This window comes from Arvicanthis niloticus, chromosome 1 (genome assembly GCF_011762505.2).
Source record: "Arvicanthis niloticus isolate mArvNil1 chromosome 1, mArvNil1.pat.X, whole genome shotgun sequence".
Classification (NCBI taxonomy): domain Eukaryota; kingdom Metazoa; phylum Chordata; class Mammalia; order Rodentia; family Muridae; genus Arvicanthis; species Arvicanthis niloticus.
Window position 1 is genome coordinate 17,845,588 of NC_047658.1, and position 122,776 is coordinate 17,968,363.

General features: G+C 49.4%; 9 protein-coding genes, 2 long non-coding RNA genes, 4 other non-coding genes and 1 pseudogene across 36 annotated transcripts; 11 read left to right on the top strand and 5 right to left on the bottom strand.

The window, feature by feature from the left end:
- Window positions 1-1,746: 1,746 nt before the first annotated feature.
- Klk4 (kallikrein related peptidase 4) lies at window positions 1,747-6,166 on the top strand. The gene is made up of 5 exons (XM_076926523.1): window positions 1,747-1,787; window positions 3,640-3,900; window positions 4,140-4,390; window positions 4,474-4,610; window positions 5,564-6,166. The coding sequence occupies exons 1-5, from the start codon at window positions 1,747-1,749 to the stop codon at window positions 5,714-5,716; spliced, it is 843 nt and encodes a 280-aa protein (XP_076782638.1). The 3' UTR covers window positions 5,717-6,166.
- Window positions 6,167-30,318: 24,152 nt separating this feature from the next.
- On the top strand, window positions 30,319-36,096 carry LOC117693220 (kallikrein-2-like). The gene is given in 9 exon segments (XM_034483679.2): window positions 30,319-30,364; window positions 31,473-31,632; window positions 33,817-33,931; window positions 33,934-33,954; window positions 34,018-34,171; window positions 34,266-34,402; window positions 34,743-34,849; window positions 35,785-35,856; window positions 35,949-36,096. Coding segments are annotated over 9 exon segments (960 nt in total).
- Window positions 36,097-50,362: 14,266 nt separating this feature from the next.
- Window positions 50,363-57,106, top strand: Klk15 (kallikrein related peptidase 15). Its single transcript, XM_034517805.2, has 5 exons — window positions 50,363-50,402; window positions 54,010-54,160; window positions 54,860-55,143; window positions 55,263-55,399; window positions 56,723-57,106. The coding sequence occupies exons 1-5, from the start codon at window positions 50,363-50,365 to the stop codon at window positions 56,873-56,875; spliced, it is 765 nt and encodes a 254-aa protein (XP_034373696.1). The 3' UTR covers window positions 56,876-57,106.
- Window positions 57,107-59,916: 2,810 nt separating this feature from the next.
- LOC117715292 (kallikrein 1-related peptidase b5) lies at window positions 59,917-64,054 on the top strand. The gene is made up of 5 exons (XM_034512052.2): window positions 59,917-60,077; window positions 61,956-62,115; window positions 62,987-63,273; window positions 63,369-63,505; window positions 63,850-64,054. Exons 1-5 carry the CDS (start codon window positions 59,954-59,956, stop codon window positions 64,003-64,005), a joined length of 864 nt encoding a protein of 287 aa, XP_034367943.1. The 5' UTR covers window positions 59,917-59,953; the 3' UTR covers window positions 64,006-64,054.
- A 275-nt stretch (window positions 64,055-64,329) lies between these two features.
- On the bottom strand, window positions 64,330-70,513 carry LOC117721715 (uncharacterized). 6 transcript variants are annotated; one of them, XR_013110004.1, is made up of 5 exons: window positions 70,470-70,513; window positions 66,833-67,033; window positions 65,814-65,960; window positions 65,265-65,337; window positions 64,330-65,063 (listed from the first exon to the last, which is right to left on the bottom strand). XR_013110004.1 is itself a non-coding variant. In XM_076933063.1 (4 exons), exons 1-4 carry the CDS (start codon window positions 70,495-70,497, stop codon window positions 64,780-64,782), a joined length of 570 nt encoding a protein of 189 aa, XP_076789178.1. In that variant the 5' UTR covers window positions 70,498-70,513; the 3' UTR covers window positions 64,639-64,779. The 6 variants fall into 6 exon arrangements, 2 of the variants coding, with proteins under 2 accessions (XP_076789178.1, XP_076789175.1); XR_013110006.1 differs by having other exon boundaries at window positions 64,332-65,063; window positions 65,814-65,870; XR_013110007.1 differs by having other exon boundaries at window positions 64,338-65,063; window positions 65,204-65,337; window positions 65,814-65,870.
- Window positions 70,514-70,597: 84 nt separating this feature from the next.
- Window positions 70,598-78,302, top strand: LOC117721699 (uncharacterized). 2 transcript variants are annotated; one of them, XM_034520502.2, is made up of 5 exons: window positions 70,598-71,456; window positions 71,802-72,070; window positions 73,212-73,358; window positions 77,679-77,810; window positions 78,086-78,302. In XM_034520502.2, the coding sequence occupies exons 1-5, from the start codon at window positions 70,744-70,746 to the stop codon at window positions 78,151-78,153; spliced, it is 1,329 nt and encodes a 442-aa protein (XP_034376393.1). In that variant the 5' UTR covers window positions 70,598-70,743; the 3' UTR covers window positions 78,154-78,302. The 2 variants fall into 2 exon arrangements, with proteins under 2 accessions (XP_034376393.1, XP_076791852.1); XM_076935737.1 differs by having other exon boundaries at window positions 70,727-71,011; window positions 71,809-72,070; window positions 78,086-78,291.
- A 1,890-nt stretch (window positions 78,303-80,192) lies between these two features.
- On the bottom strand, window positions 80,193-82,250 carry LOC143442089 (uncharacterized). Its single transcript, XR_013110008.1, has 2 exons — window positions 82,184-82,250; window positions 80,193-81,475 (listed from the first exon to the last, which is right to left on the bottom strand). It is a non-coding gene; the product is annotated as an uncharacterized LOC143442089 (long non-coding RNA).
- Window positions 82,251-82,377: 127 nt separating this feature from the next.
- LOC117719226 (uncharacterized) lies at window positions 82,378-88,370 on the top strand. 15 transcript variants are annotated; one of them, XM_076933098.1, is made up of 7 exons: window positions 82,388-82,447; window positions 82,866-83,045; window positions 84,092-84,135; window positions 85,595-85,652; window positions 86,067-86,105; window positions 86,376-86,407; window positions 86,694-88,370. In XM_076933098.1, exon 7 carries the CDS (start codon window positions 86,754-86,756, stop codon window positions 87,606-87,608), a length of 855 nt encoding a protein of 284 aa, XP_076789213.1. In that variant the 5' UTR covers window positions 82,388-82,447; window positions 82,866-83,045; window positions 84,092-84,135; window positions 85,595-85,652; window positions 86,067-86,105; window positions 86,376-86,407; window positions 86,694-86,753; the 3' UTR covers window positions 87,609-88,370. The 15 variants fall into 15 exon arrangements, with proteins under 15 accessions (XP_034373274.1, XP_034373291.1, XP_076789213.1 ...); XM_076933107.1 differs by having other exon boundaries at window positions 82,413-82,447; window positions 82,879-83,045; XM_076933102.1 differs by having other exon boundaries at window positions 82,417-82,462; window positions 82,879-83,045.
- LOC117701952 (small nucleolar RNA SNORD88) lies at window positions 83,930-84,020 on the top strand. The gene has a single exon (XR_004605905.1). It is a non-coding gene; the product is annotated as a small nucleolar RNA SNORD88 (small nucleolar RNA).
- LOC117701932 (small nucleolar RNA SNORD88) lies at window positions 85,896-85,985 on the top strand. Its single transcript, XR_004605901.1, has one exon. It is a non-coding gene; the product is annotated as a small nucleolar RNA SNORD88 (small nucleolar RNA).
- LOC117701945 (small nucleolar RNA SNORD88) lies at window positions 86,202-86,291 on the top strand. The gene has a single exon (XR_004605903.1). It is a non-coding gene; the product is annotated as a small nucleolar RNA SNORD88 (small nucleolar RNA).
- LOC117701960 (small nucleolar RNA SNORD88) lies at window positions 86,533-86,623 on the top strand. The gene has a single exon (XR_004605907.1). It is a non-coding gene; the product is annotated as a small nucleolar RNA SNORD88 (small nucleolar RNA).
- Window positions 88,371-89,175: 805 nt separating the features above from the next.
- Acp4 (acid phosphatase 4) lies at window positions 89,176-93,237 on the bottom strand. The gene is made up of 11 exons (XM_034485113.2): window positions 93,124-93,237; window positions 92,942-93,046; window positions 92,773-92,859; window positions 91,892-92,038; window positions 91,257-91,355; window positions 91,085-91,180; window positions 90,289-90,421; window positions 90,123-90,205; window positions 89,652-89,779; window positions 89,385-89,563; window positions 89,176-89,306 (listed from the first exon to the last, which is right to left on the bottom strand). Exons 1-11 carry the CDS (start codon window positions 93,235-93,237, stop codon window positions 89,194-89,196), a joined length of 1,284 nt encoding a protein of 427 aa, XP_034341004.1. The 3' UTR covers window positions 89,176-89,193.
- Window positions 93,238-97,709: 4,472 nt separating this feature from the next.
- LOC143442663 (uncharacterized) lies at window positions 97,710-99,082 on the top strand. Its single transcript, XR_013111009.1, has 5 exons — window positions 97,710-97,810; window positions 97,887-97,946; window positions 98,063-98,256; window positions 98,726-98,825; window positions 98,936-99,082. It is a non-coding gene; the product is annotated as an uncharacterized LOC143442663 (long non-coding RNA).
- A 4,233-nt stretch (window positions 99,083-103,315) lies between these two features.
- LOC117706735 (formyl peptide receptor-related sequence 3-like) lies at window positions 103,316-106,737 on the bottom strand (annotated as a pseudogene). Its single transcript, XR_013111026.1, has 3 exons — window positions 106,437-106,737; window positions 105,041-105,163; window positions 103,316-104,421 (listed from the first exon to the last, which is right to left on the bottom strand). The product of XR_013111026.1 is annotated as a formyl peptide receptor-related sequence 3-like (transcript).
- Window positions 106,738-115,402: 8,665 nt separating this feature from the next.
- Gpr32 (G protein-coupled receptor 32) lies at window positions 115,403-120,989 on the bottom strand. The gene is made up of 2 exons (XM_076933148.1): window positions 120,848-120,989; window positions 115,403-119,247 (listed from the first exon to the last, which is right to left on the bottom strand). The coding sequence occupies exon 2, from the start codon at window positions 119,245-119,247 to the stop codon at window positions 118,219-118,221; it is 1,029 nt and encodes a 342-aa protein (XP_076789263.1). The 5' UTR covers window positions 120,848-120,989; the 3' UTR covers window positions 115,403-118,218.
- Between the last annotated feature and the right edge of the window lie 1,787 nt (window positions 120,990-122,776).

Sequence of the window (122,776 nt, forward strand, 5' to 3'; positions counted from 1 at the left end):
ACAGTATGTACCTATGAGACCTGATGCACCCAGCATGCCCACCTGAACCCCAGCATCTCCCACCAGAACCCCAGCCTCTCCCACCAGAACCCCAGCCTCTCCCATCAGACCCCAGCATCTCCCGCCAGAACCCCAGCCTCTCCCACCAGAACCCCAGCATCTCCCATCAGACCCCAGCATCTCCCATCAGACCCCAGCATCTCCCGCCAGAACCCCAGCATCTTCCACTGGAACCCCAGAATCTCCCACCAGACCCCAGAATCTCTCACTGAACCCCAGCATCTCCCACCAGACCCCAGCATTTCCCTCTTGGCCACTGCATCTCCCACTTGAATCCCAGCAGTTTCCCAGTCAAGATCCTCCCTTCAATCCCTACTTCTGTCATTCCTCATCAAAAGTGATTTTACAAAGTAAACAAGTCATGTCACTTCCTCTACTACTGAACCTTGATATTTAAGCCATTTCTGAAGGCTGCCTGGTCTGCCTTGCTCCCCATGGGAATGTCATCCACGGACACAGACCAGGATGGCTTCTGCTGCAATTTCACTTGCATGGTCCCCACTCTTCCTCATAATTATCTGTCTCAGACACTACCAACTACCATTTATTTCTTGATTCCTCTGTTTTCTGGATTGTACATCTCCCCCTGCTCACTGGGATAAGAGTCCCAGGAACATGGAGACATCATTCTTCCTAGTCCCTGACCTGATCTAGAGCTCCAAGCATGAGAGCCACCAATTGTGTTGACTAAGGGGTGCCTCTGTCACATCCTCGTTCCTAGGAGCTTCTGCACCAGGACTCCTGCAGAGGGAGGATCTGTGTGCAGGTTTATCTGAGCTCAGGCTGAGCATGGGGTAATGCTGATCCGGAGCCTATGCATAGGGAAAAGGAAGGTGGAGAGGTGGATCACAGATAAGATTTCCAAGGAAGTACCAGATGCAGGCTGGATTTGATGCTGGGGCAGGTTTCAGAGGCCGCACAGGCAGGGCATACAGAGGAAGGCTAGGAGAATGAGGTAGGAGAAATTTCATTTAGTGAGTAAAAGGAGCCTGAGAGAAAGAATAAAGGAAAGAACATGAGGGGGGACGAAGGAGGGGAAGAAAATAGGCCAGGGAGGCTGGGGTCTGGACACTGTTCCCTCCCTGTGCCCCAGACTCCACCTGGCATAGAGGTAACCTGAAGGCTTTGAGCTGGAGTCTGCAGCACCTGACGTATGGAACGTGTCCCCTGGGGGGCAGGCCAGCCCCAGCTGAGGAAGCTTATAAGCCCTGTGGGGGCCCCTGTGGGTGGCAAATCAGCTCAGCTCAGCTCAGCTCAGCTCAGCTCAGCTCAGCTCAGCTCAGCTCAGCTCAGCTCAGCTTAGCAGAATCCAATCCGGAGCTCAGAGGCAGCAGGTGAGAAGCTTTCTGCTCTTTCTCTCATTCTCTCTGCTTAGAAGCATCCCTGCATTCCCTGGACCTCTGGCTCTGGACGCTGCCTCTAAGGCTGCCTCCAGCCAGATAGATCTCTTGAACGCTCTGTCAGGGTCTTTTGTCTGTCCTAAGTGAAGCTCTATCCCTCCATTTCTCCATACACACCCCTGTCCCCAGATAGATGCTTCTTCCTCTTCTTCTCTCTCCTTGTTTTTACTCCCCTCCCCCCTGCCCAGTCACATCCCACAAATGGAAAAGGGAAAGGAGAGATTACGGGGAGACAGCGAGTAATACTACCGTCCAGATTCACTTGTCTTCATTTCCAGGAGCCAACATGATGGTCACTGCACGAACGCCCTGGGGCTGGTTTCTGGGGTACCTCATCCTTCAGGTCACAGGTATCTGAATGTGTGTGTCATGGCGTGTGCCTGAGGGAACAGTGACAGCCAGCAGCATGACTCGGTGTCCTACTGCTTCTGACTGTTTGATGTGGCAGTCTGTGGCAGTCTGATGTGACTGGTGTGTGGCCATGGCTGTAAAGTGTGACAGGTCCTGAGAATGAGCGACAGTTTGTGCCGCTAAGGGGAAGATGGGCTCTGTGACCAGCTCCTGAGTGACTAAATGATTCTTTCTGTTAAACTCCCTATGTACAACAGGCTGATCTCAGACTTTCAGAAGTAAGCTTGTCTCTGTCTCCTGAGTGCTACAGTTGATACCTGGCCCACTTCTTTATTTTTCAAGAGTCTTACTTAGTCCAGTCTGGCCTTGAATTCACTAAGCAGCCAAGAACAACCTTAAACCTCCGATCCTTCTGCCTCTACTTCCCAAGTGTTGGGGTTACAGGTGTGCACCACCATGCCCAGTTTTTGTGGCGCTGTGGGGCGGGGATTCAAACCCAAGGCTTTGTGCATGCTAAGTCAGCACTCTGCCCCTCTGTGATAATGATGTTGTCTGGCTGAACGGGCTGTGGCTGGATGTGCCTGTGGGGAGGTGCGTGGAAGAACAGTTGTACCACAAAAGCTGAGCAGCCCCTGGAGTCATGACTGTGTGTGAGAGAGAAATGGTTCGTTCCTGGGTCCTGAAGACCAACCTGAGAATCCAAACTGACCCGCGCTCCTGACCCTACATCCAGTGTGCTGATCCTGGCTCCCAGCCTAAGGAGGCCCCTGGCTTTAACTCCTCCCAAGGGGCCTGACTCCACCCCTCTGAGCCCTGACTCCACCCCCTCTGGGCCCCGACCCCACCTCCCTGAGCCCTGACTCCAACCCTCTGAGCCCTACTCCACCCCTCTGAACCCTGACCCCATCCCTCTGAGCCCTGAAGTTCTCCACCCTGAAGTTCTCGGTCCACTCCAGGCACCAGTTGCTTGGTGACTGGAGACTAGTCCCATGTCCTATGTCCTGAATCACCATCCAGTCCTGACTCTGCCAGCCCCTTTATGGTAATTCTCCTCGCTCTGACTTTGACCTTTATGAACCCTGAAGCTTAACTCATATACCTGTCCTCATACTCTGCTCCTAAGAACCCTGGTCCAGCCTCTTTTCCTGTCCCCAGATATTCCCACATTACCAAAATAGAATCTTGCCCCCTGAACTGCCCAGCTTATATGGTGAACATTAATCCTTCTCAGGAGGCAGAGACCAGCGTCTCTACATGGACACCCTGCTAGGGTGCACCTGCCTGAGCCCAGTCCAGACTCTTGCCCTGACCACCCACCTTCAAAGCAATTTCCTTCCCCTTTTCCATGACACCTCCCCTGGGACCTGGGAAGTTTCAGCCACATTTCTGCTCTCAAAGCCTCCCTGGTCCTGAGCCTTCATCCTGTCCCCAGCCCTGGCTCCACCTCTGAAGCCCTGACCAAACCCCTGCACTAAATCTTACCTCCAGGCTGTATCCTGAACCCGTCTCCAGCAATGGCCCAGACTCTAAAACCTTGATTCCATCCCCACACTCTTAAGCAAGTCCTTAACTTTGATATCCTACCCTTAGGATTCCTAGTCCTACCTCTTGAACTGTTTCCCTACGCTGGCCTTGCCCTGAGGCTCTAACCACTCCCCTTCTATCAGACCCTGTGGGAAAGAACTCTAATTCAGGATTCATAGTTTGTTTCCAGTTGCGACCATCGCGCGCGCGCGCGCGCACACACACACACACACACACACACACACACACACACACACAGTGCAACCTCTGATTACATCCCTTCACTTAAACATCTTCCCCATAGCTCTGAGCTCTCCTTCGGACCCTGCTCCCATCCCAGAAGCCTTGAAACACCCCTGCTCCACACCCCATACCTCCCAATCCTGACTCCATCCCTAGGATCCTCGGCCTCAAGTGTCAGCAGCCGGATCATACAAGGCCAGGACTGCCTCCCACACTCGCAACCCTGGCAGGCGGCACTGTTCTCAGAAGACAATGGTTTTTTCTGCTCGGGAGTCCTGGTGCATCCGCAGTGGGTGCTGTCAGCAGCACACTGCTTACAGGAGTGAGTGGGGGGTGGTAGGGCAGGATGCTAAGGGGAGAGGGTGCAATATCATACTCGGCCTGCAGGGGGCGCGCAAGTGGCCGCAGTGTTGACTGACATGTGAGGGGAGCCCAAACCTCGAGGACCAGGACAGTCTAGTGGGAAGGGAAAGGCAAAGCAGGTCACTATTGCTTTAAGCTGGAGGATGAGATGGGAGACACAGGTGCCACTGTATAGCTCACCTGCTGGGTGATCCTCAGATCCTACATCGTGGGACTGGGCCTGCACAACCTGGATGGCTCCCAAGAGCCTGGCAGCCGGATATTAGAGGCCCACCTCTCCATCCAGCACCCGAACTACAATGATCCTTCTTTTGCCAATGATCTCATGCTCATCAAGCTGAACGAATCAGTGATGGAGTCTAACACCATCAGGCGCATCCCTGTGGCTTCTCAGTGCCCTACTCCTGGGGAGACCTGCCTAGTTTCTGGTTGGGGTCGACTAAAGAATGGTGAGCTTCCGGGAACAGGGTTGCCCTCTCTGAGAAGTTCCCCACACAGCCAAAATAAACTGACCCTTCATTGTGTGACCCAGGGAAACAGCCCAGCCTCCTGCAGTGTGTGAATCTCTCAGTGGCGTCAGAGGAGACTTGCCGGCTGCTCTATGACCCTGTGTACCACCTCAGCATGTTCTGCGCTGGAGGAGGACAGGACGGAAAGGACACGTGCAATGTAAGACACAGGGAGGGTGGAACAGAGACGAGGCAGGGAGGTGCAAAAGGTATACCTGAGACACATGATGGACTGTGAGAAGAGGGGGATCCAGGTGTGGGGGTGCACACCTTTAATCCCAGCAGGGCAGGCAGGTGATGTCTTTGAGTTCAAGGCCAGCCAGATATACAGAGTGAGACCCTGTCTCAAAAAGAAGAGAAGGAGGAGGAAGAGGGGGAAGAAGAGGAGGAGGAAAAGGAAAAGAAGAATGGGGGAGGGGAGACAGAGGAGAGAGAAGAGGGAGAGGGGAGGAGAGGGGAACAGGAAGGCAGAAACGCAGAGACCCAGAAGCCAGGAGTGGTGGTTCAAACCTATAACCCTTGCTACTCAGGAAGCCGAGAAGGAAGATCCAGCCTGGACAACTTAGTGAGAGTATGCCTCAAAATAAAATGTGAAAAGAGACTAGGAATATAAACCAGTGCCAAACACCTGCCTAAACCCCGCCCCCACAGCGAGGAGCGGGGGCGTGGCTCAGGGGTAGAGCACCTCAATAAAGGCACTGGGTTCTGCTTCCGGCACTACAAACAAACAAAACCCACTAAGTAGATCTAGGAAGAAGCAGAAATAGCCATTCTGAGAAAAAGTAAAAACAAAAGTGACATATACACACAGAGAACACAAAAAGACACAGAGGCAGAAAAGCAAGTCGTGAAGGAGACAGAGGGCAAGCAACAAGCCCCAGGAGAGCAGCCAGTTGTGTGGACACAGGGTTCCTGTTCATGAGGCCTCAGGGCATGTGGCTGGTTTCCTTCTGTCTCTGTCTACCATGATTACTTATATGGATGCTCTGACACTTCACGTGTATCTTCTGCTCATGCTCTCCTGGGTTCCCTCTCCCTCTCCTCTTTCCCTCCCCCTCTCCTTTTCCCTCTTCGCCTCCCTCTCCCCTTCCTCTCACTCTATCTCTTTTTTAGGGGGACTCTGGGGGTCCCATAGTGTGCAACAGATCCCTACAAGGGCTCGTGTCTTTGGGACAAGGAGAGTGCGGGCAGCCTGGCGTACCAAGTGTCTACACCAATCTCTGCAAGTTCACTAACTGGATCCAGACCACCATTCAGACAAGCTAGCTATGGACTGACTACACCATCCACATGAAGCCTGATGAGGAGACCTGAGACTCAGGATTGTTCCCAGTCCTTCTCCCTCAGATCTACAGATTCAGGCCCCAGCCTCCTCCCTCAGACTCACAAGTCCAGACTCCAATCTCCTCCCTCAGACTCACAAGTCCAGACTCCAATCTCCTCCCTCAGACTCACAAATCCAGACTCCAATCTTCTCTCTCAGACCCAAGGATTCAGATCACAACAACCTCTCTCAGGCTCAGGAATCCATGCTACAACCTCCTTCCTGGGACACAGGAGTGGAACCCACCTGTATATTCCTCTGTGTGCAGTGTCCTCTGGTAGCCCAGTGTTGACCCAGCCTTGTCTTTGTACTGCTAGGTTTGTCCCTCCTACCCCACCCCCCAAACACCTAGTGTCTCCTCAGGGAACCACAAATAAAAGACCTCAGTTCTGTTTGAAGCATCCTCTTTCATCCCTTTCCACTCATGTGATATTCCAACACACAGCTTTTCCTCTTCCTATCTGTGCAGCGAGAATGTAAACCAGGAGGCCCCTGGCTCTTTGTGCAGCAGCCTGTGTCAGTGATGTTAAGAGACACCCGTTCTGTGATGTCCTCTCATTTCCAAAAGGGGGATTTCCAGCTTTACAGCTTCTGTTATAATTGGTCTGCTTTTGGTTTTGTCTTTTGATTTTAAGATTTGCTCCTTGTTTTTATTTATGTGTATTTGTGTGTATGAATGTGTGCACACACGTGCACATGCATGTATAGAAGCACACACACACTTGTGTAAGTACAGTGACCATGGAGACCAGAAGAGGGCAGCAGTTCCCCTGGAGCTGGAGTTGTAGGGGGCTGTGAGCCACTGGACATGGTTGCTGGGAATCCAACCCCTATTTTCTGCGAGAGCAGCCACTGCTCTCAACCACTCAGCCGTCTCTCCAGCCCATTTGTGTCTTCTTTCTCATACTTTAAGAATGTTTCTTTGCAGCTGTATCAGGATGATGGGAATAATCTAAGATGCTGCTGTGGGATCCAGAGATGGGGACACACTCAGCACCCATTGTAGGAAGAGCTGCCATTAAGCTCCTCCTTAATAAATTATGCCGACAAAGTGGTGTATATCACATATCTGTAATACAAACTGAGGTAGGGAGATCAAGAGTTCAAGGCCAATCCCAAACAAACAAACAATCCAGATAAATAGATTGATGATTGATTGATTGATTGATTTGTGAATGTACCTCTAAAGGAAGTATAAAAATTTTGTCCACCTTTTACTTATGTGTTTAGTCTTGTTGTCCTTTATTTTGTTGTGCTTTGGAACAGAATTATATTCACCCAGGCTGGCCTGGAATTCATTATGCAGCTAAGGGTGATCTTAAGTTTCTGATCCTCCTGCCCGCACCTTCTAAGTGCTGGGACGACAGGTGTATGCCACCACACCCGACTATCAAAATGTTTTATGTGTCATTGACACATTCTCAGCTATATAAAATGTGGAGTAAGTTACTAAAGGTAGCACCAACAAGTTCCTTGTCACAGAAGATTTTCACCATGACTTGGAGAACAGAAAGAACAGCCAAGATAGAAATGAGTGGGTGTGTGCAAATGATTCACACGGTGTAATCAGCACACTCTGCTCCCAGAGCATCTGTGAAACGGTGCATTCTCTGTCTGTAGAACATATAATTTCTCACACACACACACCTACCAAGACTGCTGACGTTGCAGAATGTAACCAGCTCAAGTGTCAGGAATTCTAGGGAGATTTAAAAATGGCACCCCAGGTTAGAAGACAACCTAGCAGATTTTTTTTTAAAATTTGAAATCAAAGTAAATTTTGTATCATTTAAGAAATTATAACTTCATCTTGATAATAATTATACAGATTTCTACCAATAGGTTATGGCTATACAATAAGTCCTAGCTAATCCCCCCTGTTCCAACAAAACCACTACTTTTCCCTAGAAAGACAGACCATTATTAACCACATTAGTCCCCAAGCTCAGGGAATAGGGGCGCTGACTCTCCTTTAACTTCTTCAAGCTGATTAAGGCGTTGAGATTTTAGAAGAGGGGTAGGGGGAAGAGTAAGTTGATAAGCCTCTGATGCTGTGTCTTCACTGAATCCAGATGGAATTCCAGGACATCGGAGGTTTGGGCAGGTCTGCTCAGTATGCTTGATGAGTAGATACACCAAGGCTGGGTATTCTGCAATATACAATTCTCAGAACAAGTTTTAGTATCAAGAAAAAAAAATTTCCCACCCCCAGGGGGGCTGACATTTTTTTAAAAGATGTTGGTTCTGAAGACTTTTTTTTTTTCGCTTGTTAAAATTGGTTGTAGTATTTACGTTTCAGATTTTATCCCCTTACCCGACTTCCTCCCACCACCCAGAAACCTCCTAACCCATCCCCCTCCTCATGCTTCTATGAGGCAGTGACTGCACCTACCCCCCTCACTATCCCCTCCCCGCCCTCACATTCCCCCCCCCCACTGTGTGTTCATTTTTTTTTATGGGACCAAGAAACTCCTCTCCCACCTATGTCTGACAAGGCTATCCTTCCCTACATATACCTCTGGAGTCTTGGGTCCCTCCCTATGTGTTCCCAGGCTGGTGGTTTAGACCCTGGGGGGCTCTGGTTGTTTGGTATTGTTGCTTTCCACCTGGGGTCACTAACCCTTTCTGCTCCTTCAGTCCTCTCACTAAATTCTCCATTGGGAAACCCCTGATCATATCAGTGGTTAACTGTGAGCATCGTCCTCTGGGTGTATTAGTCTTTGGCTGACCTCTAAGGAGACAGCTATATCATGTTCCTCATATTATGCACTTCCAGCCATCCACAACAGTGTTTAGCTTAGGTGGCTGTACATGGGGTGAATACCCAGGTGCAATGGTCTCCTGATGGCCCCTCCTTCAGTTTCTGTTCCATGTTTTGTTTCCCTATTTGCTCCCTTGAGCATTTTTGTTTCTCATTCTTAGTAGAACTGAGGCATCCCCTCTTGGTCTTCCTTCTTCATGAGCTTCATGTGGTCTGTGGGTTGAGTCTTTGCTAATCCAAGCTTTTGGGCTAACATCCGTGGAGATATGTTTGTGTAACTATCTTCTTTTGGGGTTTTTGGAAGATTACTTTCTTGCTTTTTCTAGGTTGTAGTTTCCCTCCTTGTGTTGGAGTTTTCCACCAATTATTCTTTGAAGTGCTGGATTTGTGTTGAGATACTGTGTAAATTTGTATTTGTCATGGAATATTTTGGTTTCTCCATCAATAATGATTGAGAGTTTTGCTGGGTATAGTAGTCTGGGCTGGCATTTGTGTTCTCTTAGGGTCTGTATGATATCGGTCCAGGATCTTCTGGCTTTTATGGTCTCTGGTGAGAAGTCTGGTGTAATTCTTATAGGTCTGCCTTTATATGTTGCTTTGCCTTTTTCCCTTACTGCTTTTAGTATTTTTTCTTTGTTTTGTACATTTGATGTTTTGACTATTATATGGTGGGAAGTAGTTCTTTTCTGGTCTAAACTATTTGGAGTTCTGTAGGCTTTTTGTATATTTATGGACATCTCTTTCTTTAGGTTAGGGAAGTTTTCCTCTATAATTTTGTTGAGGATATTTACTGGTCCTTTAAGTTGGGAGTCTTCCCCCTCATCTATACCTATTATCCTTAGGTTTGGCCTTCTCATTGTGTCTTGGATTTCTTGTATATTTTGGGTTAGTAGCTTTTTGTATTTTGCATTTTCTTTGACAGTTGTGTCAATGTTTTCCATGGTATCTTCTGCACATGAGATTCTCTCTTCCATCTCTTGTATTCTGTTGGTGATACTTGTGTCTATGACTCCTGATCTTTTTTTTAGGTTTTCTATCTCCAGGGTATTGTCCCTTTGTGATTTCTTTATTGTTTCTACTTCCATTTTTAGATCCTGCATGGTTCTGTTTAATTCCTTTTCCCATTTGGTTGTATTTTCTTGCAATTCCTTTTTTAGATGTATTTTTTTTTTAATTTATATGAGTACACTGCAGCTGTCTTCAGATACACAGAAGAGGGCACTGGATCCCATTACAGATGGTTGTGAGCCACCATATGGTTGCTGGGAATTGAACTCATGGCCTCTGGAAAAACAGTCAGTGCTCTTAACCACTGAGCCATCTCTCCAGCCCTTTCTTGCAATTCCTTAAGGGATTTTTGTGTTTCCTCTTTAAGGGTTTCTATCTGTCTACCAGTGCTCTCCTTAAGTTCTTTGAGAGTGTTATTTATGTCTTTCTTAAAGCCCTCTATCATCATCATGAGAAGTGATTTTAATTCTGATTCCTGCTTTTCTGGTGTGATGGGGTGTTCATGGCTTGTTCTGATGGGGGAGCTGGGTTCTGATGATGCCATGTAACTTTGGTTTCTGTTGCTTACGTTCTTGCTCTTGCCTTTTGCCATCTGGTTAACTCTAGTGCTGCCTGTACTTGCTGTCTCTGACTGAAGCCTGTCTTTCCAGTTCTAGCTTGTGTCTGATCTCCTAGGGGTCCAGATGTCTCTGTGATCTTTTCCAGCTGCACTGATTACAGTGGTACCTCTAGGATGCCTCAGGATATGGTGCCTCCAAGGTAGTAGTCCAGCTAGGTGTCTGCTGTTCTGGGTGCAGTGTCTTCTCTAGAATATCTCAGGATATGTTGTCTGACGCTCTGAGTTCAGTTGTTCCTCTGTGGCTCTGGGTTGAGTGGACCTTCCAGTATGTCTCAGGTGGAATCCGGGGTCCACACAACAGCAGACCTGGCAGAGGTCTGATCCAGGCCTCAGATCTGAGAACTAGTTTCTAAGACACTGTCCAAGTTAGAGCGCCTGGGATCCCTGCTTCCTCTGGGTTCTTGGAGGTTGGGGACAGAGCTGCCACCCAAGATCTGCTCAGTGCTCTGGCTCAGAATGGAAGGAACCAGTGTTCCAGGACGGGAGTGACTTCCTGGGTCCTTGTGGGTCCCAGTTACTCCCTGTTTAGGGCGGGCCCTGCTGTCTGTTTACCTAAGATACTGCCTGAGTTAGAGAGCCTGGAATTCCTGCTTCCTCTGGGTTCTTGGAGGTTGGGGACAGAGCTGCCACCCAAGATCTGCTCAGTGCTCTGGCCCAGACCGGAAGGGACCAGTGTTCCAGGCCAGGAGTGACTTCCTGGGTCCTTTTGGTTCCCAGTTACTCCCTGTTTAGGGCGGGCCCTGCTGTCTGCTTACCTAAGATACTGCCTGAGTTAGAGAGCCTGGAATCCCTGCTTCCTCTGGGTTCTTGGAGGTTGGGGGCAGAGCTGCCACCCAAGATCTGCTCAGTGCTCTGGCCCAGACCGGAAGGGCTTTTTTGGTTTTTCAAGACAGGGTTTCTCTGTGTAGTTCGGGCTGTTCTGGAACTCACTCTGTAGACCAGGCTGGCCTCGAACTCAGAAATCTGCCTGCCTCTGCCTCCCAAATGCTGGGATTAAAGGCGTGCACCACCACCGCCCGGCTAGCAGATTCTTTTTTAAAGCGTGTGTGTGTGTGTGTGTGTGTGTGTGTGTGTGTGTGTGTGTAACTATGGTTGTATGCATACTACAGCACATATGTGAAAGTCAGAAGACTACCTTGAGTGCTGGCCCTTCCACCTTGAGACAGAGTCTCTTGTTTGCTGCTATATTCAGCAGGTCAGCTTCTAGGGATTCTCTTGTCTTCCTCTCCCATCTCACCTTGGGAGTGCTGGGATTACATTTGCAGACACTATTTTGTCTGGCTTTCACGTGGGAGCTGGGGACCCTCAATAATTGCATAGTGAGTGATTTACAGTGAGCCGTCTTGCCAGCCTCTAGCAGGTTCTTGCACATGCATCTGCTTGATGGTCATCACTTTCACCCCCAGGTATTTATCTAAAATCCATGGGGGAAATTAAAAATGGAAGCGTTGTTTAGGAATGGAGAAGGCAGCTAAGTAGAGTGCTTACTTTCCACGCATGGAGCCCTGGGCTCCAACCACCACACCGCATAAGCTGGGAGTAGTGGTGTAAACCCGTAATTCCCATACTTGGAAGGCAGAGGTAGGAGGATCAGGAGTCCAAGGTATCCTCAGTTACTTGCCTAGTTTAATGCCAGTCTGGGCTTCGTGAGACCCTGTTGTTCCCTCCTCCTATCACGCAAATGTTTTGCTTAGAAATCAGGTTGGAAATAATGCAAGTGTCCACAGTTAGTGATACAGTGATACAGTGAAATGGCTGTCACATAGTGATTAAAGGAAACAGAACGAATGGGATGAGCACTGGTGTGTTACATATGAAAACCCTTTTGCAGCAGGAAGCCATACACAGACTGCTATATACAGTATGAATTCATCCATACGGGATCTCAGACCAGCACGATTAACCAGTAGTGCACATGTGCTAGGATGAGAGGAGAATGTGCTAGTTAGTTTTAACTGTCAATTTCACTCAACTTACCACAATCTGGACCCACACAGTGTGTGTGTGTGTGTGTGTGTGTGTGTGTGTGTGTGTGTGTGTATGCATGTGTGTGTGCTCATGTATGTACATATGTGTGTGCTTGTGTGTGTGTGACCAGCTAGAAGCAGGCATCAGCTCCCCAGAGCTCACAGTAACAAGTGCTCATAAGCAGCCTGATGTGGGTGCTGAGAGCCTAACTTGGGTCCTCTGCAAGAGCTGAACATGATTGTCACCACTGAGCCATCTTTCCAGCCAGGAAGAGAGTCTTAATGCACAGTTATGTAAATCAGGCTCACCTGTGGGCACGTTTATAGGGAATTCCTTGATTGTTAATGGACATAGGAGGACCCAGCACCCTGTGGGTGGCACCATCCCTTAGGCACGGGGTCCTGAACTGAACTGTATAAATAAGAGGGGAGCAAACCGGCTGAGAGCAAGCAAGCAAGCAAGCAAGGGTGCATTTATTCTTGTTTGTCTGTGACTATTGGTAGGATGTGACCAGTTACCTGAGTCTCTGCCTTGACTTCCCCAAAACGAAAGACTGTGACTTTGAATCACCAGCCAAATAAACCCTCCCTTACCTTAAGTAGCTTTTTGTCAGAGTATTTTATCACAGCAACAGAAAGGATCACAACATTCTGGGAGGGTCACAGGAGGACATGCAGAGTTGATAAACATGTCCCGTAACTTTACAGGAGTGAGAGTTTCACAGATACAGGCATTTGTCGAGTCTTGTTACACTATTCACTTGAAATCTGAACTCTACAGAGTATTCATCAGTAAAGAATTATCCCTCAATTAAGAAAACCACATACAGTATTTACTGCAAAATGAGCCAATTACCAAGATGGCCTACAGAGCAAATCTCAACAAAATCTTCTTTGTAATATACCCAGTACATTGTCTGGCCTCAGAGTAATTGCACTAGAAATGATGGCATTTAACCAGAAAAGTACCACATGTTCATGACTGGAAAAACAAACATATCTAAGGAACTCATTTTTCAAACAAGACACATAATAGAAATTAGAAATTATTTTTAAGTGAATAGTAAATAAATGTGTCCTGCTGGGTGGTGGTGGTGAACACCTTTAATCCCAGCACTCAGGAAGCAAAGGCAGGCAGAGCTCTGAGGTAGAGGACAGACTGGTTTACAGAGTTCCAGGGTGACAAAGTGAGACTCTTTCTCAAAAAGAAAAGAAAAGAAAAGAAGAGAAAGGAAGGAAGAAAATGTGTGCCTGCTACATAACCACCAGCACACAGACAGGGAAAAAAAGGCCAAGAAATGATTACCAAGTCAATCATCTTCGGAAAAAAGACAGCAAATAAATCTTTTATTAAAAAAAGATGAAAAAAAGGAAAGAAATATTAAAGAGGCTAGGGAAATGGCTAAGTAGTTAAGAGCACTGACTGCTCTTACAAAGGTCCTGGGTTCAATTCCCAACACCTACCTGGTAGCTTACAATTGCCTAACACCCCTGCTCCAGGGATATGATGCCCTCTTCTGATCTCTGTGGGCACCTGCACTCATGTATACACACACACACACACACACACACACACACACACACACTTAAACAAAAAATAAATCTTTAAAAGAATTTCAGTCACAAAGTTTCACATATTGTATAAATAGATTTTCATGGAGTATCCAGAATGGGTAACTCCACAGAAACAGATGCAGGCACTGAAGTGGTGGGAGAGTGGGGAGTGACCACTCGTGATGTGAGGCTTCTGAATTATAATGATTGCTGGTGCTTTGACGTTCACGTATGAAGTCGTGTGTGTGTGTGTGTGTGTGTGTGTGTGTGTGTGTGTGTGTGTGTTATAAAGTCATATGGGGGTGCATGTGTGTTTGGTGGATGCTAGCATGTGAAGGTGTATGTGTGATGTATGTGTGTTTGATGGATGTATGATTGCATGTGCAAAAGCCACAGAAGGACATCAAGTGTCTCCTGAGACAGGATCTTTTGCTGAAACTGGAGCTAGGCTAGCAGAGGTTCTTCTACCTTTGTCACCCACTGCTATGGGTTACAGACAACCACTCCTGGTGTTTTGCATAGGTACTGGGGATTTGAACTCAGGTCCTTTTGCTTATGTAACAAGTGTTCTCCATTGAACTATCTCTCCAGTCCCTCATACATGAAGGCTTGGCACATCTTCCTCTGAAGAAAAGATACATGGTCTGTTAGTTCCTACAGGACAATGACAGACCTTAGAATGTTAGTTGTCAATGTTCAACCCTAAAGAACAGGATGAAGCCCAGTAGGGGGGAGAAAGCCAGTGTGTCTCTATTAATGTTGTAAGGGTCAATGGTCTCTTATGTCATGTAGTGATTTCCTCTGAATCAAGCTGTCCCCTCTTGGAGGGAGGAGGTGGGGCTCATGAGACTCAGGAAGTAGATACAACTTACAAGCCTTGAAAAGGTCCTGCAATTTACAGGATTCACAAGCACCCTCCCTCAAGTTATACAAGCAGTGACAATTGATGAGGACAGGAGAGATCTGACCACCCCCAACACCTGCAAGCCCTTCAAGGGAGCTTCAGGAACACAGCTTTTGTGAGTTACCATCCCTGATGGAGACCAAGCCACCAAGACATAGCTGCTGTCTTTCTTGGTCACCTCATCTCTAGCTCTTGTCTATAATGTGGCCTCTTTTCTGGAGTATATGCAGGCTCCTCGTTAGGAACTATTGTTACCCGTAGTTCAGTTTGTTACAATTAGCTTGGGTAGAAGCAAGAATAGATCAAAGGACAAAGTATCCTGTGCATGCTCCTCAAGAAGGTAGGGCCTTCTGGGAAGTCAGCTGGAGCCGGCTGAGACTGGCTTTGACCTTCTCCCCTGCTAGCTATACCCAGGCACAAGCCTTTTGATTGTCAGGCCTAGTGTTGCTGATTGTTTCCTTTTAACCTTGACATCTGTTCAAGTCAAATTGATACTTGCCATAGTAGCAATGTAAGTCCCGGGGCCTGCCTTCAAAGCCTCTTATCTCCAAAGTCAAGATACAGCCACAAATTCAGACTCTGGAGTCTAGGCTTCTCATGCCAAGATCAGACCGTGAGACCCAAGCTCTGCACTTCAGAGTACCCTGCGGATCCCAGAACCCTCACTTCCATCCTGATGCTGCACACTGCGACACACCACACACTTGCAGACCAGGGCTAGCTACTGCTGCCACTTGTTTGTGCAAATAAAAGTTTTGAAAGTCAGCCATGCAACTGCAGGCAGGAGGATCAGAAGTTCAATGCCACTCTCAGTTATACAGTGACTTGGAAACCAGTCTGGACTATGGAAAACTGTCTCAAAAACAAATACACAAATCATAATTGAACTTTGAGGCCGGGCGTGGTTCACATGACTATAATCCTTGCAATTAGGAAGGTAAGACAAGAGGATAAAGAATTTAAAACTGCTCTTGTGAGGAAAGAGATGAGGAGGGAGGAAGAAAGAGGGAAGGGACAGAGGGAGAAGGGAGGGAAAGCCAGGCATAGTAGTACATGCATATGATCCAAGCACATAGGAAGTGGAGGCAGGAGGATCATATATTCAGGGTCATCACCAGCTACAGGTGATTTTGAGGCTAGGCTGGGCTACATGAGACCCAGGAAGGAAAGATGGAGGTAAGGGGCGGGGGAGAGAAAATCAGAGAGTCACCTGTCCCCCTCATCTACCCTGGAGGAGCAATTTTTGTGCCAGACAGCAGGAGTGAGTAATTGTAGCAGCAACTGTCTAGCCCACAAAACCTAAAATCATTACTTTCTGGACCTTAACCATCAGTGTTCACCAACCTCTGGTCTGGATTCCACAGTCCTGACAGTCTCCACCCCAGCCCCAAACAGAGCAGAGCAGACTGGGAAGGTGACATCAGAGTTCAGACCTCAGCTCTGTTCACCATTTTACTGTTGGCATCAGACCATGATGGGCCCCCAAACATGTTCAGACAAGTAGATACTCAGACCTCAGAGAGGAGGAAGGAAAGGAGGAAGGAGAGGAGGGAGACAGGCAAGAGGAAAGTCTGGGAAGAAGGGATGGTGAGAGGAGAGAGAGGAAGGAGGAGGAAGAGGAGAGAGAAAGAGAAAGGGAGAGAGAGGAAAAGGAAGAAAGAAAGAAGAACAAAATAATTCTGTCTACATGAGAAAGACATCCAGACATGTATCTCGATAGCAAGGCCCAGACTGAAGGACACAGCTGGACAGTGTCACGGTGGCCCATTTTAGAAAACATTAATTCAATTTTTTACTCATCCCACAAATATATCTCAAGTACCTATTGTGCAAGCAGCAAGACTCTGGGGCCTTTGGATAAGCCAATGGAAGCTACTACCCTCACAAGACACTCCACTGTAAAAAACAAATCAAGCAAAATGGCTGTCTGTTAAGCTGGAGGTGGGCTACACTAAGTTAAAGAGTGAAGGAGGTCCAGTAGAGAGGGGAATGTTTAGTGTCCAAAGAAAAACAAATGTCCCATAAACTGACTTAAAGTTGCCCATCGAGACACAGCAATCCGATTCCATAGGAAAGGAGATGAAGAGCTGGTGTGCTGGCTCACAGCTGTAATCCCAGAACCCCAAAGCCTCAAAGCAGGAGAATCGGGACTCCAAGGTCGTGTTCAGCGGCATAGAGAGTCTGAGACCGCCAACCTGGGCTACACAAGACTGTTCTCAGAAGACAAGCAAATGGAAATCAACAGAGCTGGGTGTGGTGGATAGGTTTAAAACCCCCAACCTGGGGAGTCCAAGGCAAAAGAATTTCACGTTTGAGTTCAGCTTCGATACAGAGTGGAAGCCTGTATCTAAGCAAAAACAAGAGTAAAAACGGATGTTAGGCCCACAAGCATGAGCCAGGACTTTCTGGGAACTTAACTGACCTAAACAGAGACATGGAGAATTTTGGGGGTGATGGAAGATTCTAGATTGTGATGGTGACCATGGTTGTAAGTCTGGGGAGTTGGCTCGGCCAGTAGAGGATGTGGTGGCCACCTGTAATCCCAGCTTCAGAAGGTAGAGACAGGGCATCCTCAGGGCAAACTGGCTGGTGAGACCAGCCCTGTCAGGATATTTTCTTTTCTTTCTTTTTTCTTTCTTTCTTTTTTCCTAGACAGGGTTTCTCTGTGTAACCCTGGCTGTCCTGGAACTCACTCTGTAGACCAGGCTGGCCTCAAACTCAGAAATCCGCCTGCCTCTGCCTCCCAAGTGCTGGGATTAAAGGCGTGCGCCACCACCGCCCGGCATCCCTGGGTTTGATTAGAGACTCTGCCTCAATGAATAAGGTGGAAGAATGGTTGAAAGCGATTTCCAACATCAACCTTGAGTCTATACATACACACAGAGAGAGACACACACGTGCACACATACACAGACACACTCACACACACTGGCACACACACACACACATACAAACAGACACACACAGAGACATGCACACAGAGGAAGAGAGCGACACGAACAGGCAGACACACACACACACACACACACACACACAGGATGGGGGGAGTGCCTGAGGTTCTCCTTTGAACTCTGTGTGCACCACACCCAAGACTATAACATCAAACTTTGCAGGGCAGAAGGCCTCCCAAAAGTGAATTTTACCTTACAAAACTTACTTCTTAATTTAAAAAAAAAAGATTTATTTTTATTTTTAATCACGTGTATACATGAACATGGACTTGTGAACTTGGATTTGTAAATGTGAGTGCTTGTGCCCACTGAAGCCAAAGGAAGCACTGGACCCTGGAGCAGGACTGACTATAGGCAGTCGTGAGATCCCCAACGTGGGTGCTGGAAACCAAACTGAGGTCCTTCGAAGGTGCCCTAATCTGCAGAGCTCTCTCCAGTCCCCTGTGTCCAGTTTTCTACATGGGCAGTGAAGGTCAAACTCAGCTCCTCATGCTTACACACTGAACATTTCATTGACTGGGCCATCTCCAGAGCCCCAAGGATAGAGAGAATCTCTGTGCACTGTGTAAAAGCATCACCTGTCAATAAAGTGCTGTCAGCCTATTAGCTTGGGCAGGAAATAGGGAGGTGGAAGTTCCGGTACAGAGAGAGGCATTCTGGAGTAGAGTCAGGAGCAGAAAGAACGCTGGAGGAGACAGATGCATGAAAATGAGAAGATAACCAGCCATGTGGCACTCATAGACTTGAATAAATCCCAGAATGCTGAAGGAGACGGTCACCAACCTGAGGCGAGACAACCAACCACCGTGAAGACATAGAATAGTTTAAATGGGCTAAGTAAGTTATTAGCTAGTCGGGAAACAAACCAAAGCTATTGGCCTGGACATTTATTCATGAAATCTTAAGTCTCAGAGTCATTATTTCGGAGAACAAAGAGGTGGGGTGGGAAACCCCGTAGTTACACCGAAATGAGGTTTTCCTGTCATGCATCCTGGCTACGTAGCTCAGATAAGTCTCTCTGTTCCCATTTTCCTCTTAGTGATATGCGGCTATTAATAAGACCTGCCAGACGTGGTTGTTATTAAAATGTGTCAGTGACGATGAAGTGCTCAGAATAACAACACCCAGGCAGAGGCAGGACCCTGAATGTACTGGCCACAGGCACTTTTGTTCATATCTGTCATTAACCCACCCTGAGGCTTCCTTGTGACTTTTCACCCCTAGTCCCTGTTCAGAACCTCTCCCAACTTTTCTTCTTGTCTCTGGCTTTCGCTGTCCCCTTAGCTCCTTATTTCCCTTCCAATCCCCGTGCCTCTTCTCATCACAGGTGATTCTTTGCCTCTCAGAGGCACAGTGGAGACGATCTCAGACAGTTCCGATTGTCCCAACTTGGCAGGAGATGCTGACATCTAGTGGGAAGATCCAGAACTGCTCCAAAACAACCTACAGTGCTCCCAGCAGGAGTCGTTATCCTCTTAAGGGCATTTACTCTGCCCTGAAGGCCCGTGTGCACATCCACATTATTCTCCTCAGCTTCCAAAGAACTCAGTTTCAAAACCAGCCTTAGGGGCTAAGGCTTCTATGTGTGAGCTGAGTAGCAGTTCAGTGCACCTAGCATCGACTGGTGTGGATTGAATTGTGTAGGCATCTCCTTCTTACAAGGCCCTCAGGGCAGCTTCGGCCCTAAGCTCATTCAAGTTGAGTGAGTTGTGTACATACAGAACAGGCCCTATCTGGCCCTCAGCATCTGCAGAACCAGCTTGCTTCAGACCAGAGGACAAATAGTGAGGTCACGTATTTCTGCCTCGGTATCCACCACTGACCCTGTGCCCTTTGTCACATGAAGTCACTCTGTAGTGTCTAGCTGTTACAGTGTTGCCTATGGCACTCCCTGAAGAGTCCCCTGGGTGACTCACAGTCAGCTCTGTCACTGAAGAGGCTGAACCCCCTGGCCAAAATTCCACCTCTCATATAGCTTCATAGAGGCTTGGGGAAGGCTTTGGAGAATGTTAAGGAGTTGTTAAGGTCAGAGCCTGGTTGGTGGCTCACCCTCTGCATATCTATTAAACAGACACAGAACAGAGAAAAACAGAGAGGATGTTGGTTCACTGTGCCACATTAGGAAGACAAAGAGGCCCAGTGACATCTCTGCCAACTCCACCTTTGGGTTCCAGATCCAAAGGTTTAAGTGTAAATAAAAGGCAAAAGGCAAGCATTGCCCAGCAGTACTGGTCAAAGTGTGGTACCCCCCCCCCAACCCCCATCCATCATCTTCTGCTACAGTCCCTCTGCCAGGTGATCTGACAAAGTCCAGAGTTGCATGAAATCTCTTTCCAGGAGACTCTATACACACAGTCTAGTGGCAGACTTCAGCCTTGCTCTTCTCCCAGGTAGACCCCAGTTCCTTGTGGTTTATTGTCCTGATAGTCCGATAGCCAGGGGACAAGTGTCTCTTCTGCCTTCCACAAGAGAACGTTAGTATTCCTCTCTTCTGAGAGTCTCCTGTGGGTGGCCAAGGCTGCTCTGATCTAAGCTCAGTCAAGTACAACCCGAGAAAGAACTATACATTACTAGACCCAGTGCTAAGCAGAACCCAGTCTTGAACTCCCACTCCTCCTGGCTTCCAGTTGTGTGTCTCTCCTGCCATGTCAGCATTGCTCTGTTCTTCAAAAGAGCTGCTGGCAGACACTGGGCCAGCAGAGCACAGAGGCCTTACAGGTCAGTGAGCATTCCAAGATAGGGAGGGTTGGAACTCAGAAAGGTCTGCCTGTGCCTGCCTATGCCTGCCTGTGCCTGCCTGTGCCTGCCTATGCCTGCCTCAGTCTGCCTCTGCCTACCTCAGCCCGCCTCAGCCTGCTTGTGCCTGCCTGTGATTGTACAGTCTTACCACTTGTCCCCTTGATACTCCCCCATGACATTCCTCTAGCTCTATCCTAGGCTTTCTTTTTCTCAAAGTCCCACAGGACCTGGAGACTCATCCCAGATTCTTCACCTGTCAGAGCTGGAGAGTAAGTCTAGGGATTTACTGTGTGGGTCACTCCACCCTGTGTCATAATGCTGGACAGCTCTCACCCCAAGTTTTTGCCTGGGCTCCTCCTGGTCCCATCTGTGTGTGGGGAGGGGGATCTGTTTGTGTGTGGGGGGGGGTCTGTTCTTCTCTCCCACCACCTTTTCTTTGCTCTCTTTCTTCAACAACTCTCCTCCTCCCTCAGACACAGAGGACAAAGCCTTCATCTTTTTTTCCAGATTTTCTCTTTTCTCAGACATAGGAGCTAAGGCCCCATCCTTTCTCCATTAGAACTACAGAACTTTGAAAAAAATTTTTTTACTTAACCTACGCTTTCATTTTCTTAGCTTGTGAAATTGAATTGTTTTAAATGTTAAACAAGAAGGGGGACCTATAATAATTCCTTAATAAAAGTTAGTTATTAGTTAAGACCATATCTATCTTAGATCAGGGTAGCCTTGGTCACCTACAGGAGACTCTTCAGAAGAGAGTAACACTAAGAAAGAGCATGTAAATGACTTATTCAAAATATGTATGGATATATACTTTGTAGATATATCTAAAGATAATATCTAAACTAATATTTTAAGTCAGACATTTCCAGAGCTAGATAAAGATAGTCAAGGGTTATAGTATTATCCACCCATAAAGCCCATAAGAAGAGATTCAGAATGGCAGACCCAGACGCTGGAGATTCATCATTTATAGATGGATGCAGCAGACCAGATTTCAGGCAAACCCCAGACAGAGTTGGAAGGTAAAAGTTGTTGAGGATACAAGGAACCAGGACAGAAAATACATTTATCTCTGAATCTACCAGAAAGCCAGGGACCCAAGGTAGAAGGTTATTCACCATATAGAGACATGGACTACATTTGAGAGAAGATGATGAACACAGAGAGGAAGTAAGAGAGAGAGAGAGAGAGAGAGAGAGAGAGAGAGAGAGAGAGAGAGAGAGAATGAGAATTTCATCATTCAGAAGTGCCCAACAGAGCTTGCACAATCAAAGGGTTATGATCCTTTCTTTCCCTTGTGATTGTCTCTTTAAGAACAAAGACACACACACACACACACACACACACACACACACACGCACTTTCCCTGACAAAAAATAAATTCTCACATCCTCACATCATCATTGAGATCTAGACCTGGGTGACATTGGGGGAACCCAGAAACAATGAAGGACAGACATGAGGAAGACAGTGTGAGCTTGTCGTGTACTGACGAAGGACGTATATAGGCTGAATTACTTCTGAAAGAAATTGTGTGTGCTATCTTGTGTTTATATCTCTTCAGAGAAAAATTTAAAAGGTATCCTCTGTCTAAACTATCTCTCAAGAATGTTTAACCAGGTCAGGCATGGTGCCACATGCTATTAATCCTAACATTTGGGGGCCAGAGATAGAAGAATCTCTATGAAATCAAGGCCAGCCTGGTCTACATAGTGAGTTCCAGGGCCAAAGATATATAGTGAGGCCCTGTCTCAAAAAGAAGAGGGAAGAGGAGGAAAAGGAAGAAGAGGAGGGAGAAGAGGGGGAGGAAGAAAAGGAAGAAGAGGAGGTTGGTCTAGCTCTCCACAAAAAGTAATGCATGCTTGTACTGTACATTTGACCAAAAACCAGAAATTGAGGTGCTTATAAGCCATGGGTAAACCTGTAATTATCATTTGGCTAAATGGACAGAGTATCAAACTACACTTGAAATTCATAAATTGGTAAAGCTTTCAGACTTCATTAAAGACGTTTCTTTGTGCAGTGAATGGTGGTTAATGCAGAACACACAACTGATCAATATACACAGAATAAATGTCAGCGGAGTGCTCTGTCACCAATGGGATATCTACACACACACACACACACACACACACCAGAAACCATCATTGAAAATGTGGTGAAAACATTGTAAGAACCAGCGGTCAAGAAGGACCAAAGCAAAACAGTGTTTTCTGGACACAGCAGGACTGTTGCCCGCAGAAACACTCAGCAGCTGTGGTTGCCTGCACAAGATCTACACAAGATCAAGCCAGTCAACACTCTAGGATGAAATCAGAGGTTCGCAACCCCACCCTTGAAATTGATGACTTCTGACAGAGGAAGAATTAGTTCTCTTTGAAGCTGTAACCCTGGTAAGTTACCCACTATCTAGTGAGTGGCCCCATGCCCATAAGTATATGAGCAGCACAAACGGGCTCCAAGGATAATTTAAAAAGAAGAAGAAAGAGATGAGGAGGAAGAGGAAGAGGAAGAGGAGGAGGACAAGATGACAACACAAATTTTGGAGGGAGCGTGTAGATCTGGGAAGAGTTAAGGGAAGGAGTGAGGGTGAAAGTGATCAAAATATATTGTATGCATGTGTGAAATTCACAGAGTTTATTAAAGCCTTTTACTTAATAAAAGAGGAATGTTTTATTCAGCAAGTAGGCTTTTAAATTATGTCTTCTCCACAGGGGTCAAGCTTACTTCCCAGGATGCTAGACATTTTGTGTCCCCAATTTTGTCCTGTATAATAGTGGGTATGAAGATGAGCCCTGACTGCCACTCCAGACAGTAAGAGACGCATTTCCATCAGGGAAGAAGCCTAGAAAAATTGGCTGGTAGCCTTCCTATCCGACAAAATCCAGGAGTCCTGGCTGTACATACAGTTCAGTAAGTAAAGAGCTTGCTGGGCAAGCATAAGGACATCCCCATGTTTGAGCCCCCAAAATCCACATAAGAAAAAGAAAGAAAAGGCAAAGCCAAGTGTAGTGTGCATGCTTGCACCCCTGGCCCTGACTGTTACATCATGGTGGGGACACTGGGAAGGTAGAAAACATGGCTTCCCAGCGCTCACTAACCATCCAGCCTTGCCCATTTGGGGACTTAGTGTCTGCTGTCTAACTATCTAACACAACACGACTGCCCTCCAGTTTCCCAATGTCTCTGGAAATCCTGTGTGCACTTCCCTGATTCCTCCCATCTCTTTCTGCTGTCCCCGAATCCCATGGGACTTACAAGCAAGCATGCACTGTCTTGGGGTTGGCTAGTTTGTTGTCAACTTGACACAAGCTAGACTCACTCATCGGAGGAGAGAGCCTCAATCAAGAATATACCTGCATTGAATCGGCCTTTTGGAATATCTGCAGGGCAGTTTCTTGATTGTTCATTAATGTGAGAAGATTCAGCTGTGGATGATGACCACCATGGGCAGGTGATCTTGAGGTATCTAAAACAGCAGGCTGAGCAAGCCATGGGGAATAGGAAAGTAGGCAGCATCTTCCCTGACCCCCGCGACACTCCAAGACCAGAGACTAACTCTCCAACACCTCTGAATACTAAAGTAATTATATTATGTGTGTATGTGTGTGGATATATGTGCTGGTATATATGCATCTGTGCATGAGCATGGAGGACAGGAGAGGACAGGATGTCCCTCACTATCACTGGCCACCTTACTCCCTTGAGACAAGGTCTCTCTGAACCAGGAGCCTAGCTGGTGGTCAACAAACCCCAGAGACCCTCCTGTCTCCACACCCCACATCGATGGGGGTTTCAGGTGTGTGTGACAGGGCTCATTAAAAAAAAAAAGGTTCATGAGATTGGAACTCAGATCTTCATACTTGCATGCCAAGAACTTTGCTCCCAGCCCCAGCGTCCAGCTTCTAATGTAGCTGAACCAGTCCCAGAACCCAGAACCTTCTGACTCCCACCCTCACATGTGCAGATGTGCACTGCCCTTGTCCCAGTGCCCCTCCTCATGCTTCACAGATGCTCCTGCCCAGCACCCTCCAATCAGGAGACAGTATCCATGACTGAGCCTGCAGCCTGCCAAAGTCCATCTTCCTGGAAAGGATGTGGGTTCACTGACCTCCCAAAGCTCTCTCCATTCCCACACACTCTCCACAGATTGCCACATTCTCTCAGGCCAAGAGAGAATGTGTCAAAAAAAACAAAACAACAACAACAACAAAAAAAAAAAACAAAAACAAAAAAACCCCAGTGTCCTCTCAGTACATCACAGAGACCCCGAGTTCATATTTGGTTGGATTTAAGATTGCATTGATGTGACACAGGAGAATCAGAACTAAAGCCTGGTCACCGCCCTGGTTAACTCTCCCCAAATGCACCCAGTCCTCCATTCTCCCCAATCCCCATCCTCTGTCTTCAACCTGCTCAGCATTTGAACTGCTCAGAGGAACCCAAACCAGGACAACCTGATGCTCAAATGGACCCCATGCTTGTCACCAAGAGTCCCTCTTAGGACTGCAGAAGAATCCCCACCCCACCTCCACCTCCACTCTGGCACATAAGTTACTATGTGCCAGGCACCCTGACTAGTCCTTGTCCTAGACATGGCTGAGACTCTGGGATATCAGCACTACCCAACATATCTTAGAGACCTGGGAGGCCAGTGGAAGTGAATGATTCCCCTAAAGGCAGGCTCTTCCTGCTTTCTTCCATCCATAAGCTATACAGAGTCCATCCCTGAGAGGCTGGCCTTCCTCAGGCTCCCTTTCAACCAGGTTCCCTTGGCTCATAGGATGCTTCTCTGAGCCAGGTTCCAGGGGGCATCACATAAGCTTTCCCTAGAAATGGACACAAATGAGCTCACACTGTGACCCTGGCCTGGGAAATAGGTGAAGATTATATCATGGCAGTAGACCTCAGAGCCTGTTTTCTGGGTGAGGTAGGATAACCCCCAAAACCCCTAGGACTTCTCACATGGCTCACTGTACTATCTCTGGAGCACCCCTGCAGAGGCATGGGAAGAAGAAGAGACCATGGAAGAGGCAGAACCTGTTTCTCCATCTCTTTGGAAATCTGGAGGTCCCATGCTCTTCCCTGAGAACCTGGACCAATTGTTCCTGCCTCTCAGGGATGTGGAGCTCACACACACACATACACACACACACACACACACACACACACACACACACACACCCCTGGCACACGGCCTCTTGGCTTGCAGATCTCCCTTCCCAGGATGCAGGAATCCTGGACAGCTTGTGATATTCCCATCTCAATATTGATGAGATGACATCTCTCTCGGCTGACCCTCAGGAGTCTCAGGTGCCAGACTAAAACTCTCCTCACCCAAGCCTGACCTCAGCTTCTTCTCTCAGAATCCAGCCTTCCTGCCCTTCCAGTCCCACCCAGGGTCTGCAAACCAGCCAAGCCCCACAGATTCTAACCCTGCCTTTTTTCCCCTGGACTGACAACAGGCTGCTGTAGACAGTGTCAGGACCTGGACCTGCAGCCTTGGTTGCCAAGGAGATGAGGAATGTAGCTCACAGGGTATTTCATGACACACTGTTGAGGTGCCCTGCAGCTGGGAGAGGCCAGAGCAAAGTTTTGAGGAGACAGGAGTGTGCTGTGTCTCTCCCAGCCAGGCCATCCCTCCTGCCTCTTCCCAGGCTGCCCTTCAAGGATGTTTGTGCAGCAGGCAGCCTTGTGAGATGGCATCTCTGGAGATCAGCTTTGCTTGTTGTCCTGGTAGTGAATGTACTGTCCCTCTTACAACCAACCTCTTTACTGATTAGGGCAATAGATACTGTCTCTGATGGTGGATTTGTTTGCTTTGTTTTGTTTTGAGCCTGGGCTAATAAAGATAACATGGCCACAGAAACAAAGACTGTCTGTTCTTTCATAGGGCCTCTTATATACTTAGGAGCATTGTTTTTATTTCAGGATTTGGAGTGTGTTTGTGTGCGCACGCGTATGCCTGCGCTCGCGCATGTATTTAAATTTTTATTTTTGCAAGTTTAGGAATTGAATCTAGGAGTTTTCATGTGTATTGAAGCACTCTACTACTGAGCCACACCCCACAGACCATCACTGGGGAATTCTAGGCAGATGCTTTACCCCTGATTCATACCTCAGCTCCTCTTTGGAAGATTCTGAATAGGAACTCAACCACTGTGATACACTGAAGGCCCTCTCTGAGGCATTCTAGGCAGACACTCTTCCACTGAGCCCAAATACAATCCTTTACTGGGGGATTCTACCCAGGACCTCTACCACTGAGCCACACTCTCCATCCCTAACTAAGGGGTGTTAGACAAGGTCTCTAAAACTGAGACACGACTACAGCCCTCACAGGATTCTAAGCAGGGTCTCTAACACTGGGCCATCTCCCAGCCCTCCACACAGCTTTCAATACAGGGTCTCTCATTAAGCATGGACCTCCCCAGATTTTTACATGCACTGTAGGAACTAAAACTCAGGTCTTTGTGGCTACAAGTGTACTGGCTGGTTTTGTGTGTCAACTTGACACAAGCTGGAGTCATCAGAGAAAGGGCCCTCTGTTGAGGAAATGCCCCCATGAGACCTAACTGTAGGGCATTTTCTCAATTAGTGATCAATAGGGAAGGGCCTAGCCCATTGGGGTGGTGCCATCCATGGGCTGGTGGCACCTGGGTTCTATAGGAAGGTTTGTTGAGTACGCTAGCAAGCAGCGCTCCCTCATGGCCTCTGCATCTTCTGCTTCCATGTGTCCTCCTGTTCCTGTCCTTCAGTAATGAACAGTGATGTGGGAGCATAAGCCAAATAAACCCTTTCCTCCCTGTAGACATATTTTTTTTAAACCTACTTTGATAAGTGAACTTAAATGCTTCAATCTCCCTCCTAGCCCAACACCCACCACAGGTACTGGAAAGGAAAGGTTAATAGAAAAACGGAGGAAGTGGACCTGTTTAGAAATAGTTCTTTGGAGCAAATCCGATCTATGTTATCAGGATATCAGCAGCTCAGTGCACACGACTCAGCAGTGGGAGCTTGAGCCATTCGCAAACCCATGTATGAATCAGCAATGGCAGTTTGATCCAGAAGAAACCACAAGGCTCTGCCAGTCAGCCACGTCCTTGGAGAAGCTGCCCGGACACCACCACCTTTCCAATTTGCTTTATTTTGTCCTGATTGTTTGTTGCAGCAACAGAAATCCTAACCGAGACAGCAAGGCAGGCAGGTCACCAAGAAAGCATCTTCATGCTGTTGTGGCGTTTCACTCTGCTTCTTGTCTTCGTGGTCATCACATCCCTCATAATCTATGAGTTGTAGGAAAACTCTAAGGGGGGCTTCCAGGCCCTCACTGGGCAGTGTCATTGGCACATACAATAGTGATTGGCCTTTTTTAAGCATTGCTGCTGGAACAGATTAATGATTCAATCACTGTGGGACTGTAACGGCCCAGGGTTACGAAGGAAGGGTAGAGGAGAGCTTTGACCCCGGGTACCTCAGATGAAGACAGCAGGAGCTGGCTCCCCCCTCTCCCAACCTGGTGCCATGAAGCTGGCTGCCCCCTGTGAGCTACATTCCTCATCTCCTTGGCAACTAAGGCTGCAGGTCCAGGTCCTGACACTGTCTACAGCAGCCTGTTGTCAGTCCAGGGGAAAAAAGGCAGGGTTAGAATCTGTGGGGCTTGGCTGGTTTGCAGACCCTGGGTGGGACTGGAAGGGCAGGAAGGCTGGATTCTGAGAGAAGAAGCTGAGGTCAGGCTTGGGTGAGAAGAGTTTTAGTCTGGCACCTGAGACTCCTGAGGGTCAGCCGAGTGAGATGCCATCTCATCAATATTGAGATAGGAATATCACAAGCTGTCCAGAATTCCTGCATCCTGGGAAGGGAGATCTGCAAGCCAAGAGGCCATGTGCCAGGTGTGTGTGTGTGTGTGTGGGTGTGTGTGTGTGTGTGTGTGTGTGTGAGAGCTCCACATCCCTGAGAGGCAAGAACAATTGGTCCAGGTTCTCAGGGAAGAGCATGGGACCTCCAGATTTCCAAAGAGATGGAGAAACAGGTTCTGCCTCTTCCATGGTCTCTTCTTCTTCCCATGCCTCTGCAGGGGTGCTCCAGAGATAGTACAGTGAGCCATGTGAGAAGTCCTAGGGGTTTTGGGGGTTATCCTACCTCACCCAGAAAACAGGCTCTGAGGTCTACTGCCATGATATAATCTTCACCTATTTCCCAGGCCAGGGTCACAGTGTGAGCTCATTTGTGTCCATTTCTAGGGAAAGCTTATGTGATGCCCCCTGGAACCTGGCTCAGACAAGCATCCTATGAGCCAAGGGAACCTGGTTGAAAGGGAGCCTGAGGAAGGCCAGCCTCTCAGGGATGGACTCTGTATAGCTTATGGATGGAAGAAAGCAGGAAGAGCCTGCCTTTAGGGGAATCATTCACTTCCACTGGCCTCCCAGGTCTCTAAGATATGTTGGGCAGTGCTGATATCCCAGAGTCTCAGCCATGTCTAGGACAAGGACTAGTCAGGGTGCCTGGCACATAATGGAGGTGGGGTGGGGATTCTTCTGCAGTCCTAAGAGGGACTCTTGGTGACAAGCATGGGGTCCATTTGAGCATCAGGTTGTCCTGGTTTGGGTTCCTCTGAGCAGTTTAAATGCTGAGCAGGCTGAAGACAGAGGATGGGGATTGGGGAGAATGGAGGACTGGGTGCATTTGGGGAGAGTTAACCAGGGCGGTGGCCAGGCTTTAGTTCTGATTCTCCTGTGTCACATCAATGCAATCTTAAATCCAACCAAATATGAACTCGGGGTCTCTGTGATGTGCTGAGAGGACACTGGTTTTTTTTTTGTTTTTTGTTGTTGTTGTTGTTGTTGTTTTGTTTTTTTTTTGACACATTCTCTCTTGGCCTGAGAGAATGTGGCAATCTGTGGAGAGTGTGTGGGAATGGAGAGAGCTTTGGGAGGTCAGTGAACCCACATCCTTTCCAGGAAGATGGACTTTGGCAGGCTGCAGGCTCAGTCATGGATACTGTCTCCTGATTGGAGGGTGCTGGGCAGGAGCATCTGTGAAGCATGAGGAGGGGCACTGGGACAAGGGCAGTGCACATCTGCACATGTGAGGGTGGGAGTCAGAAGGTTCTGGGTTCTGAGACTGTTTCAGCTACATTAGAAGCTGGACGCTGGGGCTGGGAGCAAAGTTCCCGGCATGCAAGCATGAAGATCTGAGTTCCAATCTCATGAACCTTTTTTTTTTTCTTTTCAAATGAGCCCTGTCACACACACCTGAAACCCCTATCGATGTGGGGTGTGGAGACAGGAGGGTCTCTGGGGTTTGTTGACCACCAGCTAGGCTCCTGGTTCAGAGAGACCTTGTCTCAAGGGAGTAAGGTGGCCAGTGATAGTGAGGGACATCCTGTCCTCTCCTGTCCTCCATGCTCATGCACAGATGCATATATACCAGCACATATATCCACACACATACACACATAATATAATTACCTTAGTATTCAGAGGTGTTGGAGAGTTAGTCTTGGCCTCAGAGTAGCAAAGGGATCATTGGCATAGATTACACCAACCACTGAGACTTGGGTGCGAGGATTTAATTTGGCTCTAGGTGAAGAAACTTTAATTGAGGGCCAGTTGTATCCCTGTTTCCATTCCTTATGGAGGTCAGTGAACCCACATCCTTTCCAGGTAGATGGACTTTGACATGCTACAGGCTCAGTCATAGATACTGTCATTGGGGTTCTTTAATTGAGGGCCAGTGGTATCCCTGTTCCTGTCACCCTTTCCCAAACTTTCAGCTTCTCTGTTCAAGCTTCCCTGCCCTTGGGTCCTTCTCGAGTCAGGTCTCAGACCCCAGGAATCCATCCAGTGCCAACAGAACAAGGAGATGTGGGTTCTCATGCTCAGCCACTGTCCTTGGTGCCAATTTCCAGCTCACAGACCTAGAGGCGTGGCTCAGACGTGTTGTGTGCCAGCAGGGCGGGGTGGGAGTGTGGAGGGGTGAAAGCTTCATAAGGCCTTGAAGAGAGACCTCTCAGCTCCAAGCTCACCACCTGCCACCATGTGGTTCCTGGTTCTGTGCCTCGTCCTGTCTCTGGAGAAATATGGTGAGAAGTTAGGGATCCACAGGAAGAGAAGGGGACCAGACTTTTCCTTTCTTCCCCATAAGTCCTCCCTCTCACATTTGCAGCCCAGCTTCATTCTCCAGCCCATGGTGTTCCTAAGACCAGGGACTGGGATTTTTATTTCTGTGGTGCCACCCTGACTCCTCATCTCAGTCCCTATGTGCTTCACAGACCTTCCTGCTCCTTGTTTTCTACCCTGATGTCCTAGAACGTCTCTTCTAGCCCCCTCCCCGCCTCAGCCACTTTACCTCAGGTGCAGATCCTGGGTCACCTCTGTCTGTCATGGTGGGATTCAGAATCCTTCCTTGGAGGACATCACTCTGCCTTCCAGCACCCCTCAGCCCAACCCCGGCATGACTGTCATTCTCATGCAGCCACTACTGTTGGTCACCCTAAGCTCTCCACCTTGGCTTCTGTCCCCCAGGTCTTTTGCTGGGAACACACATCCCATGACACACCCTGTTTTATCACATAACTAAGAAATCTAGTTGAAGATCACAAACAGCCCCTGCCTGCTACAGTCTGGAATTGGGGTTTTTGAATTTTCTTCTTATTCTGCCTCCACTTTACCTTTCTGAAGGGATTGCAGGGGCTCTTCTAGAACTGCTTCCTGGGTCAAGTTTGCAATCTAATCCTCATTTTCCCCACTCTGTTCCCTCAGCCCTACACAGGGTTCTTTCCTAACAAACAGAGCTCATCCATGGGTGCCCATCTCCATTTTGGAAACTCTCTGTCCCTGAGAACAGAGTTTACATCCTCCCCCCCGCCACCACCACCCCCCCCCTGCCCTACTCACTCCAATTCCCCTGGAGTCCATGCGGGAACTCAACTGCTGTCTCCCAGTCTGCTGTCTAGGGTCAGCTTTTTACTCAGAGGCTAATGTCTCCCTAGTCAGGGCAAGCTACTACTCAGCAAGCCAGGTGTCAGTGAGCTATGTGTCAGTCCTGAAATCCAGTCCATTCTAGCACCCCATAACCTGACCACCCTCCTGGTCCTCTACCCCATGTTCCTTCATATTCACAGGAAATCTTTCCTTCCCTGTCCCTTTTCCATGCCAACCCTGGAACCTACCCTACACTCCTTCCTACAGGTGCCCTTCCCTTCATCCAGTCCAGGATCATTGGAGGCTGGGAGTATGAGAGACATTCCCAGCCCTGGCAGGCAGCTGTGTATCATTATGACAGGACTGTGTATGGGGGTGTCCTGGTCCAACCCCAGTGGGTACTCACAGCTGCCCGCTGCTTCAGCAAGTAGGATGGGCTGGGGTGTGGCTCATGGCCAGAGCACTTGCCTGACATGCTAGGGACCCCGGGATCTACCTCCCAAACACATTAGTAGGAGGAGGGCAATGGGGTTGGGGGGAGGCTGTTCTATTCTTCAAGGAAGACTATGCCACCCTCTTCCTGGGATGACCTCATGAGAGGTATAGATCTGAGGGATGGAGGTTGGTGCTGCTCCAGAAGGACAGAGTGGTGGGTGGGCTGGACCACTGCCACTCCATGACCACCTGAGTCTCTCCCCATGTCTCCCCACATTCCTTTCTCTTTGTCTCTTGGGATCCTGCTCTTTGCGTGACTATGTGAGACTGTGTTTTGGTCTCTCCTCCTTCCCTGAATCCATTTCTGTGTATTCCACCTATCTCTGTCTTCCTCTGGGTGTCTCTATGACCATCTGCCACTATGTGTGTCCCCTCTAGATCTCTGCCCAACTCTCTCTGGGTATGGGTCTCACTCCCTATCCCCCATCACTGCTGACTACACTGAAAAACTGGATTAACTGGGACCGAGTAGACAGGAAGGGATGGGCCCCATATGCATGTGTGAGAGAAGTCCTCAGCCTCCCCAGACCAACCTGGCACTGTAGGATCATGTCTATTCTGGAGACACACAGGGAGAGGCTAGACTGGGCTGGGTCATCGCAAATGCATGGGTACAGAGTGAGGACAGGGTACTGGGAAAAAGTGAGCTCAAAGCTTGGGCTGTGACCATGCCCTGTGGGCCAGGCAAGCTCAGGCTAGCCCAGTACACCTGAGTGGCTCTCAGGCCTGCCCCTTCTCTGTTCCATTTCCCCTTCTTTCTTTACTTCCTGCCTCACTTGCCCACCTCTATTTGTCTCTGCCTCTCGTCTGTCCCCAGTCCCTTCTTCTCTGTTCTCATGCCACGTACTTGCTGCTCCCGTGTGCTCCCACGTGCTCCCATGTGCTTTCCCATGGTGCTCCATGCTGCCCCTTCCCTCCGTTACCTTTACAATTCTCTTGTTTTAATCATGTGTGTGTGGTGCATGTGTGTGTTCTGTTGGTGTGTGTGTGTGTGTGAGTGTGTGTGTGTGTGTGTGTGTGTGTGTGTGTGAGAGAGAGAGAGAGAGAGAGAGAGAGAGAGAGAGAGAGTGTGTGTGTGTGTGTGTGTGTGTGTGAGTGTGTGTGTGTATGGAGGCCAGGAGCAGATATCAGCTGTCTTCCTGTCTCGCTCTCCAGCTTATGTTTTGTAACTTGATTTAAACTTGATTTATCGCATTTATTTGTTTTGTGTGTGTGAGTGTGTGTATGTGTGAGCATGTATGACATTGCACAAGCTTGGAGGTCACAAGACAGCCTTCAGGGGTCAGTTCCCTCCCTCCACCATGGAAGACTTGGGATTGAATTCAGGTCACTCCACTTGGCTGCAAGTGCCCCACCCACTGAGCCGTTTCACTGCCTGTATCTTTTTTTTTTTTTTAAATCATTTTAACAATAAAAAAAAAATCCTGTTTTGCCTGTACACATGTCTGTGTACCATGAACTAGAGTTACACACAGTTGTGAGCCAGCATGTTTGTATTGGGAACTGAACCCAAGTCCTCAGAAAAAGCAGTCAGTGCTCTTAACCACTGAACCATTATCTCTCCAGTCATCTTCTGCCCCTACTTTTTGAGACAGGAGCTCAAGTATTCGGCATAGCTGGGTGCCAGGCAGCTCTAGGGATCATCACGTGCCTGTGTCCTCAGCACGGGAATTGCAAGCATGTGCCACTCAACCTGATTGGCATCTGGGTTCTGAAAGTCAGATGCTCCCACTAGTACAGCCAGGTGCTCCCACTAGTACAGTAAGGTGCTCCCATTAGTGCATCAGGTGCTCCCATTAGTGCATCAGGTGCTCCCACTAGTACAGCCAGGTGCTCCCACTAGTGCAGTCAGGTGCTCCCACTAGTGTAGCCAGATGCTCCCACTAATGCAGTCAGGTGCTCCCACTAGTGCAGCAAGCTGTTACTCACTGAGCCATCTCACACCCTGGTGCCTCTGTCTTTCCCATTCTGTCTGCCCTTCGCTCCCTCTCCTTCCAGCACTTTCTTGCTATCTCTGCTTTCCACCCTCACCTTCCCTGTCCATTTCTCCTCTCATTCTCCCTTTTGCCCAGATCCCTTGCCCCCTCCTTCTCCCTCATCTCTGCTTCCTCCCTAGCAAAAGCAAGGTGAGGCTGGGTCACCACAGCCTGAGTGCTGAGGAAGACACTGGTCAGTATGTCCCTGTCAGACGCTCCATCCCACACCCATTCTGCAACATGAGCCTTCGAAAGCCCACACATCTCTCAGCCCCGATGCTGACAACAGCCACGACCTGCTGCTGCTGCTTCAGCTGAGTGAGCCAGCCAGCATCACAGAGGCCGACAACAGCCACGACCTGCTGCTGCTGCTTCAGCTGAGTGAGCCAGCCAGCATCACAGAGGCCGTGAGTGTGATGAGCCTGCCCACTGAGGAGCCCAAGCTGGGGAGCCACTGCCTAGCATCTGGCTGGGGCAGCACCAGTGTATGCCTGGGTCAGGTCCTGTAACCTGGAGCAGGAAGTACAGTTCTGGATGGAAAGGCTGGGCTTCTGTATACCTGCCATGGTTGTGTTCTCTTGGCCTACAGCTATCAGAGCAAGGATGCTGCAGTGTGTGGGCCTCAACCCCATGTCCAACGATGTCTGTGAGAACGCTTACTCACAGAGGGTGACAGAATTCGTGTTGTGTGCTGGGCACCAGAAAGGCAGCAAAGACACCTGCATGGCGAGCAGTCCTAATCCCTAGGAGCTGAGACCACAAGAGGGAAGGAAGGAAACTGTGGGCTGAGACCCTCAGCTGCTTGAACACGTAGCCCCTCCCACCCAACCCCACCCCCAACGTGTGTCAAAGTCCCCTCTGCTCCAGTCCTGTCTCTTCCTTCCCAAGGCACCCTGTGTCTCTCGCTCTTCCAACCTATGAACGCCTTTTCTCCCAGATGCCTCTGATCACCCTACACCCTGGGCAGCCAATAGGCTCATAGAGCAGCCCCTCCCACACGGAGTACCATTATGGGGTGGGAACGTTGCATCGCTCTTCTTGGGGCAACTATTTCTACTCTCCACAGAGAAGACAACACACTATTCCGTCTATCTTGGCGAGCTCAGGAGTTGTTGGGTCAGCCTCAGGAGTACGGAGAGCAGCTGTGTCACCAAAGCGCCTGCCCCAGCATAGGTGACCACTTAGGAAAGCTGCACCTCCCCTGCAGTTCCACTCAAGAGTGTCTCCTCCCGAGGGGCCTCCTAAATCCCCGTGCTCTCGCCAGGAAGGGGTGGTTTTGATGTGGAGAACACAGCTCCAGAGAAAGGGGCAGCCATAAGCAGGAAGCACAACTCAGACGTAATGGGGTAGAATGTCGTAAGGCGGTGGAGCCACGGACAGGCAAGAGGCCTGGGAGGCTGGGAGGGTCACTTGTGGTAGGAGGGAATGTTGTGTGCAAGGTGAGAAGAGGCAGCATCCGACACGGGGTGGGGAAGGGGGGTATTCCCTATGGAACTATGGGAGGGCAGAGGGAAAAACAGGTACCAAGTCCCCAGGGAAGAGAAGCTGGAGGGCATGAGGGACAATCAAGGAGCTTGTGACTAAATAAGTGTCAGTAGACAGAGTGTGAACGGGGCTCAGAGCACACAGGAGGTCGCTTTCTGCAGAGCCTCAGCTGGGCCACATGGGATACTTCTACTCTCTGGTGTGCTAGAAGCTGGCTGTGGGTGGTGCTGGACTGAGCAGGGGCAGGCTGACGCTGCTCTCAAGCGCCCTCTGGTGTCCATGAGATCAGGCTGCAGGAAGGCTGAAAGGGGGAGGGCTCGTCTCAGGCTTGAGCTGGGTAAAGACTCCAACCAGATCTTATCCTCATCTGCTCTCACCCCACCTCGTTTGCCACAGTCTCCCCTCAAATTGCCTCCAAGCAGCTCTCTAATGTCAGAGCTGGCCTTTCCCAGCCCCTGCTCGCAGTCCTGGCTATGGGGCATCTATCCTAGAAAAAGTTTATGGCAATGAGGCCATGAGATGACCCCCCAGGAGGAAATGTCACCTCTGTTCCTCCACCTACTGACACGGGGACACTGCCTTCAGTATAGGAGCTGCATCTGTTTCTCTTCCCTTTTGCCCAGGGCTCCAGGCTATGTCCCCTTTGAGATGCTATCCCGCCTTCTTCTGGAAGGCAAACTGCAAAGTCGCAATCAGTAATCTATTGGTGGTTAAGTGTGAGAGATGGGTCACCCTAGACAGAAAGTGGGATGTTCTCTCACTCTACCTCCATGTCTTCTCCCCTCAGGGTGACTCTGATCATCTGTGATAGGATGCTCCATGGGATTGCATTATGGGGTAATGACTCCTGTGCCTATCCTAGGAAGCCTAGCATATTCACCAAAGTGTCAACATACACGAACTGGATCAAGGTCCACATAAAGAACAACCCATGAAGTCCCTAGAAACTGACAACCATCATTTCATGTTCTGCACTTTCCCCCTTTTCTGGGATCTAGGCATCTGGGGGCCCAGGACTCAGCTGGTAGAAAACAGAGCCTCCTGATTCTCCCAACTCAAGTGCTTAGCGGGAAGAAAGGAGCGGAGACATTTGGTTCAGCGAGACTCAGAGAGGTTCCATATGCTTTTCCCATCTCAAAAGCATAGCAGGTCTAGAAACTGCTCAAGCAGGAGGTGGTGGTGGCCTTGGCATGTGTGTGTTGCAGAGATGGAAGGAGAGGCTAACCCAGGAGACAGGATAGAGGCACACAGTGACAAGTTCATGGATTCCTGAGCAAGATCCAAGGTTCATGCAACTGGGTACAGAGTGGGGTGGTGTTAAAATGTCACCCTTGCCGGGAAGTGGTGGCTCACGCCTTTAATCCCAGCACTTGGGAGGCAGAGGCAGGAAGATGTCTGAGTTCGAGGCCAGCCTGGTCTACAGAGTGAGTTCCAGAACAGCCAGGACTACACAGAGAAACCCTGTTTCGGGGGGAAAAAAGTCTCCCTCATTTTTCTGGAGATGACAGAATGCCTAAGGAAATTCTGAGCAGAGGAAGGAGGTCACTCCATGTCACAGGGCTGGGACAAGGGAGGAGGACCACAGAGTGGGGAAGCTTATTCACTTTGTGGGTGTTGGTGACAACAAGCCACAATTAACAGAGGGACTCTCAGTCACAGATGTGGAGCTAGGGTGTGTCACGGGTGAAGACCATAACAGGGAGCAGGGAGAGATCCGGAGACAAGCTCGCGGGTGGACTGTGGAGTGAGTTTGTCTCACCACTACCTTACCATTACCACCACCTGTCCAGTGGCTCCTAGGGACAGTGGTGTGTGAGGACATGTCCAGAGTGCTCTCTCCACAGCAGCTCACCAACCCTGGTGTGCAGGGTACTCGCTGGGCTCTGCACTCCTGTACTCTGCACTCAAAGGGTCACATGACTGACATGCTGTCCATCTTCAGTGTCAGCAGGGCACAGCCCAGGACCCCAGATACCCAAATCCACATTTACACGTACAGTCACACTGTCAGTATAAGCTGCTACTGATGTCCCGCACTCCAGTAGACTGAGACCCCTCAGGCAGGGAAGTCTGAGGCAATCAGAATTGTCCCAGGAGGGACTCAAGTTAAGGTTTTCTCATGGTTGAGTGCCAAGGCCTCCTGGGAAATCTACTGTTCAGGGAATGAATGAAGAAAGACTGAGAAGAGGAGGAGAGAAGAAAAGGATGAAGTAAGAGATAAATGGAGGAGAGAGAGGATAATATGGGGAGGGAAGGGAGGGGAAGGGGAGGAGAAAGAAAGGAGTGGGGAAGGAAGAGAAGGGGGAGGGTGAAGAAGGCAACAGGCCTGGTGACAGACTGATCTGTTGACCAGGAAGGGAGCATGCAGAAGAAAGTGCAGGCATGAGGACAGACCCGTACTCACTGGGGACATGGTGGCCACTCCATTGCTTTTTCTTCACACCCTTGTGCAAGAAAGAATCCCACCCTAGGTCCACAGGGTAGAAGGACACCCAGAATTCCATACTGGACATGGGAGACTATAGAGCATATCATAAGGACATAGAGAGACCACAGCTGGGGAAGCAGGACATGGAGGGGCACATGGGACCACACGTGACTGTACACAGATCAGACTGAGGAGTGACACAGCTTAGTGAACTCCAGTTCTCCGAGGGATAGTGGAACTGTGGTATCAACATCCTGAAGGCTGGCAGGATATGAGGACTTTGTGAGATACTACTAGTGTTCCCACCAACGGAGAAGGCAGCTAGGTTGAGAGCCTTCCTCAGGGTGGGGCCCTGAGGCCTCTGAGGCCTCCTGGTGACAGACTTTGAGACAGAAGCTGCAGTTGAGGACACTGGGTGTGGCTGGATCCCTCCCTCACAATCAGCAACCTATGAAACCCAGTGCATGGGCTTCAGGACTTTAATTACTGGTCAGCAGGACAGGGTCTGAGTCACAGCGGCAGCCCTGGGATGGTATGTGGTGTCCTGAGCTACTCCAGGAGCTGAAACCCGGTGAGATTATATCCGTGAGGAAGAACTGGGATGCTCCACTGCCCCATCCTACTGGGCCTGCGAGTCACACCAACAAAAGAAAGCCCTCAGAAAACACTGCCTGTTCTAGAGGAAGGAGCAGGGTGAAGCGTGCCTAGAGTGTAGACCAGGACATGGTCCGTGTTCAGCCTTGAGTGTCGCTCTCTCTTCAATAAACTCGCATCTTCTACACAAAGCTCTGTGCACCTCAGATGAATTCTTTTTGATGGAGAGCACAGGGGATGGGGAGTCAGAGGGAACCCAGCACGAGGCCTTGGTGACTGCACCATAGGTGTGTGAAGGGCCATTTGATGACTAAAAATATTTAAGCTGGATTCCAGGTTGAGTTAGAAATGTACTAATAAGGGGCTGGAGAGATGACTCAGCAGTTAAGAGCACTGGCTGCTCTTCAAGAGGACCTAGGTTCAATTCCCAGCACCTACATGGCAACTCAACTGTCTGTAACTCCAGTTCCAGGGATCCGACACATATACAGGAAAAACACTAATGCACATAAAATAAATAAATCATTAAAAAAATCTTTAAAAAAGAAATGTCCTAATAAATATACTGAAGAAGATATTAACAATATTGAACATGAAAACATAAAGCAAGGCCAGAAAAAATAGCTAGGAAAATATGAATATACTTTAAAAAGAATATATTTTCAAAATGTGAGGATCTAGGCTAGGTCAATGACCCAGTCAATAAAGTGCTCAAGTTCAAGGACCTAAGTTCAAGTCCCCAGCACCCACATAAAAGTCAGGTAGGGCAATGTCTATCTGCTGGAAGGGGAGACAGACAGATTCCTGGAGCTTGTCAGCCAACCAGTCTAGCTAAATCAGGGAGAGACTTTGTCCCAAAAGGAAAGAAGAGAGGGAAGAGAAAGAGGGGGAGGAGAAGGAAGCAGAGGGAAAGGAGGAGGGAGAAGATAAGGGAGAGGCAGAAAAGAGGGAAGAAAAGAAAATGAGAAATACCACGCAATTAGTATTTGCAGTGGACTGGGTAGACTATCAAATGTCTGATTTCAGATCAGAAGGCTCCTCATGGTGCTCCATGTGTGAGCTGGCACCATCTCTGGAAAATACTTAACGTGTCACACTGACCAGGCACAGGCTGTCAGCATCCATTACAGCTCTACACTCAACAGAAATACATGTTCATACAAATCCTGTGACAAGGGTCATACCTGCAGCAAACTAGAATCTTCCAGAATGTTCATCCCAGGAACAACACAGTCAGGGGTGTGGTCTTCACAGCAATGAGGACAGTGTGTCGGGAATCAGGACTATGGACCATTCAAGACAGAGCAGAAGAAACATGGAGAGAGACAAAGACTGGGGGAAGGGGGAGTGTATGTAAGAAGACATACAGGGTGTCCAGAGTCACAGGGAGACAGGAAGGCAGTCGCCAATGAAGATGAACATCATGGTGTCTGGGATGGGGCTCTGGGCTGGTCCTATTAGGATCCTGCTGAACACAGATTAACCTTCTCTCTGATCCTCTCTGCCTGGCCCTTTGTCTCCATCAATGTCCACTGTCCAAGGTTGTCCCATGTCATAGTCTCTAAGATTCGATCTTGTGAGTGTGTCTCAGCCTCCACCTGACTCTTGTCTCACTGACATCTTCACCAGCTTTAGCCCCCAACTCTGAGAGTTGCTGGAATCTGATCTAACAGGTTGATATCTGAGTATTAGGTCTCTAACGTCTGGGTCTGCAGCTCTGAATCTCTACAATGGACTTTTTTGGGTGGATGACCCTTGACTCTATCTAGTTCTGTGAATATGTCTGAATACACACACACACACACACACACACACACACGGTGATTAACCCTATGAAATCTCCAGTAAATATATCATGTGCCCTTGATGAAAATAATCACTGTTTACAGAGGAGGTCCTATATCTCAGGCATTATCATCCACACACAAACACAGAACTTCCCTGTATCCTTAAAAACAGTGGGCATCTCACAGATTAAGTAGAACAGTGTGGTCAAAGAAACTCTTCAAGGGATGAGAAATGACGTGTTGAGCGCCAGGGGTTTGGACTGGGCATGTACTTGATGTGCCGCAGACCCACATGCTGAGTATAAGCAATTCTGTCACTCACCCACAAAGCTCCTTGGACCCACAAAGCCCTTCTGTGGGGATTTGGAATTGCAGACTCAGACCCAGAGATCCCACATATAAGGACACATTAGATCAGATTCCAAGCAACTCCCAGACATAGAGTTGTGGTTTCAGTATATGTCAGTGAAGAGGCTGGGCAGCCCGTGCCAGCCTCAGCACTTCCCTCACCTCAGCACCCCCTCATGATCACAAAAGCTCCCCTTCACCCCCTTGCTCCTTCCCACTGCCTGACCCTTCAAAGAAGATACAGCCCAGCACCTTCATTCCAATAGCACTCCCGAATGCAAACCTCCTCCCGGAATGGCAAATGCCAGCCGGAGAACAGATAAGCAGCCTCCAGCCCCCATGTCGCCAAGGCTGGCACTCCCCAACACAGGTGGCTTCTGACCTTGGGAGAAGCAAAGAACCACACATCCTTAGAGAGATTAAGCCAATTAAGAGTTCCCAGACAGCTGTGACCGGTTTGTAAAAACACCTACCCCTGATAGCACCATAAAGACCAAAGGAGCTTCCCTCCCCCAATTGCTCGACCCTGCCCACCGCCTAAACAGATGGAATTGTTGACTTCCCTTATCTGCCATGTAACCCTGAAGCCCCAGAACCTGCTTGTGTATAAATTCCCTAAACCCCTAGACGCAGGATAGCAATCCTGCCCTGCCCAGATCGCTATCCGAGCCTGGTTTCGGATTTATTAAAAGACTCTGCCTCTCTGCATAGGATCTAGCAATTCTTTGAGCTCTCCTGGGGATCCTGAGACCTGAGCATAACATCAGCATCTCTCCCCCTGCAAACTTTTTGAGACTCCCTCCTTGCTTATTCAGTCCCTATGTGCAAATATTTGCTTATGGGACATGAGAAATCCAAATTTATACTGGAGGTTGAATTAGATCTAATTTTACATCCAAAGATGTCTCAATCTTGCATATTAATTTATGCATATAAACACATGTGCTGTGGTCATTGAAGCTACCCTGTGAGGCACAGCTGACAGTGTCATCCACCGTGGTACGCTAGCTGTACACATGAATCTACAGCTGATATGGTCACATCCACACTGTCCTAGCTAGGGTTACTATTGTGATGAAATACCACCACCAAAAGCAAATTCAGTGAAGGAGGGCTCCCTCCTCTCAAATAACTCTATCTTGTATCAAATTGATATAAAACTAGCCAGCACAGAAGGAGGGGACAGAAGCCATAAATGCCTGTAGGACAGACCATGGAGAGGAGAAGTGCTGAGGAGGACTCTGCTCTCATGAATAGTGACACAGTTCTGAGGACCTTCTGTAGCCCTTGTGTCCCATGCATGACCTAGAAAGTGACCTTGTGGACCTTGGCAGCTTGAACTCCACAGTCGTCTCAAACATGTTTCCCCTACTGAATGTTATCTGGGGACTGCTGTTCCTGCAGTTAGAAAGGCAGGCTCAGCATCCTGGGGTACTGGGGCTCAAAGCAGGAAGTCCTCACTGCTGGAGAAACATTGTCGAAGACAAGAGCCCACGGTCCTAGATCCTGGGGAAGGCAGGTGCTTGTACCCAGCCTACACCTCGAATGCTCTTCATAGTTTTGACCAAGATCATCCCTCTTTCAGCGACCCTGGACTGCAGACTCCAGCTCTCCTTTAGACAAAGGAGTCCAGACCACAGTCCTCAATCACTCAGACGCAAAGCTCCAGGCCCTGGATCCTCTCCCTCAACCCCCGGAGTCCACAAACAAGCCCTCATCCCTTAAACCCAGGGACCTAGACCCCAGCCCTTCTTCTGAGAACCACCGGCCCAGACTTCAGCCTCTTCCCTCAGACACAGGACAATTTCGGGCCCTTGTCCCTCAGACACCAGGGTCAAGACGGCTCCCTCTTCTCTCGGGTAGAGGAAAAGACTTCCTGTGGACACACCCTGGCGCCACCTGGTGGCTAATCCCTCTAAGTACAAAACCGACTTTTCTCCCACATTCCACAGCACAACAGCCTGGGCAATGAAGATTTAGGAAACCCCTGTTCTTTGCGACTTCAAACTGGGGCCGTCCAAACTCACCCACCTCTCCCAGGCCTCAAGCTCCTCAACTGTAGACAGGGCTATGGTCGAGGGGCTTTAGGGATACAGAAAAGGATGTCTTGCCTGTCAGATTAAAAAGAAACCGCCAGGGATGGTGGCACACGCCTTTAATCCCAGCACTTGGGAGGCAGATTTCTGAGTTCAAGGCCAGCCTGGTCTACAGAGTGAGTTCCAAGACAGTCAGGGCTACACAGAGAAACCTTGTGTGGAAAAACAAAAAGAAAGTAAGAATCAAAAACAAAATGTCTTCTTCCGTTGACTCCATCGACTCCCATGAGCTCTGGGCCCAGAGACTGTAACTCAACCCTGACGCCCAACCAGCAGGGACCCCAGCCACCAACACTGCTGTAGAGAGGACTCACCATTCCTACCTCATAAATGAGAAAAACACAGCACAGAAAAACTAAGTGATATGCCCAAAGGCTCGAAGCATTTTGTGTCTGGGCAGGATTTAAACTCAGCCCACCTTGCTTCAGAGCCAATGCCCGAGTCACGTGTTAGCTGGTTTTTAACCATTAGCCTGATTTTATGATTTGCACACACGCTCCACAGGCTCCTCACTCAGCCCCAGCAAGGTCCTGCACCTGCCCATCAGCCCAGCCTGAGACACTCTGACAGCCAAGCAGGACTGCTTCACACCCACGGAGCAACAGGACCCCTGGAAGCAGAATCTTAGCCTCTGTCTATAGCTTGGAGACTGGACCAGCTTCTCGTGAGCAGCCTGTTTGTGTGCGATGACTCTAACCACTGTCACTTGCTATGAGAACTTGAAATGTTAATTCAGTGTTTCAGGAAAAACTTCACATGGAAGCTAACAGGAGTATGAGTCTTAAAAGAAGAGACGTGGGTGCACCCGGGTCTTCAAATTATTGCCTAACCAACCAAAGCTGAGGGTGTAGCTCAGTCAGTAGTCTCATCTAGCGTGCACAAATCCCTGTGAAGTCCCCAGTTAGGCGGACACCAGGCATGGCGATACACCCCTGTGAGCCAGCACTTCTGAGACTGGCAGCAAGAGAACGAAGAAAAAGCTCAGGGTCATCCTTGGCTATGTAGCAAGTTCAAATCCAGCCTGAGCTACAAGAGACCCTGAGGTTAAACGGGGACTGGGACATGAATTAGTTGGTAAAGTACTTGCTGCACAACCATAAGGCCCTGAATTTCATCCCAAGCACCCACATAAAAGTTGGGTACAAATGGAATCAATGCACTAAGGAGGTCTGGCAGGAGGAGCCCTGAGGCTCACTGGTCAGTCATTCTAAATGGACAGGTAAACTCTGGGTTCAATAAACACCCTGTCTCAGACAATAGGATGAAGAAGGATAGTGGTACCCAAGGCACTCTAGCATCTGTACACACACACACACACACACACACAAAATATATACTTTTATTCTCTTGTTGTAATTGTTGTCGCTGACCTAGCCCTGGTCCTGGAAGCCTCTAGCCTCCATACAATCTTACTTAGGTCTAGAATGTTTTCAGCCTCTGAGACTTTCTGCTGAAAATGCTCACCCTTTCTAGATCTTTCTGAGCTCTGACTGGCTGGTTCAACTCAGCTGTTCTGGCTCAAAATTCCTCTCCACACTAATTCAATCTGGCCTCCCTCTTCCTCCCCACCCCCAACCCCCCCCCCCGAAGTAGCTTTCCTTACTTCTCTCTTCTCATGAGAGTTGGACATCCTATTCTGTCAGATCTTTCTCTGATTTGTGACTTTGTCTGCCACTCAATTATACATCCTTTCAAACGTGTGTGCTTCCTTCTACAAACTAACTTGACCTTCATTGTTAAGGATTAAGTTTGTACTAAGGGTGTGTCTACATTCCAGCCAGAAGGCTGAGCCACACCACAACTAGAAACGGGCTTTTCAGTAACTAATACAGTCTTGGGGCTCACAATGTGATCAACTATCCTGCAATACACACACACACACACACACACACCACTAATAATAGAAAATAATTAAGATAATAGAATGCAGTCTGAGCCAGGCTCTGTGAATGCAGTTTGAATCTCTGAATACATCTTTGACTGAACAGGTGAAGAACAGGGGTTGGGAGGTCAGGTTCCCTCAACTGAGACATGTGCTCTCCCCAGGCACCAGAACTCACAGGGACTGTTTCAAGCAAAGACACCTCGAAAGTCTGCAACTCCAGACTAAGGCAGGGCCCTTGTTCAGGGATGCTGGAAACATCACAGAAGGGCTGTGAGCCCCGGAGGCTATGGAAACCAAGTGGTGGTGGACGGAGTGGAGCAGACTGCAGGGTGAGAGGACAGGGAGGAGGGTGAGGGAGGAAGGTGACGTGACAGCAGTGAAAGATTAGGATGTGAGCTGAAGCCAGACAGGAAGGGCAGAAATGTGGGGACCTGGCCGAGGGAGAGGTGGACAGGAAACAGCTGGGGTGGGTGAGCCGCGGGAGGGAAGAGGCTAGTGACTAAAGAAGAGAAATAAAAGGCAGACGTGATTCGTAGGTGTGGTGAAGAGAAGGTTTATTGTAGATATGAAGGAGAACATGAGGACCCAGAGCAGACATAACTGGCAGACTGAGCCAGGTCCTATGAGGAGACGGATGAGGAAGAGGTGAGAACCAGAGACCAAGAGACCAAGAGACCAAGTGACCAAAAAGGGGTGGCCAGAATGGCTGAGGTTACACAGGGACTAACAGTTGGGGAAGGGCAGGGTACCCCAGCTTTGAGGACCCTGTAACAGGCGGGAACTGAGAGGTACTGGGAGAACCTGACAGCCAGCATCCGCTTTGATCTGTTAAGAGGCACCTCCAGGTCTGAGACCTAACTAACAGTGAGGGCAGCAGGTAGATGCTGGGCAAGCTGAAAGAGAGCGTCAGCAGGAGAAATGAGTCAGGCTCCTGAGATATCAGGGAAGTGGGTACCAGGAAGCAGGCGGCTGCTGGACCTAAGCATTAGGGTTAGGTGGGAGACCTGAGTTTTTCCTAACAGCCATGGAGGCAGGAAAGGAGAAATATAAAGAAAACAGAGATGGAGGAGGTGAGGTGGAAAGGAGAAAAGGGGGAAGAGGAGAGAGAGGAGGCGCGCAGAGTGGGAGCCGGGGGAGGAAAATGAACAATACACCCTGGCGTAGGCTCAAGGTCTTCTGGGTCGGCCAAGAGAATAGTTGCAACCAGCCTGGGGCAGGCAGGAGGACTTGCAGATGAGGTCACCGCTAGGGGGCGGGGCAAGCACACTCCCAAAGCTCACACCCCAGTCAGTACTTTGCAGGGTGTGAGAGCTCCTAGGTTGTCCCTTTCTGTGTCTTACTGGGTAGCTCACAGTAACATGTGTCACACTGGAAAGCTTAGTTCAAGCTCCTCCCCCACCCCCACCAGGAGCCCTCAGTATAACCCCAGTTACAATCCCCTTCCTCTGGCCACCAGGCTGTTCCAAAGCGGTGGCTGGAAGCTGGGAATAGGAACTCTAGACTCCCCTCCCCTTGGCCTTCTGCATAGCCTTTGCCACTCTCTGAGCTTCGATTTCTCTCTATTAAGGAGGGAAGCCAAGGAACCATCTCACAAGAGGACACTGTGGTCTGAGGACAGCAGTGGGCAGCAGCCTGAGTCCCACAGAAAAATGACCCAGCTGAAGCTCATCTCCGCATGAAGCTAGGTAACACTGAGTGTGAACGTGGCAAGGAGACAAGCAGATATGGGAGACTTCTAAAACGGCTTAGCCTTGGGGGTTCAGGGTGTCTATAGGTCTAGGATGGAGACCTATAATGGGGGTACTGGGGTATCTGAAGCTCCAGGGTTCCAGACTGCCTGGAGATCTGTGATTCCAGACAATTCTAACACCTTGGGTGGGTTCCCGGGTTTCTGAGGACACAGGTAGACAAAACATCCTAGACTCTGAAAGCCATTGTTCTAAAGATATGTGTCCTGTATCTCCAGGGGGGACTGAGCCAGCCATTCAGGTTTGTCCCATAAAGTCAACAGCTTCCCAGACCTAGGGAGGGATGGAGCTTGTAACTGATGTCATGCTTGGCTGTGTGACCTCAGCTCAGTCCCTCCTGCTCGAGGGACCTTCTCATTAGCGAGGTTCTAGGCAATTGTTCAAGGCCCTCTGGGGGTTCTGAGACACCAAGAGCCAGCCACAAATACCAGAAGCCATGGCTCATCTCTGAGATGACTTCTGGCCCAAATACAAAGTCTAGAGGTCAAGCTCCAGATCCTAGGTCCATCTCAGAATCCAAAACCAAGACCCTGTGACCTAGCTGTTCAGTGCATGCTCCGACCCTGTGACCTAGCTGTTCAGTGCATGCTCCGACCCTGTGACCTAGCTGTTCAGTGCTCCACAGCCAACACTGCAGAGATCCAGAGTCAGAACCAAGCTGTCTTGAGTCCAGGCTCTTTTGTCTGTCTGTTCAGATAGTATTTCACCATTCCTCAGGCTGGACAGCCCAAGCTGTCCTCAAACCTTCCATCCCTTCCAGTCCCTACTTCCTAAGTGCTGGGATTACAGTGTACAGGCTTGTGACACTGGGACTGGCTCATGCAGGCTCTGTTCTTTGCTTTTTTGGGGGGGAGGGGGAGATTGTTTCATTTCATTTTGCAGTTGTTATTTGAAGCAAGTCTCAGGTATCCCAGGCTAGCCTCAAACTCACTTGTGTAGCCAACCATATCAACCATATCCTGATCCTCCTGCCTCATCCCCTCAAGGGCTGGGATTGCAGGCTTGCACTATCCTATCTGGTTTATGCGGTGCTATGATGGAATCAAGAGAAGGGGAGGAGGACGAGGAGAGGGAGAAAGAAGGGAGGAGAGGAAGAGGAAGAAGAGGAAGACATGGAGATGACATCAGAAGAAGAAAACAATGCAGATTTACAAGCCTAAGACCTCAAAAGTTATTCACAGCTCTGAGCCCAGGTTGCGGATTACTTCAGGCACTGGACCTCAGATTTCACTCTATCATAGGAACACGGTTCAGTTACCCAAGTATTTGTCATGCAAGCCTGAGGACCCTGAGTTCAATACTCAGAACCTACATGAAAAACCAACTAGAGCTTGTGATCCAACACGGGGAACACGGGGTCAGGTGGGCCTCTGGAGCAGGCTGCCCAGCTAGCCTGGGTCTATCAGGAAGCTCCAAGCCCCACTGAGAGACTCTGCTCAAAAGATAAGGTGGAGGGGCTGGAGAGATGGCTCAGCAGTTAAGAATACAGGCTGCTCTTCCAGGGAACCTAAGTCTGGTTCCCAGGTAGCAGCCAACACAACCTTCTGTAACTCTAGTTCCTGGGGATTGGATGCCTCTGCCTCCAGGGGCACCTACACTGGTACACAAGCTCACACATGTAAGCATACACATACAACATTTTAAAAATTAAAAGAACTTTAAAACTCCCTAAGTCACTTTTGAGAGACACCCAGAGTAGATATCTGGTCTCCACACGCACAGGTGCATGTGTGTGCAAATTTAATTTATTTTAATGAGTAAAACTAGAATTAATTAACCGGGTGTTGTTGGCACACACCTTTAATCCCAGCACTTGGGAGGCAAAGGCAGGTAGATCTCTGAGGCCGAGGCCAGCCTGGTCTACAGACTGAGTTCCAGGGCAGTCAGGGCTACACAGAGAAACCCTGTCTTGAAAACAAAACAAAAGAATTCAACTCACACTCTAGACTTCATGTCATGACAACCAGGTCCAAGACCTTCCCAGTCCGTATATGCTAACAGAAATCCAGATCCAAGGTGGTACGGCGGCACACACCTGTCTGCCCAGCCGTTGGGAGGCTGAGGCAGAAGGATCTCAAGTCCAAACTCAGATCGGCCTGAGCTTCTTTTAGCAAGACCCTGTCTCTAAATAACACAAAGAACAAAAGCTCCAAAAGTCTCTCCAGGGTCCAAGAAGCATGGCTTTAAAAACCAGCTTCCACAGTTACCCAGAATTTCAGGCTCTGTGCTACATTGTCCTCCTGTCCCCTCCCTCTGAAGGAACTGCCCCTGGGTGGAATTTCTCGTTGCAGACTCAGACAGTGTCTTCAGACTAATAAACGCTCATTAGAAGGACCTGTCTCACATCCCACCTGTCACCATGGCGTCCAGCCTGTAAACCTGACCCTCCACTGCCTCTCTCTCCACTCTACCCAGCCCCACCCCGAGACCCAGGCTAGGGTAGGAGCTTATAAATGCAGGCTTTCGGGTGTCTGCTCCCCTTCTGGCATCCCAGCTGCCCTGGATGTCACTGGAGGACGCGAAGGGGGTGAGATCTTTAAGAGAGAACTTGGGAAAGTGGGTGGGAGTGGAGAGGGGACCCTGAAAATGCATTGGTGTCCAGGAGGCAAACACTACCCTGGATGGCCAGTTGTCAAGGGATTTGGGTCTTCTGTGTCCTTTTCCTGTAGCTTCAAGTTGAATTTGAACCAAGAAAATGTCTCGAGGCTTTTAGAAAGAGCCTAGGCTGAGGGGGGAAGAAGGAGTAGGGTGAATTGGGAGGACGTCCCTGAAAACACTTGTCAGGGGGCCAAGAACATGGTCAGCAGTTATCACAGGTCAAGTCAGTTTAGAACAACCTACCTAAAGTGTTCCCAGTGCCAGGTGCCACACTGGACAGAGCTGGGGACAGGAGGGTCTGACCTGACTCCATCCTCCTTGAGGATAGGGGTGGGGAGAAGCCAGGTCTCAGAAGCTACAGTCACTGCTACCATGCAGGGGCAGGACAGATGCCATAGAATCTTAATGATATCCCCTCAGGATTACCATGTCTTGGTCTTCCAAGGTTTCCAAGGTCTTTCAGGCTGAGCTGAAAGAGTAAATAGCAAGATGAGAAGGACTTGAATTCACTCCCCCAAGCTTCCTGAGGTCTCTCCATGAACCAGACGCTAACACTGGGTGGTACCTGGGAATCTAGTGTCAGCCCAGTGGGGTCTGCTTAAAAGGAGTTCTCAGCCTGGTGAGGAGACATCACAGAGTCTGGGGAGGAAAGGAGGTCAGAGAAGGTCAAGAGGAGGGACAAGCTGAGCCAAGTCTGGTATAAAACAGTAAGCCAAAGTCCAGCACTGGCTATGCCTAGGGCAAGGTCACAGAGACCCAGCTGGGCAAGCTGGAAGGGGAGGAGGCATTTCAGCCTTTCTAAGTACTGCTGAGGACATGGGACTTCATTTAGGGGCTATCAGAAGTCCATGGGAGACTGTGAGCAGGAGAAAGAAGTCCTCAGCTCTGCTGTAGACAGGCCCTGTAGAAGCCAGATGTGGTAGTGAAAGCCTGTCATTCAACACCCAAGAGACTAAGGCATAAAGGTGGAGAGTTCAAGGCTGGCCTGGGTAACTTAGTGAAACCCTGTCTCAAAAATGAATAGTAAAAAGAGGGCTAGGGAGTTAGTTTGGTGGTGGAGGGCATTTCTAGAATTCATCAATAAGGGACAAAAGGTGTGGCTCAGTGCAGTTATCCAGCTGAGGTCAGTATCCCACCCTGACCCTTTTACCCAGGAGGAAGGAGAGAGGAAAGAAAGAAGGAAGGGAAGGAGGGAAGTAAGCTCTCTAGGGCTTTGTATACAAAGGACCTACTCCTGTAGGACAGACTACAGGAGTGCTAGGCTAAAGGGGACCCAGGAGTCTGTCCCCATGGGAAGCTGAATAGAGTCCTGATCCAGGGCCATGGGGATATGAGAGAGACCCAGGCGATTATTGAATAACACTGGGGTCTGCCAATTCAGAAAGGAACAAAGGCCCCTCCAGAGATAGGGACCAGGAGGGAGGGAACACAGGTGGAGGCTGAAGGAGATGGAAGAGAGGACAGTAAAAGTAAGTCTTAGTCTAACACCATGCTGTACATTTGTCCTCTCAACAGTCAGGAGGCTGAGGCTGGAGGATCATGAGTTTGAGGCCAGCCTGGGACATAAACACTGTCACAAAAGACAAAAGAAAAGTGTGTCCCACACAGGGGATACACTTCTATCTACAGAAGGGTGACAGGGACAGATGGATTCGGCCTTACCCAGTTTTTATCATCCCTGCCTCTCAGATCTCTAAGACCTGGACCTTGCCCTGCAATGTGGCTTCTTCTTGCTTTCGTCTTGCTGGTGTCTGCAGGTGAGGGGCACCAAAGTCAGGTACTGGTCTGATAAAATAGGGTGCTCCTTTCCCCAGAGAATCTGCACCCTGGGACCTGCCAGCCCGTACTGCACCCACAGACCTCTTATGACCCTATTCCCATTTCTACCTGAGCCACCAGCTAAATGTCCCTGGATCCTCAATCCTGAGTCACCAGAAGTTCTGGGCCACTTGAGGCCGTGAACCTGAGTTCTAAGGATGATCTTTCTTGCCATGTAACCTTGGGGAAACTCTTTTATCTCTCTGGGCCTCATACCCATGAGAGATAAAAGTGCTTTATACCCATGACAGTCATGGTGAAGTCCCAATCACATCGTGTAGGTGATACTCGGGACAAGCAATCAGGATGGTTGAGACACCAAGAGAGCTTGGGATCTAGGTTTGAATCCTGTGGCTACCAGTTCTCCAACACTGCAAGTCTGGTTTTCCAACCATAGGACGGAGGCAAGTGTCTTCCCTAAGAATTCAATGTGGTGCTCTATGAGCTGTGTGAGCAGGATGGGACAATTCGGACACTCCAGGCAGGTGCACAGCATTTCCACATAGCAACCGTGTGAGGCAGAGGACTTGGGGAAATGGTCCAGTAGGTAAAGTGCTTGCTGTGGAAGTGTAAGCGTCTGAGTTTAGTCTACATGAAAAGCCCAGCAGAAAGCCTGTAAAATCCCAGAGCTGGGAGGTGGAAACAGAGGGCTCCCTGGGGCTTGCTGGACATCCAGTCCAGACAATCTACAAGCTTTAGGTTTAGTGAGAAAACCTGTCCCCCAAAATAAGGTCGGAACTTTTGAGATGATACAGATGGTACTTGCTGTCAGGCCTGAATAATGGAGTTCGGGACCTCTACAGTGGAAAGACAACCCATATTGTCTTCATTTACTAGGGAGCAGGTTGGAATCAGGGATGGCCACTAAACCAAGGTCACCCTGGGTGACAGCCCAACTCCAGACCAACCTCTACCACACATCTTGTGGAAATTTTCAATGTAACCTGATGCTTTCTGCCCTGGAGAGAATTGGAGGGGTGTCCACTAATGATCCTCCTGTTACCCACATGACCTCTGCCCAGGACTCACAGCCTTCCCCCAAGGCAGGCAAGCCTCCCCCTGGGCTCTCCCTGTGCTCTGCCTCGGCTGTCTGCTGCACCAAGCCAGAGCCTCCACCCTCCTCCAGCTGGGACTGGCTGGGTGCAGCTCAATGCCCATCTGTTCAGCCTGTGCCCTCCTCCACAGGGCAACCTCACCCTTCCTCTGTTAAGCCCCTCAACTGCCACATCCGCATTCCCGTGGGCCTCCTGGGCCCTTTGGCCCTATTCCTGACCTTCAAAGGTGGAGGGGAGAGAGTAGACAGTTGGCTTGGTTGTAACAGTCCAGCCCAGAAGTAAGTGTCTGTCATGATCTTGACCTTGGAGGAATGGGACAAGCACATTGTTCAGTATAAGGAACTATGGCTTCAAATGTCCTGATCTCTCTCTCTCCCTCCCTCCCTCCCTCTCTCTTTCTCTCTCTCTCTCTCTCTCTCTCTCTCTCTCTCTCTCCCTCACTCTTTCCCTCTCTCTCTCTCTCTCTCTCTCTCTCTCTGTGGGGGGGATGTGCGCACGCACGTGCATGTCTTCTTGTGTGGAGGCATGAGCAAGGTCCCCCCACTTCCCAACCTTGTGAACTTCAAAGAGTATGCTTAAACATTAGTGGTGCTGTCTCCCCTGTCTGTGCTCTCCTGCTAGGTGTCTTTGACCTTAAAATCTCAGCTCTGTATCTGGTGGGATCTGAATGTGGTCTGGGTTGGTGGAGGACTGTCCGTATCTGAATATTCACCCTATAGGTGAGAATCTGAGTCCCTGGGTTCTACAAAATGGCTTGTAGGTAAAAACACATTTTTTCATTATATGCACATGTATATACATCCAGTTTGTGCACATGCATGTCAGGCGCTGTCTGCCTTGTTTTGTTTTATTTTGTGTGTAGGAGTGTTTTGTCTGCATTTATGTATGTGCACCATATATGTGTGCCTTGTGCCCTCGGAGGGCATAAGAGGTTATCAGATCCCCTGGAACTGCAATTACAGATAGTCATGAGCCACCATGTGTGTGCTTGGAATTGACACTGGACCCTCTGGAAGAGCAGCCAGGGCTCTTAACCAGTGAGCCATGTCTCCAGCCCCACTTTAGTTTTTTGACAGTTTGTCGATGGCCCAATGCTCACTGGTTAGGCCAGGCTGTCTGGCCAGAGAACTCCAGGGATCTGATGGTCTGCAAGCACTGGAGCTTATGGAGTTATACGCATACACCACCATGCCTGACTTTTTTACTGAGGTGCTTGGAATTGAGCACGGAGCCTTGTGCTTTCAAGGCAAGGACTTTACCAACTGAGTCATGTCCCGGCCTTGTGGTTTTGACGTTGGCTGTTGTAACTAGGTCTGTGCAGATGTCTGTCATACTTTAGCTCTACCTGCCGTCACCAATCTGAACATCCACATGGACATCTCCATAAATAAATTGTGTCCTTTGCTTAAAGTAACAAATGTAATCCCAGGACCTGAAGGACTGAATAGAGAAGGCTGCCACGCTTTCAGACCACCCTGGTTACATCACAAGTTTTAAGCCAGGCTGTGCAACAGAGTGAGACCTTGCCTCAAAACTCTGAATGAATAGATCAATTCATAATGTTACAAGGAGTTACAATGTGCCAGGCACAATTCACCACACATACAGACACCCATAGGCCTCTTCTCATCTTCATAGCCATCCCACCTTTTACAACTGGGAAAACCAAGCAACAAGAGTCCAAAGCCTGGCTAGGGAGACAGTTCAGTCAGTGAGCTGCTTACTGTACAGGTTTGTGGATCAGAGTTTGACCCTCAGAACATGTCTTAAGCTGTACGAAATGCAGCACTGGGTAGCACTGACACCAGAGATGGTCCTTGGACCCCCCATGCGCATGCGCACATGCAAACACAGGCGTCGAGGCCTCAAGACAAGTACAGACAGCAATTATCAAAACCAGAATACAGAACTTCAAGACAAGTGGGAGTGTGTGTGTGTGTGTGTGTGTGTGTGTGTGAGAGAGAGAGAGAGAGAGAGAGGTATGTATACTCACCTATGCATTGCGAGTAGAAGCCAGGCGTTAGCATTGCGTATCTTCCTCTGTCACTTCTTCTTATTTATTTCTCTTTGTTTTAAAGATTTATCTCCTTTTTAATTGTGTGTGTGTGCGCACACGCGCATGTGCGCGAGTGTGTGCCCATGTGTGTGAGTGTGTGCCCATGTGTGTTTGTAGGTTTTCCTGAAGGCCAAAAGAAGATGTCAAATCCCCTGGAGCTAGAGTTACAAGTTGTGAGCTGCCAGTTGATGCTGGAAACTCTAAACAAGCCCTCAGCAAAAGCAATCTGAGCTCTTAATCCAAGAGTCATCCAAACTTGGGGGTCTTCAGGCAGCAAGCGCCTTACCCAGGAGCCATCCCCAAACCCAAGCAGGATTTCTTAATGAACAAAAGGAGAAGGACCTGGGCTAAGCTTGTAAAGATAGGGTGAGGAGGGGACTGGAATCCTGAAAAGTCGGGCCTCAGGAGAGATCTTCTACCTGTGTCTCCCCACAGCGCAGGATGGTGACAAGGAGCTAGAAGGCGAGGAGTGTGTGCCTCATTCGCAGCCTTGGCAAGTGGCCCTCTTCGAACGCGGCCGTTTCAATTGCGGTGCTTTCCTCATCTCCCCGCACTGGGTGCTGACTGCTGCCCACTGTCAAACCCGGTATAAAGGAAGGGGGCGAGGAATCCTGCAAGGGTATGGGGGAGGTTGTGTGGGGTGTGGCTGCAACTGGAAACTTCTAGGTTTGGGGTGCATAGACTATGGGGCTTTGGTGGGGAAGTAACCCAAGTTCTTGGTTTCTGAAGGATGGGTAGGCTGGAGGTGAAGGCCCTGGGTGGGAAGGGGAGTAGATTCTGACGCTGTAGGTTTCTAATGGAGAGAGAAAAGGACCACAAATGGCCATCTTTCAGGCCCCGATAGAGGAGGGGTCTAGGCGGTGAGGATTTTCTATTCTGAAGGAAGGAAAGGGGCCAGACCTGGAGGCTACGTTCCACATGTGCGCCTCATTTGGGACTCCTAGTTTGTTTTCTTTCTTTCTTTCTTTCCTTCCTTCTTTCTTTCTTTCTTTCTTTCTTTGTTTTTATTTTGTTTGTTTGTTTGTTTGAGATAGAGTCTCATCGTATAATCAGTTTGCTTTAGAACTCACTCTGTAGACCAGGCTGGTCCACAACTTAAAGAAATCCACCTGCCTCTACCTCTGCCTCCCAAGTGTGATGAACCATCACACCCTAAAACTCCTGGGTCCTGAAGGGGTCATGGTTGGAACCACTGGCTTCAAGGACTTGAGAAAAGGAAAAAGTTCTCCAAAGATCCCAGGTTATCCACTCTGATCACTTTGTCTACTCCTGCTCACTCACCCAGCTTCATGAGAGTGCGTCTGGGCGAACACAACCTTCGCAAGTTCGACGGCCCAGAGCAACTGCGCTCAGTCTCTCGCATCATCCCACATCCGGGCTACGAGGCTCGCACCCACCGCCATGACATCATGCTGTTGCGACTTTCCCAGCCTGCCCGGCTGACACCCCAGGTGCGTCCTGTGGCGCTGCCCACACGTTGCCCCCTTATCGGTGAGGACTGCGTGGTGTCAGGCTGGGGGCTGTTATCCGACAACAAGCCTGGGGCCACAGGGAATCACAAGTCACAAGGTGAGTGGGAGGATGGGGCTGGATATAGGAATTCCAGCAATGCTGTCCTCCAGGGTTCTTGAATGGAGGAGACAAAGACCAAAGGGATTGAATATACTCAAAGCCTCTGTCCTCCTCAGTGAGACTCCCCGATACGTTGCATTGTGCCAACATCAGCATTATCTCTGAGGCATCTTGCAACAAGGACTACCCGGGTCGCGTGTTGCCCACCATGGTGTGTGCCGGTGTCGAGGGCGGTGGCACGGACTCCTGTGAGGTTAGAGACAAGAGGGGACTTTGGGTAAAAGGAGGGAATGGGGTGTATCCCAGCTTGGTTTGCTGTTGCTGTGATAAAATACTCTAACCAAAAGCAACTTGGGGAGGAAGGAGTTTATTTAGCTTACAGCTTATAGTTCACCATTGAGGGAAGTCAGAGCACGATCTCGAGTGTGACTCTAAAGCAGAAACCATGAAGGGTTGTTGTTTGCTGGCTTGCTTACTGGCTCCTGTTCAGTCTTCCCCACCCCCACCCCCATACGTGTATGTGTTTTTCCTGCATGTATGTCAGTGCATCACATGTGTGTAGGCATCACATGAAGCTCAGAAGACAGAAGAAATTACAGATGGTTGTGAATTGCCTTGTGGGTGCTGGGAATCAAACCTGGGTCCTATGCAAGAACAACCAGTGCTCTTAATCGTCGACCCATCTCTCCATGTCCAATCCTCAATTTCTCATACAGCCAAGGCCCATTCACCTAGGGATGGTGCCACTCCCAGTGGGATGGATCCTCCTACATTGACCAACAATCAAGACAACTTCCAACAGACATGCTCTGGGCAACCTCTCAATTAAGACACCTCAGATGATCCTAGGCTGTGTTAAGTTGGCAGCTGAATTAAGACAGAATAGAACAAGAAGGGTTACTTGAATTGTCTTTGCTTTGGGCCAGAGACAGTGCTGTATTTAGGTATGGGATGAAGTTCCGGGATCAGTTAGAATCATGGTGAGGTTGAAAGTGGGCTTAGAGATGTGGGCATGGGGTAGATTATACAGTCTGGGGAGGCCCACGTGGAGGGGGTGAGTTTGTTCTGACTCAGAATGGGGAGGGTACTGTGGTTGGCTTTGGATGGTGTGGGTTTGTGGGAGTGGGGGGTAAAGAATAAGAAAGATTAGAGTTGGGCTGTGTTTGGAGAGCCCAGGTTTACTTTGGTTTTGGATAAGGAAGATAAATTTCTGAAGGCGTCTGACTTGAACTGAGTGAGGCTGGGGACTGAACACGGAGGACTGAGTTCTCTTGGGTTGTGTTGAATCAGAGGAGGCTTGGATTGGTTTGGGCTAATGTTGGCCTTTCCTGGGCTGGGGCTGGCTCGGGGTTTCATTTAAATGAAGAGTAGTTAGTTAGAATAAGGGTGACAGTGGGTTGGGGTGTAGCTCGGTTGGTAAAGCTACCTAGGTTCCATCTCCAGCACCACAGAAAGCAGGCATGGCATTGCACACCCATTGCCCCAGCCCTTGGGAGGTTGAGGCAGAAAGAGCAAGTGTGCATCCTTTCACTACATGGAATGAAATATTGAGGAAAACCCCTCCCTGTTCCCACAGGGTGACTCTGGAGGACCCTTGGTCTGCAGGGGTGCCCTGCAGGGCATTGTATCCTGGGGTGATGTTCCCTGTGACACTACCACCAAGCCTGGAGTCTACACAAAGGTCTGCAGTTATTTGGAGTGGATCCGGGAAAATATGAGAAGGAACTGACTCATTGGCCCACCACCTACATCCCTCATGGACCACCTGGGACTCTGACCAACAATCCCCCATAGCTGGCCAGCAGCCCCATTCCTACCCGAGACAGAGCTGAACCCCTCTGCATATCAACATATTCAGTTAGCCAGTGCCTCTCCCCTCCTGATGTCACCTGCTTAACATGAAGAAAACAGTGTTGGTGGAGTGGTGGGGTGGGTCTTTGATCCCAGCACTCAGGAGTTAGAGGCTGGTAGATCTCTGACTTTGAGGCCAGCCTGGACTACAAAGTGTGTTCCAGGATAGCCAGGGCTACACAGAGAAACCTTCTCTAAAAAAAAAAAAAAAAAAAAAAAAAAAAAAAAAAAAAAAAAAAAAAAAAAAAAAAAAAAAAAAAAAGAAAGAAAGAAAAAGAAAAAAGAAAAAAAAAGAAAGAAAGAAAGAAAGAAAATGGTGTTGATCCATAGCGTTGATCCAACTTTCTCTGTAAGGGTGTGACTTTCTTTCTTTAGGGTATTGTTGTGGTAAATAATATTTGGGGGTCTCTACACCACCTTAGATCATTCAGTTCACAAATAAAAGACACAAAACCTTTATATTTACAACAAACCTTAATTCACTACAGCTGGGCTGATATCAGCCCTCTATGCTATTTTGTCCACTTCTGTCAGTAACCCTGAGATGTGACTGGCCGTGTTCCACCTGGGCCACTCCTACTCCAAGGGGCCATCCCTCATGGCCGTGAGCTCATGAACCACCTACCCCATGGCGACTTCTTTCTTCTCTCGTGTCCTCCTTCTGTTCTCATGGCCCCTACCTGAGACCCCAAGCCCAGGAACTTCCAGACCTGCCTATCTCCTGCCTACAGGTTGTGGGCATCTTTATTAATCAATCATGGATAACTTGGAGGGGGGAGCAAGGTTTACACAACAAAAGCTGGTGTATGTGAGGATCCACTGGTCTTGGAGCAACCAGATTTTGGGGTACGGAATTTAGCACTGAGTATAATCAGCACTAGACCAACCCACTACAGGAAATGGGTGAGGGACTAGGATACAAAGTCTACTGTTGCATGTCACCCAGGGTCTCCTTCCCTGGCAAGGGTACATGGCTTCAGGTATGGCTTTGCTCATTTGAATTAGATGTCAAATACTGGATCAGGGGTGTGACCTCACTCATGCTTGGTTTTCTTATCTGTGAAATAGGTCACCATAGCATTTGTCTCCTAGGGTGTCTGTGAAGATTAAATGAGCTGTGCATCTTAGTGGATCAGAACTGTGTCTGGCACTCTGTCCACATTCATGAGCTGTACATCCCAGTAAGAGGACCTAATACTAGATTTCCAAGATCCACCATTAGTTCTAGGCTTCTTGGTGGCCAAGACAATAAGGGTAACATTCTCTTTGCCTTGGCTGCATTGGTGACATACAATACAGGCTTGGACAAGGTGAGCTGCCTTGCTGATTGTATCCAGGTCTCAGGTTGGAAGCCTGTGACTTTACCATCCAGGATATAGGAGTTCAGTTTCTGATTCTCTTCAGAGACCCCAAAAGGTGATGCTTAGGGTCACTGAATGTTGAAGCCCTTGATTTTGATCATTGAAATCAACAGATTAGATTGAGTGAGGGATTATCGTTGCAACTTCTGATAATATTGTTTTTATTACAGACCTTTATTGTGTGGGGGTGGGGGTGGCTGCCAGATGACATGAGAGTTGGCTTCCTTCTACCAGTCAGGATTGAATCTGAAAGTTATCAGGCTTGGTAGCAGACACCTTACCCACTGAGCCATCTCACCAGCCTCAGAATATTTATTTATTTATTTATTTATTTATTTATTCATCTTCTCCTGTTAGTCAAGGATGACCTTGAACTTCTGATCCTCCTGCCTCCACATCACACATGCTGGTTTTACAGGCATGCACTCCCTCACCTGGTTATACACAGAACCGTGACTTGAACCCAGGGCCTCGAGAACTCTAGGTGATAAGTTCAGCAGTTAGCCTGCATCCCCACCCCACCCACTCCCACACATGCTTCTACTGGAAGACAAGGTCTCATGTAGACTGACCTAGGACTTGCTTTGTAGCTGAGCTGACCTTGAACTCCTGATCCTCCTGCCTCCACTTCCCAAGGGCTGAGGTTCCAGGTGTGCACTACCACACAGGCTCTGTGGTGATAAACTTACCCAGGGAAGGAAGTTAGTCTGGATCTTTGGGACTTTGAAGGATATGACCTTGAGTACCCTTATCTAGGAAACAAGGAAGAGAAGGGTCATTGTGACCCCAACCTTGTTCAGGGTTGGTGACACTCCCCTTGAATAACCTGTATTCTCATATTCTTGTATCAAGGAGTGATCAGGACATGGTAATGTGCACCATAACTTCTATTTATTTTATTTTATTTTATTGGTTTGTTTTGAGACACCTCTTTATATAACCCTGGCTATCCTAAAACTCACTGTGTAGATTAGGTTAGTATACGTCACAGACTACTGGAGGCTAAAATCACAGCGATCCACCTGCCTCTGGCTTCAAAGTGCTGGGATTGAAGGTGTGCACCACTACACCCAGCTCCCAGATTTCTCATAGGAACAGTAAAGTCAGTGATTCGGAGTCCAAGTCCGATTAAGGCAAAAATTTTGGCATCCTCAAAAAAAAAAAAAAAAAAATTTGTATCTGCAGAGAGCTTGCAGCCCTCTTGGCTACCACTGGTGCAAAGAATTTGTTCTAACTGCTGGTTTCTGAGGATAATCTTGGTCTTGAGGTGCAGGACCTTCCTTAGAGCTGTGTGTTGGGGGTCACTTCCTCCTCCACTCTCCTAACGCACCCCTTCACCATCGCCCCTGACCTTGCCATCTGGCTATGGTCCCCAGAACACGAACAGCTCCAGGAGCAGCAGGCCCTGCCCCACCCAGACTTAGCCCTGGGAAGGTATCCAGTGTGACCTAGGACCTACTGGACAGCAGGTGCAATGGGGCCCTCCCCTCCCACAGCCGTGACGGTGGGAGCAAGGAGTCCACCTCCGTCAGCAAGGGCAGGGCCTTGGCCAGCATCTGGGTGCCAACAGGGCAGGGGCAGGGCTGGGGAGGAGAATGAGGGTTTTTAAAGGCTCCCTGAGGAGGCTCCTCAGCTCCAAGCTCACCGTCTGCTGCTCCTGGACACCTGTTACCATGTGGTTCCTGATCCTGTTCCTCGCCCTGTTCCTAGGAGGGATTGGTGAGACGGGGAAGCGGGAGGGGTCAGAGCCCTGACTCTCATGCTGCCTTTAGCCCTGGACATCTCTTTCCCCTCTCCCCTCACCCCTGCTACATCCCGAAGCACCACCTGCTCCTCCGTCTCTGCCCCTGAACACTGCCAAGTCCCTCACAGCCCTTGCTCCCATGTCAGGCCCCTGCTCCTTTCCATTTTCCAGAACGTTCTCCTCTTCCTTAGCCATCGTCTCTGGGCTTCTCCAGTCTTTCTAAGGAACCCAACCCCTTACCAACCTTAGGACCTCAGATGTCCCTCTAGTTTGTTGTTTTTCCTAGAGCCTAATAGTCCAGCCCCAAGCCAAGGGCTTGCCTAAATCCCACACTAGAGCCTTTGGCTGTCCAGCAGCTGTCAGCCTTCAGCTGTGCTCTCCACTTCCTGACAACTGGTCCCCCATCTTCTCAAGTTGCTCAGTTTCTACCAACAGTTTCACTTCCCAAATTGGCTTATAACATCGGATGGGTTCTCCCCTTTCTGGTTATGACATCAGATGGGTTCCCCCCCTTGTTAGTGTGAGAGGTCTGCCCATGCACCTTCTCACTGGCCTTTTGGTTTAGTCTGGTTTGGGGAGGAGGAGTCAGCTGGCAGAAGCCAGACATGGACCCCGAGTATCTTCATCCCTTGATTGCCACCTTGGGAGAGTTCCTGTTAGGCTCTACTGACTGTCCAGCAAGTCCCAGAGGAACCCTACTGTTTCTACCCCCCAGCCCCCAGCTCTGGGCTTACAGGCACACATCACCACACCTGACTTTTTACCTGGGTCCTGGAGAGTTCAGCTCAGGTCCTAATGCTTGCAACATCTTCTGCCCAGCTCTTGGGAACAAGTTCTGGGCTAGTGTCTCATGATGTTGTCCATGGCAATCCTCCTGCCTCAGACTTCTGTGTACTGGGATTACAGAGAAGTGCTGCTGGGCCTGGCTTGCCAGGCTTTCTTCTGTTTCCAAATGCTGTGCTTAGACTCCATCTTCCCTCTCAAGCCTCTTCCCTCAGCCACAGGCTCCTTGCTATTTCTGTCCTTCACCAGCTCCTGTCCTGTCTGACCAGAGCCCCACTGCCACTACTTCCCTACTTCCCACTCTGTGTAGAACACCCTCAAAGACCCCAATACCTAACTCTAGTACCCTACATCAACTGGGTCCTCCTCTCTGCCTCATAGTGGCCTGCTTTGCTTTAACTCCTTTCTCACTCCAGTCCCGAGGCTGCCTCCGAGAGAACCCTGAGTCTCTCCAATACCAGATCATTTGCCCCGCCTCCACAGGAAGCAAAGCCTTTCCCTCACAGTCCCACAGAATTTCCTTCTCTCATCCTTGTCCCATCTCAAACTCCGTTCTTAGGGAGCCTCACTCCTCTTAGATATCATCTCCACCACAGACCCTAACCCTGCTCCTTTGATCTGGAAACACCTCATTTTCTCCCGTTCCAGCTGGCCACTTCATGCCCAATCCAGAAAACCCCAGTCATCCCCAAGCTCCCTTTCCTGGATTCATGTATTCACTCAAATCTAGTTTTCTGAGACCTCACCCTTTCCAGAATTCCCAAAACCCAGCCCAGGCCCTGACTTCTTCTCAGGCCTTGGAGACTCTAAATGCCAAAGCCTCCTGGCTTCTGATTTCACTCTCATTCGGCTAAGAATGAACTGGAATCCCCCACTCTCTGAGTACCCTGCCATCCCTTAGCCCATCCGTTCCCACAGCATAGACCTTCCTATCCAGGACCAGCCATACATGAGACCCTTTCCCTAGATCCCTGGCCATGTCCTCTGATCCCAGCCCTGCCTAACTGTGTCCCCCAACAGTACACCTCCCTATCTGTGCCAACCCTCCCCTTCCCCCTTGCCCGTTGCAGATGCTGTACCTCCCATCCAGTCTCGGATTGTCGGAGGATTTAAATGTGAGAAGAATTCCCAACCCTGGCATGTAGCTGTATACCGCTTCACCAAATATCAATGCGGGGGTGTCCTGATACACCCCAGCTGGGTTCTCACCGCTGCCCACTGCCATAACGAGTGAGTAAGGGAGGAGACAGGAAAGCAGGGGAGGGTGGCAGCCAGAGAACATGACTCCAGGACAGGCTGGGGTACTGAAGGGCAGGAGGGTGGGACTGGCTGAAAGTCTACCCATGACCTCCTGGGTCTCTCTTTGCTCCTTCCTCCAGGCTTGTGTTCGAGTCCTGTTTCTTTCTTTTCTGTCTTATTGTCCGTATGTCTCCTGTCTGTATTCACATCTGAGTGTCTCCCCCTCAGGTCTCTGCCCAGCCCTGTCTAGGTCTGGGTCTCATGTGTTCTCTTATCAGTGCTGACCATGGAGGGGAGCAGGCCTAGAGGGCCCTGAGGATAGAAAGGGCTGCCCCTAAGTGTAGTGTGTGAAAGAAGTCCTCAGTCTCCTCAGACCAGCTTGGCCTTTAGGACCTTCTGTCTACTCTGAGGACACACAGAGAAGGGCTGGCCAGGGCTGAAGCTGGGTGGGGGGGGGGGTGGTAACTGAGTACAGAGAGAGCAGGATGGGGGGGGGAGGGTGAGAGCTCAGACCTTGGGCTGTGCGCCAGGCCTTACCTGCTGGGGAAGTTTAGCCCAGTCCCAGCTGCACCTGAGCAGCTCTCAGGCCCACCCCCTCCTCCCTGCCCCCTCTTCCCTTGTCTTCTGTTTGTCTCTGTCTCTTTCTGTCTCTCTGTCTCTATAGTCATGTGTGTGCCTCTCTCTCTCTCTCTCTCTCTCTCTCTCTCTCTCTCTGTGTGTGTGTGTGTGTGTGTGTGTGTGTTTCTGTCTCTGACTCTCTCTCCCTTCCTCCCTCCTTCCCTCCTCCCCCTCTTCCCCCTGTACTCTGCCCAATCTCCCTGGTTGCCTCCTCTCACGCCCTCCATCTCCTTCCCTCCCTCAGCAAGTACCAGGTTTGGCTGGGCAAAAACAACCTATTTGAGCATGAGCCCCTTGCTCAGCACCGGCTTGTCAGCCAGAGTTTCCCTCACCCTGGCTTCAACATGACCCTCATGAAGAACCACACCCGACAACCTGAGGATGATTACAGCAATGACCTGATGCTGCTCCACCTCAGCAAGCCTGCTGAACTCACAGATGTTGTGAAGGTCATCGACCTGCCCAATGAGGAACCCACGGTGGGGAGCACCTGCCTTGCCTCAGGCTGGGGCAGCACTGACCCCATCAAGTGTATGTCTGGTCTAAGCAACACAGCTGGGGGGGGTGGGGCGGAGAGGACAGGGCTGGGGTCTGCTCACCACCCTCTTGCCTCCTGATCCACCCAGATGAAAACCCAGATGATCTCCAGTGTGTGCACCTCGACCTCCTGTCTAATGAGGTGTGTGCTGAAGCCCACATAGAGAAGGTGACAGATGTCATGCTGTGTGCAGGAGAAATGGCTGGAGGCAAAGACACTTGCGCGGTGAGACAGCCCCTCCCTGCAGTGAGGTGAAGGGATGAAAGCGGGAACTGAAGGTCTTGATTCCCACTTCAACACCTCCGCCTAGGCAGGTGCTTTGCATCCTTCCCTCTGGAAGTGATGCATGCTGAGAGGAACCTGTAACTGGTACTGTTTCTCCTCTCTGACTTGGCTTCAGGGACTGTCCCTGTAAGAGCTGGCCTCCCAAGAGCTGGATACCCTCACCTACTGGCTAGAGCTACCTCTTAAGAGTCCCTGCCTTCCTCTCCCTGGGAATCAGTTCCCGGTTGTCAAGTAGAGCCCAGCTGCCAGGCCCTTTCTTACTCCTGTCCCTGTCCTGTTTTTAGGGTGACTCCGGAGGCCCACTGATCTGTGATGGTATTCTCCAAGGTCTCACGTCATGGGGCCTCTCTCCATGCGCTGAACCCAATGTGCCGGCCATCTACACCAAACTTATTAAGTTCAAATCCTGGATACAAGACATTATGGAGAAAAACCCCTGAGTGTCACACTGTCCCCTGCTCTCAATAAAACCCACCATGCAGCAAATGAGTTCAAGGTCTGATATTCTTTGGCCTTCTGGAGTTGAGCAGCAAATCAAGGTCCACCCAGCTAAAGTCAGGACTTCCAAAGGAGATCAGCAAGGGACAGGTGTACATGTACTGTTGGCTAAGGGGTGGGGTTGAGACAAATGCAGACAAAAGGCTCAGAGCAAGCCAGGGATGCCACTTGAGTCTCCTCTGGCAAGGAAAATGTTCAGATCACAAAGGAAAAGTTAGAGGCCTGACCCTACACTGGAAGCAGAGATGACAAGCAGTCGGGACACTGAGAATTTAGACTGCCGACCTGCTTTTATTGAGTCGGGGAAGCCAGGAAGGGGGCAGGGGTGTTACATTAATTAAGCCTTGACTTCCTGGGAAGGGGTCTGTCCACAAAAGGGCAGGGACTGCCCCCAAGGCTAGGCTGCAGAGTGTCCACCTGGGGCCCCTGGATGTCTCTGGTAGGGCTGGACCAAAGGATGAAGAGTGGCTTAGGGGCATGCCCTGTGGGGCGGAGCATCGCCCCGCTTGGGAAAAGGACCACACTGCTCCCGCGGCTTGGGACCACAAACCAGTGTCTGCTCAGAAGGACACAGCCGCAGCTGAGAGTATTGGAAGACTTCCAGAGTACAGTCCCTGCCAAGACTCAGGCAGCAAGAAGTGGGCCCTAGAGCAGGGAGCCGGGCTTGCCACCTGTGTCCCGAGGGTGCTACCTGCTCTCAGGGGACGTATGGGACCTCAAGGGAGGTCTGATGGAAACTGAGTCACGGGGACAGAGGTAGAGGCATCTGGCCGCGGGGACTCATCAGTGTCCTGAGAAGTTGCGGCGTCCCTCTGTTGGGGAGCCCCATGGTAGTTCACAAAGCTGCTTGCAGCAGACAGCTTCTGGGCGGGCTCCAAGTGCTGCAATTGCAACTGCAACGAGTGGTGTCGCGAGGCCCAACGGAAGTAGCTGAGCCTCCTCTCCATGAAAGGCGTAGTGTAGTTCCACATCCGCACTTGGTTGAGGAACGACAAAGTTCCTGTGGGAAGGGACCCCGTGGGCACTCGACTCAGAGCCCCACCCCAAGCCCCAACTCGGCCCTGGAGGCTGACCCCCTTTCCTGGGCTCCGCCCCTGCCCTGCCCAGGCCCCGCCCTTCCATCCGAGGCCCCGCCCTCACCGGCCCACAGCATCAAGACGCTGGCGCACCAGCACAGGTAGAAGGCCAGCTGGTAGGATACCTGTGGCCTCGGGCGCAGCCTATTGCAGTTGACGACAAAGAGCGTCAGGCTGAGGAGAATCAGGAGCCCTGCACTGGGGTGGGGCCAGAGAAGGACAGAAGGCTAGACAGGGAACACCACCACCCCCAAAAGGAGAGAGACAGAGACAACCTCCCTGACCTGCCACAAGTGTACACACACACACACACACACACACACACACACACACACACATACACACACACACACACACACACACACACACACACACACGACAAATGGATACATACTCAGAGGGGAAAAGGAAAATGGGAGAGAAAGCCATCAGTCACAACTAGTGGGCATAAGCTTTCGATCCCAGCTACTTATGATGCTGAGTCAGGAGAATGGCATATTCAAATGGCATATCCAGCACGGACTGCAGAGTGCGACCACAGCCAGTCTGAGCTATAGAGAAAGCCCTCTCCCTCGGAGCATCAGAACTGGAAATCCAGCCACACCTCTGCGTAGGAGGCGGCTCTAGGTTTGGGTGGGGGATCCCTAGTCACCCCTGGCCTTGCCAACACTTACCGATGCCAATGCTGAAGAAACTGAAGATGAAGTCTATCTTGTTCAGGCGGCGGCAGACTGGTCGGAAGGAGAGGAACATGGTGGGCAGGAGGATGAGGCATAGTGCCAGGGCCAGAAATACGAAGCCCTTGCTCATGTGAATGTAAACTGGGGAGGAGAGTTGGAGAGATAACTACAATCACCCCAACTTCTATTTCTCTCTCTCTCTCTCTCTCTCTCTCTCTCTCTCTCTCTCTCTCTCTCTCTCTCTCTCTCTCTCTCTTCCTCTCCCCTTCCTTTCACACCATGAGGAGCCTAACCTAAGTACTCAGGCAGCTGGGGAGGAGTGCCATTTCAAGGCCTGCCTGAGCAGTTTAGAGACATGTAGACCTTATCCGTCTCAAAATACGAAGTAAAAGCAGTCTGAGGGTCCTGAGGTTGTGGCTGCGTTAGCAGAATGCTTGCCTAGTTTGTGTGCAGTCCTGCATTCCATCCTCAGTACTGGGCTGAACTGAGTGTTGGCAGAGCACGAAGGGTTTATCCACAGCTACACATTGAGCTGGAGGCCAGCCTGAGCTACATGAGACCCTGTCTCAAACAAGGCAGAGGATGGGAATGTAGCTCAGCGCTTGTCTAGAATCCATCCCCCAATGAGGGTCTGGGGCTTAGTTCGGAGGTAGAGCATCTGCTTAGAATAATAGTCCAATGAGGGGCCCCTGCCTAGAATCCTCCAATGAGGTTCTTCTGGGGGCGTGGCTCAGTAGTAGAGCCCATGTGGAGTATGTGTAAGGCTCTGGGTTCTAGCTTCAGCAATCTGCCCCCCCCCCCAAAAAAAAGAAAAAAACATCACCTCCATTCACATTACCAAACTCACTACCTAAAAATTCTAAAATAACTCTACTGCTACTCATAGAGTTACCCATCAACAACTATGCCCTAACTTACTCCCCCAGAGAGACTTCTGGGAGAGTGCCAGTGGCCCACCCCCACAGTGACCTCTAGCACCATTAACAGGCCCCACAATCTGTGTACACACTGACCAGTGAATTGGCCCACGTTGGCACACTTATGCCTCCTGCAGTCAATCCAGATGCCGATGAAGCCCGTGTACGGACCTTGCACATAGGCCATCCGCCCATCCACCACGCTGAACACCAACAAAGTTGCCAGGAAGATGAAGACGAGGGACCAGCCACGTAGGACCAACTTTCGGTCCTCCTCCCAGGAACAGAGCAGGTCAGCTGGGGAAGGAAAAAGTTCTGGGGACCTGGATCTTTTCTCCACTCACTCGATGTATACCAACCTTCATCCTCTTCCTCGTTTCCATTCCCCACTCTCATGTACAACCAGCTCCCTGTGGAAGCTGTTTCCAGCTCATCTCCAACACCACTTCACTCTTCCCATTCACACTGACCTCTTCTGATGCAGTATGCCTGTCTGGAACTCCCCCATGATTGACTATGTATCCATGAATGGATATGCAAATGAATGAGTGCATGAATGAACTCGTGAGTGGATAAATGAAACATTCCTTTCTCATCCTTAGAGCAAAAAAAGCAGTTTAGTTTTCAAAAGAACTTGGGCACAGAGGCCTAGAACTCAAGGAGAACTTGGAGGCCAGCTGATCACCAACTCCTCAGTTAGCCTGGATTCCGGCTAGCCTGGCTTTCTTGGAGCTTACAAGGCACACATGCTTACACCCAGGTCAAATGTGATCATTGCCGTGGGAGTTGAAATAGTCTAGATGCTCAATGAGAGGGGCATTGGTCTGAAACCTATGACAGTAAGTAGGTGTCAAAGGCTAGGTAGGTCTCCTTCTCTGTAACAGAACCCATACTGAACTCCTGATGTTTTAACTTTTGAGACAAAGTCTCTCTATGTAAGATCTCACTGACCAGAATACACCATGTATACCAGTCTAACCTGGAACTCACAAAGATCCACCAGCCCCTGCCTCCTAAATTCTGGGATCAACGGTGTGCACCGAAATATGCAGCTGCCAAGCTGAACCCTTAATGGGACTCCTCGGGGGAAGTGACATTTTCTGGTTGCTGTTTCTTAAGAAAGGATCTCACATAAGCCCAGGCTGAGCTAACCCCAAAATGTAGCTCAGGATCATCTTACACTTCTGACCTTCCTGCCTCCACTTCCCCAGTGCAGAGATGACAGGCACGCACCACTCTGCCTGGTTTGTGCCAGGCTGGAGACAGCCTAGGGCTTTATGCATGCCAAACGAACAGTCTGCTGAGCTGCAGTCCCAGCCTTGGTTTTGTGGTTTTGGTTTGAGGTTTGTTTGTTGGTTTTTACATTTGTTTGTCTGTGTGTATGCTTTTGCAGTCAGGAGGGGGAGCATGAGAGCCACAGAACACGTGTAGAAGTCAGAGAAAACCTGGGGATTCAGTTCTGTCTTTCCACCATGTGGATTCCAATCATCATCAACCAAACTCAGCCCTCAGGCTTGGCAGTGAGTGCCTTGACCTGCTGAGTCACTGTGCTGACCTAGGTTTTGCTTACTTTTTTTTTTTTTTTTTTTTTTTTTTTTTTGATAGGATTTCAATATTGGCCTGGAACTTACTATGCAGACCAGACTGACTTCAACATTCTGGTGATCCTCCTGCCTCAGCATATTCAGTCCTGGTATTACAGGGGTGCACCATCCAGTCCAGCAAGTGTTTACAATTTAAACCACTGTTGCTTAATTTTGAAATTAAGCAAATTAGTAGTAGGCAAACAAATATCTCAACAATGGATTTGTCACATCCTGGTCCACTTTATGATGCAGTTTGCTCTTAGGTTTCAGTGTGGAGACAGGGTCTCACCGTGTAACTTTGGCCTACCTAGAACTCACTCTGTATATATCAGGCTGGCCTTGAACTCAGAGATCTGCCTGCCTCTGCCTCCTGAGTGCCAGACACTACCACACCTTGCTCTAAGATGCAGTTTTAGCACGTTTTAAACTAGAATGCATCATATAATCAGGCACATCTCAAAAATCACCTTTGACCTTTAAAATAAAAAATTAACAACATTTACTAAGGCCAGGTGTAGTGATGCACACCTTTAATTGTAGCACCCGAGAGGCAGACTCAGAGAAACCTCTGTGAGTTTGAGACCAGCCCTGTCTACAGAGTGAGTTCCAGGCCAGCCAGGGCTATGTAGAGAAACCCTGTCTCAAAACAGCACTCAAACCAAAGAATAATACCTGGATTCTCAAAATTACAGAATCACCGAAAGCTGACCAAGCTTGGCATGCTGCCACCTGAGCGTGACCTTGGCACTTGAGAAGCTTGTGCAGGAAGACTGTCTTGAATTTGAGGCTAACCTGAGCTATGTAATAAGATTAGGCATAGCCAGGGCTAGATAGAAAAATAATGAATGAATGAATGAATGAATGAATGAGAGGTCAACAAGATAGGGCTTATCAGGTTGAAGCTTTGACCACCAAAGCTAATGACCTGACCTCAGAGTCCCTACAACCTACATGGTAGAATAAGAAAATCCAACTCTCAGAACTCATCTTTGACTTCCACACACTCCCCGTGGTTCACCACCAACACACACACACACACACACACACACACACACACACACACACCCCAAATGTAAGACCTGGAGAGAAGGCTCAGAGTTAAGAGCTTGGATGGATCTTGCAAAGGGTCAGGGTTCATTTCTCAGCACACCCAGCTGGAAGGCTCTCAACTGCCTAGCAGTCCAGATCCAGAGACCCTGACACTCTCTTCTGGCCTCTACAAGCACATGGTGCACATACAAACATGCAAGCACTTACACATACACACAAGGAAATATAAATGGAGGCTGGAGAGGTGGCTCTTCCAGAGGACCCAGGCTCAATTCCCAGCAACCACATGACAGCTCACAACTGTCTGCAGCTCCAGTTCCAGAGTATCTGACGCTCTCACACAAACATGCATGCAAGCAAAACACCAATACACATAAAATAAAGATATAAATAACTAAATCTTAAAACAAATAAACGTAAAAATAAAAATCTAATAATGAGGGTATTATGTAATAAACATATAAAATTTGTGAGTAATCCTCTAAAGTTCAGCAAATCAAAGTTTGAGGAAAGAGAAGAATATTTTCTATTGTTGTTTTTGTTGTTATTATTTTGAAGCAGCCTCTTGTAGCCTAGGATGGGCTCAAACTCAGTGTAATCCTCCTGCCTCTGAGTGCTGGGACTGCAGATATGCACCATCATACCCACCTTGGGAAACAGATTTTGAAACTCCCTCCCCGTTTGGGATGCCTGCCTGCCTACCTTGGTCCTTACCAAGTTGTGGCTGGGTCTTTCTCCTCCCCCTAACCCCAGAGTGGAAGTCTTTAGAAGCAAGAAGCAGACTAGTATTGTGTGAGGCCTCAGGGGAGGGTGAAAGGAAGAGAAGCAGATGAGGAAGAAGCAGGGCGAGACATGGAGACGAATATGGGAACAAAAGATAGAAATGGCTCAGAGCAGACCTGGGAATTGATGGGAAGACACAAATAGGTAAAAGGAAATATGAGTTCAGATCTCGGGCCTTCCAGACTCTCAGTCCTGCCTCCACCTGATCCTAGCCAGGCCTGGCTCAGACCTTCATTAACCCAGCATCACCTGTCCTACCCAATCCATACTCCGTCCAGTCCCACTAGCCCAGCCTTAACAGCAGGGTCACTCACGAAGGCTTACGGTGGAGTCTAAGGCCATGGCCAACCGCAGCCTCTTGGAACCCCTCCAACTGTCATAGAACCCACCCCACCCCCAGCTGCTACCTAGCCCAAATCCCTGAGTGCTGTCTGGGGACAGAGAGACAGAGAGCCGGAGCCACAGACAGAGGCACACATAGCCTTAGAGTCAGACTAACAGGTATCCAGGAAGCCATGGGAGTGCCTGGAAGCAGAGGCGGATGCAAATTGAGTACATTCAGAGACTAGCCCCATCCTGTTCTTCAACATGGACCAGAACCCCTCTGGCTTCCAGAGCAAAGAGACAGCAGCTCCCTACAGCAGGCAGAATGAAACCCAAGACGCTCCAAAAGTGACCTCCAACCTCCAAGATGCTGCCCATGGTCAGCAGGCCAACACGCAGGCACCTATACCCATCATCCACACTCGCAAATTCAGCAACGTGGAACAGTCAACATCCACACCTACAACCCGAAGAGTTAGCATCCAGGAACCACCAACAACTGTCTTTCTCCCTCGCAAGATCAGTACACAGAGTTCCCCATCCACCATTCTCCCTCGAAGGTTAAGTAATCAAGAGACCCTTCCTCAGGATTTCCAGCCCAATACACAAGACATACAGTCTGTGGCTTACCATCGATGGCTCAGTTCCAGAGAGACTTCTTCTCTTTACCATAACCGCCGACTCAGCATCCTAAGCTCTCATACCCTGTCAGAACTCCCCAGCTCACAAATTGAAACTGAAAGCCACCCCTCCACAGCCCAGTCTTATAGCCCCAACAGAAAACAAACGAGACCCAGTGTGGATGTTCCCCCATCCATAACCCAGAGCCCACAGGCCAGCATCAGAAGTTTTGAGTCCTTTGTCTGGGACTCCAAGGACAGCTTGAAAGAGTTTTCTGAGGACTCTATATCCACTCACAGTAATCTAGGCAGCGCCTCGAAACTGTCCAGCTTTTCTAGTACAATGAACCCTAGTAGGTGAGTACCTGAGGAATGTGGGGGTGGGGGTCATATTCAAGCCTGGAATTCTACAGCTGCATTTGAAACTGGGTGGTATAGCGGTGGGCAGAGGAAAACCTGGGTAAACATAAAAGATAAGGTCTGGTGTTTTGTTTTGTTGGGATGGTGTCTCGGGGGTCTCTCTATGTAGACCAGGCTGGCCTTGAGCTCAGAGATCCTCCTGTTTCTGTCTTCTGCACTGAGACTAAAGGCATGTGCCACCCAGCCTGGCTTCTCAGGTGGGATTTGAAGAATTGGGGGGGGGGGGTGACTGGACAGGGTAGATGGGCTTCCTGCTGATGCCAGTCACATGATCTGTCGCAGGACTCAGAGCAAATTCTGGACACTGCTTCCCATAGGCTGGAGGCTGCTGCTGGAAGCCAAGAAGATCAGCAGGTACCTCAGCCTGGTGCTGGCTGTGGGCGGCATGCTGATGCTCAGCCTCGTCGCCCTGTGGAAGCCTTCGATCCACTTCCAAGTGCCTCTAGGACCCTCAGGGGACCCCGCTGGCCCCCCAACCATCCCCATTGACACCATCTTCTTCATGCGCTGCCCTGACATCTCCTGCATGAATGAATACGATAAGAATGCGTGTAAGGTTGGCCCTGTCCTCCCCCCTCCAGAGACCCAGGTCTCCTCTTTGTTCCAGAGAACTTCAGGAGCCGTTCTCCCCTGAGGTTACTCTGATGCCCACACAATGTCTTCATGCCCAAGAGCCTGATGTCACTGACCAAAAAGCATACCTCACATTCCCAGATCTGATGCACTTAACACCCATTTTATTTTTAGAGCAGCTCAATACTGGTTTGTGTGGGCATACATAAGTGTGCAGATGCAAGTGCATCTGTGCATGCTTGTGTGTGTGGAGGCCAGAAGACAACTTTAGGTTTCATTCTTCAGGAACGATCTTAGTAGGGGTTTCAATTACTATGATAAAACACTATGACCTAAAGCAACTTGGGGAGGAGAGGGCTTATTTCACCTTTATTTCAGCACCTGTTTCAGCAAACCAAAGGTTTCGTTTCCCTGGGTCTTAATTCATTCTTGGGTGGCTTACAAGGCTTACAACTACCTGTAACTCCAGTTCCAGGCAATCTGATGCCTTCATCTGGCCTCTAGTAGTATGTGTGTGCCTCTCTCTGTGTGTGTGTGTGTGTGTGTGTGTGTGTGTGTGTCTGTCTGTCTGTCTGTCTGTCTGTCTGTCTGTCTGCCTGTCTGTGCCTGTACCTGTCTGTGTTTCTCTGTATGAATGTGCATGTTACACAGGTGGAGGCCAGAGGTTGACATCAGGCACTTCCCTACCCTTCCATCTTAGTTTTAAAGGATGTATTTATTAGAGATAGGTTGTCAATATGTAGACCAAACTGGCCTCAAGCTCACAGAGATCTGCCTTTTTCTGGTTCCCAGGAGCTGGGGTTAGAGGCATGCACCACCATGACCACCTATTTTTTATTTTTTTAAATTTATGATATCTGTGTGTGTGTTTGTGTGTGTGTGTGTGTGTGTATGGTATGTACATTAGTACAGATCCTCACGGAAGCCAAAAAAAAAAAAAAAAAAAAAAAAAAAAAAAGGGCATCAAATTCTCTGAAACTAAAGTTACAGGTGATCTTAACCCACCAGTGTAGGCGATAGGAACTGAACTCTGTCCTCCAGAAGAGCAGCAAGCATACTTAACTGCTAAACCATCTCTTCAGCACAGTCCTGGTGTTCTTGATTCTCCTCTTTCCCCAGATCTGCTGGACATGGCCTGGGCCTGCCTCCTCATCTCCGGTGTCATGAGTTTCTGTGTGTGTATGGGTCTCATCAGTACTATATTCTTCCCTAGCACTAACCTGCCCTTGATGGACTTCTCTCTCTTCATCTGCAGCCTCATGACAGGTATGTCACTACGATGCTTTCCATGGGTGCCCATCACAAAGGCTAGCCGCATCCCCTCTATACTCAGCCTACCCCAGCTTCATCTTTACCCTCAGTCCCAGCTCTACCTCCTTACAAATCCCCAGATATCATGATGCCTCTGCGCCTGAAAACAGCCTCCTCTCTTAGCTCCCATCTCACTGCCAGCAAAGCTAAACCCCAAGTCCTCCTCCCTGACACCTGGTCCACCTCCACCTCACCCTCTTTACTCTCCTCAGCCTCTTCACAGATCTAAACAGCCAACTTGGCCTCAAAGCCTCATTACCCTCCATGATTGTCTCAAAGTCAACCAGACTCTTTCCTTCTGAGATGTTCAGCCTCATCCTTAGTCCCAATCCAACCATAGTTTCAAATCCTCAGTCCACGCTTCAACCTACCAGCTGGGAACTTCCATCTGGAACTCATCCCAAGCAATTCCCAATTCCATCTTCTTCTTCAACCAAAACCCAAGAAACTTTCCACCTGTTCTCATTGCCAGCACTTCCTGGACCCTAACCCCTGCACACAGCTCCATGTCCCACCTTCCAAAGAGTTTGCTTCAAATTATTTCACTCTTTTCTCATCTCTTGCCTGGAACTTTACATTTTTCTTTTTTTTTTTTTAAACTGGGTCTCCTGTAGCTGAGACTGATCTTGATCTTCATATATATGCAGCCAACTCTGTCCAGTATGTCCATGAACTTCAGCTCCTCCTGTGCTGTGTTTATGTAGTGCTGGGCATGGAACCCAGGGATTTATGAATGCTGGGCAAGTACTCTACCAACTGAGCCACATCTCAACCCGGTGGAGATAATATTTTCTGCCATGTGAAAATGTAGTGAGTGTTCAATTAGAAAATGTTAACTCTGTTATTTCTGTCACCACATTGAGTCCCATGATTGGTTCAGCTAATCCGACTAGCTAGGCAAGCATCCTCTCCTCCCTGGCCCCTCTGTGTGTGTTCCTCCTTACCCAGTAGAGAATGGTGGTCCATTGGTCAAGGTCATATAAATAACTGAAAATCCCCTGCTAAAACCTCCAGACAAGTTCCTAGGGTCTATCCAAAGCAAGGTAGAGAAAGGTCTAAGACTCTGGGCATGTGTAAATGAGGTACTCTATGTGGTCTCCCTTAAGAGAAGTCATCAATGGTGGCACAGGTCTGAAATCACAGCATTCAGTAAGCTGGAGTGTGAGGTTAACTGAGAAAACAGAGGACAGCTTTTCATGCTACTTTGATAACTAACACTCATGATGATAATCTCCCCTGCTCTCAAAAGACATGCTGATTAGAACATCTCATGTCTACACACAGACCCAAATAAAGAGATGGAGAGAGCATTTTAATTAGAAAACAAATGATGTTGTTCTCCTGTAAGTCATGATAATTGACCTAAAATTGGAGTTGTGTCACAAAAAAATTTTTATAGAAGACCAGCAGTGATGAGACCAGAGAGCAGTGCTGAGACCAGAGAGCAGTGCTGAGACCAGAGAGCAGTGCTGAGAACAGAGAGAAGTGCTGAGAACAGAGAGCAATGCTGGGAAGAGAGAACACTCTGAAAAAAAAAGAACAGACTGAGAACAGAGAGCAGTGCTGGGAACGGAGAGCAGTGCTGAGATCAGAGTGCAGAGCTGAGAACAGAGAGCAGTGCTGGGAACAGAGAGCAGTGCTGAGAACAGAGAGCAGTGCAGGGAACAGAGAGCAGACTGAAATTAGAGAGCAATGCTGGGAACAGAGAGCAGTGCAGGGAACAGAGAGCAGACTGAGATTAGAGAGCAGTGCTGGGAACAGAGAGCAGTGCTGAGAACAGAGAGCAGTGCAGGGAACAGAGAGCAGACTGAGATTAGAGAGCAGTGTTGGGAACAGAGAGCAGTGCTGAGAACAGAGAGCAGTGCAGGGAACAGAGAGCAGACTGAGAACAGAGAGCAGTGCTGGGAACAGAGAGCAGACTGAGAACAGAGAGCAGTGCTGGGAACAGAGAGCAGTGCTGAGAACAGAGAGCAGTGCTGAGAACAGAGAGCAGTGCTGAGAACAGAGAGCAGTGCAGGGAACAGAGAGCAGACTGAGAACAGAGAGCAGTGCAGGGAACAGAGAGCAGACTGAGAACAGAGAGCAGTGCTGGGAACAGAGAGCAGACTGAGAACAGAGAGCAGTGCAGGGAACAGAGAGCAGACTGAGAACAGAGAGCAGTGCAGGGAACAGAGAGCAGTGCTGAGAACAGAGAGCAGTGCTGGGAACAGAGAGCAGACTGAGGACAGAGAGCAGTGCAGGGAACAGAGAGCAGACTGAGAACAGAGAGCAGTGCTGGGAACAGAGAGCAGTGCTGAGAACAGAGAGCAGACTGAGAACAGAGAGCAGTGCAGGGAACAGAGAGCAGACTGAGGACAGAGAGCAGTGCAGGGAACAGAGAGCAGACTGAGAACAGAGAGCAGTGCTGGGAACAGAGAGCAGTGCTGAGAACAGAGAGCAGACTGAGAACAGAGAGCAGTGCTGGGAACAGAGAGCAGTGCTGAGAACAGAGAGCAGACTGAGAACAGAGATCAGTGCAGGGAACAGAGAGCAGACTGAGGACAGAGAGCAGTGCAGGGAACAGAGAGCAGACTGAGAACAGAGAGCAGACTGAGAACAGAGAGCAGACTGAGAACAGAGAGCAGTGCTGAGAACAGAGAGCAGAGCTGGGAAGAGAGAGCAGAGCTGGGAAGAGATAGCATGTATCTCCATTCTGTTGGTTGCTGGTTGGTGAGTGTTTCATCTGGTAGCTCTTGCTATGCTATCACTGTGAATATTTCTGAGACCAAATCTTACTTTGCAACATAGGCTGTCCAGAAATCCCAGCCACCGTGTTGCTTTGCCTTCCTACTGCTGGTATTGAAGGCAGCACACTCCTAATTTTCTGAATATAACTGTCGAGACTACAAAGTCACCTTGAGGTTAAGAGCACATATTGCTCTGCAGCAGAGTGGAATACTGTTCCCAGCACCCACATACCAGCACACAGCTGCTTTAATGTCTGCTCCAGGGGAGCTACTGCCCTCCTCTGGCCCTTATGGGCCATGCAAGCAGTTGTGCACACCATCACCCCATCACACACACATACAGACACACACACACACAAACACACACACACATAATTAAAAATAAAATAAACGTTAAGCTTAATATTTTTTAATGTAAGTCACAATTAATATAAAATACCTTAGTTTAAAATGAGGCTTTTTCAGTCAGATAATTCTATAGTTTTAACTGAACATCTTGTGTTATTTTCAATAATTCAAATAAAGGGTACATTTTTGTCTAATCTGATTAAGTTATTTTTCCTCTTCTCACAAATCATCTTCAATTCCTGTTGATTCAAATTACCAAAATGATTGATCTCTCTCTCTCTCTCTCTCTCTCTCTCTCTCTCTCTCTCTCTCCCTCTCCCTCTCTCTTTCCCTCTCCCTCTCCCTCTCTCCCTCCCCCCATGTGTGTCTGTGTGTGTGTGTGTGTGTGTGTGTGTGTGTGTGTGTGTGTGTGTATCTGTGGCTCCAGATTCCCAACATTAAAGAGGCAATAACAATAATGAGAATCTGTCAAAGTCTTTGAGGCTTACCATGGGTCATGTACATACATACCAATCACCACACACCCTCATGATGCCCCTCAAAGACAAGCTGGTGGTAATACCCACTGTAGAGATGAAAATACTGAGACTCAGACACACAAGAGACTGCTCTAAGGTAAGGGACAGAGGCAAGGTAAGAGGCCTGGTTTTTGAGTCCCAAAACCTTCCAATGTCTCACATCAGGGTACTGTCAGGAGTCCAACAGTTGGAGGTTTAGGATCAAAGTCATTAGAGGCAATGTGGTGGCAGATGCTTGCAATCTACCACTTGGGTGGTTAGAGAAAATTATCAGCAAGTACAAGGTCAGCCTGAACTACACAATGAGTCCAGTAGCTAGCCTGGGCTATAAACAAAGCAAGATCTTCTCTCCAAATGACAAAAACCAAAAGGAAGATAGAAAGTAAAGGAGGGAGGGAAGTAGGAGGAAGAAAAATAGAGAAACAGAAAGAAGAAGTTACATGAAGAGAAAAAAGGAGGCCTGGAGATACAGCTCGGTCAGTAGAGCATTTGCCTAGAGAGCACAAAGCCCTGGGATCCATCCCAAACTGTAGACACTGAGCATGGCACAGGTCTGAGACAGGAAGAGTTCAAGGTCATCCTCAGCTGCATAGGGAGTTAAAGGAAACCAGCACCACAGTGAGAAAGCCACAGCCTGTGACTAAGCCTAGGGTGGGGAGTTACACCTGTTCTGTGCTACACAGGGGTCAGCATCATTCTGGGGGTCCTGTTCTACCTGATGCAAGCCCGGAAGTTCCTACAGGAAGGCATGACCTACACACTGGGAAGCAGTTTCTACCTTGCCTGGATCAATGTCTTCTTCTTCTTGATGATTGGTCTGGCTGGGCTCTGGTGTGGCCTCAGTGTGCAGATGGTGTTGGGGGGATTGTTGGGAGTCAGGGTAGAGTTTCACATAGGGCCAGGGAGGGTGGGACTGGGCTTGGAGCCAAGGCTGGGGATCCCTGTAGGCTTGGGATGGGTTGGGGACAAGCTGAGGGTGAAGTTGATTTGGGGATTCAAGGATGGGACAGGGGCTGGGTTAGGACAGTGTGGGGTACAAGGTGAGGCTAGCCTACTGACCTCTATGTTCTCTGCCCTCTTTCTCTCTCAGGTTTCTTCTCCTATCTGAACTATATTAACTTCTGGTCTATCCTGTCACTCCAGGCCATGTGGTCTTAAGACACGACAATAAACTAACACCAATGGTGTGCTTAGGCTGTCAACTGCCTGGCAATCCACCCCTATACTCATGTATACTCATGTAACTTCTGACTCCCTTTAACCCAGAATGCTAATTTATATTTTAAAGAGAAATATCTTCTGCCCAGAAAATGTCTTTATTTGGCTCTGTATGTTGAACAAAGCACTTCATGGAACTGCCATATTTCCTTCCCCCAACTTTGTCATCTTTGTCCTCCTAAGTAGACGGGTAGAAAATGGATTCAGGAAACCACTAAAGGTCAGAAAAGAGACTGGGGTAAGGGTCCTTGGCAAACAAATGGTAGGGTTTGGTTTGGTTTGGTTTAGTTTGGTGGTTTTTGAGGGGGTGGGGAGGGTGGCTTCAAGACAGGGTTTCTCTGTGTAGCCACAGCTGTTCTGGAACTCACTTTGTAGACAACGCTGGCCTCGAACTCATTGAGATCTACTTGCCTCTGCCCCCAGAGTGCTGAGATTAAAAGTGTGAGCCACTTCCACCTGGCCACAGGTGCTTCATGCTGGCTGGACAGTTGGCTTCAGCCTTTACTTCTTTTGATTTCCGTTGTGTTTTTTTTTTTTGTTTTTGTTTTTGAGACAGAGGCTCACTATGTTGACCAGGCTAGCCTGAGCTCACAGAGATGGGCCTGCCTCTGCCTCCTGAACGCTAGGATTAAAGGTGGGCATCACTGTGCCCCAGCTCCAAACTTTAGTTTTATAATCAATAACTCGCCTTTTCTGAGGAAATTCTGCTCATACCCTCAGCTCCCCTCCCGTCCTTTCCTGCAGTCCCATCCCCCACCCCTTCTCTCCTTCCCAAAGACCGGCAGCACAAGCCTGTTCAGTGTAGGTCTTTGGGAGGGAGGTGTGGGACCAAGAGTCCTCTGATGAGCGGGGAAGGGTTAAAACCCAGGTAAAAACTCCCATATTGCCCAGGTCCACCACCACGTCCCACACAGGGAAATGAGGGCCCCTTTTCTCATTCTCATAGGTCTAGAGACTGTCACTTTCTAGCCCCATGACTCCATAACAAGGTTGACCCACTTGGGACTCAGTTTCCTTGTCTGTAAAGTAGAGGCAATGATATACTACACGGATCCAACCTTTTGATACCACCCCATAATATTATCTACAAAGTTCATATCCAAGAACTGCATGATCAAAGAGCTAGAGAGATGGTGTGGTGGTTTGAATAGGTTTGCCACCCACCCCCCGACCCCCACCTCATATGTTTGAATGCTTGGCATGGGAGTGGTGCTGTTAGGAGGGGTGTAGGTGTGGCCTTGTGGGAGGAAGTGTGTCACTGTGGGGGTGGGTTTCACTGTGAAGTCTCTTATGCTCAAGCTCTGCCCAGTGTGGAACACCGGCTCCTTCTGCTGTCTGTGAATCAAGATACAGATCTCCGCTCCTCCACCACCATGTCTGCCTACACACCGACATGCTTCCCGCCATGATGATAATGGACTAAACCACTGAACTGTAAGCCAGCCCCAACTAAATGTTTTCCTTTATAACAGTTGCCTTGGCCATGGTATCCCTTCACAGCAATAAAGCCCTAACTAAGACAGATGGCTTAGTGGTTATGAGTGCTTGCTTGCTTTTCCAGAAGACTGGGTGCAGTTCCTAGCATCCACCTCGGGTGCCTCACAACTGCCTGTAACTCCAGCTCTGCCCTCTTCCAGCCTCTGCAGGTACTGCGTTCATATATATGCATATACAGGCAACCCACCCCCCACCACCAACATGCACACTCACACAAATGAAAATAAAAATAAACTTGGAAAAAAAAAAAAAAAAAGAACTCCACAATTGAGTTACCAAAAAAAAAAAAAAAAAAAAATTCGCCAGGGTCTGGACAGATGGCTCAGCTGTTAAGGGCACTCGGTTTTGCAAAGAACCAGGGCTTGATTCCCAAACCTCTCATGGCAGTTCCCACCTGCCCATAACTCCAGTTCAACACTCCCATCTGACCTCTGAGGGTGCCAGGCATACACACATGCAAGCAAAACACTCATAGCCATAAATCTAAAATAAGCAAATTTTATTTTCAAAGGAAAAAAATTTAGATGTGCTCTCACATATTTCAGGCTGGCCTGGAACTCACTGTGCAGCCAAGATGGAAGCTAAGTTCTCAGTCTCTTGCTGGCATTATAGGTGGGCACAACCATGCCTGGTTTAACGCCGGGGATGAACCCAGTGCTTCCTCCATGTTGGACAGACACTCTACCAACTACGCCACATTCCCCAAGCAAATGTGTCCGTTTTTAAATAGAGGTGAGCAACAGCTCTGTCTTGTACTAGATCTACAAGTGATCAAACAAACACAGTCCCGGTGCTGTGCAAACAGATGCAAGATGTGTGCCCATAGATGAAGGTAAGGGGATCCATGCTATGGGGAAAGAGAAAGGTATCTTGAGTATTTTTCGTTGCTATGATAAAACACCCTGATACAAGCCTCTTAAGGGGACAGGTTCACAGTTCAAAGTGCAGTCTATCACATGGCAAGGTAGGGTGGGGGCAAGGAGGCAAGAGCTTGAGGAGGTAGCTGGTCACATTGCATTTGCAGAGAGACATGAACACTTGTGCTCAGCTTTTCCCATTTATGCAGCCCATGGTTCCCTCGGTCAACTAGCCTAACCAAGATAACCTGTGCACAGGCATGGTCAGAGGCTAACCTAGCCCAGAAAACTGTCCACAAGGTTTGCTCCAAGGCTGGTTTCCTAGGTGATACCAGATTTGGTCAAGTTGACTCTATTAACCATCAATGTGGTCATGGAAACCAAGCATAGAGGCAGACAGGAAGATCTCTGAGTTCAAGGCCAGCCTGTTCTATATAGAGAAACCTTGTGTCAAGAAACAAAACAAAAATATGGTAAGGGAGCTAGGACTAGAAAGAGGGGGCTAGGTGGGAGTGGAGTCCATCGGAGATTCTTTGCTAAAATGACAGGTGAGCAAAGGTGACTGTAGGAAGAGGGAAGCTATGTGGACTGGAGTTGCTTGAAACTCAGACAGAATGGAACATGCTAAAAGTCCTGTGGCAAAGAAGGACTCAGTAGGTTCTGTAGATATGTGGCAGGCTACAAGTGAGGGAGGAAAATGAGTGGGGTGCACACATAGAAACATCACTGGGGGCCCTGTTGAAACCGTTGCTTTTCCTCTGGTGAGAGTCAGCAGCAATAACGTAAACTCATTTACCTAAGAGAAGAAGCTTTTCCTTTACTTCAGACCACTAGGTTCCAAGGCCAGTCTCCTCCATGGAATGAGAATGAGCCCTGATGAGCAGAGAGGGCCAGCTAAACATAGAATACTAATGTCACATTAAGGAATCTATAGCTTAAAGAGTGTAACATGGAAAGACTATATGGAGGGCAACCTGAAGAAAAAGAGACCTGGTACGAGATACAGACTTAAAAAAAAAATGTTTTATACTTTTGTGGTTGAGTACCCACCTCCAGCTCATCCAAGAATTCAGAACCCCGACCCTTATCCCCAAGGGAACAGACAGAATGTCTAGGGGTCCAGACCTCCGCCTCCTTCCTCAGACCCAGCAGTCCCTATCTCAGCCTCCAGATTCATACCCAGTAGTCCAGTCCTCCAGCCCCAGTCCTTTATGCCCAAGGGTCCAGACACCATCCACCCTCCCTCACACCCAGGGATCCAGACCCAAGCTGCCCTCCTTCCAGCACAAGGAATACCCGCTTTTCCGCCCTAGCGTCCCTGCTCTGGGCCCGCCCACCATAGAACACAGTACTCTAACTACACCACACCCATGAGTCCCTAAAAGTCTGCCAGTCAGTGCTGGTCCTGCCTCCCGAGATGCAGTGGCGACTACCGCTGGGTAGGCCCTTTAAGCATAACCCAGCCCCTGCAGCTAACTACCCCGCCTCGCTGGCAAGTCCGGGACCTTCGGGTTCTGGCCTCACTCCCACCCCTTGGGGGCCTTTCTCGTCCCGCCCCTCCATGGGACTGTCTTAAGTACTGCCTGACCTGAGTAACGCAAGAACCTTTCAGATACGTCCTTCATTATTTTCATCCTCTTCGGAAACAACACTCCTTATCACCTGGTCAGGAACGTTCTAGCGGCAACAGACGTTTAGTCTTTCCGCTACCAAGAAAGCAGGATTGCAGGCTCAGGCGTAGATGTAGGCTGCCTCGGGGCGGGGCCTAAGAGCCGCTGGAGGCGGTGCCTCGCGGGCGCGGTGGGTGGGACTGACAGGCGGCGCGCGCTATAAAGTGGGACACGCGGCTGTGGCGCGCGCCTGTGGCGATCGCGTGCGAGGTGAGGTCACTCCTGGTGAGTTTTCTCGAGGTTGGCCTCGGCGCCTGCCACTCTGTGGTGCTGCTTTGCGCCCTGGGAAGCGCGTGTCTCGAGGTATTCATGGCCTGGTCACGGGTGTACCTGTCGCGTGTACGGGCTCAAGGGCGCTGCTTGGGGCCGCGTGCGCGCTCGGGTTGGAACCAGGGTGTCCCCTCGGAAGGGGCGGATGCGGGTCCTTTCGGGACGATGCCTTTCGCCAGGTTTATGGAGCTTGGGATGCCGGGACGGGCCTTCCTTTGTCTTGCCTTAGCCGCGCTACGCCATTTCTGCTGCTCACGTCGCGGGTCTTGTCCGCCATCTTCCCGTTTTTAGGTGACAGGGAGGGGGTGTGTGTGACATAGAATTTTTCCTCCCGATGACAGCCCCGTGCTACCTGCAGGTTCTCTCCGTAGGAAATCTCTACCACTGCCCCTCCCCCCGTGTGGGATTTTGGCATTTTTGTGCAACCTAGAACACATGAGGGCTGGAGGAGGATGGGGTGTAGGGGCAGATACACGATACGGAGTTACCGAGGCGGAAGTGAGTGCACGTGGAGGACTGGATTGCTTCGGAGCAGCAGGTAGGAGTAGACGAGGAGAAAGGGAGCCAGGCCTTTGTTCACCTGCAAGAATACTAATACAATGGCTACAAGATACCTAATGGTTTTGTTATTGGGCCTGATGGTTCAAGCATGTCGTCCCAGCTACTCAAGTAAATTACTTATTTCACCCAAAATATTTTAACCACACGTTTGCCTCTAAACCAATCTTTTTCTGCCTACTGGTCAGTGCCATTATCACATTTGATTAGACTCTTTCCTCCTGGGATCCTACTGTTCTCTTGGTGTTCCTTGCTAAGTCATCTCCAGACGGCTTTCACAGGGTGGTTCAGATCTGGCTGGAGTAAGTCACTGGGCCTTGTTTATATCACTTATAACTTAGTAGGGTTTTGTTTGTATTTTGCTCTGCAGAACCCTCTTAGTTCTCCCACCAGGTTACTCAGAAGGTTTGTGTCTTTGCAGGTTTTGTCTGTCTTTCTTTCTTTCTTTCTTTCTTTCTTTGTGTCTTTGCAGGTTTTGTCTTTCTTTCTTTCTTTCTTTCTTTCTTTTTTTTTTTTTTTTTTTTGGTTTTTCGAGACAGGGTTTCTCTGTGTAGCCCTGGCTGTCCTGGAACTCACTCTGTAGACCAGGCTGGCCTCGAACTCAGGAATCCGCCGGCCTCTGCCTCCCAAGTGCTGGGATTAAAGGCGTGCGCCACCACTGCCCGGCACAGGTTTTGTTTTTCAAGGTTACTAGCAGATACAGCCAAGAGAGGGGAACAGCAGATCCATAGGGAATCTCTATGGACTTATTGGATTGGGGGAAATTGGAGCATCTAGTGGATTTTGTGTTTATTAATCTTTTATATAGTGTTAGCTAGGCCACCATCCTTGGAGGCAGGTAGCCTTGACACTGCAGAAGGCCTGAGGCTCCTATGATGTTTAGCACTGGGCTCCAAACATCCTTGAGGACACAGTGCCCCTCCAGGACCTTTGACACCTGGAGGTCTGAGGACCTCTCAGTCTGATGTTCTGCACCTGTAGGGTGTCCCCACACATAACCCTCACAGGGTCCTTTCTGTATTACAGGTGTATCTTGAAGTCAAGTAGCCATCCATCATCATCTTACTGTGGTGAGAACCTTTATTTTAATCTATCTGCACCTAAAATTGTACCTTTTCAGCTACTTTCTGTAAGTTGGATTTAATGAACCAGTAATTGTAGGGTATTTACATATTAAAACTCTTAAATGGGGTCAGTCAGGTGGTTGGTAGAGACCCCAGACCTGCTGTTCATAGCTCCATACTGGTCAGTAAACCACCTCCACAAACCTGGGTGCAGAATAGCGGGCACATCAAGGGCAGGCGCTGAGTCCTCTGTACAGTTACACAGAGAGGGTGGCAGTATTTTCTGCCTTCTAAGAAGGATTTGTGTCTTTGCAGGTTTTTCACTGGGTAAAGTACAAAAAGGACCAAATTTTCAAACTCAATAGAGGGAACAAAATGTCAGCATTATCGCCTGCCCACTAGATTTGTGGACTGAAGACAGTGTACCTTTGAGCATCGCTTAGGGCCTAGCAAATAATTTGTACATAAAAATGATACTTTTTTTTTAAGAACCTTGAATTTACATGGGGGCCATTATTAGAATAACAAGATTTATCAGAAGACAGGAATGTGTGTTATCTGGAGAAGAACAAGTTCTCAGCTCTAGAAGAATATCTCTTTGTTTCTTGGGTGTTGGGAACAGGGAAAACAATGACTCTGCTGCTGACCTCAGATGTTTTCTATCTGACCATACTGGGCTTGGGCCAGTGACAAAGTGTCCTGCATAGTGCTGAACACACGGAGTCTATGGACTGGACAAAGATATGAACTGAGAGAGAGTGCTGAGAGCTGGAGAGGACCTGCGCCTTACAGGCTGTGTGCTCAGAATGGAACAGGCAGGGTAGAAATTTACCTATTGTCCACCCTGCAGCCACTGGTTATATGGGTCTTAGAAGTAACTGAAACGGGCTGAGTGTGGCTGGGGCTGGATTTTTCATTATTAATTATCTACATCTTTAGACATCTCATTTCTGCACAAAACAGAGGCTTCTGGCTGCTAAATAATTGTAAGGACTGTGTGAGCATAGCAGAAAAGTGAACCTTTTTAGTTACTTTATAATTTGGATTTAATCAACCAACAGTTAGAGGGTTCAAGGCCAGCCTGTGCTACATATAACAAGGCTTTGTTGGGTGGAGGAGAAGGGCAGTCATCCCTTAAGACTATCCCACCAGGGTCTTAAGCAGATGTCAGAATGCAGAGTCATCACGTCCCCAAGTGGCAGGGTCCAGCAGTGGTGCTGGCCTCAACTTCAGGCTTAAAGAATTGCTTCAGGGGGATACAGGCCTGGAGGGAGTGCAGAAGCCACTTTTAGGCATGTTCACTACACCCTGAGAATTCCTACGGCTGAGCCGTGAGACCAGGACTAGCCTCTGTCTCATTTGCCCCACATTCCCAAGGACAACACATCCTCAGTTTACAACATGCAGGTCAGTGTGGGCAGTTGAGGGATAATTGTGGCACCTGCCTATAATCCCAACATTCCAGGTGGCTGAGGCAGGAGGATCCTGAGTTCACATCCAGCCTGGACTCCGTACAGAAATAAGTGAGTAAGATGGGGTGTATCAGAAATCCTCTACCTTGGGAATATAAAGACCAACTTTGTCCACCTAGACTGTCTTAAGCAAGTAAACGGTGAAGTGCTGTGGACCCCTAAGGGGCTTGGGTTCTCTGAAACCAAGAGTCAGCCATTCTCTTGACTGGATTTCTAAGCACTGGGCTACGCTCTTCCTCTGTGGGACTTTAAGTGGCCCCAGGGCCTTGGAAAGGGAGGGTATTAATAGTACCAGGACCTCTGTGATGTCCAGCACTGGGCTCTGACCATCCTGAGGACATGGTGCCCCCAGGGACCTTTGACACCCTGGGGTCTGAGAGGCCCTGGCTATAAAGGGAGTAGATGGAGAAGCTGTGGTCTTCATGAGTCTCACCAGTCTCTTTCCCCTCTCCCTCCTGCCAACAGAGAGAGGCAGTTCCTTCAGACAACCAGGCTTCCCTCCAGGTAAGCAGAAGGGCTGCCCAAGGTAGGGTAGAGGTGTTAATACTGCTAGTACAAACAGCTCAGTTGAGACTTTGAGCTGTCCGTGTATATGCTTGGGGACCCCTGTGATGTCTAGCACTGGGCTCTGATCATCTTGAGGACATGGAGCTCCCCAGGACCTTTGACACCTGTGGGTCTGAGGGGTCCTGACTGCAAGGAGGAATAAATAGGGGGATGCCATGGTTGTCCTGTCCCTTGCTAAACTATGTCCCCTCTCCTTCCTGCCTACAGGTGGTTTCTGCAAACAGCCTACTTCCCTTCAGGTAAGAGCAGAAGGACTGTCTGGAGTAAGGGTCTAATGCTGGTCACATGAACTTGGTTTACACAAAAGAGTGGTTGAAGGAGCTGGACCCAGTTGCTATGAGGCATTCTGCCCTACCACTCTTGGGAACCTCAGTGATGTGTAGCACTGGGCTCTGACCACCATGGTGACATGTTGTGCCTCCAGGCCCTTTGACATCCAGGAGTCTGAGGGGTTTCCATTCTACTGGGATAGTGTATGGAAGTATAGTCCTTTGTCACCTACCAGCATGTCCTATGTCTTTGCAGCCTCTGCAACAGCATTGCGACTAGCCCTCTTGCTATCCTTACCTTGAGCCTGTGAGGGCCATGGCGGAGAGAGTGCTGGTGCCCACCCAGATAGGCCGGGGGGACCGCTACTACACGTACACGGAGCTGTTGGCTATCTCACGGCGTTTCAAGCAGAACCCCAATGAGCTCATGGTCACCTGGATCCTCCGAGTGTATGACCAGGGAGGCCCTGCCCTGTCCCTGAATTCCGGGGAGCTGGGGCTGCTGGGTGACCTCACCCATGATGCCATCTTTAACTACCGCTGCAAGGCCCTGCGGGGGGCTGGCTGCCAGACTCTCCTGAGCTGGCTGCTGCAGGCCTGGCGTCAGCGCTGGGAATCCTCCCTGCATTTTGAGGCCACTGAGCTACCCTTCAGGCCCTGGACCACCATGGAGGAAGGCATCCAGCTGGTGCGTGAGCTGGGCATGATTGAGTGGATCTACCTTGACCCAGAAGGGCCTGTGGACCTGGCCCCAGAGGATGTGGCCTTCACTCAAGGCCTGCAGCGGCGCCTGCTCACAGCAGCACCCTCTGAGCTGCGGCTTTCGCTGGTCAGCCTGCTGGTGCGTGGCATGACGGTGTTGGAGGCCGTGATGGAGATCCAGACTATTGCTGATGTGGGCCTGCTCTGGCGCCAAAGCCATCCAGGCCGCACCAAGCTCATGTTGGGGCCCAACCCAACTCGGAAGGACCTCCTAGGCTGGCTGCTCAGCCACGGTGTGCCCCGGGAGCAAGTAGACAGGCAGCCTACCAAGGTACTCCTGGAACTGTACATCAAAGAAGCCAAGCGCAGTCGTGGCCACCCCAACTATGGGCTGACGGAGGAGCAGCCCCCACCACCCCCTTACTCCGACCAGGCCTGTGGGGAAGAGCAGCCAGTGCGTCATGACTAGTCCTGGACTGGCTTTGAGAGGACACTTACACCCCAGGGTTGACGGTGGGAAGATGAATTGCAGAGACGCTGCCTGTAACCCAGGTCACTAGGGAGCAGCTTGAGAGCACCTTTCCCACATCCCACCCTACAGCACTTAGGCCAAGCTCAGTGGCCCCAGAGGAGTGTGCATGTTCCTAGCCACACAGTCCATGTGGAAGTGAGCCACAGGTGGCCATTGGTTGTGAGTCTAGGGTGCTTATGGCCCTGGAATAATCCCCTTGAGTTGGAGCTTAAGGCCACATCAGGGTCCCCACCCCTTTGCCTCCACATGGGCCCCAAAGCACTACATACAGGCCATCTTGAATTTTTTACTTTTTCAATGCAAGACTTACATAGTACTTTAGGTCTAGGCCGCACTTCATGGACTTTTACTGGATGTTTGACACTTTAGGGCCAGTCTCCCTATTGTAAAGGCTTAACATTGCAAACTTTTCTAATGCAGCATTTTTACTTTATATTTTATTTTGAGCTTATGTGACACTTTGGTTTTGGGGAGAGGAGAACCCCCTTTTGTAAAGATTTTCCTTTGGGGACCCTGTCCCCGTTTTCTTTTAACCATGCCCTTCCCTTTTGAAGCACCTTCCAGCTGGGTCTGGTCTCCCGAGCTGCACAGATGGCCCCTGGCCAATGCAGATCTGGATTTAGTGGAGGGGTGAGGTGGGCAGCCCTGGAACTTCTGCCTTCGTGAGTTCCTATTAAATTGCTGGTTCATTGCCCTCTGTGAGGTGTGCTGTTTGATTCGGTTCCAGCGTGGGTAGAATCTGGGTGATGAGCTGGGTCCAGGACAGGTGAGGCACAGGCGCATTTGCCCACCTTTGGCCTGTTTCCAGAGGATACTCCAGCGGTCTGGTGAGGAAAGGTGGGCTGGTGGGAGCCAGTCACAGCCACTAGCTGGCCTTTTCCCCTCCCTTAGCCTGTATTTGATTTGGTTTTATTTTGCTTCTTGTAAGTCTGACCTTCCCCCCCCCCCCCCCAGTTGAGGCTGTACTTGATTCCATGCTATGCTCCTTAGCTTCCTTAGGATGTACCTTCCCCATGGGGAACCTCAAGATGGGGAACACCTATTAGCTTTCCCAGTGTTGGCTGGGGGCGGGCTCTGGGGAAATGATGTGAACATATGGGGCTTCGGGTGATGGCAGTGACACCCTAGCTGCTGGTCAGTAGGAGGAGTTGTGCCCTCCCCTTCAGAGAGAGCTTACAGAAGACACTGGTTACCTTAGACAATGTCCTGGGAGATTCCCTATCTCCATCTGTTCTGCTACCAGTAGGAAGTAATACCAGGGGCAAAATTGCTTAAGGCAGTTCAGTCCTATGTGCTCTCAGGCTACAGGTTCCCACCTGCTCACATGTTTGTGAGCCCTGACACCTGTATGTATAGCACCTGATTGCAGAGTGCCCAAGTAAGCATTCTGCTTGAGGCCCACCCAGCCTTCATCCCCACGCGCATGAGCACAGTAAGTGACAAGCCAGAGCAGCAAGTGAGCACACGTGTTGGGATCCAGTGTCAGCTCAGGGGGTGCTTTTGTCTCTAGTCATCCCTCCCCTCACACGGCCCCTCCCAGGGCCCGCAGGCAGCTGGGCCTCCAGGCCAGAAGGCCAAGCCCCAGGCTTAGCACAGCCAGTACAGCCACAGCTCCGGCCAGCAGGGGCACCGTGGCTGCAGGAAGAACATGGGGGTTGTGAATCCCAGGCCTTGGGAACTCCCCACTCCCACCCCTGCGCAGAGGGCTGTCACCTGGGGGGCTGGCAGGCTCATAAGAACCATGGCAGGGGGCCCCGTGAGCTGGAGGCCGGGCTGGAGCAGTCAGCTGCTGGAAGCGCCCAAGTGGACACGGAGCTGGGCACCCAGGGACCTTGAGTGGCATGGGTGGGCGGGAGGTGTCATTACGGTAGATGAGAGAAACAGTGACATTCCTGGAGGTAGAAAGGACAGTAGCATCACTTGCTCCCTGTCCTAAGACGAACCCATCCCACCCAATGCCAAGCCATCACCCATCCTCACTCTCCATCTTCCTCCTCAGGTTCCCTGGAGCTCCCCCGGAATTCAAAGGCCATGCAGGCAGCATAAGGTGGGGTGTTTCCATCGTAGAGGCCCAGGGCCCCCTGGAGGGCCAGCAGGGTGCTGTCATGCTGAAGAGAATTTCCAGGGATAGAGGCTAAATCAGGACCCCAGAGTGTCTCTAGCACTCAGATTGTCTCCAGTTAGAAGTAACCCCAGACCACCCCCATCCACAACATAGGCATTCTGTGATTGTCCAGACATGCAAATTGTGGCTGGGCAGTTCTACTCAACAGTCAGTCCTTGCTGGGGACTAAAGTCTTGCTTCTCTGACCCCCTCCCTCATCTTTACTGTGTTTCTAATGATGCAGTCTAAGTACTGTAGGAGATACGGGTGACCTAAGGCACTATAGTGTCACCACTACAATGCCCGTCACACTCATGTAGCAATGCCTGCCTGTCCCAAGGACTCACAGCTGAGTACATGACCATCTTAAGGGGCAGCCCCAGGCGCTGAGTCCGTGAGAAATTGCTGAGGATGGCATCCAGCAGAATTCCTGAGGGACAGGAACACAGTGTTTCGATGCCTCCTCCCCACCTGAAAACCAGTCCCCCTAAACCCACAGACCCCATATCTTACCCCCTGTCAGCTGGGCCTTTTCTGCTGCTCGGGGTGGGCCCACATGTGCCCTGATATCCAGAGCAGAAATCTGTGACAGAGTCCTCAAGACATCTGGGGAGGCCCAGGATGGGAGATCAAGACCATGGGCACGCTGAGTGGGGGAAGAGAAAGGGTCTCAAGAGTGAGTCCTCAGTCACCCCCATTTGATGTGTGTGTGTGTGTGTGTGTGTGTGTGTGTGTGTGTACACCTAGGTTAAAGGTTATCTGCAGATGTTCCTGAAGCCTGACCCACCTAGTTTGAGAGCCTCACTGGCCTGGAACTTACCAAGTAGGCCAGGTTGGCTGGCCACTGAACCCCAGAATCTTCCTGTCAAGGCCTCATCTGCAGGACTTAGGTGTGAGCTCCTGCACCCAGCTTTTTCCTGTAAGTACTAGCGATCTAAATTCCTCATGCTTGTGTGGCAAGAGTCTTACTGACAGCCAACCCTCCAGACCCTGGCCCTCATTCAAACCCCTCAAAGATCAGCTCACCACAGTATGAGCCAAAGCAAGTATCAGACCAGAGTCCTTACCAAGCCCTTTGGGACCAGAGATGCCTTGGAATGTGACATTCGGTTTTCTAGAAAGATCCAATGAAATGGTACCAGGAAAGGGGGTATTTATGCTATGTCACCATCCTACCAGCCTGTCACTATCCCCTCCATGCAGATAGGGAAACCAGGGCACACAGGGCTAAATCTCTCGCCCTGATAAAACAGCGGGGGCAAGTGCAGATTGGAAATCCCCAGCTGGGAGACGTGAGAAGAGGACTCACCTGGCAGATCAAGGTATCCAGAACTTTCCATGCTCTGCGGAGTGGTTCTCCAACCAGGGACAGCCCAGTGAAGTTGCCCAGGCGGGTCAGGAAGTCCTGAGTGGAGATACAGGGCTGGATGAGCCCTACCAATCCTTGGCACCCAGCCCCACCTGCCCACACCAGCACTCACTGTCCAGCCCTCCAGGGCCTCCTGGTAGTCAGCTGCCTCCGTGGACTCCCGCAACAGCTCATGGTATCGAGGACAGCTGCGCATGGGGAATCTCAGCAGCTGGGGAGAACCAAGGCTCAGGGAAGGCAGCAGCAAGTCTGGGGTCTCACGGCTGCCATGGTGTCCCCTGTATCCAGCTGTGCTGGGCAGGGGTGGCAGCTTACCCGTTCTGGACATCTAGCTCTACCAGGGATAACCTTGCTGATATCAGCTGTTCTAGGCTTCCAGAAACGTATCTGGCTTGGAGCTGCCTCTGCCCCTCTCCAGCTCAGTATTGGGCTTTATTTCCACCCTTTTTTTTTGTATGCGTGGTGCTGGTTATAGAACCCAGAACCTTGGACAGGCTAGGCAATCCCGATACCTCTAAACCACACCCCCAGCTCCTCACTAGGGGATTCTATGTAGGTAGTTTACCACTGAGCCACACTCCCAGCCCCTCCTCACTAGAGGACTCTGAGCTGGGGTCTATCCCTAAACTACATCCCAGTCCTCTTGTTAACTTTTTTTTTTTTCACTTTGAGAAAGTCTCACTAAGGTTCCCAGAATGACGTTGAACTCAAGATTCTTGTCTCTCCCACCAGATCAAGCCCCCTGACCTTGTCCTCAGACACAGGCACCGTGTGCACTGGAATAGGCTTCCAGTCAGCCTCAGGACTTCCGGGGGCAGCCTCGGGGAAGAGCCCAGCCAGGTTGGCCTGTGCACTCTCCAAAGTCCGGTCAAAGTCTGTGCTGCGGATGTACACCTGGGGTGGATGAGGGCAGCAGAGCGGGTGGACAGGCTAAGGGTCAGCAGGGTCCCAAATCAAAAGCTTCAGATTTAGTTTGGGGTAGGTAAGGTTAAAGGTCAGGAAGGGGGGGGGTCAAAGAACAGATGCATTGAGGGTCAAAACTCAAGGTGAGATCACATTCTAACTTCCAACTTTGGAAGTTAGGGTCAAAGGTCAGAGGTCAGAGTTGAGTGATGTGTTGGACCACAGGGGTCTGCTGATAGCAGATCAAGGGGATTAGGGGTAAGAGGTCACGATGTAGAAGGTGGGAACTGAATAACCTGGAGCTAAAATTGAGCAGACAGCCCTCAGAGGAGTCGGGGCCAGGATGACCCAGCCAAAGGAAATGAGGAGACAGAAAAGGAAAGAATGATGATGGTAGAGAGCAAAGGCTGGAGGTTGGAAACAGGTGGTGCTCAGTGGTGGAGGGCTCGCTCAGCATGTGCAGGTCCAGATTCTTACCAAGAAACCCCACCCCTAAGAAACATCAGGTGGGCAAAGCAAGGATCAAAGACAGAACCAGGTTCAAAGGTCAGAAGGTCAGGATGGAGTGGTTACAAATCAAGACAAAGGCTGAGGCCGGTGAGTGGTAAGACTGACAGTTTTAGAGAAGGTTAGAGGTCAGTGCGGATTCCCTACTGACCTAGAAGCCCGCGGATCAAAGAGGTGAAGACCAAAGGGGACTCTGGGGTCAAAGGTCAACAAAGTACCTCTTCGCGCCTGTACTCAGGGCTCAGGAAGGCCTTGTAACGCCTCCTCAGAAACCGGCCCAGTTCCAGCTGCTGGCGGATCCCCTCCTGGGGACAGAGGGGGCCTCAGCAGACCCTCATCGCCTCTCCCCTAGCCCTCTTTCTCATCCCCTCTCCCTCCTCACCTCACCTTAGTCAGTTGGCCCAAACCTCGAGGCCACAAGGTGGAGGCAGCTTCCTTGTGTGGATCTGTGGGGTAGGAGGCCAGTGGGGCCCGGTCGCCATGTCGGAACACCTGGGGATGTTGGAGAACCAGGTCAGGACTGGCCTCGAAGGTAGAAGGTGGGTCAGGTGGGGTGGGGGGCTTCGCACCAGAGCCACAAATAGCAGGGGCCCCTCTGGCAGGGCCTGGGGCAGCAGCAGCAACAGCAACAGCAGCAGCAGCAAGGGTCCGACGGTGTGGCCCTGAGACCCGGCCTCAGCCATTTCCACAGAGAGCAGACGCTGAGCTCAGCCTCCGTCTGTGCTGTGCCCTCACCTGCTCATTAGTCTCAGACTCAGCCCCTGCACGCCCTGCAGGCCCCAGCACGCTCCCCAGCACTGAGAGGGCCTGGGATTAACCCAGTTCGTCTTCACAGACCCCCCAGGAGATGTCCATTTAGCCACCAGCATCTATACTGTCCTGACAGGGAAACTGAGGCACAACAGGATAGACTTGCCTGAGGAAACATCTAGGAAATGGCAAGGCTGAGAGGTAGTTACAGGGACACCCCACACACACACACACACACACAAACCATGTCAGGATCCTCTGAGGCCTCCATGGATTTCTTGAAGATTTCTTTCCATACCTGGTGTAAAGCCAACAGGGCCCTGTAGCAAAATCCCCAAGGCAGAAGTCAGATAGACTAGGCTCAATGCTCTCACCATTACAAGGTGTATAGCATTAGGCAAGCTACTGTACCTCTGTGTGCCTTCATCTCACAAAACAGAGCAGACGAGTTCAAAGTGCATTAAGCACTTAAGACAACCCTTTTTGCAGAGAGGAATCTTAGGAAGTTGTGTTAGTGACCACATAACAAATGACCCTGAAATTTAGTGATGTACATGTGTGTCCACACGTGTGCAGGAGGGCACACGTGTGTGCAGGTCAGATGTCGGGGTCTTCTTCAGACACTCCCCACCTTATCTTCTGAGACAGGGTCTCTCACTTCACTTGGAGCTTGCTGATTCAGAATAGACCAAGCTCCAGGAATCCTCCTGTCTCAACATCGACAAGCTCTGAGACTGCGGTTACAAGCTGCCATGCCAGGATCTTTCTCATACGTGTTGGAAAACTGAACTCAGTCCCTAACTTGCTTGTGGGGCAAACATGCCAATGGGCCGACTCCCTAGCCCCAAAGATGACATCTTAAGACAGCTGTCATTACTCATGGGCTTTATGGGTCAGGAGTTGGGAGGGCTTAGCCGAGAGGGAATCTGGCTAAACTGCTTGAGATTTTTGAGGGTTTTTTTTTTTTTTTTTTTGAAGTGGTGGTTTGAGACAAGATCTCACTATGTATCCCTAGCTGTCCTAGAACTCACTCCGTAGACCAGGCTGTCCTCAGACTCACAGATTTCTGCCTCACAAGAGCTGGGATTAAAGGTGTTCTTCACTACATCCAGCCGTCATTTTATTTATTGTTATGTGTTTGTATGTATGTGCGTTGAGTGTCCGTGGAGGCCACAAGAGGGCGCTGGATCCTCTGGAACTGGTGTTCTAGATGGTGCTAAGCCACTGTATGACTTCTGGAAGCTGAGCCTGGGTCCTCAGGAAAGGCAGCCAAAGCAGCTTGGTCTTGATTAATCCTACTAGCATTTAAACACGTTCTGAGTGAGTGCTGTGTACTAAATCTGTAGCTACAACAGCCCTTCCCCTCCTTAAATGTTGTAGACAGAATTAAACCGCATTGCCCAGGCTAGCCTTGAACTCACTGTGTAGCCTGGGCTATATAGAACTGCTCACACTCCAACTTTAGCTTCCCAGATGCTCAGATAACAGCTGTGTATTGCCATGACTGCAAAAATCCTGTTAATTCCAGCCAGGCCTGTCTTCAGTCCTAGCTCTCAGGAGACAGAGACTAGGTGGATCTCTTGTTCCAGGACAGCCAGGGTTACATAGTGTAAGACCCTGTCTCTGAAATATATATACCCCAAAGCCATACACAAGACAGCCACAGGTGACACAAAAACCACAGGAACAAAATGGAGTGGGGATCAAATTCTGCCCCCCCCCCCAAAGATGGTAGCATACTCTGTCTCCTGGGGTGCTCACTCCCTGTGCTGTTGTAACAATTGACCAGGCAGTGGCAGAGGACCCATGACCCCTAAGCTCCTTGGAGGTCCCAGGTCCATACTTTGAGTGACTGGCTGGAAATCAAGATGTCCTCAGGCCACACTTCCACTACCAGCTGTAAAGTAGAACCCCATTCTCTGCCTTTCCCACCTCTTGGAGCTGTGTTTCACAACTCCATTTTCAAAGCCAGCCATGCCACCTTCCCTCAGTTGTCACACCACCATTGGGTGAAATAATCTGGTGTCCCTGTCTCTCTCTTTATGTATATATGTGTGTTTATTATTATTTATTTATTTATTTATTTATTTATTTATTTTTACATGAGTACACTGTTGCTGTCTTCAGACACACCAGAAGAAGGCATCAGATCCCATTACAGACGGTTGTGAGCCACACCATGCACTTGCTGGGAATCGAACTCAGGACCTCTGGAAGAGCAGCCAGTGCTCTCAACTGCTGAGCCATCTCTCCAGCCCCATGTGTTTATTCATTTTCTTCTTGAAAAATAAAAATGCATTACACTTGTGAAGTAGGAGCGCCCGGATGCAACAGTGCACATGCAGAGGTCAGAGGTCAGAGGAGAACTTGTCAGTTCTGTTCTACCGCGTGAGTGCTGGGAAATAAACTCAGGTCCTTAGGCTTGTCAGCAGGCTACCCTCTGAACCCTCTCGACAGCCCTTCATCTTTATTCTTTTTGCTGGTTTATTCACTAGTAGCAGGGTCTCGTTGTCTCAGGCTGCTTTGGACTCTCCATGCACTCTGTAGCCTAAGATAACTTTGAACTCCAATCCAGACAGAAAGAACAGCAGTGTTGCTGACCCAAGAAATTACTCCACACCCATCATGGTGTACCAGTTAGTCTATTGGGGTCACTCACAGGATTGTGACTCAAAAGCAACTGCCACACCGGAAAGTCCCAGACAGATGATGCAAGGAAGATAGATGTGTCGCTGGGTCCTCTGTGCACCTGGGGTCCTCTGTGCACCTCAAAGGCAGCTCGACTTAAGAATTCTCTCTTGGGGCTGGAGAGATGACTCAGTGGTTAAGAGCATTGACTGCTCTTCCAGAGGTCCTGAGTTCAATTCCCAGCAACCGCATGGTCACTCAGAACCATCTGGAGAGATAACCATGAGATCTGGTGTGGTGCCTTCTTCTGGCCTGCAGGTATTCATGCAGACAGAATGCTGTATACATAATACATTAATAACTATGTTTTAAAAACAGTCTTCTCTCCAGCGACCACCTACTTCTTCTATAACATCTGAGTCTGGAAAAACTGTCTTGAGTTTTGTGAGCCTCTTGCGCTGTCTTCCCACCCTGGACTGGAGGAACACCTGCCCCACAAACAGAAGTTCTCCTCTGTGTAGAGGTCAGAGGCCAATGTCAAATGTCTTGTTTGGTTGTTTTTCACCTATTCTGATCATTCTCACTGAACCTGGAGTTCACTAATTTGGCCAGCAAGCCTTGGGGATCTACCTGTCTCTACCTCGTGGTGCTGAGATGGCTGGCACAAGCACCATGCCTGGCTATTTATAGGAGTGCTAGGGGTTCAAACTCAGGCCCTCATGCTTAATTGGTAAGTGTTGACCCACTGAGCCATCCCCTAGTTCCTTTTCTGTGGGGCGGGGAGGGCTCTTTATATTTAAAAAAAAATGTCAAAGACATCTTTGTGACTCACCAAAGGTCATTCCACTGACAGGTGTCAGAGCTGGGATTCAAGCCCACACGGGTATCAATCCCAGGAGGCTTCTCACCATGTATATCCCCCTTCTCAGTGTCCAGCCTGAGGCATCACTGCAAGGAACTAGGTCCCTCCAGTGGTGCATTCCTCTGTGCACAGCTGGTAGCAATTAGTGGGGGGGGGGGGATGAAGGCATTACGTGTGTGTGTGTGTGTGTGTGTGTGTGTGTGTGTGTACTCCCCTCTCCTCTGTACATCTAATAACCTGGAAAGCCATTTTAAAGGCATAGAGAAGAAAGAGTTGGGAACCTACAAAGAACACTGGGTTCTTTGTAGGTTCAAAATGTGTAGAGGTCAGAGGCCAATGTCAAGTCAAAATGTCTTGCTGTCCCTGCAGTCCAGAGGTCAGAAGCTGCCACCTGCTGCCACCATGCTTCACACCATGATGAACATTCTGCTAAATTCACAAGCTGGGGACCAAATTCTAATCTAAGTCCTAACTGTCCTTCCTCACCCTTGCATCTGGCAGACACAAGGAAGACATTTTTGCCTGTGCCATTGGACCCCTTCTTCACACCTCAGTCATTCTCCTGCCTCAAGATACCAGAGGCAACAGCCAGGGCTACACAGAGAAACCCTGTCTCAAACAAACAAACAAACAAACAAAAACAAAAAAAAAAAGATACCAGAGGCAATCTGTTCCTTCCCTGTTTACAACTCTCCCATGGCTCCCCAGAATACTCTAGGGAAGAAAACAGAACCCAGTGTGGAGATCCAGGTTCGTTACTCTCCAATCTCATAGGTCTTGATGCTGGATTTAGGTACCATGTGTGACATTACACACTCACATCCACTTCCCCCCAATCCCCAGGATGAATGTCTCTTCTACCCAAAATGCCCTTCCCTAGTCACCATGGTCACCATTCTGGTCTCCCCGACAACCCCCTCCCATTCTTGGAGCCCCTTTCCTGTCTGACTCAGAGGTCTGGGTGAGGGAGGTCAAGTGCTGTGTGGCTAGGACCCATGGCTATGAACTTGCAGGAAGTGAGGACGGGTGAAGGGATGGGGGCAGGGGTGGGGTAGGGAGGGGAAGGAGCTGACTCCTGACCTCCTCCCCCAGAATGTGACCTTGGCCATGGCCGTGTTCACCGTCCTTGCCTCCATCTACTTCTTCAACAAGGTGAGGGGAGGCGGGGTGGAAGGGCTCTGTCTCTCCTGTCTCTCTTCTTTTGGCCTCAGAGCTTTTTCTGTCCTGAGCTGCCATGTGTCTACATCATACTTCTATCTCTGCTCTAGGCTCAGCAGTAAGAAGGCATGGAGCCCCAGTCCACCAGCTTGGCCCCGGCCTGCTCTGCCATCGCTCTGGCCTCTAAGATCCAATAAATGTAACAGCACCAGATCAAGGCTCCCTGCTCCCTAAGCTCTGCTCCCCATAACCCTGTTCCTCATAGGTCCATGGACTGCATACAACCATGGATCTCAGCAGGAAGGTGAAAAGTAGAGACCTGGCCCCTAGATATGAGGGAGGAGGCTTGGGACCTGTCCTTCCAAGTCTGTGGGAGGAGGCTGGGCCCTGGACCTCTGAGTCTGTGGGAGGAAGCAGAGCCCTGGACCTCTGAGTCTGAGAAAGAAGGCTGAGCCCTGGATCTCAAAATCTGTAGGAGGAGGCTGGGCCCTGGACCTCCAAGTCTGTGGGAAGAGGCTGGACCCTGGACCTCCAAGTCTGTGGGAGGAGGCTGGATCCTGGCCCTCAGAGTCTGAGGGAAAGGGTTGGGTTTGGAGTCCTGTGTCTGAGGGAGGAGTGCTGGAGCTTGGACCCCTGGATCTGAGGGAGGAGTGGGTTTTGAAGAATGAGTAGAAATCTTAGGTCACATGAGTATTTAAGGGGAATTTCAGCTGTGAGTGCCAGGGCACAGAGAACAACTTCCAGGGTCCAATTCTCCATCTGGCACTAAACAGCTTGCTCAGGACTTCAGCTTGTCTCTCTGAACACTCCTACCCAGCAAAGATGAAAATCTGTTTAAAGGAAAGACACACTAAGGATTGCCAGAGATCGAAGGTGTGGGCAGATGCTGTGACTTTGTGTGGAGAGTCTGAGTGGATGTAATTCTTTTCCTGGTTATCTTATGAAATGCTAACATTTCTTCCTTTTTCTTCCCCTTGTCTTAGCAAACTCCTATTCAGCCGTTACACCTGCCATCAAATTCCTTTCTGATAGAAGTGTCCAGAACCCCAAATAGAGGGGATCTGTTGGCAGCGCACTCCATCACCTTCCTGCTCCTCCATCCTCCCCAAGTGAATGCCCTGAGGGACACACCTGTCCAAGAAAATTTATTTGTATGCTCTGGGTATTCGGGACAAGGACTAGAAATTTCCAATTACGAACAGATTTGTAAATTCATTTAGTTCAGATCCGCGCAATTTTAGTGGGTTACAAGCAAATTGAGACCAAGCCTAAACAAGCGGTGTTATCAGCACCCTTTGTCCTCAAATGCAAGGACTCCTTGTACGCAAAACCAGACAGAGCCGCTTGGTGGCGATGTCAGACTATTTTCCCAGATTCTAATTGGCAACAGGGATTGACTTGGCCGGAGACTGAGCCTCCCGCCAGAGCTCTCTCTCTCTCAAGTATTTCCCAAGCCTCCACCTCCTCCTGCAAGTAGAGTGTCCTGTCCCTGCACCTCCTGCCCACCGGGCCCCCACCAGGCCTCTCTGCTATACCCTTAGCCCCTTAACTCAAAAAACGGTTGAGCAGCCGCACCCCAACGGCTTTTCACCTGCAGTCCCCCCACACACACCGAGAGGGCTGAGGTGTCCTTTGCAGCCTCTATTTTGTAAGTCTTCCATTGAAAGCTTCCGGAGCATTCCTTCCTGCCTGCCTCCCTCTCTAAACTCCCCAGGTGGGCTTGGCTGTTTTTTTTCAACCGCATAACCAAGTCAACCTTTGCATCCTCCACGTCCCTCCTTCCCCCAGGGCTTGACCATTTATGAGGTTTCTGAGTCCTCCGGGAGCTATCAACTTGGCATTTTCTCAACCGCAGTCCAATGGAGATGGATGTGTCTCAGACCGGCGCTGTGGAGAACCACTGAGGGCTTTGTCAATTCCCACCACTGAGATTGGGGTGGGACGGAGCATCGATTCCGCTCTGATCGTTCCCCAGGGTGCTATGAGTGGGCAGCTGGGGTTCTGAGGTGCTCCTTACTGGGAGGAAGCTGAGAGCCTCGCAGGGATAGCTCTGCTGACTGGGAAATTCAGAGACTTCCACTCAGACAAAGATGGGATTTTTAAAAAAATTATCACTATGCTTATTTTTAAAAGTAAATACTTGTTATGTGCCAGGATTATATTATGTGCTTTAAAAGATTATAATTTAGTTAATTGACTATTTCTGAGTCAGGTTAGTGGAACTCACTATATAAGACCAGACTGGCCTCAAAGTCACAGAAATCTGCCTGTCCCTAATAGAATAAAGGGGTGAACCACCACCCCTTGATTTTATTTTACTTTTAAATTGCATGTATGTGGGGTGTGTGTGTGTGTGAATGTGTGAATGTATGAATGTGCATGTATGTGTGTGGAGAGGTGTTCATGGGACCCAGAAGACGGTTTCAGATTTTCTGGAGCTAGAGTAATAGGTAGCTGCAAACTGCCAGACATGGGTACCTGGAAACTCGAAACTCAGGTCCTCTGCAAAAGCAGCAAGGACTCATAAGCACCAAGCCAGTGTGAAGCAGGGTAAGAATAAAAAACACTTTTAGGGCTGGAGAGATGGATGGCTCAGCAGTTAAGAGCACTGGCTATTTTCCCAAAGGACCTGGGTCGGTTCCCTAGCAAGCACACTGCAGCAGGGGACCTGGAGCCTCAGTGGGTACTGCATACCTGTGGTGCACAGACGTACACGAAGGCAAAACACTCATACATAGAAAAAAATAAGTAAATACATCTCAAACAAAATACTTGGGGGTTGGGGGGGAGGATATGGTTCAGGAGTTAAAAGTACTTGCTGGGTAAAATGAGGACCTGGGTCTGACATTCCAAAACCCACAGGAAGCCAGGATCAGAAGCATGAAGGTGTGATCTTAGTCTGTCTGTACCAAGATAGAAGGCACACAGAGAACCCCTGGAAACCCAACGGACAGATACTCTGCCATACAGAGTGGAAGACAAAACAAAGACACCTAAGTTACTATTCCATTACTACGACAAGACACCACGACCAAGGCCTCTCATAAAATGAAGTATTTACTTGGGGGCTTGCTTACAGTTAAATAGGGTTAGTCCACGTGCATCACGGTGGGGAGGGAGGTGGCACACAAGCAGACATGGTGCTGGAGAAATAACTGAGAGCTCACATCTGATGCTGAAGCAGAGAGACCCTGAGCCTGGTGTGGGCTTTTGAAACCTCAAAGCCCACCCCAAGGGATACACTTCCTCCAACAAGGCCATGCCACCTACTCCCTGTAATCCTCAAATGATGCCGCTCCCTGGTGACTAAGCATTTAAATGTATGAGCCTATGGGGCCTATCTGTATTTCAAACCACGACAGACACCCAGTCTGGAGGTAGAAGGTGGGGAATCCTCAGGTTGCCTTCTGACCTCACACACGGGCTATGTCACATGCAGACCTGCAGTTTCACGAACGTACACCCATCATGAACACTTATTAAAAAATTTTTAAATAGATTATTTTCAACTATGTATGTCTGTGCACATACATAGTTGAATAGTGCAGTGCCCATAGAGATAGAAGAGGGTATCAGCCCCACCCCCAAATAAGTTGCAGGTGGTTGTGAGCTGCCACCAGGGTGCCAGTCACTGAACAAATATCCTTCGGAAGAGAAGCCAGTGCTTTTTACTTCTGAGCTATCTCTTTAGTGCCAAGAAAGAATTCTGACATAAAAATGCTCAGGAAAGGGTTGTACACATCAGGGCACCTGGGTGCCAGGGTGCAGGCTTCTCAGGACAGCACCATTTTCACCCTCAAGTGAGCTCTGCTCACTTTAAAAAAAAATAGGTTTCTGACATTACTTTATTCAGAGGAACTTATTTTTCCTTTTTCTAGGTAAACCACCACAAGGTATTTTTCAGGGTTCATCAGAAAAGACTCCAGTACTCAAATGAAACCGTAGTCCATAGGAGAGCTACAGATGCTTCAACTTGCACACAAAGGTTATACTTTTGTTTGGGAGAGTCTCAGTAAATTGCTTTGCACATTCTTTAAAGTTTGCAGCTTACAGCTTTGAAGGAAGCATGATCACAAACACTTCAGACCTCTGCAAGACTCGCTGCTACTTTAACCTTCCTATTGAAAATAGCTGTGTAGAAGGATTTTTTTTTTTTTTGACAGAAACCATCAGAAAAAAAAAAAGGTTTTTTGTTTTTGTTGGTTTTGTCTGATGGGAGGAAGCTAGCATGGGTGCTACAGCACACATGGAGGCCAAAGGACAACTTGCAGGAGTCACTTTTCTCCTTCCCCTGTGTGGACCCGGTTACGGAATGCAGGTTGTCAGGCTTGGTGATAAGTGTCTTACCACTGAGCTGTCATGCTGGCCCTCAGACATTAATGATGCTAGAACTCTTGACTCTCAACTGGTGACACAGCTGGACACTGTGGTGAAGGATCTTTCCTCTTCCATGTGTATCCACTTAATTCCCCCCTTTCTATCCTGCCTCGTGACTGTGCCAGAGGCTCGGGGCTGCCAGGCATGATGGGCATGGTGCAGGCTGGTCATCCTACTGGAAGGGGCCCTGAGACAGAAGGATCACCATGTGTTTGAGGCCAGCCTGGGCTACAGAATGAGCCCTTGTCTAAAAAAAAAAAAAAAAAAAAAAAAAGAGGGGGTGGCGGTGGGAGTGGGAGTGGGGGAACCACTCAGAGACAGGTGGAGTTCTCTTTGGGATTGAGAGGTGGCATGGGAGAAGAGCACATTTTAGAATTCCCCGGTGAGGGGCTGGGGTGTGGCTCAGTGGTAAGTCTCTACCCTGATATGCTCAAAGCCTTGGGTTTTATCCCCAAAGGGGAGGTGTAATTAGAAGGCACTTGAGAATTTCAAAATACCAGAAGAAGATAGTTGACACCTAGCCAGAAAGCAGTCCCCCAGAGACCCAAAGCTGGCAGGTCTCTCTGTGAACCACTTAGTGGGGCAAGCATCTAGGTTTATGAATAATGCTTGGGACTGTCCCAGAACCAGGCCTCAGGAATGGCTCAGTTCTGGGCCAGCAAGGTGGCTGGTGACCAGGACTCTGTACCCCTGTTCATCTCCAAGCCAAGGCAGCTAGCTCCCTGTCACCTGTTCTGTTCTCTCCTGGTCTGCCTGCTCCTCTCCCCCTATTCTTCCATCACTCTGGTTCTATTTACGTACCTCAATGGAGCCTCCTGTTTTCTGTCTCTACCCTGTAATCCTGCTGTCTGCCACCCCATTTCCTGTCAGGACCTCTGTCTGCCACATTCTGTGTGACTCGAAACCCATGGGACCAGCCGCTCTATCTGGGTGCTGTATACACCCCCTCTTCCTTCCCCCCCCCCTTGGGTCTCCGTCCCTCTTTTCTAAACCTCTCTCTCCCTCCCCACCTCACTTCCCATCACCTGCCTTCATTTCAGCCCACCCCACATTTTCAGAAGACAGGAACCCCACACCACAGACTGCCCTGCTCCCTCAGGCTGCCTCAGAGCCTCTCAGCCTCCATCCCTAGTGCCTGGCCTTCCTCTGCCTCCTCCTCTCCTTCCCTTCCAGGGAACCACAAGGCCTGGCCCAGCCTTCTCCGGATTTTCACGTCCCTACACACATACAGCAGTGGATTGAAGAAGCTAGTTGATCCCAGCAGAGTGAGTCCCAGTGGTTTCAGCAATACCCACACATCCCCCAGGTGCAGTCTGCACCCCCACATGCCCAGGAACCTCAGCAGCAGCAGAAGGTGGAAGGGAAACCAACAGATGAACAGCATGGCTGTAGTGGCCCCTGGCAGGCCCAGCAGTGGAGGCTTCCCAGAAATCCTGGCCAGCTGCAGCTGCTCCCAAACGAGACCGTGGAAGACTCTCAGTACCCCCAGTGGCACCCCAAACCCAAATACTAACTGATCCAGCATGGGGTTCCAGGCCCAGGGATCTTGCCTGGGGGATTCCAGGGTCATGGTTCCATTGAAAAGGTTACTCTGGCCAGTTTGGTCCCTTAAAGTTCCCAGAGCTTTCCCAGCCAGGCCCAGCAGAAGGATCCAGAACCCACCAGCCCAGACAACTACTTGACAAACTATACGGTGACCCAGTACCCAGGATGGTTGGAGCAAGGAGGTAGAGCAGTCAGCGGCCACATGAGTCAGCAGCCGGCCACTGGCACAGAAGGTCAAGAAGGCCAGACATGGGTCCAGGTGGCAGAAGGTGAGGCCTAGGGGTCAGCAGGTGTGAGTCCAGGTGAGGCTGAGCGGGAGGAGCCCCAGGAATATGATGTCAGCTATGAGTTGGTGGCCAAACCAGACTGCAGACAGAGGGGCAGAAAGAAGGGATCCTCCAACCTGGGCCAGCAGGCTGTAGCTGGTCATATCCAGAAGGTAAGAGACAATTGCCATCAGAGAGTAGAGGAGAAAGAGAACCGCCCAGGGCAGGTACTGACTCCCCAGGGGTGCTGGCTGCTGCATCTCCACAGGGTCCTCCATGGGCTGCATAGAGATGGATAGACGACAAAGCCTCCACATTAGAGCACACACATACCCTGCTCCACTGTCCTCTGAGAGCTGCACCTCAGGGTTGGTCCTAGAACCCCCAGATCTCTGGTGTCTTCCTTTCTTCTTTTGCTCCTGTTACCTCCCATCAGTCTCTCATCTTGACAAATCATGCCTCTATCCCCCTGACCCAGCTCAGCCCTCACCCTCCTCTCCAATGACCCCTCAGTCTGTCCTAATATACTCCAGGGCTGAACCCCACATCCTCCCCCTCCTATACCTTTTATGGTTCCTTATCCCCTGAGTCTAGGAAGTGAAAATTCCGCCTGGACCTTCCCTTTCTCGGCTCCCCCTCCCTGGCCTCTCCTGTCAGACCCTGACTCTCCAGGTCTTCCTCTTCATCCTTATCACCTCCCTCCATTCCAGAGAACACAGACTCTTCAAGTTCAAGGCCCAAGTCCCAGCCAGTCTGGATGAAAACGCCACCAAGGCCAGGAGGGGGACTCAGACCTGGACCCTGTTCCATCCCTCAGTCCTCTGACTCTTGGGTGTCAGCTCAGGATTTAGATTCAGGTCCTCCCACCACCTCCCCCATCCCATCGGACCCTGAGCTCACCAGTAAGTGGGTGTCAGGTGTCTCTGGGGTGCCCAAGTAGCAACTTGTAGCCTGGTCTTCTCTTGAGGATGGCAAGTTTAAAAGTGTGGCAAGCTTACACACAGAGGAGGGAGTCAGACCTGGCTGGAAACAAGAGGGCCAAACAGCAAGACTGAGTCTGGGCCTCAGGGCCCTCTGGGAATGGAAAGAATGGCTTGTTCATCTGGCTAACCCCAGGTAGAGCCAGAACACCTCACTGTCTGTGTGTTCTGACTCTACCCACCTCATCAGCCTCCTAGCCACCACTTCCCTTCTTTCTGGACTGTACTTCCTAGAATAAACCACACAGAAACATACAAACACACACACACACACACACACACACACACACACACTGATATTTCATCTTTCTGGTGTATCTGGTTTTATCTCATTACTGAACACACCATACTTCTTTTCACCCTTCAAAACCTCGCTGGGTGCTACCTTCTTAAGAGTCCCTTTCCTAGCTATCACTTACTTTATTGACCTGGGAGAGTGTCATGTCCTTGAATGCAAGGTCCTAAGAATGAGTTCCAGCCATACCTTGGGTAAGTGACATAAAGGTTTATCTTTTACGCATACATGTGTTTGGCCTGTGTATATGTCTATGAGTCATGTCTGTGCAATGCCTGTGGAAGCCAGAAAAATGTAGCAGATCCCCTGAAACTAGAGTTACAGAAGGTTGTAAGCCACCATGCTGGGGCTTAGAACTGAGCCTGGGTCCCCTGGAAGGCCCACGTCTTAACTTCTGACCCATCTCTTCAGCGTCACATGCTACAATCTCTTAATAACACATGGACCACACGAGACCTTGTCTCAAAAGCTAAAATTGAAATGAAAATGGAGATGAACACTGAGTGGATGAACTTCCACCTCCACCCTGAGAACTCCTACTCACAGTTCCCAACTGTGTCCCTTCCTGGAAAGCCCTGTCTGACTTTTACAGACAAAATATTCCAACATTCCTCTCTGCCTAATCCCCCCCACCTCTCTCTGTGGGGTGTGTGTGTGTGTGTGTGTGTGTGTGTGTGTGTGTGTGTTGTAAGGGGGCATCTAATCCCCTGGAGCTGGAGTGAAGATGGTGGTGAGCTGCCTTACCTGGGTGCTGAGAACTGAATTCAGACTCTCTGGGAGCAGCGAGTGTTTTTCACCATGGAGCCTTCTCTCCAGCTCCACCCCTCCCATCCTAACCCTTCCCAAATGCTAGAAAGCTCTGTGCCCTTCTTGTGTCCCAAATTGCCTAGAGTTATCTAACAATCGATTCATATCTGGTTCCCCATTGTCTCTGTCTTAGTTAGGGTCTCCACTGCTGCGAACAGACACCATGACCAAGGCAACTCTTATAAAGGACAACACGTAACTGGGGCTAGCTTACAGGTTCTACGGTTCAGTCCATTGTCATCAAGGCAGAAAGCATGGCAGTCATGGCGCTGGAGATGGAGCTGACAGTTCTATATCTTAGTCTGGAGGCAAGTAGGAACAGACTTTCTTCCAGGCAGCTTGCTTGGAGGAGGGTCTCAAATCCCACCCCCGCAGTGACACATGTCCTTTAACAAGGCCACACCTCCAAATAGTGCCACTCCATGGGCCAAGCATCTTCAAACCACCTCAGTCTCTCAGCCCAGCTCAGCAGGAGGCTTCAGCACAGGCTTGCACAGTGAAATTCAGACTCTGGACTCTAAAGGATCTGCTGCCCAGAGATGAAGAAGATTCAAACTGGAGTTGTTCACCAAGACAGTCAGGACCCCAGGGTGGACAGAGCACTGGATAGGGAATCTCTGCAGCATACTGACTCACACACCCCACCTTCCTTGGCTGTCTGTGTTCTGGCCCAATATACATGTCTGTCTCAGAGGCCATTTTTACAAGTCTAGCCAACTCAAGTCCTCCATGTTTCTCATTAAATACCACCTCTTCTGAGGTGGCCTCTCCTCTCAGCCCTTCACTGAATTCCCCCTTCTGGAAAAAAAAAACAATATTTTGTATACATATATGTGAGTACATATATGTGAGTTTGTATATTTATATGTATGTATGCAGAGGTTAGACTTTTCAGTACTCAGGTCTGTCCTACCATGTTTGTCCCTGATTCAAACTCGGGTTGTCAGGGTTGGCTGTAAGCATCTTTACCCACTAAGCCATCTCCTGGCTTCCTGATGCTTATGAATGCATCTGCCTACATCATCCATACCCTTGAAACACTTTAACACACACAGTAAGAGGAGGAATATTAATGGTCAACAGGATCTAGAATCACCTGGGAGATGGGCTCATGCATACCTGTGGGAGATTGCCTTGATTCTGTTGAGGTGGGAAGAGCCATCTTAACTACAGGCAGCCATCCAGACAGTGGGCAGCCATCTTAACTATGGGCAGCCATCCAGACTGTGGGCAGCCATCTTAACTACGGGCAGCCATCTTAACTATGGGCAGCAAGTCACAGACTGAAGAAAAAGAAGCATTTTGTTTGTTTGTTTGTTTCCGCTTCTTGACTAGATGTGATGCCACTGGCTGCCTCCTTCGCCTGCTGCCTCAGTTTCCCAGCTACAATCAATCAACTGTACCTTAAACTGTGAGTCAAGATAAACCTTTTCTCCTTTCAGAATTTCATCACAGAAACAAACTAAGACAAGAGGTTTATCTGTGGGGTATCTGAGGCATCTCTCTGGCACTTGGTTGGGTGGTTGGTGTTTGTTGAGTTGTGGCAGCCCATGGCTGGATGAGTAATTACTGAACAGGGCTGGTGTTTGGGGGGCAGGGGTCCTCAAGATGTGTGTACCCTGGTTCCTGGGGCTGCATTTCCTGTAGTGCATTGGGAAACTCCACCATCAGATGGGAACAGCTGACAGGGCCTCGTGTGGCTAAGGAACCTTGGGTAGTTGGGGCAGATCTAACTGCCCCTGGGTCCACATGAAGTGGGAGGCAGAAGGACAACTTTAGTGCAAGGTGAGACAAGAGAGGCAGGGTGTGAACCCTGAGGTACAGGCAGGGAAGGAACTCCCCTCCAGAGCCCAGTAAAACCCCCATTTAAACCATTAAACCACAAACAACCACTGCCTACAAACTCAGCAGGGGAAGAGCCTGGGTTTGGGATCAGTCTTTAACACACATACTCTCTAAGAGGAGGGATAAGAAACATGTTTAAATTTGTAAGAGAGCTGGGTGAGTGCAGGTGCTGGAGCACTGGCCTAGCTAGCAAGAAGCCCTGGGTCCCAGGACATAGTCGCATGGCCCAAAATCCTAGAATTTGGGAGGTAGAGACAAGAGGATCAGAAGTTCAAGGCCATCCTCACCTATACAGCAACTTTGAGGCTATCTTGATCTACATGACACCCTTTAAAAGTGGGGTGGGGACTGGCAGCAAGATGGTGATCAAACACCACATGCTTTTACACCCCACAAGCAAATAAATAAATGTAATTTTTTAAGTTTAAAAATTTGGTTTTTGGTTTTATGATTATGAATGTTTTGTCTGTGCACTTGGTGGGGGCCTGGAGGGCGTAGCCAGACTGTGGTGGAAGGGGCAGCGGTGTTGGGGAAGAGGAAGTGGGTAGGAGGTTTACCCAGCCTTTTTCTTGGGGTTGCTGTGGAAAGTGGGGGAGGGGGACAAAGAGGGAGAAGGGGGTGTGGAATTGAGCCTGCAGTCAGCTCCCCACCTTATCCCAGCACGCTACAATACTCTGTTCTTTCTGCCCATCATCTCTGCTCCAAGCTCCTTCTCTGGGCTTTCCATCCTAAGGTTGCTCCCTTTGCCCCTGGGCTTCTGCTCACCCACTCATGGTCCCTAGAGGTATCTTTTTGCCTCCCCTCACCCCAATCCTCCCCTGTTCACATACCTCACGTTGTAAAGCCCAACCAACTCAGTTTTTAAAGAAACCTCATTTTGTGCAAGACCAGGGGCTAAACTCCAATTCCAGGAAGAAAATCACAAAGTCCACCTGAGCAAACATTCTCTGGCAACCGCCCCCCCACCTCCCCACCCCCGCCCTTAGCAACAGCCGATTGGGCTACAATAGCAGGACCAAGGCAGAGAGAGATAACCTAACACATCCTGCAGAGAATAGATAACCTGGCCATCCTGTTTGTCGGGTGCTGCTGCTCTTGTGTTCGGTTCCTGCAGATTACACCAGAAAATGCAGCTTTAAAAAATGTTAACTTGCTGACCTGAATGGAATTTCCTCAAGTTTAGTGTAACCATAATAAAAACCCTGAACCCCTAGATTCGAGGCTCTCCCTTTGACCTGCTGCGATGGGGATGGTGGGAGACCTTGCTCTAGAGCTCGTAATAATGACCCTTATGTATTTTACATAAGGAATCAGCTCCTCAGTAGTCTTTGGGTACCTGGAATGTGGGCATAACAACATAGCACCCGCAGAACTCTGAGACAAATCCCAGCCTCCTGCCTGACCGTTCACAGAGGCCTCCTTGGTACTGATCTTTGGGTCTTGATCCTGGACCTCCAGGGATGTTGACAGCACCCCACTGGCACACAGGAGACCACGGGGGGGGGGTGCGGATGGGGGTGCTGGTTTCTTCCCTTTTCTCCTTTCTCACTCTTTCTTTCATTATTCTTTTTCTGTATTGCACTGGATATGGAATAGAGAGCTTTGTACACACTATCAGCTTACAGTATTGCTGAGCCACACCCCCAGCCCCTAGACGAAGGGGGTGTGAGGGGGTGTGTGGTCAAGGACTCTATCAGTGAGCCACGCCCCCAGCTGGGTTTTGTTTTTAAAACAACATCGCTAAGTTTCCCAGAATGGCCTTGAACGCAGATTCCTCCTGCCTCTAGGTAGGTGGACCCACAGGCCTGCCCTAGCCAGAGGCCCCATGTTCAAAGGCGGCATCTTCATCCCTGTAGCTGCGCTCCTGACTCACAGTGGGACACGGCCTCAATAACCTTTATAAATGTGGAACCAGAAGTCGGCACATCCTCTTTCCAACTCTTTCTCACAAAACAAGAATAAGAACCAGAATTCATGCCTGGTGCTGGAGGACAACTTGCTGCAGGGTCCCTGGGTCTTGATTTCGAATTTTGCCCGGGCAGTGGGTCTGCCAGCCTTTCTGAACAGCCACAGGATGAGAAAATGCAGGCGCTCTGGGAGCAGCCGTAGGCCCGCACCTGTTCTCAGGGCGGGTTCCACGCTGGGCGGGGAGATGTCAGGGGGCGAAGAGCTCATGACAGCTATTTCCCAACATGGGTGACAGACTGTCTCCTACTGCTGGGAAGATAAAACCAGGCCAGACTGGGGGCTCTGCCTCCCCTGCTGCCTTCCAGGAGACACACACAGGTAGTGATTAAGAGCGAAGCCTCCCTCGGTAAGGAGCTGGCTTCCACGCTGTGTGCCGCAAGCTCCTGGAGCTTCGATCCAGAGGGAGGGAGCATGTGTACCTATTGTGTGCTAGCTAGGTCAGTGCTTGCTCAAAAAGGAAAGGGGGAAGAATGAAGTCACAGACTTTCCAGTAAGTACAGTGACAGACCCTCCGTAAAGCTCAGCCCTTTGGATGATGGATCAGCCCCTCCCCTAGAGTATTAACCCCTTTCTAAGATATTAACTGTTTTTCTAGTTGTTAGGTACTCCCTCTTAAATATTAGTACCACCCCTAAGATATTACTACCCCCAATTGTCCACCCATTTACCTGACAAGTGCCATATGTATTTAATTCAATGTATTAATAGAGTCACACCCATGGAGCCCTGACACCATCACTTCTTTGCTGTGTGACCTTCAGTAAGTAGCTTAATCACTCTGAGCTAAATATTCTCATCTGTGACAAGACCAAGGTGCTCATTCCAGCAGCTTACATGCATACAGATGTCTGCCTGGGACCTGGGATTTAAGGTGATGTGAGCACCTATGAGCAGCGACGTCTGACCGAGGAGTCATATGTAGCTTTAATTTTTTTCAACGTCTATTTTTTTTAAGATTTTATTTATTTTATGTATGTGAGTACACTGTAGCTATATTCAGACACACCAGAAGGGGGCATCAGATCCCATTATAGATGGTTGTGAGCCACCATGTGGTTGCTGGGATTTGAACTCAGGACCTCTAGAAGAGCTGTCGGTGCTCTTAACCTCTGAGCCATCTCTCCAGTCCCTCAACATCTATTTTTAATGATGGTTCTTACATATTTTAACCTCCCTGCTAGTCCACCATACACCAAAGGCCGTGGAGAAGAAAGTATATGGGGGAAGTGGACCTTAGAAATGGCTCTTTGGAGCAACTCCCATCTGTGATGTCAGGAAACCGGCAGTTTAGTTCTCAGGTCAGCGACATCTCAATCCACTCACAGAAAACCTCACAGATATACCAGAAGTCCAGTTCAGTAGAGTCAGGATAGCAAACGCGAATCAGCAGCAGTGGCACACTACCTAGCAGAGTCAGCCAGGCCTCAGCCTCAGCTCAAGACGACAGGATGGACCAGCAGGGATACCAGGAGTTCTTGGCTGTGACTCAGCAAAGTGAAGATAAAGATCAGCGAAGACTCGAGACCAACAAGCACTGCACAGCTAGCTCTACCAGTGAGCCAACCTCGGCCTCTGTTGCTGTCCATCAAGGCCTATTTATACCCTCCAAACATCACCTGTCTTACATGAGTCTTGCCTCAGCACATGTGTCTGTCTCAGCTGACACCACTCTGTCAACAGGGCTGAGTCCCCAGAAGTGTCAAGAAGTCACTAATATACACCAGAAGTTTTTTGTTTTCTCTACAGAGTCCCAACAAATGGTGCTCTATGCAATGCAAGGTGGACCAGTACATCCGTGTCATTAGCAAAGACACAAAATCCTTCATCACATGTCCTTTCACATGCTTGCTTTAGCAGAACATCCTTTCACCTGTGTGCTTCAGCGAAACACTCCATGTATTTGTCCCAGCAAAACACCATCCGATACAACTGACTTTCCAAAGAACCTTTAAGTTTCTACTTCAGTCATCTTCTCATGGGGCTCTCATTAGAGATGCTCTGGTCCACTGCACAGAGGACAGCCCACTGTCCCCAGGGAGGTGTCTGCGATTTCTGCAATCACAGAGGCTAAAGCATCATCAGGAAGCCTGCTTGGGATCCCACTCTCTTTTCCTGAAGAAGTCAGTCTTCATCCAAGACTGGGTGGCTTCCCCATGGAACTGGGGAATTGGGAACAGTGGAAACTGGGGGAGTGGGAACAGGAAAACTGGGGGAGTAAGAACAATGGGAACTGGGGGAGTGGAAACAATGGGAACTGGGGGAGTGGGAACAATGGGAACTGAGGGAGTGGGAACAGTGGGAACTGGGGGAGTGGGAACAATGGGAACTGAGGGAGTGGGAACAATGGGAACTGGGGGAGAGAACAATGGGGACTGAGGGAGTGGGAACAATGGGGACTAAGGGAGTGGGAACAATGGGAACTGGGGGAGTGGGAACAATGGGAACTGGGGGAGTGGGAACAATGGGGACTGGGGGAGTGGGAACAATGGGAACTGGGGGGGTGGGAACAATGGGAACTGGGGGAGTGGGAACAATGGGGACTGAGGAAGTGGGAACAATGGGAACTGGGGGGGTGGGAACAATGGGAACTGGGGGAATGGGAACAATGGGGACTGGGGGAGTGGGAACAATGGGAACTGGGGGAGTGGGAACAATGGGAACTGGGGGAGTGGGAACAGTGGGAACTGAGGGAATGGGAACAATGGGAACTGGGGGAATGGGAACAATGGGGACTGGGGTAGTGGGAACAGTGGGGACTGGGGGAATGGGAACTGGAGGAAGTGAGGGAGTAGGAACTGAGGGAACTGAGAGAGTGGGAACAGTGGAAACTGGGGGAGTAGGAACAGTGGGAACTGGGAGAATGGGAATTGAAGGAGTGGGAACAGTGGAAACTGAAGGAGTGGGAACTGGGGGAAGTGAAGAAGTGGGAACTGGAACTGAGGGAGTGGTGGGAACCAAGAGAGTAGGAAGAATGGAAACCATGGAAACTGTGGGAATGAGAAACCCTGGGAATGGGCTTGTGGGTGTGGAACCATACTGGACTCACCCTGTGATCTAGTTCCCAGGAGCTACCTCACAGCAGTCTTGTCTCCCAGGCTTACTATTTAAAAAATATTCTCCTCCATCCACATCCACGCTCCCTTTCAACTTTGGTGCATGTATTTCAAGCCCCGAGAGACAGAGAGACAGGAGGAATGGTGGGGTATGGTGGGGCAAACTTGATCCCAGCTCTTCATAGGTAGAGGAAGGTCAGCGATTCAAAGCCAGCCACAACCACATAATGAGGTTGAGGCTAGCCTGGACTACATGAGACCCTGTCCTAAGAAAAGAGAAATGAAGACAGAAAGGAGGCATGCCAGCATGAATGAGTAATTCCTGCACCCACCAAGGGGCCATCTTCTCAGAAGGCCTCTGCTCCCTCCTTAGCCTTTGTCAACTTTTCCGGCGTTTATTTTGTGATTCTGTCTCTTGCTTCTTTGTAGGGGTAAATCTCCAACCCAAATAGAACCAAAGAGAACACAACTCAGTAATTATGAATACAAACTGCACACCTAGATTGGGCAGATTTACCACTACCCTGTTCTATTCCCCATCCATGAGATCCCTTATAACTTGCGTTTTTTCCAGGACACGCCCTTCTCCTCCATCGTCCTTCCACCTCTCTCTCCTCCGATCGTCCTCCCACCTCCTCCTCTCTTTCTCCCCACCCCTTCCTCTCTTTCTCCCCTCCCCTTCCTCCTCTACTGCCTAATCACTGAGCTCCGCTGCAAATACAATGTAGCAGAATAAATATCCTGCTACACTTCTTGAACACCATTTGCTAATTTTTTTTGGACCTTGTTTTCTCCTTGTAGTTAAAATTTAAATGTACAGATCTTCCTCTGAGTATGACATTGAGGTTTCTGAATGAAGTGTGGCTTCTATTTGTCTGTTCCTAGAGCACAGGAATTCTTTCTAAGGGTGTTCTGCAATGTCCAAGGAGGTTAGAGTTCTCTTTCTTTCAAAAACAAATTTTTACTTTTATGTGTAAATTTTAAAAACTATCATGGTATTTTGCCTGTGTAAGACCCTCAAGGCATACAAATGGCCAGGCCCCACACCTGAGGACACCCAACAACTAGACCCTGCCCCCCAGAATACTCTAGCAGCTTGACCCAGCCCCTAGAGATGTAGGAAGACAAGCTCCACCCTATCCCAGGCCACCCTAGAAAGCTCCACCCCCAAAAGCCCTACATAAAGCCTGCCTCCATCTTCTATGAGGTTTGTTGTATGATGTGACTTTGTCCTCCTGACTGCCAGGGTACTTTTTCCTTCAGAGCTGTTAGCACTTACATTGCCCGCATGTGTGTCTGTCTGTGTACACAGTGCCCTCAGAAACCAGAAGAGGGTGTTGAGTGACCCTGGAATTGGAGTTACAGATGGTTGTAAACTGTCTTATGGGAGCTTGGGGTCAAACTGGAGTCATCTGGAAAAGCAGCCAATAGCTTTTTTTTTTTTTTTTTTTCTCGAGACAGGGTTTCTCTGTGTAGCTTTGGCTGTCCTGGAACTCACTCTGTAGACCAGGCTGGCCTCTGCCTCCCAAGTGCTGGGATTAAAGGCATGTGCCACCACCGCCTGGCGCAGCCAATAACTCTTAACCACTACACTGCCTCTTCTCTCCAACCCCCCTTCCTTCCTTTCTTCCTTCCTTCCTTCCTTCCTTCCTTCCTTCCTTCCTTGTTTAATTGTGTGAAGTGTGTGTATCTGTCAGGGGATGGAAGGGGTTGAGTGCAGTGCCTTCAGAGGTTAGAAGAGGGCATCAGAACTCCTGAAGCTGGAGTTTGAGACAGCAGTGAGCCTCCTGGTGTAGACACTGAGAATGATATTATGGTTATTCAGAGGAAATCCTTGTTCTCAGGGGATGGGGCTGGAAAGCTGACGGGTAAATGATCATGACAGATAATGGGTCATGATCCACACTTACAAGGGCTTTCTGGAGCTTCAAGACATTCCCTGTAACAGCGGATCTTGTTATCTTGTTTACTTTTTTTCCCCGATTCTTCTTCATTTGTTTTGCTTTTTGTTTAAGTTTTTTAATTAGCAGGCATTAATTGTAGATTTGGTACAGCACGGTCTTCCATGTTTATCACGTAATGTTTAATCACGCTTATTCCCCTTTCTCTCTCTTATCCCCTCCATACCTACTGAATTCTTTCCTTTTCCCCACAGTCACTGTCATGTGGCATTATTCCTGGGGAGACATAAACATCTACTTACCTGGAATAGGGAACTGACCACAGAACAAAGAACAGATGCCTCCAAAGTCCGTCTTGGTGAACCAGTGAGTTTTATTAGGGTTACTTACAGGAGCAGAAATGACTCAAAGATAGCCGACTTTAACCAAAGCCCATCTTAGCACCAGCAGGCCACACTCACAAAAAGCCAAAAACAAAAAACAAAACCCAAAAAACAAAAACAAACAAACAAACAAACAAACAAACAAAAAATACAGGACCCTGCACAGCCTGCAGACAGCTCAACAGCTTAAAGGTTCTTTCCCAGACAGTTCAGTTGGTCTGAAAGTGACCCTCAGCAGTCTTTACTGCTTCTGTATGCATGGGGAGGAAGAGGCCTAGTGAGTCTGCTCAATTTCAGGGACTTTCTGAAGACTTTGAGTTGTTTATTACTTTCTAGATTAAGGAGCCAGCCTCCAAGATAAAGGTTTTTAATCTTTGCTACACAGGAGTCCCCTGTGGTTAATCTTGGTTGTCAACTTGACCGCATCTGGAATCAACTAATCGGCACACCTGGAAGGGGGTTTCTTGATTACATTCATGGATATGGGTAGACCGACCCTCAATGTGGACAGCACCCTCCAGTGGCCGTCCAGACACAGGAGGTCTTGGGGGAAAGCTTTTGCTTTTTGCCTGCTTGCCTTTGTGTCTCTCTGACAAAGTTAAATTCATCAACTCTGCTGCTGCTGCCTCCATCACCCTTCCCTGACCTCAGAGCTCAGTCTCTTCTGTCTTCCAATGTGGACTGAAAACCAGTGGCTCACCCAGAATCCTCAAGGCCTTTAGCATCAGCTTGGAACTCTTGAGGCATCCCAGCCTCATGGACTGAACAGCCACTGGTTCTCAAGTCTCTTTATTGTGAAGACAGCCATTGTTGGGCTGTCCGGGCCACATCATGAAAGTCAGTTTAGTCACTCCTTCCAGTGTGTGTTCTCTCTGTCAGATTTGCTCCTCTAGAGAACCCTGACTAACCCACGGCTTCTATGGTAATGTCTTTTTGTGTGTGACCAAATGAGTTAAACTGGGATTGCTCACAGAGGCCTGAGAAGCTTTTCAGTGGCCATACCACTGGAGAAAATGTCTCCGTCCCCTAGCAACCAGTACCTGCCTATAGATCCTCAGGAAGCAGCATGGCCTCATGAGCCTTTCCCAAGTTTTTGCTTTTCTTTTCAGACAGAGATATTCTTACAATATAAGCGTAGGCTGGCCTGTGATTCTCCCATAACTGATTTATATCTGGGTCCCCATTGCTACCCAGCTTAGGACCCATGCCAGCAGGCAGCTTCAGTACAGGTTTTTGTGGTAGAACTTACCCTGGAGGCTGAGAGATGTGCTTAGTAAGATTTGAACTGGTGTTCTCCACCAAAGACAGCCCAGACCTCAAGGCTGAAAGAGCACTGGACAAGGAGTCTGGCATGCCTTCATCTCAATCCACTAGGCCTTCTGTGGTCTGGAACAGATTGCTATGTATTCAAGGCTGGTCTTGAACTTGCAACCCTCCCTCATCAGCCTCCCTGGTGCTGTAATTACAGTTGTACCAGCACACCAAGGAGGGAAGAAGTACTTATGGGATAGACTAATTAAGGGCTGCTTAGGGTTTCAGTTGGTGGAGAACCTGATTCCAACTGGGTAGTAGAAACATCTTCTATCTTGATTTATGCCTAGTCCTGAGCCAGTGTGATGGCAGCCCCCACCCAAAAGTGCTTGCTGCCTTGAGTTAGATTTCCCAAGACCCACATGGTAGTAGGAGAGAGTCAACCCCAGAAAGTTGTTCTCTGACTTCTACATGCATACCATAGCATGTACATGTGCGCATGCACACACACACACACACACACACACACACACACACACAGAGGCATATACACAAAGCAACCATATGGGAGACTAGAAACTCTATGGCTTAGTCATTGTGCTCATCCCAGTCAACAGCCAGCTACTCCTCAGAACACAGCATGAGAGAGTTCAACCATGATGAGAAAAACACTCAGTTGATCCCAGCCCAGACTACTGAGCTGCAGAAACCATGAAAGGTTTTCTGGTTTTTAGATTTACTTATTTAACATGTGTGATGGTTTGTATATGCTTGGTCCAGGGAGTACCACTATTAGGGAGTGTGGCCTTGTTGGAGGAAATGTGTCACTGTGGGGGTGGGCTTTGAGACCCTCATCCTAGATGCTTAGAAGCCAGTATTCTCCTGTTTGTCTTCGGACCAAGATGTAGAAGTCTCAGCTCTTCTTACACCATGCCTGCCTGGATGCTGCCATGCTCCTGTCTTGATGATAATGGACTGGACCTCTGAACCTGTAAGCCAGCCCTAATTAAATGTTGTCCTTATAAGACTTGCCTTGGTCATGGTGTCTCTTTACAGCAGCAAAACCCTAAGACAACATGCATGAGTTGCAGAGATGACTAAGATTGGTTCTAGCAGAGATCAGAAGAGGGTGTCGGATGCTCTGCAACCAGAAGTATGGATAGTTGTACATTAGCATATGGGCGCTGGGAATAACAATTGGATCCACTGTAAGAGCAACCAGTGCCCTTACCCACTGAGCCATCTCTCTAGCTCCATGTGGGTTTTGTTTTTTAAATGCCTTTGAACTTGAAAGGGGATGTTCATCAAATAGTAAAAAATGGCTAATACATTCCATTTCTAGTCAAACTAAGGAAGAGTGGACAGAGCACTTACTTTAAGGAGGTTACATTGCATACTTAACAGACTATTGCCCAGATTTCAGTCACATAGCTATATATAGTTGCAAAAGATACTGGGAAATGTAGTCTTGTTTTCACTGTTCACCATTTGGGAAATAGATACTGATACCAATGCTAGGCTTTTGAGGATGGATTGCTGGAAGGACTTCTTAGAAGTAGAAGCATGTCTCAGAAATTAATGTATTTGTTTACAGACTATGAAGGTGGACTTGTAGTCTGAACTGTACTGTTTCCACCCTCTGATGGAGTATTGGCCTCAGGAACAGGATGACTGATAAAACCTTCTTCCCCAAACACTCTAACCAGGGCAGAAGATAGAGACTGGAAAATTTTCTGCTGGAAATCTCTGCCGATGAAGACATAGAGGAAGGGGTTGAGGCAGCTGTTGAAGCAGCCCAAGGCAAAGGTAGCCCATGTGATGAGCTCCATCTTGGGGTAGTGGGGCTGATGCAGAGATGTCAGAAGAATTGACTTTACCAAGATCACCACGTTAAAGGGGAACCAGAAGATGAAGAAGGCACTTACAACCACCAGCAGCAGTCTCTTGGGCCGCCTTGCATGCACCCAGCCCTTCATCTGGAGCCTGGACCAGATGCAGTAGGCACAGGTGCCGATGACAGTCAGGGGTACTAGGAAGCCAAGCAGGAAGTGAGTGATGGCTATTGCCATCTGTCCCTTAGCAACTGTTGCACTCCAATCCTGCCTCGTCTCTTTCTCTGAATTGAAGTCAAAGTAGCAGTATCCACAGCCGTGTAGTTTTCCAGTGGTTCGGTACATCAAGTATGGAGAACAGGCAGCAGCCGCCAGCAGCCACACCGTGATGGACAGCCATGTGGCTCGCTGCACCGTTCTGTGGTTTCTGGCCCACAGAGGGTACAGGACCAAGATGCAGCGATCCACAGAGATGAGGACCAGCAAATAGATGCTGGCAAAGAAGGTGAGGACCTGAAAGGCCACGTAGAGTTTACAGACCAAGTTGGCAGATGGCCACCAGCCATAGACTATGATATATATGGAAATGGGCACAGACAGGAGGACAGTAAAGTCAGCCAGGGCCAGGTTGAAGAACCAGATCATGGTGACAGTGCGGGCCATGCGGAATGCAGCCAACCACAGCACCAGTCCATTCCCCAGGACACCAGCAACACAGGACACACACAGGACAGTGATGGTGAGCTGGCGGAGATACCACACCTCCACGGGCTGGCATTGGAGATCAGCCATCTTGAAGAAGAAGAACCACATGTCAGAGCCACCAATGACATCTCACTAGAGTCCATGACCCTCCCCGAGACAAAGCCATTAATGTCTTCAAATTGTATGTGTAGGGGTGAGGGTGAGGGGTTCCTGCCTTGTAGGCAAGGTCTCTACCACACAGCCACACCCAAGCCCCTCATTGGAGGATTCTAGGCAATAAGGCACAAGAAATTAATAGCCAGTGGATCATAGTAGGATTCTGAAATGGCGAAAATAACTAAGTGGAAATTTGAAAAGCTCAAAAAAAAAAAAAAAAAACCCAATTGGAATTGTTTATATTTTACAGATTGGGGATGAAATGAATGAATTTGAAGACAAATCAATAGAAATGATCCAACCGAAGGAAGAGAAACCATGAAAGAAAAGCAAGTAGAGTCTCAGGACATACACATGTTATTCTAGCTTCTCGGGGGGCTGAGTCAGGAGAGTCCCAGGTAAAGATCTGCCTGACCTGCAGAATGAAGTTAAGGCCAGGCCAGCCCGGGAAACTTGGTGAGACCTGTGTCAAGGTAGACTGTGGGTACAAAGCAGGAGTTTAGGTCAGGAGCTGCCCCTGCCTAGGACATCCCACTGAAGGACAGGGGTGTGATTCAAGTGTACCCTAGAATCCGCCAGTAGGGGCTGGGGTGTGGCTCAGCCGTAGAGGGCTTGTTTGAGGCCTTAAAGTTCAATTCCCCAGAACAACGACAAAACAAACCATAAGTAAACAAATAATAAATGAACAAATAAACAAGAGGACTAGGTATTCTAAAAGCATGTGCATCCAGGTGTGGTGCACATTTCTAATTCTGGATTCCAGATTGGGAGGTGTAGGATTAAAAGGCATAGTGTTTTAAGGCTAACCTTCTGATGGAGTGTGCATGTCTAGAAATACTGCCCTCAAATTTACTAAATGAAGTGGAAGCCAGGAATTTACAAATACACGTATCAACTCCCAGTCTGAAAGGAGCTGTGGCACTGGGGCAGAACAAGTATGTCACCGAAGGTTGCACCGTGCCAGGTGAGGAGCGGGCTATAGACAGAATGGAGAGACACACGGTTGGTGAAGTGTTTGCTGCCAGTTATGGGAACCTGAGGTTAGTCTCTGACACCCACACAAGAGCCTTGACTTGGCACTGCATGTTTCTAATACCACTGGTGGGAGACAGAGACAGGAGGATCCCTGGGACTCACTGGGCAGACACTCTAGCCAACTCAATCCCAGGACAATGAGAGAGCCTGTGTGAAAGTCAGGCATCTAAGCAGGGATGGCCAACGTCACCCTTGACTCTGATTCTGCAGAGGAGTGAACCCCACCCAGTCTTTGGAGACATTAAACAAACATTTTCTCACTAAGTCCCAAGTCCTTGTTTTTGTTTTGTTTTGTTATTTTTTTTTTTTAAGATTACGTCTTCTATGCTCAAACTAGCAATCCTCCTGTCTCAGCTTCCTGGGTGCTAGAACTATAAGCATAAGCCATAACACCATACCTTGTGTGATTTCCTCACTCACATCTGCTTTCTCTTCCCCACTCCTCACCCCCTGAACTCTCCAAATCCGTGCAGCACACCCAGATCTTATCACATACCTTATGATGCTTGGAATGGAGGACCAGTGTCACATTGGGAGCTCTGTCTCTGATGTCTGTCTGTCTGATCAGCCTAGGCTGAGGCCCAGGGCAGGAGTGGTGTAGAGCAGGAAGCAGTTCATAAGGAGCAGATTAGTTCCAGGAAAACATGTTGAGCAAGTATTAGGGTGACTCCAAAGATCAGTATCAAGACTGAAAAGCATGACATTCAATGTAGGGCCTGCTGGGCTCAGAAGCTTGCATCTTGGGGTCTGAGCTACCTTCCAGGCACATTATGGGTTTCTTGGCTCTTCCCCTCTACCATAAAATGTGCAAAGGACTAGATGAGTGTCTGTCACAAAGTAGGTGTGCAATTAAATGCAGCTGGCTCTTCTTATTAAAGATACTTGTGTGTGGGGGCGGGGAGGGGGTCTGAAGAGATGGCTCAGCAGTTAAGAGTGCTTGCTGTTCATACCAAGGAGCCTGGTTTAGTTCTTAGCTCACAACAACTTATAACCCCAGCTTCAGGGGCTCCAGTGCTCTCTTCTGGGCTCTGTGGACACTGCACTCGTGCACATACCCACACACAGACTCACACACATACACGTAATTAAAATAAAAGCCCACCATAACTAGAGGTGGTGGTGGTGGTGCACACCTTTAATTCCAGCACTTTAGAGGCAGAGGCGGGGGGATCTTTGAGTTTGAGACCAGCCTGGTCTACAGAGTGAGTTCCAGGCAAAAAATGTAAACGGCCTATCGAGACAAACAGAAGTCATTTATGTTTTATACACACCTTCTACAGGGAGCCTGTTGGGTTAGGTCATAGCTCTCACAAGGATGTGGAGACTGTGACCCTCCCTTCAAGACAGGCGAAGAACTTTGCTCTGTGTTGCACCAGTGCTCACAAAGCTTGGGTTTTGAACAGTGTGGGTTCCAATTTGGGGATTGGGAATACCCTATAACTAAAACATCCTCAGAGTGCATCCATTGTGGCCGGAAGGGTGGTGCACTCTTACTTGCATTCAGGAAGATAATGCGGAAGAACCACAGCCTCAAGGCCAGCATAGACTACGTGGTGAGGCCATGTCTTAAAAACATAAAAAAAGGAAACTGGGGCGATGCCTCGGTGGATAAGAGAGCTTGGTTTGCAATCAAGAGGACTGGAGTTTAAACCCACCACTCCTGTGTGAAAGGCAGGCATAGCCAAACATGCATGTGTGACCCCAACACTGGACTAAGGAGAAAGGCAGAACAACCAGTGAGGGGCAGGGGGCGTGGCTCAGTGGTAGAGCTCCCACCTAGAATGACTCACTGAGGAGCAGGGGGCGTGGCTGACATGCCCACCCTTCATCGCTCAGGGAGGAGCAGCGCATGGCATGCTTACTCTCGTTTTTTTTTTTTTTTTTTTTTTTTCTTCAGGTTTTTGAAAATTCATTCTGAGAAACCAAGTTTACTACAAGGAATCTTGTGGGGGGGTTTTCCCCCCTTTTAAATCTTGCTTTTGTTAGGATTGTGAATGCTATTTTTAACAATTTATAATTGCTTATTGACAGTTAAAGAAGTGAAATCATTTTATTATCTTCTTAATGAGTGTGTGTGTGTGTGTGTGTGTGTGTGTGTGTGTGTGTGTACACGCTTCTGAGCTTGCATGCCAAGACCAGAGGAAGATGTCAGGTCATATGGTTACTGGAAATGGTTGGCTTGGGGTGTGGCTGATGAGCCAGTGAGTCCCGGGACACCTCATGTGTCTGCTTCCTTCAGCACTGGGGTTGCAGGCATGCACGGATATGCTAGCATTTTACATGGGCTGGGTGCTGGGGAAGTAAACTCAGGCCTTCGCATGTGTGTAGCAAGCATGTTTCTCCTCTGAGCTGTGTCCCAGCCCTCACATAGATTCTGTGTACTACTCTTGTAACTGGAGAACAGGTCTCTGAGTATTTGTCCTAG

Bases quoted from the DNA above. Each gene is read 5' to 3' on its own strand.
- Klk4 (XM_076926523.1), top strand. From the start codon at position 1,747: ATGATGGTCACTGCACGAACGCCCTGGGGCTGGTTTCTGGG. The intron at 3,901-4,139 runs GTGAGTGGGGGG...GGTGATCCTCAG, and splicing joins GCAGCACACTGCTTACAGGA to ATCCTACATCGTGGGACTGG. The intron at 4,611-5,563 runs GTAAGACACAGG...TCTCTTTTTTAG, and splicing joins ACGGAAAGGACACGTGCAAT to GGGGACTCTGGGGGTCCCAT.
- Klk15 (XM_034517805.2), top strand. From the start codon at position 50,363: ATGTGGCTTCTTCTTGCTTTCGTCTTGCTGGTGTCTGCAG. The intron at 50,403-54,009 runs GTGAGGGGCACC...GTCTCCCCACAG, and splicing joins CGTCTTGCTGGTGTCTGCAG to CGCAGGATGGTGACAAGGAG. The intron at 54,161-54,859 runs GTATAAAGGAAG...TCACTCACCCAG, and splicing joins GCTGCCCACTGTCAAACCCG to CTTCATGAGAGTGCGTCTGG.
- LOC117715292 (XM_034512052.2), top strand. From the start codon at position 59,954: ATGAGGGTTTTTAAAGGCTCCCTGAGGAGGCTCCTCAGCTCCAAGCTC. The intron at 62,116-62,986 runs GTGAGTAAGGGA...TCCCTCCCTCAG, and splicing joins GCTGCCCACTGCCATAACGA to CAAGTACCAGGTTTGGCTGG. The intron at 63,506-63,849 runs GTGAGACAGCCC...TCCTGTTTTTAG, and splicing joins GAGGCAAAGACACTTGCGCG to GGTGACTCCGGAGGCCCACT.
- LOC117721715 (XM_076933060.1), bottom strand. From the start codon at position 70,497: ATGGCCTTAGACTCCACCGTAAGCCTTC. The intron at 65,961-66,832 runs GTCAGTGTGTAC...TCTCCTCCCCAG, and splicing joins CAACGTGGGCCAATTCACTG to TTTACATTCACATGAGCAAG. The intron at 65,064-65,813 runs GTAAGTGTTGGC...CCCTTCCCACAG, and splicing joins TTTCTTCAGCATTGGCATCG to GAACTTTGTCGTTCCTCAAC.
- LOC117721699 (XM_034520502.2), top strand. From the start codon at position 70,744: ATGGACCAGAACCCCTCTGGCTTCCAGAGCAAAGAGACAGCAGCTCCC. The intron at 71,457-71,801 runs GTGAGTACCTGA...GATCTGTCGCAG, and splicing joins AGTACAATGAACCCTAGTAG to GACTCAGAGCAAATTCTGGA. The intron at 72,071-73,211 runs GTAAGGTTGGCC...CTCTTTCCCCAG, and splicing joins TGAATACGATAAGAATGCGT to ATCTGCTGGACATGGCCTGG.
- LOC117719226 (XM_034517383.2), top strand. From the start codon at position 86,754: ATGGCGGAGAGAGTGCTGGTGCCCACCCAGATAGGCCGGGGGGACCGC.
- Acp4 (XM_034485113.2), bottom strand. From the start codon at position 93,237: ATGGCTGAGGCCGGGTCTCAGGGCCACACCGTCGGACCCTTGCTGCTG. The intron at 91,356-91,891 runs GTCAGGGGGCTT...GGTTCTCCCCAG, and splicing joins TGCCTGTGTCTGAGGACAAG to CTGCTGAGATTCCCCATGCG. The intron at 89,307-89,384 runs GTGACAGCCCTC...TTCTTCCTGCAG, and splicing joins TGAGCCTGCCAGCCCCCCAG to CCACGGTGCCCCTGCTGGCC.
- Gpr32 (XM_076933148.1), bottom strand. From the start codon at position 119,247: ATGGCTGATCTCCAATGCCAGCCCGTGGAGGTGTGGTATCTCCGCCAG.